Source organism: Aythya ferina (assembly GCF_964211825.1).
Source record: "Aythya ferina genome assembly, chromosome: 2".
In the NCBI taxonomy this organism is placed as follows: Eukaryota; Metazoa; Chordata; class Aves; order Anseriformes; family Anatidae; genus Aythya; species Aythya ferina.
The window spans coordinates 158,011,595-158,155,773 of NC_140297.1; the positions used below are offsets into that span (position 1 = coordinate 158,011,595).

The following is a 144,179-nucleotide window of genomic DNA, read 5'->3' on the forward strand; positions in this document are numbered from 1 at the left end:
ATAGAGGGGAAAAAGTGCTACAGATTTGCCTTGTAGTGGTGGTTATTTCCCCTTAGATAAAGTCACTGTGGAACATGACTGTGTTTGAATTAGCAGCAAAGTACCTTCTGGCTGAGGTAGTGTTTAAAGAAAAAAAAAAAAAAAAAAGAAAAAGCACCAATAATCAGGTGCTTCTTGGGCAACTCCAGCGCTCCTCAGAATGGCTCTGTGCTGTACTGTGAGTACTGACTTCTTCAAAAAACATCCACAATCAGCTGAAAAGCAATATATGAGGACAAAACTGTTATTTTTTAAATGCAGGTCATATCCTCATCCTCCTCCAGCAGTACCCAAGGACTTAGTTAATTTATTTGCCCCAGAGCTGCAACCCCAAAGCCACTACTACAGGCCCCAGTGGTGTGAGGCTGGCTGAGACCTTGACAAGTACAGAAATTAAGAAATAAACAGTGTGGCTCAGGATGCACATGAAGGTAGAAGAGGGCAAGACCTCATAAAATGGTATGTGATTATTCCCCCTAAATCACCACCTAAGGTTACACAGCATCCCTTTTTCTTCCAAGCTGTCCTTCACCCCAATTTTATTCTAATTATTCTTTCTTATTATACTGTGAGTTTTTATCACCCTTTAAACCAGCAATGAATAGTCTTTACCTGAAAGTATAAATACACATATTAATCTTTGGATTTATTTGTTGCTGTACTTTATACCTTTTGAAAAATCAGCAAATGAAACTCAATTAAAGCTTCAAAACAAACTCAGCTATCTCTGATTCCCCACCTCCTGCCCCTTCCCCAGTTTTCTCCGTTCACTTCTTGTAACCCATGTGAAGGCAATTACTATTCTCATCTGCTGTAACTGGGGTTAATTTAGCTTCTAATTCTGGAGGACTCTGATGAAGTAGGAAGTACATCGAGTAAGTAGGCACAGACCAAAATGCAGCCATTACAATTCATAGCTGTGGTTTACGTCATGTCCTCCTCCTTTGGGATGGTGAAACCCAAGCAGGTACCAGACGTCTGCTGTGCAGGATGAACTTCATGAAATGAGGTGTGAATGTCTTATTGCCTGAAAGCAAGTTCATGACTGTTTCAGCTGAACAGGTTGCAGAAAATTTAGAAATACGCTCATTAAAAATTCCATGTAGAAGTGGATGCTGACCTTTTTTTTTCTCTTCTTCTCCTGTACACTGTGACATAGACAACACAGGGAGGCATCATTGAGCTGTGCAGTGGAGTTCTTACAATGTCCTGCCAAATGAAAAAGGATCATGTCAATACTTATTAGACTTCCCAGCAGCTTATTAAGTTGGTAAGGGAGCTGAATCCCAAACAAATTCCAATTAGATTTTGTTTCAAAATGAAGGCTTCTTCCTGAACTATCTGGCAGGGAAGTGCCACTGGCATGCACTGGCTTCTTTCTTAGGGAACTCTTAACCTTTTTTTTTTTTTTTTTTTTATCTACCATAATTCCATCGGTCAAGTTATTGACAGAAATGGTAAAATGGTACAGGAAGCATTGCTGTCCAGAGATTGATTGCACAGACTTGTATGGATTTTTTTTTTTTTTTTGCTAAAATAATAAATAAATATTGAAACTATATTTTGTGAATCTGTATGAGGCAATGCTCATACTGGAAATCTGATCTCCCAAGGAGGATGACCAGTTAATGCATGGATGGTGATAGTTGCAAAGGTCATTGCAGTGGCATCTTCAGCTGGATTGAATGAAACTTGTAGTAACTAAAACTTACTCTGCTTGTGGGTAAATTATGTGCAATCCAAAGAAACCTAACAGAATCCCTTTTCTGGTCTTGTAAAGGGCAGAACAGCTATCCTAGAGCTGTACCACTGCTCCACAAAGCTTGTCTGAAGAAGGAGTGGTGGAGATCTTGAAGGAAGAAACCAGTATGAGACATCTGCTTTCTGAAGCACTTTGGGAGTTTTGATGGTAAGTGTAAGATATATTAAGCTGCTTTCCTTGGATTGCAGCTGGGGCAGGAAAGGGTTCAGAACAGTTTTTGTTTCTTTCTTTCTTTTCTTTTTGTTTGGAGGTCTCTGTGAATGAACTGCAAGAGAAATAGTCAGGAGAAAATAGAAGGGAGCAAGCAAAGCAGCAAGACCCAGCTCCTCGAAGAGTTATCCCTGGAGACAGCTTTAGGGGCAAAATGCTGACACTTTGCTAGACAGAAATAACTGTACTCCTCTGTGTATTAACAAGACAACCTGGGCATTCCCTGGGGAAAATAAAAAACACGAATTCAGATCAGCAGGTGTTTCTTCTAGCCCTGTCTGTCTTGTCACTGAATCCTGATGTACACATCAATATTCAAAAATATGGCAATGAAAATTTCATACCTCACTGCCTAAAAAATTGTAATTTCATAAAAGTGCAAAGATTCCTTTCCAAAATGCACTTGGTTCCCTTGAATGTGTTGTCCTAAGCCACTTTTGAAAGCAAAATTTAGCTATTTCAGCCAAATGGACCTTGCATTGCAGAATGAAGCTAAAACTAATAGCCCTCATGTTTACACAATGGGTACTTCAAACTCTTAGACTAAATACAAACCAGGAATTTATATTCAAACATCTCTTACTTGGCCTTTCATTTACCTTATTATATCAAGTCCGCTACTACAGTAAAGAGTGCAACCTGTATTTCTTTTGGAATGTCCTCATTTTCTGATTTGAGACAGGTTTACGTTGCCCCAGAAGGAAGTCTTTAAAATCAGTTTAAAACTCATCTTTTTCAAATGTGCTTGTTGAGATTGGTCTATCTTGCTCCCTTTCCAGGAGCATAAATATAGCATATAATCTACCTGGGAAGATACATTTCTATAGATAGCTCTGTTTAGTAGCCCATTTGCAAAAATCCACTTCTTTTACAATATATTCTTTACTGAAAATAAAATAGATTTCAAATGTTCAGAGTTCCACATGTGTAACTAAACCAATCAGGAATCTTTATCTACTTCTGTTCTTTGTATTTGCTTATTTGCTTTTTTTTTTTTTTTTTTTTTTTTTACCTATGGCAACAATCCAAATACACTAAGAATGGAATTGTAGGATCAACATTTGATCCTCTCCATTACACAATCCTGCCCAAAAGATGTCCACATAGAAACACTTGTCATAAGAATTTAAGTACCATCCAGCATATATATGTATCTACATCAACGTATGCATGTTACAAATTTGTTTAGAGCATGGTATAGCTTGTAAAAGAAAAAGGAAAAGAGAATGAAAAAAGCCTATGAGGTCTATTTTTAGGAGCATATTTCCACAAAATGTCATGTTCAGAGTGAAGAAGTTACTGTGCTTCCTTCCCCTTCAGCCAATGATTTCTTAGGAAGGAAAAATAGGGGAAATTAATATGATATAGGTCTTGTGGAAGGAAAAAAAAATAAAGCTGGCAATCCTGGCACCAATCTAATAAATCTGAATTCAATTTAAAAGTTCTAGCTACTGCCTGTGGGAAGCACAAGGTTGAATTTTATCTGCTAAATTGAATTAAAACCCAGGTTACCTGTTCTGTATGGTTATTTTGGCCTACGCAAAGATTTTTGTCTTCCTAATAGTATTCATGACCCAGCAAAGTTCATCTCCAGACGGGTGAAACAGAAGACAGCAACTAACAGAGTATTGCCAGTTTCTCTCCAAGGCCCAATCATTTTTTCTATAGCCATCTTCTAGTTTTGGTACATCTATTTCCTCCTCCAGTTTTTTTGTCCCACCTTTCACTGATAATTTCCCTGAAATAATTCCCAGCCTGGTAGCTTCTCTGCTATCCTCAGTGTGCATTACCTGTGAGGACTTGGTACAGTTTGAGATACACTGAATTTAACCCTCAGAGTCATGACCAAACATGATTTTCTTTTGAAAGCTGGCTAAGGTCTAGGACTAGATGAATCAATATATTACAAGATGAACCCAAGGTACCAGGACAAAATCCTGATGTAAAACTTGGACAGAATAGCAATAGACCACATAATGAGTACTGCAAATTAATGATGAGAACTGTGAAACTCCTAAAAGCCCCAGGACTAAAACAGTAAGGAAGCTGTGCAGTCAAATTTACTTTACCAAATTAAAACAAACAAAAAAAACACATCCTATTGCAGTCTACTTACAATAATATTTTTTTCTTCTTTCTTTTTTGCAAGGTGATGTTAAGATGTGCAATCAAAGTAAGCCGGTGCTTGCTGCTTTAAGTGCTATAAGGATTATCATGCATGTTTCCAAGGTGAAAGGAAGCTCTTCTAAGTAGGCAGCAGAATGGTGCAAGGCCAGGCTGGTATATTGTACTCCATGGAAAGCAGAAGTTAGCAAAATAATTTGTTTTGTTTTTCTAATTGGCCATTGCCATATTAAGTTTTCAGCTTGGTGGCTGACTGCTCATCTGGCTACAGCATGGTGATACAAGAGGCCACCTGGAGAGGAACAGACTGAATAGGGTTGTATTCGATGATTATTATTTACAGTTGGCTTGGAATAGTAAATAAAATGAAGCTTTTACTAAGTAGCCGAGCAATAAGTAGCTTCCTGCTCTGAGCTATCATGGCTCAAGCTGACATAATGCAAAATTGCTCCTCATTTTTATTTTATTTTTTTGGCTTGTTTTGTCTATTGTGTGAGAGGGTACACCATACCAGAGCATCCTCTGTTATATGATTCAGCAAGAGGGTAATAATCTACTAGTGCTGTTGGCCAGCAGGATTTCTTTTTCAGTTTGCATGGTGGGACTGACAGCTCTGGGCTAGGGATCTGCTGTGTGCACGTCGCGAGACTGCAATAGCTCCCCAGAGTCCTCCAGAGCTGGGAGCAGAGAAAGACAAATTGACTGATCAGAAGGGAAACTAATAGCAACAATAGGAGTTCCTCTCTGCAATGCCAGAGATTCTCAAATGACGTGCTAGTGAGGTTTGCAATGCCAAGAGTGAGTCCAATGGATATTTTATTTTATTTTATTTTATTTTATTTTATTTTATTTTATTTTATTTTATTTTATTTTTATTTTTTTTATTTTATTTTATTTTATATTTTATTTTATTTTATATTTTATTTTATTTTATATTTTATTTTATTTTATTTTATTTTATTTTATATTTTATTTTATTTTATTTTATTTTATTTTATTTTATTTTATTTTATTTTATTTTATTTTATTTTATTTTTCTGGACGAGGGCATTGAGTGCACCCTCAGTAAGTTTGCAGATGACACCAAGTTAGGTGCGTGTGTCGATCTGCTTGAGGGTAGGAAAGCTCTGCAGGAGGATCTGGATAGGCTGCACCGCTGAGCTGAGGTCAACTGCATGAAGTTCAACAAGGCCAAGTGCTGGGTCCTGCACCTGGGGCGCAATAACCCCAAGCAGAGCTACAGGCTGGGAGAGGAATGGTTGGAGAGCTGCCAGGCAGAGAAGGACCTGGGAGTGATGGTGGATAGTCGGCTGAATATGAGCCAGCAGTGTGCTCAGGTGGCCAAGAAGGCCAACGGCATCCTGGCTTGTATCAGGAACAGTGTGACCAGCAGGGCTAGGGAGGTGATCGTCCCCCTGTACTCAGCTCTGGTGAGGCCACACCTCGAGTACTGTGTTCAGTTTTGGGCCCCTCGCTACAAGAAGGACATGGAGGTGCTTGAGCGGGTGCAGAGAAGGGCGACGAAGCTGGTGAGGGGCCTGGAGAACAAGTCCTACAAGGAGCGGCTGAGGGAGCTGGGCTTGTTCAGCCTGGAGAAGAGGAGGCTCAGGGGTGACCTTATCGCTCTCTATGGGTACCTCAAGGGAGGCTGTAGCGAGGTGGGGGTTGGTCTGTTCTCCCACGTGCCTGGTGACAGGACGAGGGGGAATGGGCTTAAGTTGAGCCAGGGGAGTTTTAGGTTAGATGTTAGGAGGAACTTCTTCACTGAAAGGGTTGTGAGGCATTGAAACAGGCTGCCCAGGGAAGTGGTGGAGTCACCATCCCTGGAAGTCTTCAAAAGAGGTTTAGATGTAGAGTTTAGGGAAATGGTTTAGTGGGGACTGTTAGTGTTAGGTCAGAGGTTGGACTCGATGATCTTGAGGTCTCTTCCAACCTAGAAATTCTGTGTGATTCTGTGATTATTTTATTGACATGCTTAACTATGTGCTAAAAGATCAAATTTGTAACACATATAGATGTATAGGTATGGTGGATGGCACCTAAACACTTATTAGTGTGTTTCTACCTGGGCATCATTTGGGCAGGATTGTGTAATGGAGAGGATCGAGCCTTGACCTTGTGTTTTCATTCCCAGTGAAGCTGGATTGTCCCATGACCCATCACATAGTGACAAACCGGTGACCTTTATGGAAGAGCACTAGGTTCTTATGGAAATACAACTGAGGCACTTCTAAAGATCAGAACTTCCACCACCCACCCAAATAGCAGCAATGTATTGTCCAACTTGTTGATTCAGCAGTGGTTCAAGCCACATCCATGGGGAAATGCGATAATGTCATGTGAATGCCATGTTTCCTCTCAGATTTGTGTCTGCCAGCTCTTTGGTCCTCTTTTCTTTTTGGGAGAATTCTTTCTCTGTGCTTGCAAAATATTTTCCTTATTCCTCAAAATTCTCCATTGTTTTGAAACTCATGAAAAAACTTGAACACAGGTAGTTTGTCAACAAGTCTTTCATCTCCAAATAAACAATAACTTCTCATTCTTGCCCTGTCTCCATCTCCACCTGTTTGTCTTTTATTAACTACCGAGTCTATTAGATTTCTAAAACTGTAACTTTCTTTTTATTTGATGTTTGCACAGCATCTTGCACAAAGACTTTGTCCCAAGGTTAGGATTCTCATTTACTGTAGATAATTTCTCTTGTTTATTTTACCTGGAATACGAGGGATAAAAAAAGGATTTGGCTCAAGGCATTTATTGATATAGAAGTTTTGTTATGATTCAGTTTTTCAGTGTTTCTCCTCAGCAGGCAGGTGTTGTTAAACTCCAAATGTTCCAGATAAGCGAATTAACATTATGATGGAGTTGCTACTTCAGTTCTGGTCCTACCATCAGATAGAGATGTTTATGTTTCATGTCATGTTGATTTATACTTTTAGGCATGAGAATTTTTCCTCATGTATCTCCCACGATATAGAACAAAAATGTGTTTCACAAGAAGCAGGTATCTCCAGATAGCCCTACAGTACCTGGGGAAAGGTTCAGAATAGTGCCCCATTCCTCTTCCGCCATGGTCAGAGAGCTTCTTCTGCACAGTATCAGCTTGGCTCAACTTTTTACCTAAAGTTCAGTTTTTGGTAAGGATATTTTCAGCCAGGCTTAACTCTTTTAAAAGTTTTCTTCAAAACTATTGAATGAGGATTTTGGGGTCTGCCTAAAATTCTGTCTTGAGGCATCCCTACTTTCAAACTGTAAGTCTGGAGAGGAAGAGAGAACAGGAGAAGGGCTTGTCTCCTGAGATTTAGGAAGAACTTCGATCAATCCTGTTGGTTTTATTTTGTTTTGTTGCTATTTTTTTTTGTTAGTTTTTATTTATTTATTTATTTATTTATTTTGTGCTGAGTAAATTGAGCTGAAGATAGTTTGATCTAAGCAGATTAAAAATCACTAAGCCCACTTCACTCATGGAAGGAAGATTTAAATTTCCACAACCAATATTCCAGTACAGGGGTCCAAACTTCAAATAAATGGAGGTCTGGAACTGAAATCATTAGATCTTTTGAATCTTTTTTAACAATAGGGGTATTCTCTTGTTTCTTTCTATTTTTCTTATTTCCAAGACTCCTGAGTATGTTTATTTTCCTCCTTTTATGTTTATTTTTTTTTCTTTTTCCTCAGACAAGGTGGAAGAATCTTGTCTGAGGAAAGATGAAAGTCTTGTGCTGTTATGAAATTCTAGTCAATCTAGTGAGAAACACAATGAGATCAGAGAAAAGGTTACCCAGAGGATGAGGTTTCAATTTTCTTTCACTTTTGAGATACAGGGCATCAGATCAGACTATTTGGCTCTGCTTCCTTTCCTTACCAGGGTTTTTCTCATAGACAAGGTGGCTGCTTAGTTCTTAGATTAGACCTAAGGTATTAGCCTGTTTCTGATTGATGTTCAAGACAGGAAAAACAAAACAAAACAAAAAAAAAAACACAGACAAAAAGAAAATAACAGCTTTTCAGCTCTTTGCATCAGAATTAAATTCAGAGTCAGCTGTAAAAGAAAAAAAAAAAAGAGAGAGAGATGTTGAGAAAGCTGGGAAAAGATGCTGCACACCTAATTGCAACATTAGCTAGTGAAATATTAGCAAATTTATTGGGCTTTTTCTATTTAAAAAAATTAAAGGAAGTTCATTATGCTCTGTAATCCTGCTTAAATATTCATCATGTTGTTAATGAACCACATTCATTTTTAAAATGTTCAACCTGAGACGCCGTCTAACATGATTTGATAATAATATAATTTCTGTATAACCGTAAAAGGGACAAGCACAGTAAAAATAATTGTATCTCTAAACATCCTACCCAGTTTTCTCATGACTAATGAGCAGCTGTTTTTCATTAGCAGCATCGTTTTATCTCTAGCCTATCAACCTGCACAGCTGGGCATATTAGAAATAGCTCAGTGCACTGTGGAACGTATGTTCCCTAAATTGCAGAAACAAATGAGAATGAGGTATTGGAGCTTTTTAAAAAAATGTTTTGGGGCTGATTTCTCTCATATTTTATATTATTCACCATGGCGTAATATCTGGAGGCTAGACGTGGGAAAGGGATATTATTACTCTGTCTGCTATAAAGATAGAGAAAAGATAGTTCTTAGCTTGCTTATGAAGAGTGGAAACTGAGTCACAGGAGCTGAAACCTTCTGCTCAAGGTTATGCAGCAAGGAAGGAGCAGAAGTTTATCAGAAATTTCTGCTAAAGCATAAATTGGTGCATTTGATTCTCCCAAGCCTGTAACCTATCCACTACTATTTGTTACCCAGCAATTAAGTCAAAAGAAGACTAATGACTAAGTTTGGACATTGAATGGACCAAAATAGATCAGAGCCAGGTCAGAAGTATTTCTTTTTGCAGCTTACTAGGGAGTTAGGAGCGAAGTCCAACAGATATAATCAAAGTAAGATTTCTGATCCTTCTCATAGTTTAATTTGGCTTCTGTCTTTCAAAATAAAAAAAAAAAAAACAAAGCATAAAGCCAATTTCAGATGACAAAATACAATTATGAAAAAAAAAAAAAAGAGGGAGAGAGAGAGAGATTACATCACTTTTATTTATTTTGTTTACATCCTATTTATTTGTCCTTTGACTCCCTCAGTAAGTGCAATGGCACAGGCTATCCAAAGAGGCCATGAGGCATATGTTGCTATGTGGCAGACTGATCTGAAAAGCAGGTTGTCCTTTTCAAAGGCCTCCATTTATTGTTTGAATGCTTTAGTCCAAATCAGCTAAAATAAAATAAAATAAAGGCAGTTTTGCAGTTTTTCATAATTGCCCACAGACTAAAAATACCAAGTGAAATATAGCCTGGAAAACATGAAATAATAAAAGCACCTCACCACAAACAAATGCTTTGTGGCTTTTCTACTGTGATTATTAGAATGGCAGGAAGGGAATAGGCATCATAGATTTTCGTGGCTTGGGATCCAGTATCTTCTGCTCCCAGGCAAAAAAATGCCTAGGACAGGCTTTCCAGAGTGTAGGGATGAACATCAAGCCACAGAATACAACATCTGTGTTTCTGTGCCTCCCAAAAACCTGCCTGGAAAAAGGCTCTGAGAACCTAGTCTGAATTCTGTAAAAATCCATTGAACTTCTTCACTGGTCACTTGTTTTGTCTTCTATTTCTGCAGAAGTGACTGGATCTTCAGACTTTGCAGCAGTGCAAGCACAAATTTGGGGATGGGTTATGTTGTAGGTACCTTATTAGCAAAGATTATTGAAACCTTGTTTGTTGGTTAGTGTGTTATGAAATCTTATTAATTTAGATGGTCTGAGCAGTTTGCTGAGGCTGATTTTGGTAATAGCAAAGGGCAGGGTTAAGCTGTAACAGCATTAAAAACATGAAAATATGACTCTAAGTGCTGGTATATGTTTGATTTTTGTATCCAACAGGAATTGTACTTGGGTATATTAACCAGTGGCTAAATGGTGCTTAGAAAATGAGGATGCTAAATAGATCTACCAAGGTAGGAAAGGAATGATCTGGTACAGTCCTCAGAAGTTGTATCTGGATATCATGATATCTTGCTTTTATCTGGCCATTAGGAGAAACAAAATAGACAATGGTTTTATTTCCAACTATAAAATATATTAATTCCTCACTGAGTTATAAACTGATTCCTGAGTGCTGTGTGACTGGCATCAGTATGTGCTACAATAGTAATTTGCTTTCTGTGGGGTCTGTTTCATGTTGGCTAAATCTGCCATTAACTCCTTAAATAGTGAAATGTCATAAAGAAAAAAAAAAAAAAAAAGAAAAAAAAGTTAAATTATTTTAAAATTAAATAATTCTGCATTGGCCCTATAATAGGACAGTACCGATGAGCAACACTTCTAGATATTCTTTCTTCACCCATGTGTGCCTCAGTTTCCCCAATTGTACATTAACAAATATGTCTTTATCTGATACGTAGAAACATTGTGGGCTATTAATTATTGGAAAAGATCTGCACTCTCAGCTGCTCTACAACAGAAAATGAAAGATATAATAAAAAGTTTAAGCTGTTCACTATAGTGGATTAAGTTCATAGCTGTTTTCATATATGCCCTATTTGGGAGCCTGGTTTCTTATTTTGAAATTCATGAAGTATTGGCTCACCAGAACAAACCTTGCTGTGTGCAGGGAGCTTGTTGTGGTTAAATTGTATGACCTCTCTGGAAATGTTGATTCAAGTATGTTCCCACCTGAGCTCAAGGAATGCCTTACATCATACAGTATTTCCAGGGAAACCCCTGGAAATGGATGAGTAGCAGTAAATATCCCTCCACTCCTGGGACTTCCAAGCCACACATGTAAGAGCAGAAAAACCTCCCAAGGGCAGCAGTGGAGCGCCTATGGAAAGGCAAGACTTCAGGAAATGCTGTAAAATACAGATAATCCATATTAATTGACTCCAAACAGTCTGAGTGTATTCTGTCCTCCAAAGGAAGAGTTTGCTCTGTCCTGGAAACTAAACTGGGATCTTGGAATTTTAAATAAAAGTTTTGTCTTTTGGACTGAAAAAAGAAAAAAAAAAATCTTCAAAGCCAGACTTGCACAGAGAGCAGTAAACACTGTTGTCTAGTCTTTCTATTATGTGCTATTTTAATACCTTGGAGGAACAGTATCTGCAGGTACAGTAACTGTGTTAGAAAGACGTAGGTGTCCCTACATCTTCAACAGGAATTAGTGAAGTGGATTCAAAGTCACAGTTTCAGTCCTGTATATTCACTAGTCCCGTATTTGTATTGTTGTTTTTTTGGCTTGCATTGTAATACTGAGAGGACAATGAGAGAACTTAATCTACATAATTTGTATTTCAAAAGCAAGCTTAATCCTTCTAGAGGTGAAAGTACTTTTTTTTGCTGCCTTCATGTTGATGGGAAGTTAAACTCCACCATATTTCTCTCACTCTCCCTCCTCAAAGGGAAAGAAAAGGAGAGAAAATACAATGAAAAAGGCTCAAGAATTGAGGTAAGGGCAGGGAGATCACAACTATTACCATAGTGGGCAAAACAGCCTCAACACAGGGAGTATAATGTATTGTTTATTATCAATAGTCTTCAGGAACTGCTCCCACATGGCTCCGTCCCACAGGGTCCATCCCCCAGGAGCAAACTGCTCCAGCACGGGTCCCACACAGGCTGCAGCTCCGGCCCGGGGCCTGCTCCTGTGGGGGCTCTCCATGGGCCACAGCCTCCTCCAGGCCACATCCACCTGCTCCACCGGGGGCTCCTCCACAGACTGCAGCGTGGAGATCTGCTCCATGTGGGACCCATGGGCTGCAGGGGGACAGCCTGCTCCACCAGGGGCCTCTCCACAGGCTTCAGGGGAACTGCTGCTGCCTGCCTGGAGCACCTCCTGCCCTCCTGCTGCATTCACCTTTGGGCTGCAGGGCCACTTCTCACTCCTCTCTCCCAGCTGCTGTTGCACGGCAGTTTTTTTGTTTGATTGTTTTTTCTTTCTCCCCTTCCTTATCTTTGCTCTCCCAAAGGCCCATCCAACGTTGCTTCTGGCTCAGCTCTGGCCAGCAGTGGGTCCATTTTGGAGCTGTCTGAAGTTGGCTCTGATCTGACATGGGGCAGCTGCTGGGCTCTGCTTGCAGAGACCACCCCTGCAGTACCCCCACTACAAAAACCTTGCCACATAAACCCAATACAGTTATATTTTATTGTTATTCAAAAATGCTTAATTATGAACAAGTTCACCATAATATTAAGTTTTTCTATCTGTGCCTTAGATTTAATTCAACCGGTACAATTCCTACAGTACATGTTCTGTATTTTCTTCAGCAATGCAGTCTAATAGGGGCAATATAGTCTATCCCATTTAAACTTTTCATAGCGGAAAAAAAATAAAAATTTTTCTGACAACTCTCTCAATGGAGCCATGCAGCCTCCCGGGAAATTCCTGAATGGTATATATAAACCATGAAGACTTCTAATGGTACAGATTCCACTGTCCTTCTGGTGACACGTTTCAGCATTGCCTTTCCTTCTAGTGAAGATTTTATTTCCTTATGTCCAATCCAAACCTTCCCAGCTGCCCAGAAAGCCTCCCAGCATGTCCCAGAATGTGTTTTCCTGTTTACAATGAGAGCAGTGTTGACTCACAGCTAGCATCACATAAACTGTAACCACAAGGTTCTTCTCTGCACAGTTGCTATTCCACCACTTGATTCCCAGCCTGGTTTTGTGCATGGGCTTGCCACACTGAGATGTAGAGCTTTGTGTTTCTCTTTTCTGAACCTCAGAAGTTTCTTTTGGTTCAGTTGCCTATTATTCCCCCCCCCCAAGATCCTTCATGATTGAAATGCTATTGTTTGGATGTTTGGAGAGCCAGTTGTTCTCCTAGTATCATCTTAATATCATCTATAAGTTTGTTGATGACACATCCTATATATTCATCCTGATCAGTGATGAAGATACAGATACAATGTTATTTCCAATAACAACTTCTGAGATGCTATGATGGATATAAAATAAGACTGTGCATGGAATAATATTGAGTCAGGCATAGGTAGGGAGAATATCTTCCCTGTCCCATTTTCAGAATATAACTTTCCTTTTAAATACAGTGGTAAAGTAAGGTTTTATTCAAGAATATACCAGTCAACCTCTCCATTAAACTAACTAAATAAATAAATAGATAGATAGATAAAATAGAAGAGGTCCCTACTTCTCAGCAACCCCGCTTGCTGGCTGCTTGTTTACTAGAGCTTGCTGTGTGAAGTTAACGTGTCATTATTTATTTAATCATTACTAGGTATTCCTATCTTTAAAGATAAATACATTTAAAGAAGACCTTGAAATAGGTCTTTTGCTTTCACTCAAAAGTATAATGTACTTGTCTCCCTGCATACTCCCTGCTCCAGGAAAGCAATCAAAATCTTATTATAGTGAATTAACTAGCAGCTGCCAGCTTTGTTGACCTTGTTTGCTTGGAAATTAAAAGGCAGGCCATGACAGAACTGAACTGAAGAACCTGGTAGCACAGAGATATAGACTGAATAGAGGTGCTGTGCTTATTTACAGAGTGTCAGGCAGATTACACACTGATTTTGGAGGGGAGTAACATTTGGAATCAGCAGAGAAGTGCAGAAATTTCATATTTGCATGTGCTTTGAAAGAGCAGCATGGTTTTATGCTTTCTTGTTTGTTTGTTTGTTTGTTTTCCAAAGGACTCATGAAGCTGGGTTTATACTGGGCTTTATTAGCACCCACTAGCATATTTATAGATCTCTATATACATTCTGCTGCTAGATGACAATATTGAAAGCAGATACCACGCTTACATTATCAGGAGTGCCACAGAGTATTGCACACAGTTCTGCTAACCACTGGCACCCAGAAAGATGCAATACTGTATTTTGAGAATGGGCAACTGATGATGTACAAAGAAGAAAAGATTTAAGGAGGCAATTTATCATAGCAAAGCAGAATAGGAAAGAGCTCCAATAAATTAACCATGAAGTAAGAAATTGCCATCTGTATTGTGTGGGAAAGAAAGAGGAGGAAGTTACATTGATTTACATCAGAGAATCCACAGCCCCTCCTGAATGGAAATCCAGATGCCATGGTGGTCCAGGTATTAGTTTTCGGTAGAAAAGTGATATTTAATTAACATTTTTTCACCTTGTTTAAGGTGAAAAAAAAGGTTCTCTGTAAGGACTACACATAGGCTTCCATGAAAGACAGTCCTAATCATCCCTCAGGGCTTGTTCCAACTCCAGATACACTGATGCATGCACAAATTCAGTGCTTGCTCCTCCTGATAAATCAGGGTCCTGATTCTTCTCCCATGTTCAAACAAAACAGGGTTATTTCCATGGGACTGGTGTGAGGGAAAGAGCATTAAGGAGGCCTCCCCTGTACATAGCTGCCTGAGCAATTGGTTTCAGTCATTAATCTTAGTGTACAATTGATGTGCAAAATTGTTCAGTTGAAAGGTACCTTGAAAGGGTACCTTTCTGTCCCTTGCTTTATAAGATGAAACTAGGATGACTAAGTTAAGTGTAAATACCTCACATTCTATATATGTGAGGTCACATGAGATAAATTCCACCTGTAATGTCAGCTTTGGGCATCCAAGGACTCTTCTCCTTCTATCTGCTTCTCTCCAGATTACTTGGGTCAGGGGCATTTGGGGGAATTTGCCGTCTCAGAAGAGTTATCAGCTGGCATGGTCGGTGAGCATACTCCAGGATGACAGGCACCATTCAGAGAAAGCAGAACTGAGCTGTTTTGCTTAAATGAAGTGGAGGAGAGGAAGATGGCTCATATCTATCGACAGAGGGAGGGAAATGGAGCAATGCATCACAGAATAAAATGCTTTTGGAATAGCTGTTCCTCCTAAAATTCTCTGAATGATATTTTCCAACTGAGACTCAGAATATTGGCTAAATCCTCTTTATAACTCCCACACTCATTTTTTCTTTCAAATGAGTAAAAACTTCAGTACAAGAAAAACTCAATGATTAAAAATTACAAATGTACTGAATATGTAATACTTTGATGCAAACATTTTTATGGTAAAAGGCCAGGTGTTAAATTAAACAGTGTTTTAATCTGATCCCTATGGAAATATTCCCTTTAGAAATCTGGCAAATCTTTCATTTTACAGAAGTTTGTGAATTCTGGGGAATTACATGTTTGCAACAATTGCATTTAAATGCTAATATGGCTTGGGTTTAAGCTGTAGAATTGCCTCCTACTTGACAAGTTTATATGGAGACCAATTTTCTTCTGACCTTTCAGAGTTCCTTACAATAGCTGAGTACAAGACTCTAAACTTCATCACTAGTAGGGCTTGACCAGTGATATTTAATTGAAGGTGATGTCTGCTCAGTTTTGGCTGGAAGAAGTGGTCATATACATATATGAGGGCTAAACTTCCAATTAATCTACTCATTATTAGAGATTATTCTGTCCTTTTGCTTTCACCATGTATGTATTTTAGAGCTCTACCTACCAGAAAGAAAGATTGCCTTGAGCAGGGATATGAATGCGCTATAAAAGATCTTTCTAAATGGATTATATTAAAAAGCAGACTTATTTATGATCACTTTTTATGCCATGTTGCCTGCATGGCTCACTTAGCTTCACAGAAATTCAATTTTCTTGCTGGAAAGATTATATTTAAAAAATATTTTAAAAGCTGTCCAGAATTGGAGCAGATTTTCTTTTAATACTTTTATGGAAAGTTCTTCCAGAGGCTGTCTAACAAAGCCCGTTCATTACCAGACCACTCACTGTCACATGAATGGGGCAGTGTATGCATACATGAACATGCCAAGAGTCTGAAGACCACTCCAAAAGTCAATCATGGTCATTAGAAGAAAGTGGTTAAAAATAAAAATAAAAAAATCAGAGGCTAGCTGCAGAGTTTGCAGAGAGCTTAGCATGTGAAGTATGAACTGCCACTTGCATTTTCCATCAGTGTTTCCTATCATAAGATGTGTTATTCAGTATGGAAGCATGCACAATTAGCTGGGAGGTGGCAGAATGGGATATAAATAGAACAAGGGCTCAGATTCACAATTGAGGTTTTTATGGCATATTAAGTTCCCACACCTCTGCTAAATCTTAATCACTGATTATGCATGCAGTTGCAGTGCCAGGCAAAGGCAGGAGGATGAATCTTAGCTTAAACCCCTTCCACTGTGGGCTGAACAAGATCATATGAGGTTAGCAAATGTGACTCCTGTCTACAAGAGGGCCAGAAGAATTGCCTGGGGATCTACAAGCCTGTCAGTGTGACCTTGTTGCTGGAGAAAGTTATGTACCAGATCATCTTGAGTGCCACCATGTGGTACTTACAGGGCAACCAGGCGATAGGCCTAGTAAGCATGGGTTTATCAAAGGCAGGTCCTGCTTGATGAACCTGATCTCCTCCTATGGCAAGGTGACACAATTAGTGGATGAGGGAAAGGCTGTGGATGTTCCTAGATGTACCTAGAGTTTGGGAAAGCTTTTGTTATCCTTTCCCACACCATTCTCCTGGAGTGATTGGCTGTTCATGGCTTGGACAGGCATAAACTTCCTTGGGTAAAGAACTGTCCAGGTGGCCAGGCCCAAAGAGTCATGGTGAATGGAGTTAAATCCAGATGGAGGCCAGTCACTAGTGGTGTTCTCAAGTACTCAGTTCCCTTCAGTATCTATTAGGACCAGTCAGAATGGTCCTCATTGAAAACTCTCTTTAACATCATTATGATGCCCCACCACAACTGCCACTATGTAAAATCAGTGGTATCTTACCAGTCCCTAAGTTATTCAGAGAAAATCCACAGCAGATAGAATCAGACAACGAATAAAGAGGTGTAACACCTCCCCACACATGCAAATAGAGGAGAGAAATACATACTAAATAAGAAAAATAGTTAAAAAAAAAAAAAAGAAGATTTGAATACATGTGAAAGTCATTTGCCAAACATTAGCTACTAACCAAATAAGACGATTTTCAGACTTCTTTTCAGGTAGCTAAAAAAAATCCCACCGGTCTTGTTAATTTCTGAAGTCAGTCATTTGGAGGGAGGTCCAGGCTTTTAAAAAAAACTGGTATTCCTTGACAGCTCTTATCTTTATTTCACAAACTGATTCACAGACTGCAGTCATAGAGACCATGTGGGAAGGTAAAGCATTTACTGCACCAGTGGAAGAACTGCTCTTCCTGGTGCAGATGTGCACATATTGTCTACCTTAGATATGTTGATAAAGGCTTGCACATGCTTTTTAACTGAAAGCTCAGATGGGTGGAGCTTGCCTGTTTTCACCAGATTTTTAGCAGACTTTTTAAAAAAAGTTCAGTTTTACTGTTTCCACTGAAACGACAGATGGTAAAAGAGCAGGAGGGCTAGCAGGAAGAATATTGTAGGAGTCTGTGCAGATATAAATACTTAGCTAATAAATAAGGTGGTGGTAATAATCCTCATGAATATAAAAAACCTGGAAGAAAGATTGTTAATATATCTCTTCTTTTTAATAATGATGCCTAAATCTAGCAGAATTCTTTTTGTAAGTATATTTGATGGAGAAATCACGATGTGTTGCCATGGTGTTAGGTTTTCCTTTTCAGGGAAGAACCATGCATTTAAAAAAGAAACCTTTACCTTGTTGCTATGCAAACACTACATTGTGTTATTACATCCCCAGAAAGTAGCACAACAGTACTGCAAGAAAGTCAATATCCTGATAAGATAAATGCTCCTTTTCTTTGGCCTTTCACTCAAATACAATACTGAAGTAATTCTTAAATCTGATGAATCCTCTGGAGACCAGGCTGCATAACTTCAAGCGTGCATGCCATTTATGTAAAAAATCACCCACTAATATTACACTTACTGTTGTATTCAGCCCCAAACTCCAACCTTGTGATAGAAAGTTTCACTCCCAAGCAAGAAACATTACTTTGTATTTAATGGGATTTTGTTCCAAGTGGTCAGGAAGCTTCTCTTGCTAAACCAAGATCACAGGTCCTTCCTTAGTGTTTTATTTATACTGGTCTGTGCAACAGCTGACTATCATTTCTCTAGCCGGCATCTCACAAAGCAGTGATATGTTGCTACCCTATCCATCATCTTGAGCTTCCCCTGCCATCCCTACTGAAGTATGTGCAGGGCCAGTTAGTGTCTGCTGCTGGCCAATTCCTTACACCCTTTTTCCATTGCCCAGTGAAGCTGAAAGAGACAATTAATAATACGAGTTTACACAGCTTTTCCACTAGTTTATGTATGAGAAATTTATGATACTCTATGTGTGACACAGGCTTTGGAGGTGGGTGGCTTGTTAAGGTTTCCAGGATAGAAGATCATTAGCTGAATAGAGACTGCTAAAGGAAAAAAGGTTGAACCTTATCCTCAACTTAATTATTATATCTTTAGCTTGTTCAGATGAGAACAAAATTTAGCCTGCAGATTGGTTCAAATTTTTAATTATTAGAAATCTAGGAGAGCAGTTAATTGCAGTATTCATTCTGATAAATCACTGTAGCACAGATACAAGAAAACAGTTTTAAAGATAATCATAAGATGATGTTTCCTGCAACCTTTTATAACTTGATTTCAATGGAAACTGAAGCATTGCCTCCTTTTTCCCCTTTATAACATAAGGGGCTCTGTTATATCACATTTGTGATACTATATTATTATACTATATCATACTGTATCTGCCAAGGCAGTTTAAGCATGTCACAAAATATGTCACCATTTAGCCCAGACACTAATTACATTTTTCCTCTTGCTTTCCACGGGGACAATAACCACACCATGAAGAGAAACTTCCTACTCCATTTTAGGAGTTCATGAAAGCAATGAATGAGATTGGTTCCATAGCCAATCTCCTTCGATTTACTTCATTAACCAATGAACTAATTAGATTCCTTCTTTCTAAAAACACTTTCTGAGAGTCTTATTTTGGCAGTTACAATGTCTGTCATGAATTTTTCAGAGCCTCTTTAACCCATTTAATAATGGATTAACATTTAAATGGTTGAAAAGAATAATCAGTGCTTAACTAGTTTAAATAGTAAATACTGAGAAAAAACTCTCAGTCCCAAAACTTTAAAGCTTATGGTTCAAAGAATCTCTCCCTCTCTCTCTCTTTTTCTCTCTCCCTATCCCCTTCGCTCCCTCTCCCTTTGTCTCTCCCTCTTTCTGCTGGGGGGCAGATGTTTTCACTGTGAGGTAGTTACTCATCTTCACATTCCTTTGAAATGTCTACTTAGACACATGACTGGGGTTGTGGCACTGTTTATCTGAGATTAAGTGTCAGCTGTTTTCCAGGGGAAAAAAAAAAAAAAAAAAAAAAAAAAAAAAAAAAAAAAAAAAGATTGCAAACAGGTTGCATCTTGCCCATCCTGAAATGACCTTCTCGTGAACATAAAGCTTGCAGAGTTGGCATCACAAGGGCCATCCCTTCTGGTAAGTTAAAATCGGGAAATTATTCTTGGATGTAATTGCTTTTAGAATCTCAGCAGTTCCGAAGCAAGATGAGAAATAACTTCTCTCAGCTAAATCGTAGAGCAAGACACGACTCTGGTATGGCTGGACGGCCTCATCCAGCCCTGAAGCCACAACTCACAGCCTGGGAGCTTTCTGCTTACAGAAATTCCTTGAAGATCCCTGAAGTTCAAATAGCCCCCTCACATCTCAGCTCCATAAATCAATACTGGTGGATTGTAGGATTTAACTCAAGAAGACAGTCCTTAACATCTTACTTTTCTCTGCTACGATATTTACTATGATTAATGTCATCACACATCTATCTTTAGGCATAGCCCATCTATAGAAGTGCCAAACAGGGCTCCAAAGATACCTCCTCCTAATCCAGCCCCAACTAGATCATTAGACAGAGGCATATAATCATGTTGTTATCTGTTCAGAAAGATGGTAGTTTAGTAAGATGATAGAACACATGGCAATCTAAATAAAGATGTAGGTGATGTCTCTTTCTAGAGGTGGTAAGCATGTAGGGAAGTCTAACAACACCCATCACCCTGTTTTTCAACTTCATTGATCCAAACAGCATCCATTTCACTGGTGAACACACTGCCTACAATGTTCTATTTTACTGGGGAGTTTTTGCAGTTACTTTTACTAGTCTGCATTTGAACTAAATTAACTACTCATAGATAACGAACACCAAAACATGACTAGCTTAGTGTTTGCTATGTATTGCAGCCTGAGGAAGAAAAATAGCTTTTGTGTGCATTTTTACAGCCATCCACATATTAATCTCTTCAGTAAGTTCTGCACATGATTCCTGTAATTCACTACATCACACATTCTATGACTTTGCTTCTCTTCTTACAAGCAGACTCTCGAGCAAATTTCCTTTCACAAAGTCTGCAAGATGCATAAAGTCTTGGATTCCTTCCCAAACATAAATCATCTATTCAGAGAGACTGTGAAATAAAATTTCACTTTCTTTCTTTATTTTTAATAAATGATTTATATCTTTCATCTCAGCTGCCTATAAATTCAGGGTAAATTTCATAGTTTTGATTCCCCAAACTTACTGGAAGATGAACAATTATCATTGCTTTCTACAATTTTTTTCTTTCTCCGGGGCAAACTCCTTTGACTGCTGTTTTCCTCATGATGTTCTCTTCTATTTCTTCTATGCTACTGATCTGATACTTTGTTAATTAAATAGTACATTGGCTTGGTATTTACACCAGTAATAGAACAAAAACAAATGTTCTGAACCCCAGGACTTCATTTAATTTAATGTTGTTTCATTGAAAGCAAACATGGCCCGTAACCATTTCTAGGTAAAAAAGAAAACCACCAATAACCAGGAGATTTCTAAGTATGATGAACATGCAGAATATAGGGTAAGTAGTTCCTTTCTTTTCAGTGGTTGGGTGCCTGCATCAAGAGCTTTTCCCACTGAATTCATAATGCTGACAGCAACTTCTAAAGAGTGCCTGGCCTCTCTGAACCTCAATTCTGCTGCTCTAGGAGAGAAGTAGTAACACTGTCTAATCTCATCAAAGTAGCATCTGAGAGGTTTTATGTATACCTAAGCCAAGTGGATAAAATTTGGATCAATGTTAAACCACTAAGAAATGGTCAGGAACCTGGCAGTGTGAAATAAAATACATCATGGAGAAACTGCAAAGGAAATCATGAAATAAGAACTTGATTTGAAGCTGCTAACTGCAGTGTTCGTCTTATCGTTAAGTCAGTGGTAACTATCAAACATCCACTAGTGTATTTCAATTGTTTGACAGAAGGTTTTGAAATAGTTCCCTGAGTTCTTTTTAGAAATAATTCATAAATAAATTGATCTATGATAAAAACAGATAAATCATAAAAATGTGTGTTTTTTCTTAGGGATTATTTGAAGGTCAATGTGGTCATATTTTACAATGCAGATTTCTTTTGTAGAATATCAGCAGCTTTAATGATTGTAGTTCACCAAAAGCCAAGAGTAGGTTTCATGGGGTTTTCTCTAAGGTTGTTAGAAGTGTCATCCAAAACCTACAGGCTGCAAACTGCTCTCAGTTATACTGTGCCCAAGAGAAAAAGCCTACCATTTCCTGAAAACAAAAGGGCTCTTGTTATCTTGTGCAGTGTGTCATAAATGATACACCATCCATGCAAACCTAGTGGTGCTCCAAGTCTGCTAATGAATGCCATGATAATAAAATGATCTGGCTGTGTCCCAGCATGCACATGCTGATGTCAGTGGATTCCCTACTGTTCATACCAGTTGCACGAGGTGATGCCTTTTTTAATCACTCTGCTTGCAAAAGTGAAGCCTGTTTAGAAGAATAAAACAAAAATGCTACACAACAATTAGCAGGCTTACCTTTTATGTGGAAAGACTAAAGCAAGAGGCTTCTGATAATCTTGCGTTTATCTCAACACTGTGGATAACATATCCAAAGATGGTAATCAGTCTATGTGAGGAGTTCCTTACCCACTAATTGATGGTATTCATTTTTGCACTACTTGAATCTGATAGCTTAAAGCTAAGATCTTACTTCTGCAGCTGTATATTTAAAGTCATCAAAATATGAGGAATGAGAAACCCTGGGTTCCCTTATGTCCTGTTTTACTCTTTACTGCTACTAGAAGAATTTTTCTCCCCTGGAACTGGAGAGACGTTGCTGTATAGAATCAGAGTTATACTTCAGGGTGTAGATTTTACTACCTAGGCTCTATTTGCATGACCCTTTGGCCATCCGAATAATAGGAGAGACACAATGATCGATAAAGCTGTATGAGGACTGTAATATCAGTGTCAGTATCAGAGAAAAAGAGATCCTCCTTGATCAGTCTGCACTGTCAGATATAGTGAACTTTAATACTTAGTTGTACAAAACCTTCCTTAGGATAACTGTTAAGAGATCCCTTTGATCCTGCTTTTAGCGTTGTCAAATGGGTAGCCACATAGAAATGAGACAAGTGTCAAAGCATGACTTGTTTACTCCCTCAATAGAGAGATGGACATGTATGGCTATATATTCAGCCAAAATTCTGTGATACATACAAATAGTGCTTCTTCCTACAGCTTGGAGAAAGCAGGTCTTCACAGAGCTTGTTAACTCGGTACTCATCCCCCTGCATTCTGAGTAGTAAAAAGTCTTTATGTTTGTCAGGTCAGTAAAAAACAGAGCATCATCCTGTTTATTTTATAGCCAACTTCATTAGCAAGAAACAGCAAGGACTGAAATACAGGGCTGTAAAAACCCAGCTTAGGTTTGTAATGTAATGTAATTCAAGTAATTAGTCCACTTAAACTTTTTAATGTAGTCTCCATTTCCAAAGTGCTAAAATGGTTTTTAATGGCTTTTCTACAGTTTTTCATTGGCTTGGCATGCTGGGTTTTGTCATCAAACATTAAGCCATATCTTAATATCTCTGTTCATTATGCCTAAATTTCATTCAGTACATGTTGACATGACACTCAAAGAGACAATGGAAATATGTCACTTTTCACTAGCTGAAACTTGTTGCACTTTTCATTAATGAGTTTTGAGAAATTCAGCCATAGTCACACCATTTTCATTCATGTCTAATATTAGAAAAAAATGGACTAAAGAAACAGGCTTATAACATTTTAGTGAATTGTCTTGTGCTTGTACTGTGTAGTTCCTCTGGACGTGCTTAACAAAAATGAAGCTTCAATCAGTAAATTTAGTGCTCTTGTTGCAGGTATAGGGATTTATGGATTCGTTCTAGACTAACAGGCCTTCCTGACCTGTACCTACCACAGTAACAGCTAACATATAAATTATGCCCAACTGATAAGCATAGGCAAATGAATAAAAACTTCTATCCATATTTGAAAGTATGGTCACACTCAGGAAAAATCAGGTATATGTCAGTCTCTGTTATGTACATTCACACAAAGACTAGAGCAAAATCAACAAGCTACCAAAACAATTAGAAGCGAAGCCACAATCTGAAATCTGGATCATTTCAGTTATCTAAATTGGATGTTTCCCCAGAATTCAATTCCCTGGACACTTCTGTTCAGGCAAATTAAAGATTAATATTTTCCCATTAGAATATTTGTCTCAAATAGAGCACATATGCCAAAGATATGATGGATAATGTTCATAGTAATTCTTAGAAACTTATCCTTTCAGTTTCCTCCTAAGATTTTGAAAGAGTTGATTATGAATTAAAGGATGTTAGGATATAATATTAGTTGTTTGACAAGTTATTTCCCTAAAGAACATTGCAATAAATTTGAATTTCCTATATTGTTTATTTGAAAGTGGCTGGAAAACAATTTCAAATCTGTGGGGGAAGGAGAAAGAAAAAAAAAAAAAAAAAGCAAACAACAACAAAAAAAAAGAGAAAGAAAATACATTTTAAAACATTTTATTTTTAATCCTAAAACAATTATAAGCAAAGCTTGATAAGAAAGTGTTAATGTTTCCTACACAACTCTCAGAGAAAGAGGACCACATATCCCCTAATCAAATAAATGTTAAACGAAAAATAAGAGTTCAAAGCATCGTTCATAGACTTTGGAAAAGTCCATGTAACTTTTAGACATAGTTTGTAAACAGTTTGCATGGGATTCATGTCGCCTAACTTTATCTAGCAGGAAGAAAAGGCTGTAGGCTAAGCTGAACTTTCTCTACAGTCATCAGGAAGAGAACGTTATTGCTGCTGTCATGATGGTCTGAAGATATAAAGAAGACAGAGTTTTTAAGAAGAGGTAATATTTTTATTATGGCATCATGTGTACTTGGAAACACCTGAATGTATCTTTCAGTTGCTCATATTGCTCTTAAGATCTGAAACCAAAAATGGAGAAAGAGATGCACTTCTAGTGGGTGATTCATCCCTTCCTAAGATAGATAGGATGACTCACCCTCTGTAGGTGCCTATTCATCTTTATTGACCATAGAAGGATTCTGGATGATAAGTTTGCATTACACACCTAACTTCAAGATGGGAAAGAATGGATGACATGAACTCTACATTGTGATTACAAGGGTTTCTTACATGAACTTTCTTCCTTCCAATTTTTGTGTCCGTTCAGGTGTAACTTTGGGGTGTATTATTTATAAGTAACTTCTTTAGATAATGTCAAGCCATATTTTCCTCCTCAGTCAGGCATATCTCAGTGTTCAGTGGCTGAATTATCTAGAGTGTATCCCCAGAGAATAGCAGCCTTTTTGTCTCCAAACAACTTATTGCTCTCCTGGGAAATGGGTCCAGGAAGCTTCACAGATTACAGTATTATATGTTAATATCTGTTTGATTTTTAGTTGATGGTAAAATGGCAGTATAGCTACTGCTACAGAACAATACAGTTAAAACATTCAGCATATGCTAAATATATTCTCATGATCTCTCTAAGGTTTTCAGTATATTATTCCGTATTTTCCAGATGGCATAGGGATGCAAATACCTTTTCTCTTTTGTCTCCAGCTGTACCAGTTGCATTAAGCCAGTCTTTGCTTGAGACTAATCTTAAATCATTTTGGCAGAGATGGATGAGTCAGTGCTCATACAATATAAATAAATACATCAGTGTGGATAAAACACAACACTAACTGCTTCTCTAGTATGTGAACCTGGAAGAGTGGTCAGCAAATGCCAAGTGATAAGGGCAGGCGTATTGTCAGAAACAGCAGCAGTGGTTCATTTAGCTCTGCCTGAGTCTTTTTTTGATCCTTCTCTTCCCCCTGTGGTGGTGTCAGAGCTTCTGTGCAGAAGAAAGTCAAGTGGATAACTTACCAGCAAAGCCACACAAGGACTGCACAACTCCCAGAAGTGAACAGAATCATGAGACACTCAGATTTCTTGGACTCACCTAAAATAGCTGCCTCAGAAAGCAACCAGATGTAGTTTTTAAGGGACAGACCTGACTGAACTGACTCAGCAGAGACTGGACATTGAAATCCAGCCCTTGAAATCTGGACTTGCCTCAGATGGGATGTTTTTTATTTCAATACTTACTACCATTTCCCTCTCACCATTCTTACTATGGTTGGTTCAGTTCCCATTTGCTGTCTGGGAGGTGACAACAACATACTTTAAAGTTTTAGCAGTTCTTTCAGAAAATGCTTGGTAACTGTCTTACTCCAATTCAGGTCCCTTCTAGGTATTTTTCATGCTATGGCCATGCATGACAGAGGCAGAGATAGAAGCCCAGGGAGGCCACATAACTCTGTGTGAGACTAAAGCCTGGATTTCATCAGATGCTGCTGAAGGGGAGAGAAGCCAAGGCAGAGCAGTCGGAGTTTCTATTTCTCCTCATCTCTCATGAAAGTCAAATGTCTCCACTCTTCCAAGCATGCTTATTTGTGTGCATTCACTCTAACTGATTAGGCTCATGCACGAATATACCTGCTGAGAGAGGCCAAATGCTGCAGAGCGTTATGTAGTTCACTGGAGAGCCAAGTCTGGCATGCACTGCCCATAGTGGGCCCATTTGCAATTTGCTTAATTTTGTGAATGTTGTGGATAACTACTTGGTAATTGCTAGGGGTACACATATATCAGAGGTTGGCAGGGGGAAGGATGAGAAAACTGAAAAAGTAGTTAACTTTAGTCTTGACTCATATACAATTAGATAATTTGCTATTAGTTATGAGGTACACTGACAGTTGTTTTACTTTACTCTTATTTATTTATTTATTTATTTATTTATTTATTTATTTTTAATTTAATCCTTTCCAGGCAACTATCAAGCTCTCGAATGGCTGTGTTTTTCTTCTGAAAATTTTCCTGAAATTCAGAATGTGTGCTTTGCCAAATGTGTGCTTTGTTGTAGGGGCAAGGAAGTCTATAGGGAAGGTATGCAAATTGTAAGATGCAGAGCACAGCTGTGAGAAGAATGGCTTTGTGGTTACAGGTCTGACTGTAGAGTCAGCAGGATATTATTCCTAACTTTGCTTCCTACATTCTTTGTGATTATTGGCACATGAATTAATCACTTTGGGCTTTCTTCTGTACTCAGAGTGGTAGATCCCAAAGTATATATTTTTCCAGGCTGTCTTCACTGCCTTCAGATTATTTTCATCCTCTATTTTCTTCTTATTTTCATACTCTATTTTATTAAGTAGGTGTTTGTCTTTTCCTCCGTCTAGCACCCAGAATTATAAGCCCTTCCCTCCTGCCACCACACAAAATACAATGCAATGTTTTCCATACTCCCTAGAGGCACTCAGTACATCATCTTTCCCCCAGGCACACCATGATGTCTCATGGGAAACTGCCATGGCTTTCTTGTGCCTTCTCTTTTGAGTCCCATTCATTAAAATAGGGACAGGACAATTGTTTTTTTCCCACTCATAACCTTCTTTTCAATAATTTGTAGCCTTATCATGGTGGGATAGCTACGTATACATGTATACTGACAAAGCCTTGCATAGATGAAATTAGCAGATACCCTTCTATGTTAGTGAAAATATCTCACAAAACTTCTAATCTCAAACTTTCTTTTAGACATGATCACAGAGGAGCTTCTTTGAGGAGCTTCTTTCTTTAGACAAGGCCGGCCAAAGGTGGTTGATCTTGTAATCTTGTGCTGAATAAGCTTTCTCTTCTCCTAGCACACTTATTTAAAGTTTATGTCCAAACTACTTTTTCTGTGAAGGCTGTGAAAAAGATAGATACACACATATAAAAGAAGAAAAAACATGCTTCTTGCATTCCAGATCAACTTTCAGATTCCACAGAATCAGAGAATGGTTGACATTGGAAGGGACCTCTGGGTCCATCTGGTCCAACCCCTGCTCAAGCAGGGCCATCTACAACAGGATGACCAGGGCCACATCCAGGTGGCTCCAAAGAGGAGACTCCACAATTTCTGTTAGCAAATGTATTTATTTGACTAAATATATCATGAATCAGAATCTGTAACCAAGTTACCACTGAAGACCATGACCAGTCTTAGACTCTCTCTGGCACCCTTTTCAAAAGTCCCTAGAGCTGTTCATTTTAATTCATATATGGACAGAAATCTGACCCATCCCCTTATGAATTACAATGAACTGTAATATAACAGACAACTACACCGTCCTGACTTATGTGTGTGCTTCTTATATCCTGAACATCAAAGCCCTTCAGAGAGTAAGCCAATGCCAGCTGAGGGCTCTCCTTGAAGCCTGTGTATTTTCCAGAGACTTAAGAGATGTATCATTTGTGTGGTGGGGAGGGGATTGTGAGCCGGGGTCTCAGGGGCTTTTCAACCTCATAAAAGTTTTTGCTATGAAACTTTGCTTGTCCACAAATCTCACCAGTACCTAATGGAAAGATCAGTAATATGATGCAAAATAATTACTGGTGGAGGGGAAAGAAACATAAAGATGATCCAAATATCTTATGAACTATTCAACACCAGTTTTTAGAAATCCAAAGATTAGTCAATATTTGCTAAACACATGGTCAAATAAACTGGTTAATTTCAGGTTGCATTCAATTAACTACAATTGTGACTGTTCTGATGGTCACTTGCCTGTTTCCAGGGATTTACTTATTTATTTTTTCTGACCCAGTCAGACTATCCCTTGATACAATGACTTTCTGCCACACAGCTCTGCAAGAAATACATAATCCTTGAAATCTGTATGTGTGCAGGGCTAAAATGACTGATTAAAAGGCAGAGATATAAGACAGTCGTGAACAAGGAAATCCTGACACTGACTTGTTACTGACACATGTTGTTATGAAGTTTTCACTGTCCTTGGGTCCAGCTCTGCCAGCAGCTCAGTGACCCCAATATCATGAATTTAGTCTACTGCATATTATTGAGGAGGTGTTCTGTTCCCCAGATTTGGCCCTCAGGCAAAAAAAGCAAGAGGAAAGAAATGATTTTATTTAGAGACATCTGTTTTGAAATATTAACTAGTAAAAAATGCATAAGTTGGGATGATGTTTAGGCACCACAGAACTGCATAGCTAAATATAACAAATCACAAAGAGAACCACAGAGAAAAAATGAATTTATGCTCCCTCCATTTCTTGCCAGCTGAAGCTGAATAAGGTTGGGATACTCTAAGCAAAGGGGAAATGTGTTTTTGTTGTTGTTGTTATTTTGTTTTGTTTTCACAAAAGCTAGCATTTCCCTAAAGTGTTGCAGGGTCATTCCCACAAAGCAATGCGAGGGGTTTGTCCTTTCTGACAAGCAGGCAGAAATATCATGGTATGGCTAATGGGAAGTAACCCTCCAGTGAGCCATCCTTCTCTCCCTTTGAGCAATGCATCTCATTTGTTTCTAAATGGTTTCAGATGACAGCAGGAAATCCAAGAAAACCTCCTCTGATTTTGGATTACATTGAAATACTGTGCTATGGCTTTTGGCACTTCTGGCTCACCAGTAGCTCGGCTATCTGGAGGTCTGTAACTAGCAATGTTCTCCAAGAACAGACTGGGTCCGATCTTGTTCAACATCTTAATCAGTGACCTGCATGAAGGGATAGAGTGCACCCTCAACAATTTTGCTGATGATACAAAGCTGGGAGAAACGTCTGACACACCAGAAGGCCGTGCTGCCATTCAGCAAGACCTTGACAGGCTGGAGAGTTGGGCAGAGGGGAACCTCATGAGATTTAACAAAAGCAAGTCTTACACCTGGGGAGGAATAACCACACACATCAGTACAGGTTAGGGGCCAATATGCTGGAGCAGAGCTCTGCAGAGAAGGACTTAGGGGTCCTGGTGGACGACAGGTTGGCCATAAGCCAGCATGGTGCCCTGGTGGTCAAGAAGGCCCAGGGGATCCTGGGATGCACTAAAAGGAGCATGGCCAGCTGGTCAAGGGAGTTGATCCCCCCCTCTGTTCTGCCCTGGCAAGGCCACATCTGTAATACTGTGTTCAGCTCTAGGCTCCCTAGTTCAAAAAGGATAGGGATCTTCTTGAGAGAATCTAGAGGAGGGACACAAAGATGATTAAGGGCCTGGAGCATGTCCTGTATGAGGAAAGCCTGAAAGAGCTGGGTCTGTTCAGCATGGAGAAGAGTGAGAGGTGATCTGATCAATGTTTATAAACATATAAAGTGCAGGATGCAAATGGACGGGGTCAGGAGCTTTTCAGTGGTGTGTAGCAACAGGACAAAGGTCAATGGCCAAAATCTGGAATACAGGACGTTCCACACAAACATGAATAAGAAATTATTTACTGTGAGGGTGACAGAGCACTGGAACAGGCTGCCCAGAGAGATTGTGCAGTCTCCTTCTCTGGAGATATTCAAGACCTACCTGGATGCTTTCCTGCTCAACCTAATGTAGGGAACCTGCTTTTATTTGTGGGTGGACTTGATGATCTCCAGAGGTCCCTTCCCCCCCTAACAATTCTGTGATTGTGATTCTATGCATGCACTGGAATGGAGAAAAAGATGAGGAAACAGGTAGAAGTAACATCTTCACCTTCCTCTAGTAATGACGCAAGTCAGCATTTATTTGGTTACATTTGTTTTGTGCTGGAACAAACTTTGCTATCTCTGCAAGAAATTGAGTTTTCATCTCCATCTGTTTTGAAGTCACCAATTGGCCCAAATGGACTTAGAGCTTAATTGCAAAGCAGTTTTTCTAGTCAGAAGGACTAAAAACTCTGCCATGTTTCCTGATGAATTTGGAACCAGATTTAAGTCTCTGGGAATTGTGTTAGAAGCTTGGGCAGAACCCAGATTTGGTTGGTTTTATGCATTTGAAAGCCAGTTTGCAGGGTTACTCAAGTGAGCACTTCCCAATATTTGGGTTTCATAAAAAAGGTTTCATCTGTCTCTAACTGAAGAACATACTGTGAATCCCATCCCATGGCCAGAGATTGCTTTTGTGTATGGTATACTGCTTTCTGTATTTTTAACCCCACTCTTTTCTCCTCACTGCCAGTGACTCTTTACTTATGTTAAAGCACTGCTCTTTTATCATCAGTATTCTGGTGACATCCATAAACCCACTCAGCTTCAGTGTTACTGACCTACCAATAACCATGTTTCTTATTACTGGTTTCTGTCTCTGACTGCTCTTTTGGATGCTACAAGCAATACAAATGGTAAAATAAGAAGAGTGGATAAGCTTTTCTTCCTGGCAAAATGAGAACTCAACCAGAGAGCAAAGAGAGGTCAGGGAAGTAAAGCCAGTGACTAAGTATGTATTTCTAAAAATAAATGAAAAATGTTGTCTTCCCCAAGGTATGACAAAGGCACAGAAAGGGTACAGCGTGATTCTAACACAATGATTCACAGACCATTCCTGGTAGATAAGGCTGTGATATGTGGTCTGTGGGTGCTTCAGTTGGATGTGATAGACTAGAAGCATTAGCAAGCTCATCAACTCAACAGTTTATGACAAAGGTTCATACCGACCCAACAGGAATTTTGAACATTGATTGTGTTGATCCAAAAAAAAAAAAAAAAAAAAAAAGAAAACTGTCATTAACTTACTGCAGCTTGTCACCTCAGAAAAGTTTTCTAAATTTTGTCTGAATTGATTTCCTTTGTATATCCATAAATTAATAAAGCTTATTAAAAGAAAAAAAAAAAAAAGGAAAAAAATATTTAAATTTAAGGTTGTTACATGGGCATTTCTAAAATAGGCATCTGTGCCTATTGATACCCCAAATGGAATATTCTGTGGAACTAGCCTTTTCAGCCAGATTTAGAGTCATAGTGACAATGAAGAATGTCCCAAAAAATCTGGCACTGGAGCAGACACTCCAGACTTACTGATATTCTCTGTGATACTTATCCTTTAACACACAAATACTCTAATGTTTCTTTGCAAACAGTAGCCTTTCACTATATTGTATCAATATTTATAAAATCTGATGGGCCTTAAAACATGCAAAAAGGGATTAAATTAATTTAGTGGAGATCTGAGGAGTATTTTGCATTTTGTACAGATTTAATATGTCCCTCTGTGTTTAGTATCTCTCACCCATTACCAATTCATGAAGTGTCTACCAAAATTAGTAAATCTCTTTCATTTACTTACTTAGAAGAAAATGTTTAATAGATGCCACATGAATTTTGCAAATTGCTCTCATTCTGATGCTGATTAATAGGAAACCACGTAAAAAGCATCAATAATTTCTAGTCTTAAATTAGTGTTCGCTCCTACTTAAATCTGGGGGATAGATGGCGGCTCAGAATATTTTTCTTATACCTGTTTTAGTCATACTTATTTCTTAATTGAGCTTCATATTAAAAATGAAATAGAAGCATATTAAAGGATGAAGATGACAGTGTCATTGCCATTATCTCTAAAGGACAAAATGGTGCACGTATGTAAAAGCATATGGCTAATCTCAAGTTGCCTCAATTACACTGAAACCTGAGAAATTCTTTCCCTTAAGCAGTTTTAGGCTAAATGGATAAAATTGGAGGAGATAGTAAACAATCTTATGCACTTAATTTTAAGTGGAGTTATTTCCTAATTCCCTGAGCGCATGCTGACCAACAAGTAATCTTCTACCATGAGATATGATTTAAATTAAGCTGTTTAAATATTGTTCCTTTTCAAATCTATTTGTATTTAATTGAGTTATTGTAGAAGCTTTTCTGTGTTATTTTTTGTTTGTTTGTTTGTTTGTTCTGTTATTTATTTATTTTAAGTTGCTGGTACTTGAGGACACTCATTTCAGTCATTTATTGCAATCATAATCATAAGCTGGGGGTAACATTTACTGAAATTTAGTTGGGAGGTAGTCAGTAATTACACTTCACCCGTAAATCTCTGATTCAAACCTAGCCTAGACCCATATAGGCCCACACACATTATCACCCATCAGCTCTAAGAGAAATGAAACTTTTTTCCCCAAGGGAAAAGTATTCTTGGCACAAAAGCTGAAACTACAATTTACATCAAAGACTCCCCTTGTTGGTAGCCTCAGCAACAAGGTGAAACCCTAATACTGACTGTGGAAATTGCAATGAATTTTTGTAACCTCCCTCCAGAACACAATCAAGTGCTTTGGTAGGGCATAACTGGAAGGTTCGACTACTACCACAAAAGGGAAATGAATGTGAAACTCTCTTCCTGGATTTCAATTCACTGTGGTTTTGTTGTTGTTGTTTGGTTTTGGTGGTGGTAGTAGGCTTTTTTTTGTGTTTTTTTTTTTTTGTTTTGTTTTTCAGGAGGATGGAAGAGGGACATTACTGAGGATCAGCTGTAAGATTTGGTAAACCCTGCTTTACTTAAGATATGCGTTCTTTCCTCTCTGAGTAAACACACAAACAAGGTCTGCTGATTCTGGTGAACTGTCCAGTGCTATCACATGGTCAGTCATTTCTCAGGAGTAGATGAGAGAAGGTAGGGGAAAACAAAGATCTTTCCTGTTGCTGTAATCCATAACAACCAGGAAGGACTGCTGAGTAGGAAGGACTGACAGTAGGATGTCGTGGTTCCGCTCGAGTGGGCAGCCGAGCTCCACCACAGCCGCTCTCTCACTCCCCCTCCTCAAAGAGGAATGGGGAGAAAATATGTGAAAAGGGCTCAAGGATTGAGATAAGGACGAGAAAATCACGCAATAATTATTGTAACGGGCAAAACAGACTCGGCATAAGGAGATAGTAAGATTTATTGCCTACAACTAACAAGCGAGAGAAGTGAGAAAACAAAGGGAAAAAAAAACCAAAAGCACCTTCCCCCCATCCACCCTCTTCCACCTCCTCCCCCCGAGCGGCGCAGGGGAACGGGGGAATGGGGGTTATGGTCAGTCTACAGCACTTCTTCTCTGCCGCTCCTTCTCGATCACTCTCGTCCCCTGTGCTGTGGGGTCCCACCCATGGGATGCAGTCCTTGATGAACTGATCCGGCGTGGGCTTCCCACAGGCAGCAGCTCTTTCAGAACTGCTCCAGATATGGGTCCGTACCACGGGGTCCATCCCTCAGGAGAAAACTGCTCCATCCTGGCTCCCCTACGGGCAGCAGCTCCTGCCGGGTCACCTGCTCCTGCGTGGGCTCCTCTCCACGGGCTACAGGTCCGGCCCGGAATCTGCTCCGGCAGGGGTCTTCCACAGGCGGCAGCCTCCAACGGTGCAGGGCCACCTGCTCCACCGTGGTCTCCTCCACGGGCTGCAGCGTGGAACCCTGCTCCACCGTGGTACTCCATGGGCTGCAGGGGGACATCCTGCTTCACCATGGTTCTCACCACAGGCCGCAGGGGACTTCTGCTCCGGCGCCTGGAGCACCTCTCCCCCTCCTTCTACACTGACCTTGGTGCAAGGCTGTTCTCTCACTTCCTTGACTCTCCCGGCTGCTGTGTGGCGCAGCGTTTTTTCCCTGTCTTAAATATGCTCTCACAGAGGCGCAAAACAACATTGCTTATTGGCTCGGATCTGGAAAACAATGGGGCCCTTCCCAAACATGGGGCAGCTTCTAGATCTTTCTCACAGAAACCACCCCTATGGCTCCCTGCTACCAAAACCTTGCCACGTAAACCCACTACATAGGATAACACACAGAATCACAGAATCATTAAGGTTGGAAAAGACCTCCAAGATCATCTGATCCAACCATCACCCTACCACCAATGTCACCCACTAAACCATGTTCCTTAGCACCATATCCAACCTTTCCTTTAACACCGCCCAGGGATGGTAGCTCCACCACCTCCCTGGGCAACCCATCCCAATGCCTGACTGCTCTTGCTAAGAAGAAATGTCTCCTCATTTCCAACCTGAACCTCCCCTGGCACAACTTGCGGCCATTCCCTCCAGTCCTATTGCTAGTTACCTGTGAGAAGAGGCTGTCCACAGCTTCCACAGCTTCCTTTCAGGCAGTTGCAGAGAGCAATGAGGTCTCCCCTGAGCCTCCTCTTCTCTAGACTAAACAACCCCAGTTCCCTCAGCTGCTCCTCATAAGACTGGTGTTCCAGGCCTTTCACCACCTTAGTAGCCCTTCTCTGGACACACTCCAGGGCCTCAATGACCTTCTTGTTGTCAGGGGCCCAAAGCTGAATACAGCACTCAAGGTGCAGCCTCACTGGAGCTGAGTACAGGGGGATGATCACCTCCCTGGTCCTGCTGGCTACACTATTCCTGATACAAGCCAGGGTGCCATGGGCCTTCTTGGACACCTGGACACACTGCCAGCTCATGCTCAGGTGAGCATCAACCAGCACCCCCAGATCCTTTTCCTCTGCACGGTTTTTGAGCCACTCTGCCCCAAGCCTGTAGCACTGCATGGAGTTGTTATGATGGAAGTGCAGGACCGGCACTTAGTCATGTTGAACCTCATCCCACTGGTCTCTGCCCATCAACCCATTCTAATTTGGTGTTGTTTGCAAAGTTACTAAGGGTGCGCTCAATTCCCTCATCCAAATCATCAATAAATATATTAAAGAAGATGCGCCCCAGCACTGACCCCTGGGGAACACTACTCATGACTGGTTGCCAGCTGGATTTTACCATATTCACCCCTACATACATGGCTGCAGTCCATGAAAGTCCCTATAAGCAGACAACAGATCTTAACTAGTTATTTAAACTTCCTCAGTGATCGCACAGAGGGACTGGTAGTTCCACAGGGTGATTCATCTCAGTCTAAGACAGATGTCTAACATAAGTGGGATGAATCACCAAGCAGAAACATTATGTCTCTCCAATGTTACAAAAGGACCTACATAAGTAGATAGTTTAGCAATCTAACTCAGACTGCTAAAGTTACTTAAAAAAAATATCTGTGACCTATCATGTATTTAGGAGCTGAGGAGTAACAGTTTCTTGAATTGACTGAGAGGTTGATAATGAGCTGCAGGTTTGCCTAGTTTTTCTCATTTCCATCCAATCTCTAAATCTGCAGGCAGATAGCAGACTTATTTCAGGTTTTCATTTTGAAGATAAAAGATATGTAAGGGACCAGGAGGCATCTTACTATGTTAAGCCTCACTCTATTAATCAGTAGTCAAGGCTTATTTACCCACAAAGAGATGTGCAAAGCTTGCACAAGCATATGAAATTTCAGAAGATGTGTTTCTTCTGTTGAAGAGCTGACCACAAATAACTGATGAACTACAATGCCAGTGGGACTCCCCATACCCTTCTACTCTGCTCAGGCGACATCAACAAATGCACAGTCCTGTCTGTGTCCAGGACAAAGTTAACAAGTTCTAGAATTATATAATCACAGAATTGTTTGAGTTGGAAGAGACCTTAAAAATCATCTAATTCCAACCCTGTGCCATGGACAGGGACACCTTCCACTAGACCAGGTTGCTCAAAGCCCCATCCAAACTGGTTTATTGCCTTTTCTCTTCTGAGTCCTAACAAATATTTTTATAGGAAGACTTTAGTATATTTACAAAGATGGTATTGGATGATGTATTTAACTTGGCAAAGATCATGATTTAAAATTTTGATTTGATCTTTAATTTGAAGTTTGGACATAATGAAATGCTTTAAGCTCAGTCCCCACTCTGACATCTGTTTGTGAAATCTGAGGTTTAAGATCCTATCTATGTCTGAATCACTTCTAGTTACTTTATGTTTCTTTGTATTCTTTCTTAATTTCAACTTTAAAAATGAGCCTTACTGCTATGAAGAATTTCCTGCTGGTTAATGAAACATGCCATCTTACTGTGGGTCACAAGATTCCCCTTTATTTATTTTCATTCTTTATTATTCATTACAGAAGAAAGAATTGTCCTGAGCCAGCAATTAATTCAAGAGTGTTAGTCCACTTTTGTTCTTGTAATAATCACATGCACTCATGTTAATGATTTATGTTCACACTGATTTTTATAGACACTATCTAGATGAAGTGATTGGCCTATCTCATCACATGCTATCGGTCATCCAAATAGATGACAGTCCAACTCTTCAGGTATTCAGAGTATGAAAATTATTAGTGCAAAATAAGTTATATAGGATGAATTTTAGACTCAGGTTTTATCTTTCTTTCTTTCAAAGTTAGTATCAATATATTTTCATTTAACTATGTAAAATATATTTTACTGGACACTTTGCATTAATGGCGATATTACATATATATTTTTTACTATTTTAATTCTTGATATCTAAGGACTAGATACCCTGTTCCAGTCACCAGGAAGACCTTCCTCAGATGACAGGATTTCCTGATTTATTACTAAGATCTCTCTAATTTTAGTATTCAGAACACCAAATTTATGCATGCATAAATTGATTTTTCTGCTCTGTTCTAGTTCTAATTGCACTGGTTATTTTTGCTGCTGAATAGTTTAATCCTAGAAACCTGTGTCAGTTTGGCGGCCAAGATCTTGTGGCTGTAAGGTGCTCAGCTGATCTTTAAGTTAGTCCTCATGTATACTCCAAGTTCCTGTTTTACACTCAGTGCATTTTGCTTTATCTTACAAAGCCCAAAATTTAGAATTTGAAGACAAATAGTGAACAGAAATTAATCATGATTTTTGGATGATGCAATAAACTATTGAAGGAAATTTTAAAGCCTTCACTTCTGTGTACTTCTGGTTTATATTAGTCTTAGGATTCCTTTCCTTTTCTTTCCAAATCAGTGGAATTGGATCATTCCAATGGGCTACTGAAGATATTAATCACTTTGAAGAGCTGATTTTTATTCTTTGAATTTAGATGTACCCAAAAGTAAATGGAATTAATCTATGACTGACAATGTTCTGTGTGCTAATAGTTTATTCAAGCACAGGTTGTTGGATAGATGCCCGTGTTACCACAAATACTGAGTATGCATTCTCTGAATATTTGGTCTATTTTGACTTTAAAAACATTTCATTACATTTTGACACCTCAAAAAACAGAGTCTGATTCATTGTGTAACTTGTTTCTATAATATCAGAGTCCTACATCAGTTCTGAGCTGTGCTTGGACTAAGTATCTGCTGCATGGATTTCAGAAGTTCTACCTGGCCAAATGGCCTTATGTCTAACATTTAAGAATAACAATGCCAAAAAAAAAAAAAAAAAAAAAAAAAAAAAAAAGTGCATTTCTAGATTGTTTTTAACTTTATGTCATCCTGTCAGATGGTGTAGTCTGATAGAGAGTTGTCAATATACCTTACCTGTGGACTTATCAAAAATAACACCAATCAAACAAAAAATCTCAGCAGCCACTACTTAGATCCCAATAACTTTAGATTAATTTGAAAGTCCACTATGAGTTCTAAAGCTTGCAAATGCTGGTGTGGATATAATGAAGCCTTCTTCTCTCCAGGCTCTTTAAAGAAAGAGAGAAACTCAAAGCTTTCTGTTATGTTCCTCCTCACATTATTTTCCTTGACAGTCTTCATTGTGAAGATGTTATTCTGTGACATTTTAAATACCATTGTCATATCTTGTGATCTTTCTACATCTCCTTCCAGACCTATCTCTCCTGAAAGATTGAATTTACCTATAAATTTACATTGTTTGTAAAAATCATAGAAGATTAAATCGGTGACCTCTAGATCAACAACTCCATCACTTAGTAATATTTTTAGCTCTTTTTTTCTTTTTCCTTCATCCTATTAACATATAAGTGCTATTACTTTAGCACTTAATCTTGTTCTGAAAGCAAAGAAAATAGGATAAGAATATTTTGTACATCGATGTCTGAAATACAAGTCATTTTATCTTAGCTGAGAAAACACTTCCTTTCTTCCTTCTCTCTCTTCAGTTTAAAGCCTGTTGAATCTATTAGCCTTTACAATTTTGCATAAAAGAGTTTGGTATGGCTGCTGTTTAAATAGAAACCATTTAATCATAGACTCTATTTGGAGTCTAACAGGAATTTACTATTCTTTAATTTATTTGCAGACTTTTTGCTCTTGCAAAGCATTTTTGGTTTAGTGTTCAGGCACTAAATCTTTAATAAAGGTGCTAAGTAAGGCCTGAGGGAACAAATGACCTGTTGAGACAATTTGAATGTTATTTTTTAGTACTCTTCAGTTATGTGGAGGAGGGGGGAAGCAGATGCCGGATTCTGGAGATTTACCCTCTCCTGGCAATGCCACTGCTCAATGATTTGAGTCAATGTTGTGTAATTTGCATAACTAAATCAGGACACCTATAAAGAGGTGTTCTTTCCAAGGGTTCAAAAGCTTTTGTTCTTACTTCAGTTAAAATTTAAATCATAATGAAAAAAAAAAAAAAAGTTTTACTTTCTCTCAGTAGAAGACACCAATAGTGTAATTTGTGTGTCTGTGTGTGCGTACACAGCATATAAAAGCTGTGTGCAATCAGCAGTAATTCTTGCATAAATTGCTAAAACTTACAGGATATGCTATACTTTGCTTATAAACATGTCTGATGTTGAAAATATTCCTACCACTTAAAATTCAAACTGGAATTCATCCAAACCTTTTCAGTTTTGAAATCTGATGGAAAACTGTTATGCCCTGTTATTTTTCACTTCCAGAAGCAACTGAGTTCATGACTCTTGAAGATGCCCCTATACACCAAACAGAAGGGTGTTTTCCCATGAATTTCTTACTCACTAGTACCAGAAGGATAATTCTGTGGTGATTTCCATGTCCAAGAGATTTAGGTTAGAATAAACAAGCATCAGAAGGTATCTGTGCTTAGCTTGAAGTGTGTTGCAGATTCAGCTGGCAAATTTAAAAGTAACCCAGTCGGTTTCCATCCTTGTCTTGCTGGTGCGTGCAGCTTGCTCTGCTTGTTTTCTCAGACAACACTGATTCCATTATATTATGGTTTTTACAGCTCTGAGCCCTTCGAAGACATCTAGTAAATCATCTAGGAAATCTCTGCAGAAGCAAAAATAGGCTGCATTTCTATACAAAGTGTGAAATACACTTTAGGTAGAGAAACTCATTAAATGGAAATGGAGATTTAGATTTAGGTAGGGAAACTTGATCTCATAGTAAATGAATGGAGCATTGAGGTTTTTAGACTTGTTACAAGAATATTTTAGTACTGTTTTTTTTTTTTTTTTTTTTTTTTTTTTTTTGTGTGTGTGTGTGTGTGTGTGTGTGTGTTCCAGCCCCTAACGTTATTTAAGGATTGGATGGATGTATTGTCAGGCTCATCTGAGAGAAAAAATAAAGTAACAGACATAATAGGATGTGTATCAAAGTTTCAGGAAATAGCATGAATAGAGGCCTCTAGGGTGCTAGACCAATGTATTTACTGTACAGCCATCAGCCAACTCATTAAAAGGCCGTTAAGCAAATTAGAAAGTGGGCAACCACTCCTCACAGCCTGTTGTTTATTTGCAGGTCAATGTAGGCTAATAGAGCTTTTTGTTCTTCACAAACACTTTCCATGACATTAACAGATTCCAGTAAAAATCTAGTTCATTTATTACCATTTCAGGCTCACTGGAAGAGATAAATAGGACATTAAACATGTACAGAAGTTTAAATTGGCAAAATCCCATCTGTTCTCATCCATTCTCTAGAAATGCAGGAGCCTACTACAATCCATCAGTCTTGTGGCACCAGCCCAGCAATTAAGGATGCTGACAAAGTCCTTTCAGAGTGGCATGTTTGTGCTGAATGCAAAGTGAATTTCTGTATGCACTGTGTGCTGTATGGAGGGGGGCAAAATGATAAAAGCATTTTTCAGCGTATTTCTACCTCAACAGAGCATTGAAACAGAAGCTGTGAAGCCAGGGTGATTGTTTGTCTTGCAAAAAAATCCAATGTTACCCCGTTTTAAAGCTGAATCCAACTATATTGCAAAAATAATTACTTTCTATGAATACATGGATCTGGGCCAAGGCAGTTAATATTCCTTACTTTACAAACTGTACACTAAAATTGTCATACTGATGGAAGCCACACGACAGGTATCACATATGATGTATGATTTGGGGCCAAAACAGTTACAGGAAGAGTTTTAAGATGGAATATGACAGTGATTTACTGGGAACACAGCAGTCCACTGTGGGATTATGCTAGATGTGAGCATGCAGTTAAATCTCAAGAAATAGACCATGTCCATAGTAGCAGGTTAGTTTATTTGACACCCGGGAACTAGGATTACAAATCAGCACCTTGCCAGCACATGAGACAGACTCAGGAGCTGAACTTAATAGCTCAAAAGCTGATATAGTTAATTCCTGTCAGGACACAAGTTATGTCTCATAGAATCATAATTTCTCAATTTAGGAAACTTCATTTAGTTTTCTGTAACAATTTTGTCATACTAAATTAAATCATCTTTTAAGAACAAAATTATGGAATACTACACCTCTTGTAATTCACTTAAGAAATAAATATCAAAATAATCCAATTTGCATAGCTTTGATTGGATTTAGATGTTTTAGTTCATCCACTCTTTGGGGGGAGAACTTGTGGTTCTTGGTGCTTGTGGTTCTCCAAAAATCAGTCCTCAGACATAGTAAAATGATGTCTTCAGAAGGAAAGTACAAAACCAGAAGTTACACTCTGGCAGAGGGAGATGAGGCAAAGGCGAATAGGAACCAGATATTAGGAAAAAGGAGATGAGATAACCTCCTCTCCTTTATATATCTAGTATCCCTACTGCAAAGGAATGTCAAGGTTTCATATTCAAGTACTAAGTAGTTATGAAATAAGCGAAATAAAATTGCTTCTTTGGTAATAAATCTTTTGTCTAGTGAATCTGTACTTTGATTTCTCCAATCACACAGTCATGACCCTGGTTCAGCCTCTTCATTGTTTTCAGTTACAAAAGAACGTGGGATACAGAGGGATCTGGCTTCTTCCAGATCTTTTACCTTTACACAGAGAGGTAATTCTGCTTTTAGGATAATTTCTCCTCTGGGTGACCCAACTCATTTATGTTACAGCAAAGAAGGGAACAGTTCTTATTTATAACACAGCAAGGGAAAAGTCAAAATTTCATTAGTCAGAACTACTTTGGGCCATGTTTCAATTGCTATTTAACGTAACAATGGTAACTACAATGACATAATAGGAAAGTGATGAGTAAATCAGACCGTATGCTACATAAGGGAGGTAAACTTTGGCTCCTTGTTTTTGTGGGTTAACTCCAGTAGGCAGCTAAACACCACAGAGACTCTCACTCACTCTCAGGGAATGGGATGGGGAAGAGAATTGGAAAAGTGAGAACACCTGTGGGTTGAAATAAAGACAGTTTACTAAGTAAAGTAAAAGCTGCACGTGCAAGCAAAGCAAAACAGGGAATTTATTTCACTAGTCCCTGTTGGCAGGCAGATGTGTAGCCATTTCCAGGAAAGCAGGACATAATAATTACTTGAAAATACAAACACCAGAACTCTGAACATGCCACCTGCCCTGCCCACAACCTCATATGGTATGGAATATCCCTTTCTTTAGTTTCAGTTACCAGTTCTGGCTGTGTCCCCTACAAATTCTGTGTACCCCCAACCTACACATTGGCAGGTAAGTGTGAGAAACAGGTTCAGTGCAAGCACTGATCAACAACAACTAAAATGTTGGAGTATTATCAATGCTTTTTTTCAACACAAATGCAAAACGTTATGTTGAATATAGCATCATGCAGAGCACTTTGAAAAAATTAACTCTATCTCAGTCAAAACCAGTACACTTGCTGAGGGGAGGGAATGAGAAAGAACAATAGGCATTTCATTAAAAGCAGTTAAAAAAACAAACAAACAAACAAAAAAAAAACATAATTTTGCCAACTAATTTTGTCCCATGGTTAATAATGTCAAAATAACCATAATTTTTATTAGGTGGCCCACTTAACTTCAATGTTTCAAGTATTTTTTTTTTTTCTTTGACAGCTTGGAGTAAAAATGCAATCACTGTGGGAAAGTAGGAGACATTTCAGTCATGCCCTGACATTAGGTGTGCTATTACCTCTCATGAATAAGCAGGTGCAACCCAGCTAGACAGTTACTGAAACTTAATCACCTTAATCTACCTTTATGGTCAGTGGAAAGCTGAGACTCCAATCTGTTGTGTAAGCACAAACACCTAGCAATATCTGAAATATTTTAAGATATCTGAGGCAGGAAGGACATCAGATCTCTTGGAGACCCAAGCTCCTCTGAACTATCAATTGAGCTCCAAAAGCAATATGCCAGGGTATATATCAAATAGTACTGGATATTTTGGTTTAGGTACCTTAACTGAGTCTATAGTCAACAGAAACAATAGATTTTACTGTGTAATTCAAGTCTTTCTAAGGTAGGTACCTACACTAAATCAGAAGAACCGTACCCTAAACTCCTGCCAACCTGTTGACTCAATGTCCTCCAGCTACAGCAGAATCTCATATAACTGGGTTTCCTGTGGGCACCTATGCTGCAGATATCTGAATTTAGTGTGGATGAATCCTGCTTAAATTGAATTCCAGCAGCTTGAATTCGTCCTTCTAAATGACAGGCAAATGGAAAGTTCAGTTCTAACACCATCATCCTGGCTCTGACTTGCTTATATTTGACTGCTTTGTTTTTTTCTATTGCTTGTTATCCTTGGTTGATGTCCTATGATTGATATGGAAAACTGCAACAGTGGCTGTGATTAACTTGTCCAATTCCAGAGGTTTGGCTCAACACTATTGGTTTTTCTGCCAGCCCCAAGCAAATATTATAAAAGACGTACTGGAAATGATGCTGTATCCCATAAAATACTGAGCTGCTCTTTCATACAAAGCGCATCTGAAATGAAAATATTGGTCTTCTTAGATAGACAACATATTTCTTTCCTCTACCTTGCCACAAGCAGACTCAGAGAGATAATGACCCTGGCCTTAGAAGGCCACATTATTCACCTTGAAAAGTAACAAGTAATACTGTTTCAGTGTGCTAACTGTACTGCTTTTGAAGCCTAAATTACCTAGCAAACACAGATGGATGAGCAAATGGTCTTCAGTGTGAATTGATTCTCCTTCCTGGAGCTTTGCATATTGGTGTCTGCCTGTGTCTGCATCCTTCCTACTGATCACTGTAAAAAACCTTTTTCCTCATAATAGCACAGTTCACCAATGAACTGAAAGATGGATACCTACTGTAAGATGACTGCAATACTAAAGGGAAAAGCCTTCTGATTATTTTGTGGAGAAAAAGGAGAAATGATTGAAAGCCTCAGAATTCCTATTCTGTTCCCAGAGACGGTATATAAAACATACACACTAGCTTGCATCATTTGAATGTATGTATCAAGATATTTTGTGGTGTTCTCAAAAGCTTGCAGAACCCAGAGCAAGCTCTATCAGAGCTACATCAACACAAGTTGAAAAGTATGTCTGGAAGAGGATGCAAACACCAGGAGCTCCAGAACCATCAAAGAAGAATATCAGTTAAAAGGGAGTTCTGGAGACCTCTAAAACAACCTCCTGCTCAAAGCTGGGCTCTCTTCTAATCTGTGTCAGATTGCTTGTCCAATGAGGTTTCAAAATCTTCAAGGCTATCTTACTACTGACCAAGCTTTGGCTTTGCTTAATCTATCTCTTTCTCAAGTGACATTACTGTATTCCTTCCTAATACCATGTCCCCACTTACACCTCCCACCTGTTTCCTTTCTGTGTTTGTGTTCTGTAGAGTTCCCTGCTTTGCTTTCTGCTATGCCAATTTATCTTCTCCCATGGCTATATTGCTTTTGTGCTTTGAGGAGGTTACCCTAGGAGATGCACTGACTTGATTGTGCTCCCTTTTCCTTCAGCACAGTCTCCCATAGCATACTGTTTCTCAGATCCCTGAAGAATGCTTTATTGAATTCCAGGATTTTACTTTACTACCTGTCTCTCTCAACTTCTTTGTGATTTTAAATCCCACTGTCACATGGTCACTGCAGCTAGAACTGGCATCAGTTTTTGCCAGCATGGTCTTAATTATTTATGAGCAGCATGTCTGTCATGAGACCCATGGTAACTCATGAGACCCAGAGCTTGTCACTGTGAAGCTTCTTCCGATCCATTCCCTTCTTTATTGAGAAACTTATAGTAGATGCTTACACTGACATCTCCTTGACCTCACCTTTGGTCTTCATCCATAAGTTCTTAATAAGTCTATCTATTACCCATGTCTTTGCACTCTGTGCACTCACTCAGTTCCTTTCAGCATAGCGAAACCTAACTCTCTCTCTCTTTCTTTTTTATTTTTTTTTCCTTGTGTTTTCTGCTTGTCCTTCCTAAAGAGCATGCATTCATTTGTTATAGCACCCTACCTATGTGAGCTATACTGCTTTGTCACTGATTCATTCATGCTACAGCTCTGCAAAAGCGCAGAGACATCCAGTGTCTCCTGGGTGGCAGACACCAACTTACAGGCAATGCAGATAGGCCTTCTGTCTTTTTGCTCTGTCCTATGCACTCTCCCCATCCCAGTTTCCTGCTTACTTATGAGTATGTGCCTCTTGGCAGTCATTCTTGCATAGTTCTGCCTCTTTAACAGGGTGTACTGTGCTGTTAAACTTCCTCTTCCTTAGTGCTTTGGCTTAAGCTAAAAGGCAGACTGATGCCATAAAGGAAGTCCCAGACTGAAGTACCTGGGGTGTGTTATCTACATTCGTTCATTGATTAAATCAAAGAAGATTAGACAAAAGCATCTTTGGCTTTGATTCTACATGTATATTATGTTTCTACTTCCAGTGTGGTGATAAATATATTTTCTCATCTGTTTTTTTTTTTTTTTTTTTTTTTTTTTCTTCCAAAGAAGTATCTTTTCTCGGTCCATAAACAAGCAGCAAGGTAAGTGCCTGCAGTTCCTCAGAAGAGGTCCTTGCAGTCCTTATTTTCACCCTCACACAATTGTATATTGCTTTCAGACACCGTCACCTGAAAAATAAAGAGTAGAAGTGTTCTCACAACTTTGGGAGCCATTGTCCTCCTGCAGTGAGAGACATTTACAGCTCTCCATGTCTGGAGAGGAGGATGCAAGAGCAGCTAAGCAATGTAGTCAAGGACACCCAACACTATCTGTGGCAACTGCAGTTTGTTCAGTTTCCACCTCAATGCCTATGGAGTCATGAGAGCTTTAGATATTTTAGTAGGTGACTTCAAAGCTGTGTCTGTACCATCCTGAAAGACTCATCTTCAAAATGACCATCAGTCCTGTGAGCTCTGCCTTGCATCCCTGCTTCCAATATGCATTAACGTCCAGCATGTAGTGTTACACTTAAAACAGCCAAGTCAGCTATTCACTTTTCTTCTTAAGTGAAAATATGTTAAAAAAGTATCTTCCACGATAATTCTTCTGGTAGCTGGCCAGGAAGCTCTGTGACTGCAAGGCAAGGTCTGCATACTGTGAAAATAGAACTGTGCATACCAGCACTGTCAATCCTCCTAAAAAACTCATAATTCCTAGCAATTATGCCCAGCTTCTCGCCCAGTTGACTCATGGCAATTATCTCCTGTAGCATTTGTTAAATGCCCAGCCTACTCAGAGGATGAGTTCACTGTTGTATCTCAATGGTCTTTTCATCACATTTATTGCAATTGTCTCCTTTGGATTTTCTCTAAAAATAATGAGGGCAAAATTGAAAATACAGTGAGAGACTTGGCTATTAGAACATCCCTCTTATCTAAGTGCTCTGGGATCAGTTATATGACTACAAAATCTGACATGCACTGAAAATCTCAGTGCATTTATTTATAACTGTGCACACCCAAACAAATCCCCTGGCTCCAATCATGTTCAGATAAACAGCCTGAGGCTGCATTATTTTATTTTTAAAGGCACGGCTTGCTGTTCAAACACAGCCAGCAAAACAAGCCTTTGCTGCTTAATTTTCCTCCTTAGACTTCTGGGAGCATTTTAGTAGGGGCCCTGTTTGATTACATTGACTATTAGTTTGGATTTACAGGGGCAGAAGGAAAGGAGAGGGCTGGAAAATAGTGTAGGTGAGCATCAAAAAGAGCTGGGTGAAAAATCTTTGCTCTCTTGCCTTCTGAAGAAAAACAGGAGAGGCAGCTACGCTTGATTAGCTGTCTTAGTGTAAATAATGGTGACTTTTGCTGCTTATATGAAAAGCAAGACACCTTTGGCTTACTTGAGCCTGAAATGAAGTCAGCTAAGTTAATGAAAGGACATTTCTGATTGCAAAGGGCTCTTGGTGAAGAGGATATGTGTCTCTGCTTGTATCTATGTCCCTTGAAAGAGTGAACTTTCACTCTACAAATGCAAAGCATTTGACACTGTCCCACGTGATATCCTTGTCTCTAAATTTGAGGGACATGAATTTGATGGATGTGACACTTGGTGGGTAAGGAAGGTGGCTGGATGGTCACACTCAAAGAATTTCAGTCAAAAGCTCAATGTCTAAGTAGAGATAAGTCATGAGTGGCATTCCTCAGGGGTCAGTATTGGGACCAGCACTGTTTAACATCTTTGATAGTGACATGGACAGTGGGATTAAATGAATCCTCAGCGAATTTGATGAAACCAAGCCACATAGGTGACACACTGGAGGGAAGGGATGCCATCTAGGCTTGAGAAGTGGGCTTGTGTGAACCTCATGAAGCTCAACAGAGCTGAGTCCTGCATCTGGGCCAGGGCAATCCTAAGCACAAATTCAGGCTGGGCAGGGAATGGATTGAGAATAGCCTTGAGGAAAAGGAATTGGGGGTGTCAGTTGATGGGAAGTGCAACATGAGCTGCAAATGTGTGCTTGCAGCCCAGAAAGCCAACGGTATCCTGCATCAAAAGCAGCATGGCCAGCAGATCAAGAGAGGTAATTGTCCCCCTCTACTCTGCTCTCGTGAGAACCCACCTGGTGTAATGTCTTCAGCTCTGGCCCCCAATATAAGAATGACATGGACCAGTTGGATTGGGTCCAGAGGAGGGCCACAGGGGTGATCAGAGGGTTGGAGCACCTCTGCTATGAAGACAGCCTGAGGGAGTTGGGGTTGTTCAGCTTGGAGAAGAGAAAGCTTTGAGATGACCTTACAGTGGCCTTTCAGTACCTAAATGGGGCCTACAGAAAGGCTGTGGAGGGACCCTTTCTTCAGGATTGTAGAGATAGGACAAGGAGAAACAGTTTCAAACTAAAAGAGGGCAGATTTAGATCAGATATAAGGAAGATTTATTATTATTATTATTATTATTATTATTATTATTATTATTATTATTATTATTATTATTATTATTTTGCTGTGAGGGTTGTGAGGCACTGGAACAAGTTCTCATCATATCTTGAGGATGCTCCATCCCTGAAAGTGTTTAAGGCCTTGCTGGATGGGGCTTTGAGCAAACTGGTCTAGTGGAAGGTGTCCCTGTCCATGGCGCAGGGTTGGAACTAGATGATATTTAAGGTCCCTTCCAACCCAAACCATTCTATGACTCATTCCATGATTCTATGGTCTCTGAGAAAGGTACCCTTAAGTAATGCAGTTCATTTTCTCCCACATCCTGCTAACAGCACTGCTGCTCAGGCATAATGTCGATTGTAGCCTGATACTCCAGTGAGATGCTCCATCTGTGCCAGTGTTTTGAAGCTTGCTTTCTACAAGAGGGAAGGCTCTCTTAAGGACCACTCAAGTCCACATATAAAAGGTAGAAAGAAGAATCAGAGCCACTAGAGCCATGAAGTCATGAAGGCTCACAAAAAGCCAAATGTTAGCTGTGGTGCCACATAGACATGAGGCTGAGTCCAGCTCCTGCCTCCTACTATTCTCCATAAGGATGTTAGCTCACACCTGGCTAGTACTAAGAGGAGATTAGGAAACATGCCTTTTCTCCAGAATTTCAATATTACAAAGTTTTATTTCTTAAAATAAAATAAAATAAAATAAAATAAAATAAAATAAAATAAAATAATAAAATAAAATAAATAAGCGTGTTTTTTCACAAGTTAAAAACAAAACAAAACAAAACAAAACAAAACACATTTAGTTTCAGTTATATTTCATTAGTGTCAAAGTATGATTTTACTGTATATTTTATTCAATACCTTCTGCACAGAAGAGAGGGCTCAATACATTGGTATTGTTAAGATATTCATTTGAAGGAAATTAAAAGTAGTATTTTCACTCTATTGAAAAGAAAACATTTAGACATTGTCAAAACTAAAAGATGAAGTGATGATGGTTCATTTTATCATTTTCATATTAGAAATGCCACCGAAACACTACACATTACTCTGAAATGTTTGGATTATATTGCACTGTCTCTTGAAAATTTGTCTTGTCAATTTTATTTGTAGTTGATTTTCCTACTCCTTTTCATCTTCATCTTTCAAGTGTGTAAGATGCCCAGCCATCCTTTCTAAATAAAGCTATCCAGCTCTGGGGTATGGATTTTACTGGGGAAGAAGAATAATTTTTACTGTCGTTAGTCACATACCAACATTACTTCACTCACATGATGTGTGGAGTTTTTCACGGTGCTTATTTCCATCAAATTCTAACCCAGAATAGCTATGTGGATTCAGATTCCTGATTTATGATGTCCAGACATAGATCAGGATCTCAGTCTCAAAGTAATCTTATTTATAGATTACTTTGTTGTTGTCTATACCCACTTCAGCAACTTATGCACTATAGGTCAATTCAAATAAAGTTAACAGAGAGTCACTAAATCCTTAAATGCTTCCTGAAAAGAGATGGCCCAATGGAAGAGAAAGATCTGCTAACACCCCTGCTTAGAGAGAAATTGCTCCACAAATATGTCTTAGCAGACATCAAGGGTCCCTTCGGAATTCCCATGAGTCCAGAAGAAACCTTTGGCTCTTTGTTGGTTTATGAACTGTTTTACCAAAAAGAATCAGTCAAAACAGTTCCCTAGCTGCTCCCATTTATACAAGACAGTATGGATAATCCTGATACTTAGGAATGTATTTCCTCTTCTGTAGTTGCATAACTGTTTATAGTTCAATTATAATTGAACTATAAAGTTAATTAAAATGCTTGCCTAAAATTGCCCTCAAAGTTCTGGTATTGTGAACAACATTCACAAGTCCAAAACTGAAGGCTAAGCAAACCTTCATTTGTAAGATACTCTCCAGGACATTTCCACTTCCAGACTCACCACGATGCAAGTTCATCTAATGAAATCTTGCCATGAGCACTACTGCTCCCGGTGCACAGTAAGCCTAAGGCATTCAGACCATGCTGGCTTAAAGGTGCATAAGCAGATCAATGTTATTTTGGCTGTCCAGGGAACCGGAGTGAACTCTGCCAACTAAAAATCACACTGATAGCAACCTGAAGGGCAGAGAAGGCTGGTGGACTGAGACTACTCATACGCTAGACTAAGCCTATGACATTCCAAGAATAGCATATATGACTAACCACAGGAAAATGAAGGCTGATTGGCAAAAAAGACTTTGAGAGTGAGAAATATTTTGTTCTTGAAGCTCATGTATTTTTTTTTTTTTTTCCCAAAAAATGTTGGTTATACAACTTTCCTGGAATACTCTGAGAAGGATGGATAATGACACTGAGACATAAGACTGGGAGAGAAAGCATGGCATTAATGACTAATTTAATAAACACTTCGTGCACAACAGCTGTACACATATTCAAAAGCAACCCCATTTTAGAATTCACAACTGTGAAATTCAGTAGTTTTTATTATTATTTGTTTGTTTATTTTGCATGCAGTTGAAGATAGCTTATTTTCTTTTCTCTGAAAGTTTGTGCTTTATTTCTGCATATAGTCCCATGTGATTGGGTAGTGGACCTGAAATAAATAAAATAATTTTACACAGAATGCATAATTTACATAGTTTTACACAAAATGTGTAATTCAGACATGTAATTCATTATCAGAAGCTATTATGGAAGACAATTGTATATGTAGACTCAAAAAGAGTTAGGAGAACCACAGAATTGTGCAATCATTTAGGTTGTAAATGACTTCTAAAATCGTCAAGTTCAACCATCCACCTAAAACTACAAGTCCACCTCCAAACCATGTCCCTAAGCACCATATCCACACATCTCTTAAATACCTCCAGGACTGGTGACTCCCTGCTTCCCTGGGTAGCCTGTTCCAGAAATTCCCAGAGAAAAGGTAAATCAGCAGTTGTTGTGCATGGTGGTTCAGATGTTATCTACATTTCATGCAGGTCTAAGTATCTGACTTAAACATAGAGAAATATTAATCTGTACTTGTCTTGTTTCTGATACAATTTCCATCAACATCTGTTACTATCTCCTTTCAGAGGCTGAATATTGCACAAAAGGGACTGCTGACTGATCCAGCTGAGCTGTTCTTACACAGTTTTATCTACAAATGCAATCTTTGGAATTAAGAGAAAGAAGCAATTTTATGATAAGAGGCAGCAGGACAGCACTACAACTGATCATGAAATATTTCCCACTAAAACACTGAAAATTAAGAGCTCTGTTTTTTGCTAAAAAGAAACTAAATTTTCACATTTCAGTTGGAAGCTAATCAATGCCAAATAAATAAATAAATAAATAAATCAGCTAGATGAACAGTAAAAGAATTGTTTAACAAAAAACATACAAACACACAATGGCCCCAAATAAGTATATTTTTCTTGCCTGAAATAAAAACCCAGACCAAATCAAAAGAGCTACCATATACTTTTTTTTTTTTTTTTTTTTTTTTTTTTAATGAAACAATTTGAATGAAGCGATAACATATCTAGACTTCATCCCCTCCTGAAATGAACTTTTCAATGAAAAAAAAAAAAGGTTGAGAAAATATGCAAAAATGAAGTAATCATTATTTTCAGACAAAATTATGTAGAAGGTGATTTTTTTTTTCTTTTTCTTTTTCTTTTTCTTTTTTCCCCTGGGGTGGAGAGTAATTTTCTGTGCTGAACAAGAATCTTTGTAGATGAAATTACATCTATTGGTAGCTGTTTATATCCATACATCAATAATTATTGATGAAATCTCATAAAAGATGACAGAGATATCAGCTAAAGTGTGTTTCTCAAAGCAAAATCTATTCTAACACATAATTAAGTCTTCTATATTTCTTAATTCTTTATTTATACTTCTACTTTGTATAACTCAACAGTAATTGAAAACCTGGCTTTCAGGCCTCACTTGACTTTTGCATTTCAAAAAATCAGTGAAGAAATGAAAGAAGTGCTAATGTGAAGTGATCAGGAAAATGAACACATCATTTGTTTAAATAAGAAATAATTAAAGAAATGAATAAAAAGATCTGTGTTGCACAGAGAGATGTGTAATTCTTTCAGTGATTTCTGCAAACTGATTTCTGCTTTTGGTACAAAGGGAATGACGGTTATCAGCCCTACTTGGGAAAAGTCCCTTTACAGCATTCTAAGTAGGCAAACTCCATTTTAAGAATAACAATAACGGGAGTGGATTCAGGCCAATGAAAAGTGGCAACCACAGAAGAATTGCAACAGTACATCATGTAGAGTCTGTGTGCTTCCTTGTGAGCCTTCCAAGGGCTTTTTATCAGTCTTCCTCATTGCCTCCACTACCAGTCTCCAATTCATCTCTGCAGGATACGGAGCCGGGGTGGTGCCGTCTGGGGAAGAGTGCATCAGGAGCAGCTGCAAGCTATCCGGGGAACTATTAGGCATTGTGCAATTCCTCAGCTGGCTCCTGATTTATCTTGTTCTTACCTCATATGCATGCTCTTGCTCTTTTGTGGACCACTTCAAGCTGTTGGCCAGCAGTACAAGGGGTGTGTCTCCCTCCAGACAACTCAACAAACTCCTATGATAGTACACCCACCTGTCCACTGTTGTCTGCATGCATCAAGGAGAGAACTTTCATGGCCTTGAGAATTTAATGATTCCCTTCCAACATATCCCTGCTCCTAAGGGACTCTGGCTGGGTAATCTTAGTTTTCTGTACAAGTCAGCAGTGCACCAGTTTCCTCCTCCAGAGGACACAAGGAGGCAGCCTGGCAAGTCTTGGTTTCCTGGAGTCTTTGGGATCTTGAGGCTTCTATTTGGCTCCCAGATGTAGTTACATAAATGAAAGAAGTTCAGAGCAAACATAATTCTACTGACTCTGCAAAAGAGCAATTGATCACCTCAGCTACCATTTATTTTCAGGTATCTATTTTTAAGTTGAATTATAGTACTTTTACGGTACAGAGGGATTGGTATTATTTGTTGGGCAGTGGACATTTTGTATATTGGTATTATTTGTTGGGAAGTGGACATTTTAATTGCAAACGCCAGTGACCTTTACAAGAAATACTAGTATATATTTATTTTCTAGGTGACTAAAAGAAGCCACTGATTAGGCGAGAGTAAATTTTTAATGACTTCTTACGCTTCTAAAAGATTTTAAACTTTATGAAAGTCCAAAGAAGCCATCCTAGCACCTGTTAGAACTTAAATGCCAAGGCTGTCAATTTGAATACTCAGCAAATCTTGTGGTATGGGACTTTGTCCAGGACTTTGCACTCAGTGCTGTATAAGCAAGTGGCACGGGGAATATGACTGTGCTGGACTCTTCCTGCACTGGAGTTTACCAGAGAACACGGGGTTTGTAAGAACAAATAGTGTTGAGTGGCAAAGGGGATTCAAGACTAGAATGGCTCTGGATGAAGTTGCATATCTTAGAGGTCTCAGATGCCGTGTCAGGCAGGATCATCTAACCATCCCAGCATGGTATCCAATACCCTAATTCTTTGCATGCTTTAGACATTTATGATCAAGGTAATTCTGCAATAAGAACAGAAGGAAATAGTTTTTTATTTTCTTATCTTACACTGCTATCTCTTTCCAGAGCTCACTCTATCATTCTTTCCATGCTGATATTCAGCTTTAATCTGTCTTTTGCAATTTAACATGCCTCAGCATTCCAATTCTTTGAAAATATTTTTCAAAGAGAGGTAATTTTCACATCTCAAAGCATGCCAAAACCTGAAACTGGAACTCTGTGCCAGATTCACTCCAAGATGAGTTAATGTTATTTATGTACATGGATAAACGTGAAAAACATGCATAAACAGGCTATTCTTAAAGCAATGAAGATCCGTAAGCCTGTTTTCTACTTGATTTGGGTCCTAGATTCTTGGTTGCTTAAGGAAGAATAAGGGCTGATTACACCTTATTTTTTTATTTTTATTTTTATTTTTATTTTTTTCCAATAGTCAGGATGTCTATAAAGCTCCTTCACTGTACAGATTTTCTAATTAAGATTGAGCATAAATTGTATTTTTCTCTGATGGGACATCTTTTCTCTCTTGTCACATTTTTTCACAATTTTGGAAGGAACTGTCATTGAGGCTCCTCTATCAAACACGCCTGGGCAAAGTTTGATGAACATGGACGTTTCAGTAAGACTGAAATTGTTTAACGTCATTAATGATCTGGAGAACAGGGAAGAGCATACACTCAGAAAGTTTTCAGATGACAGAAAACCATGGGGAGTGGCAGATGCACCACAAGGTCATGCTGCCATTCAGAAGGACCTTGACAGGTTGAAGAAATGAGCTGACAAGAACCTCATGTGGTTCAACGAGAAGTGCAAAGTCCTGCACTTGGGGAGGAACAAACCCAGGCACCAGGGGCCACCCAGCTGGAAAGCAGTGCTGCAGAAATGGACCTGGGGGTCCTGGTGGACAACAGGTTGAACATGTGCCAGCAATGCACATTTGCTGCTAGAAGACTAATTATATCCAGAGGCTGCATTAGGAAAAGTACTGCCAGCAGATCCAAGGACGTGATACTTCCCCTCTATTCAGCACTGGTGAGGCCACACCTGGAGTACTGCATTCAGTTCTGGGCCTCCCAGTACAAGAAAGACATGTTCATACTAGAATGAGTCCAATATATGGCTATGAAGATGGTGAAGGGACTGTAATACCTCTACTATAAGGAAAGACTGAGAGAATTGATGCTGTTTCACCTGGAGAAGAGAGGATTCAGGGAGTATCTTATCAATGTTAATAAATAACTGAAGGAAGTGTGCAAAGAGGATGAAGGCAGACTCTTTACACAGGTACCCAGTGTCAGGACAAGAGGCAATGGGCATAATCTTGAACACAGTAAGTTCCATCTAAACATCAAGAAACACTTGAGTCTTCAGGAGGTAAAAATATGTGCTCTTGAAATGAAGAAGCCTCATACAGCAGACTTAAGGGTGCTCTTCCAATCTTAGTATTGGAATTTCCTGATTTGTGGAGACACAGCTCTGAAAAGCTATTGTTTCTTCATGGAGTAGAAATATGAGCTAACTGAGTGTAGGAATTCCAGCAAGAGGAAGACATAGAAGAAGGCTAATATATCTGGATTCCTTGGGTGATAAATTCACATGGTTCCATTAAAATCAATGGTCTGGGAACAGCTAGCTGTGAAACCTTAATGTAACCACTAACTCCTACGTGCCTAACCATCTGACAAAGCTAGGGAACGATCTTCCTTTAAGACTTGGATGCATTCCCATCTCAATTTAGGAAATAAAGACATCTAAATTGTGATCTCTGTCTACCATCAAGAGAGAATCTCCAGAGGATAATTCAGATCAGATAAGATAAAACACCTGCTGGAAATGCTTGCCTTTCTCCTGAGTACTTGGGAAACCTAAGTAATTGATTTTAGGCTAGTCACAGAAAAATTAGTTGTCCAAAGTTAGGTGAGACAGCTCTTCCATGAAGTAGTCTATGTTTTACAATGAGCCATCTTGTATTATACGCAGGAATGTATATCCTTCAGGGCAAGAAATTCAAAACAGGTGCTAAGAAAAACTATTTATCAGCCTGTTATCTGTGACTTAGAAGGAGTGCACATTATTATTTGCATCTGAGTTCTCTTAAAGAAAAATTTTATAAGCAATTTATTTTGTACAGGAAGAAATAGTGTCCTGACACAGCTTGAGGGGATGACAAGGATTGTAATATATAAATAATACAACCTGTAAAGATGAAATATTTAGAGGGATTAAAAATGCAATAAAGGTCCAGAAATAGCTTTTTTTTTTTTTTTTTTTTTTTTGCATGAGAAGGGAATTTTATATTCACCTTTTCTAATATGTATAGATCAAATGTGAAGCCTGATTCACCACTCAATTATTGCAGTTTTCTTCTCCTATTCAGTGAAATCCTCAAGCATACGATGAACTTCAAAAACCTATGTGATGCCACTGATTAAAAGAGACCACTCTTGTGCTTACTTACCTAATGTGACCTTGCAGTAAGGCAGATCGAAAAGGCACTTCAAGAGGTCAAGCAGTCCAGCATCACTTTGCCTGTGGACTGTGGAATCTGAATTTTGTTAATTAGAAGGTGATTTGAAAAATAAACACAAGGAGTTTAAGCAGTACTGCACACACACCTGTATGTAAGGAAAGAAGAAAGAAGAATGAAGGGAGAGGATTTAAAAATAATAAATTAATTTTCATTTATGAACACACCTTTGTTTGATTGTATAAGTAAATCACCATGGAAAAATGTCAGAAGGCAAACTCTTCCCCACACCCCCCCCCCAAAAAAATAAAATAACGATAATTATTTGATTTATGAAAGGTTAAGAGTCACTGATCTTTTCTGCCTCTTGAAATTAAATCACCTGTAGGTAAACAACATGTAGGTGCCCAGCTTATTAAGATCACCAATGATCAAGATCCAAACACTTCCTAGGCAATCTTTCCTGGTACTTTTCATCCTCACCAAGTGGATGATTTTTCTTAGGTCTAACTAAATATTTGTTATGTCTTTCCTCCTCCATTTTTAGCAAAAACAATTCCAGGTCTTTTAATGTTCCCTTAAAGGCCATGTGTTCTAGATCTCTGGTAACTCCTACTGCTGTCTCCTGGCCCCCCTCCTGTTGAATTATACTTTTACTGAAGGTCAGGGCATAAAAATGAACTCAGATGACAGCTTTCCAACACTAAGTGGAATGGAAGAGCTAGCTTTGACATCCTCCCTTCCTTGTGACAGCATGACACTCTGATTCCTATTAAAATTTTTATCCACATAATTCCTAAATCCTTCTCTGAAGGATGGCTGCCCAAAGTGTCATTCTTTTACTTTTATGCCCTAAGTTATATAAAAAGGAAAAGATTCACGTTAGCATCTCTAGAGTAGCTGGAGCCCAGCATGTGTTCTAGTATAACCTGCTTGTTGGCCTCAGTGATCACTGGAAAGACTTACCTACCTCAAAGGGTAATACGATTCCTTCCTATGATAGCTATCTTAAATGGTTTAGCTGATTTGCCTTCTTGAGGTGTCAGTATTCACTAATTGTAAGGCACACAGGTGACCAAATTAAACAAGAGACTTAATGCTTTGGTGGTTCTGATAAAGTGAGATTAAGTGCAAATTCAGCTATTGCTTTGTTGCTGCCTTTACCAAATCTCCTTCTTTCTTTTTTTTGCATCGTTTCCCAAGTTGTCCGAGATGATTTTGTTTTCTAATGTTGGTCTCCAAAGTATTTCTAGCCTGTTATTATCCATGAGGTTAGTAAATACACTCCTTTTTAACTAGTCAACAGAAAAAATAGGCCATAGTAACTGGCAGACCCAGCAGAGGTCTACAGTATGCAACATTTCATTTTATCAAAGAACCATCACTGTTTTTACCCTGCAATAGTTTCATCAAGTAAATTTGAGTTCTAGAGGGAGGAAAACATTTCTCTGAGCTGATCACTCAAGGAACAGAGGTTGCCTGCCCAGGATGTACCCTAGAAATGCCTTTGCCCCTTCTCCTCTCAGTCTCATTGCAGCTGAATATTGCTGCAGAGGGGAGGGTGGATATCATAAATGTAATGCCCTGGATTTAAGCACTCCATAAACAATGATATTCCTTTAATGGGGGAAATAATAGCCTCGGCACTCTCAAACGTATGCATTTTAAACCAGCCATAAAAGCATAAATCTGGATTTAGCAGTACTGGGGTCTGCTCCTGTAATACTTAATCATGGGCTTCCATGGCAGCTCTGCCACCCGAATGGCTGCAGAACTGGGCCCATGGATGGCAATCACTGGTTGGTGTTGTTCTATTATTCATTTTTAGATACTCAGTAAATTACACAGGAGAGATGAATGCCCCATTTTATGAGGCAGTAACAGCTTGGATTTTAGCAGAGAACAAGTCACTTTGTCTGGATCTCAGTCAGTATATCAAAACCCAGTTGTCTCACTGTTATTTATAATATTTTATGGATATTGTCAGATAATTCAAAACTGAGCATAATGCAGCCCACTTCAAAACTTCTCCATTGTGCCAAAACAAATTAGGAAAAATCTGATTTAATAAGTAAAGTTGTATGAGAGCTTGTGAGTTGTATATTCACCCCATCCATATTGTTTCTTCCTAAGGTAGTAGAATGATCTTACATATCTAAAAGGCTCCATGCATATTTCTTTTCTAGGGCTACATGATGCAATAGCCCTTAAAATGATGGGAATTCTCATGAAGGGACTGGACAAACACTTACTGGAAGCTGTGGCTTAAGGACCTTATTTTGTTTGACTTTGCCTGCAAGCTATTTCTATACTGCAAGTGCAAGTCATTAGTTTGCTTTCGGTGGCATATAAGGGGTCAGCACCTTTTATTCAAACTTCCCCTGACCTCTTTGAAAGTGATATAATTCCAGCCACTCAATAGAAAGTCAAACTTTCTGTTTTGGAGAGAAATAAAAAAATTATCACTGAGTCCAAACATACACATGCACAGAGCGATAATAAGCTTGCAGAAAACATAGATAATCAATTTTGGCTCAGATGTCAGCAAGGCCTGGTAGAGAAAGCCCACAGACAAACAAGCCTACAGAAAAACAACCCTAAATTTACTGATTGAAACTTCTCACAGATCTAGGTTAAACTTTAGCAAGCTGGTAACTGGTGCTTCTTCTGTCAAAATGTTCAGACATTTCTTTTTGGATATATTTTATATTCAGATACCCATCTGATCACTGAATTAAACATTCTTTTCAATTCCTAGTTCACTTCAAAATTTCTTAGATGGTCAGATATACACGGACTTTTTTCCCTGTGGGGTATATTGCCTTAGAGACACTTTCCAAATTATTATTATTATTATTATTAATAATAATAATAATAATCTATTAATCTATTTATTTACTTATTTTTAGTGAATACTTCTGGTGAGGATCACTATAATATTTAAGACTTTTGTACTGACTGAAAATGCAATACTTACACTCAATCAGTAATTCCTTTCTCTTCCCTCTCTTCTCCCCTCCCTTAAGATTCACAAATGTCATATGAAATTGCTTGATTTAGAAATAGATTTTTGCAATGTAAATGCAATATTACCCTAATTTACTTATTTTTGTTGTGATCCTTCTATGATGCTGTAAAAGTGGAAGGAAACTCAAGTGGGAAATTAAAATGGGCTTGAGTTCATCCCGCTGCATAGGTCTTCCTCATTATGTCCAGCACAACTGACAGTTCAAATACAACATTTGATCATTTTGACAAGTTTCTCATTATTCTTTTTCCTGTTTTGGTCAGTAAATGAACAAAGAAGTCTCAATACACTATTCTGCAGTAGGGAGCATGATGCCTCCTGGACCATTGCAGTTGAAATTCTTAGACAGCTGGACAGCAAGTGATCATTATCATCTTGTAGTCTGGAACATCCTGGAGAATAAACTATTAGGACACATAATGGCCAGACTAGCTCTGAAAAATCCAGTCTGGTTTCTAAAGCACTGCAGTCCTTCAACACGTAAGCTGGCAGACAAGACATTCCTGCTTCAAGTACATGAAACAGTTTGTTCAGAATTTTTGCCACAATTAATAGGAGCTAGATCAGGTACCTGTGTCATATGATACACCCCGATATGGTTTCTGAAATATAGTAAGGTGTTAAAAAAGCTCCAAGACAATTTTGAGTGTGAAATATATGAGTTTATATATTTAATATAATATAATATATATGTGTGTATATTGTATGCATAAATATACATATAAATTTATACATAATGTATGTAATATATATTTATATGGTATATATTCATGCATTAAGTGTTAAATACTGTATATATGTTTATATGTTGTATATACTCTTGTAAGTAATATTATAGTTTTTATTGGTTTCTTTCCTGCGGGATTCTTCACAATTTTCCACGGGGTGGTTTTGTTTATTTTGCCATATATGAAAATAAACAATATTAATATTGATCTTAAATGCAAGCATGTATTTTTCCTCTAAATAAGCTAAATGTAGTCATCAGTGCAGTGAAGCCCATGGCACTGAATTCTGCAAGCAGATTCTATGCCTTTAGCAAAAGTAATTACAGTTGGTTGTTTCACATTTACTAGCTAATAGCTTAATTGAGTGCTAGGAACATGTGATTCCTATAGAAAGAATTCATTTTTCTTATCATTGACTTTTCTGGCTAACTCCTTCTGTCATTTTGTGTATTCTCTTGGGCATATTAAGTAAAAGTTAAATTTTTGTTCTTACAGAAATCTATGCTACATTTGTGCAACAACCACCAGTTCTATTGCAACTGTGTATGTCAGTAGCATTGCATCATTCAGAGATTTACAGATATGAAAAAGATCCCTAATAGCATAGAAGAATAGCAGTGTAGAAAAGGGTAGTAACCCAGCATTTCCTCTTTCTAATTTCATATTTGACATGATCTCTTTTTAGTCAGTTTGAGTTGTAGTAGTATTTGTTTCCCTCTGAACAGCTAAGTTAGATGTGTATAACCAGATAACTGCCCCATAAGAGACAAATAGTCTGCACAAATACTTTCACTGGCACCCAACAAAATTTCAGTACTCAAACCTTTCCTTTTTATCTTTTTTTGTTTGTTTGTTTGTTTTTGATTTTGTTTTCCTTTTTTTTTCTTTCCTTCTTTATTTATTTAGCTAAAAAAAAATGAAGAAAAGGGGTTTAACATTTTCTCATAGAACAATCTTCTTTTTGAAAATGTTGATAAAAAAACATGTATGTGGAATTTTACCTGTTTTAGCTATTTGTTATAGGCTATTATCCGTATACCTTGTAACAGGTTTGTTGCTTTGACTATAAGTCGGACTATAGCTGACTTAATATCAGTTAACCTATGATTCAGCTTGTTTTGACTTGTGGATTGGAACAGATGACCTCCGTAGGTCTTCTGTAAGCTAAATTTTTATGTGTCCAAGACTTACACTATTATAAAGTTGTTAAAATATTATTGGAATTGTTTCCCTTCCCTTCCCTTCCCTTCCCTTCCCTTCCCTTCCCTTCCCTTCCCTTCCCTTCCCTTCCCTTCCCTTCCCTTCCCTTCCCTTCCCTTCCCTTCCCTTCCCTTCCCTTCCCTTCCCTTCCCTTCCCTTCCCTTCCCTTCCCTTCCCTTCCCTTCCCTTCCCTTCCCTTCCCTTCCCTTCCCTTCCCTTCCCTTCCCTTCCCTTCCCTTCCCTTCCCTTCCCCGTATTTTGATATCATTTGATATCATCAATCTCAACAGCTTAAATGCATGAATATAAATTTGAAAATGCCCACAATCCTTGTGGTATTCAAAATCCATGTTGAATAATAAGCAAACATGGTGCTCTTTTCTTCTTTCTATTATTCCTGGCATAAGTAGAGAGATGTTATTTAGCTTTAAAGAATTTAAGATATGTTTTAATCACAGCCTTTGAATATATTTACAAAGAGAAAATACTTAATGTTAGAGCATACTTGGATCTCGTAGACTATAGTAAAATGCAGTGCACTGAATGGACATCAACAACAACAAAAAATGTAGCAATACGAGGTAAATAGAAGTGAAATGTGCATGTTGCTACTTTTCAACAATATTGGTAGGTGCCATTTTGAAGCACTGTGGAATCCAATATCATTCTGTAGCCTTAACAACAGGTTGTATGTCTTCCTGTTTAAAAATTTATCTTCCAGCTTAAACTCATATTGGTAGCTGGTATTCAAGAACCATTTTGTAAAGCTCCATACTGTATGGAATCCCAGAGTGTCTCTGTTTATGATAACGGTCTCTGGCAGCCTCACCAAAGTGCTCTTTCTTTGAGACATAAATATCTACTCACTCAAATGCAAGACATCCATCCATCTACCTAAAAGAAGTTCATACAAAAGAACAAAAGTTTGTTTACAAGGCATTTCCCCCAACAACTGTTTCCCTCTTTTTATAGACTTTCTTCTGCTCGAAGTTATTATTATTCACATGCCACACCATATTTCACACCATAGCATGTTTATTTGCAGCAATGTGCAATGTCCCAAGCAGCAAAGGAATCTGTAATTTACTGACTCTCTTTCCCCCCAGAGAGCCAATTGATCTCACAATGCTCCTTGGTGGCCTTCGGGCCAGCCTGATTAGATGCTTGTCCTGTTAGTGCCCAAGGTTTGGGCTAAAGCGCTGCACTGAGCTTGTTTAGAACTCATAATTCTCTGTGCCCATCTGATACTTCTAATTTATGTATGCTGGGTACAGGTTGTGTCCACACTTAGGAAGACCTATGGCTTTTATCCAGATTACCATCCTTGAACCAATGGGTCGGCTGCCTATTTATATAAATTCTCAGTCAGCCCCTGCAGTCAAACTAACCCAGGGACTCTAATGATGCTTTCAACCTTCTGATTTTGCAAATGATTTTCCCCAAGGCTGCTTGGTAGAAATGGTCTGGAACAACTTTAGAAAGGCTGGCATTTCTGGTATAATTTAGGGAGTGCCTCTCAACTGGTAAGGCCTGCTTTAGCGGTAAGTAATGGAAAATACAAAAACATCATGGAGCATCACTCACTCCTCTCAGAAGCTATGACAGTCCAATAAGCACAGCTCAGAGAGCAGTCCAGGTGACCATTTGGTAATTGTCTACTTTGAGGAGAGCTGAACTGCCCTCCCTTGGCTATATTTTCATTTATTACAATACGACCTTAGACACAACATACACATGTAGTCAAATTATGTACCTTAATCTCTAACTAGATTCTATCTGGAGGGATCTCCTTTAGTTGTATGTATAGCTATCTAATGCCACTGGAAATGCCATACTGCAGCCGAGGTGCTTATAAAAGCTAGCAGATATGACCATGACCCTTGAGAACCCACATCATTCTGGACAAGAAGATAGGAAGCTAGGTGGGAGAGGAATTGAGAAGGGGAATCATCAATTTGTCTTATCCGGGTGTATAACTATCTGAAGGGAGGTTGCAAAGAAGACAGAGCCAGGCCCTTGTTAGTGGTGCCCAGTGCCAGGACAAGAGGTAATGGGCACAAAGTGGAACACAAAAGGTCTGTCTAAACATTGGGTGGCACTTCTGTGCTGTGTGGGTGACAGAGCAATAGTACAGGTTGCCCTGAGAGGTTGTGGAGTCTCCTCTTTGGAGATTTTCAAAAGCCACCTGCTTTTGGTGGCCCTGCTGGAGCTGTAGGGTTAGACCAGTTGGACCCAGAGGTCCCTTCCAACATTAAACATTATGAAATTCTGTGATTCTGTGACAGGACTTCAGTGTAGTCTATGGGGTGAGGCTGTGATTCCAAATGCAGGCTTCTCCAATGAGATAAGATAGATTGCATCTACACTTTACTGAATTTATGAATCATTCCTCAACTATATAAAGGAACCTAGAGTAACTTGCTCTAAAGATGATGCTCACACAGAAAACACATTAAACTCTACCTTTAAGTTCTCTTTATAGTCAGTGAAGAGAGACACCTTGTCTAAGACTGGAATGAGCTGCCATTTGGAGGTGTTCATTTCTTGCACTGACTGCAGATAGAGCATAGCAACTTGCTCAGACTGAACATTAAATTGTAAATGGGTGGAACTTATACTTACAAAAGCAAAGATAAATTATTTTATCATCACTTCTTTTTTTCCCTAGCTTATTAGAAGGGCCTATGTCCTTAGGCTGGGTCAGATCACAGTAAAAGATGCAACAGGTAGGTGCCTTTTAACTTCCTAGACATAAAGGCAGCTTAAGAAGACAGGTAATCTTTTTATATGCTAAATAAATTCTATGATTCTATGATTCTAAATGTTAGGAAAATTTTGCTGTGTTTTCCATCATCACTTCAATTGTGAACAGTAATAAGTATCATATATAATATCTGTCAAAACACAGTTCTGACTGCAGGTATATAACTTATTACATATTAACTTATTACATAAGATGGTGTTTCCTAACAGCTCAAAAAAATATTGAAAATTTTGTGCCAAATTATGAATGATTTATTACATAGTGGTTAGGATTTGTGGAGATTTTAGAAGTTTTTATATCCAGCTGAGCTGTCTCATCCAAACAGAAGGAAAATCTAAAGAAAAGTGGTAACGCTAACTTAGAAACGTGTTGTATGTTTTAAAATGGGTACATCTGATATATAGCAGACAAGTATTTTGGTTCAATCCAAGTGAATAATTAGAAGCTTTTCCTGCATTCTGTTTGTGTACAAGGCACTAGCTAAAATTTAGCTTCACTCTTTATATCTCAAACAAGAAAAAACAACTACAAAGTTTGCATTCTGTTGATATGAAATTTAATAAAATAAAATATGTACATCAGTGCTAAGAGTATCCCAGATGCCTTTTTTTTTGTCTTGATAAACAAATGATATCAAAATGATAAGCAAATGATATCAAAAGTGTATCATACAACAGAATCCCCAACTCAGTCCTGCACTGGATAAAAAGATATATATATTTGATCAGTTCCAAATTTTCCAGCTTTCACTTTCATGGAGATTTTCTTGTTACATGTTTTGAAATTGGAACAAAGAAATAGCATAGCCCATCTTCTGTATAACATTCATATTCTGTCATTCTGTCCTCTCTTATTTATCATCCTACTGAGTAAAATAAGGAATACAATGAGTTTATCAGTCTCCTCCCATCTGAATTCAGAACCGTCTTTGCATTTCTCTGTTTATTGACTTTTGTATGGTAAGTGGTGTCTCTTCCGGAGTGGAGATGATGACTGCATTGCTCACTTGTACTTGAATAACCGAGAATTATGTCTATTCGCTTCAACAGAAATGAGGTGGGTATCCAGAGAAGTCCCATCTCCTTATTGATGGCCACTATATCAAGAATCACCTTTTATCACTTCAGTATCCAAGTACTCTCCTCTCATTCTCAAAGACTTTTACTTATTTTCCCAATATTCATTGCTGGTCCCAGAGACAGGCTGTGCATTATTAGTCAAGCAGTTATTTTCTGGGTCGTAATGATCTCCATTCATTCCGTTAAAGAACACTGGTGACAAAACAAGGTCAAAAAGAAGGCATAATCACAATCCATCTTAATTACCTGATTCAGAGCAGCTAAACCTGCAATGTAAAAGCTGGATCCTCAGGCTGGAGCTGTAAAGTTTTATCAGAAGATTCTTGCAGGGTTTTGACATTTACCATTCATGGACTTGAGGTATGACTAAATTGTTTGTCAAATCTAAATTTGGGAAACATTTTTCTGTGGAGAACATGACAGAGAGCATGGGTTACTTTCCTTGCAGTTTCACAAAGATCTGAGCACAGAACCTTTTAGTAACAGGCAGACTTAATCCTTATCTTCTATTTTCTGCAACGTGCATTGTAGGCACTGGATGACTCTTATTGCGTGCCAGCTTCTACTTGTTTCAGGTTTTGGTTCGGCAGGAGAGAAAATAAAATTGTGTAGACCAACTTGGCTTTCTCAAGATGAAGGGCACTGAATTATCGCCACTATAAATGAACAGAAGAGGACAAATTACCTAATTTCTTTTTTTTTTTTTTTTTTTTTTTTTTTTTTTTTTTTTCTTTTTTAAACCTCTGAAGCCTAACGAAAGGAGTTGTTGGTTTTGTGAGCTACTGCTTGATTTGTGGTCACAGATGTCTAAACCTTGTGTTTGTGAAATGAGGGACTGTGAAAACAATATTGTCTCCTCATCAGGCACAGAGACTGAACATCGGTTTATAGCTTCTTAATATCCCTGCTGCTAAATGGAAGATTTATGGGTATTCATTCATTTCATTCATTTCTTTTGTATCTCTGTATCTCATTGTACAGGGAAAAAAAAAGAAAAAAAGAAAAAAAAAAAGGAACTGTGTTTGATTCAGTGCAGATCTGTAAAAAGTATGGATTTGCATTTTGTCACACAACATATTCTCAACAAGAGGAAAAGTCATACGGCCATATTTATTGCACCAACTTCACTATCTCACTCCTCTCTTAAACAAAGTGTCTGAGAACAGCTAAGTTACATGCAGGACAGCTATGTTTCAAGGAGGTCTGAAATCATTTATGTTCAGGTAATTTTCTCAGTTGTGTAGAAAAAAATATATATAAATCTGTATTGCTTTTAAAATTATTGTGATAGATATTTTCCATTGTAATACTGCACCACCCAATATCTAAGTCAAAAATTCCCCAGGGGGAAAAGGCTGAGTAGAGTAGACTAGAGCATTAACGTGTTCAACATGCATGGATACCCTGACTGCATAATGCAGATTCACCTTTCTAAATTGTTGTCCTTGTGAACACAGGTTTCAAACTACATTTGTTCAGCAGTAACCACTCAATATCCTTCATTTAACATGCTTTCCAGTCTTTATTCAAATTTATCAGAGCCAGAGGCTTCTGTGCCACAGGATACTGAGTCTGTGCATCACTGTATTTCAGGGATACTGAATTTGAGATGAATAATTGCCTCACTGCAGTCCTCCTGTTTTTCACCTCATCAACTGATATAAATCACTGAAATTTATGTAGTCAGATGTCTTTTTTTTTTTTTTCTTTTTTTCCCCTACCAAGAAAATCATTATTTCTTCTCTTCAGTGTGAATTAATTTAGGAGTTCTTAGTATAAAAATTCAATGTAAGTTTTAATAAGACAATTATTAAAACAATGCAATAATGCTAATCACACAGAATCACAGAATTTTCTAGGTTGGAAGAGACCTCAAGATCATCGAGTCCAACCTCTGACCTAACGCTAACAGTAAGTTCAAGTAATAACACATTGTAATAACACATGGTGCACATTTTGACTTTTTTTCTCAGTTCTGGCTGAAGTGGTTTTATTCACATTGAAATTCAATCCACCTTCAAAGAGTTAACCTGCCATGTATATTGAAAATATAGCAACATCTGTATACCTCATTGATTTCCAGCCGTTGTCCCAGAATAACATCTTAATTATTTTTCTAGTAATTATCTTGAAACCTAATTATAAGATATAATTTGTAAAAGTTCCGGAGCTGGTATGCTATTATTTGCCAGAAAAATCATACTGCCTGGCTAACTTCTAATGACACATGAACTAGGTAGTGATGTCTCACTTATCCAAAAAAAAAAAAAAAAAAGGAAATAGAAAAAAAGAAAAAAAAAAAGAAAAAAAAACCAACAACAACAACAACTACTACCACTGATAATTCTTACAACATTATTTATACATTTCTTGAAGAGTATAGTCCTTACTCCACATTGAAAGAAAGGCACATGAAAACAAATTGTTGAGGGCTGAATATGAGAATTTTTCTCAGAAGACTGCTAGGACTATTATTCTTTTATATCCAAAGGAATTTTCATTGCTTAGAACATTTCAGACTGTGTGGGAAATCCTTTGGGAATACACTTCTCAGCTCTGCTTTGGTAACTGAGCATATTCTATCTGTAACTACTCACCACTGTGATAGGTAGTTGACAAATTCAGGGAGAGTCACTCTTCACAAAGGAGAGGAGACATACACTTTGCTCTAAAGATTCAAGGACCAATTTGCCTAAAATTGCTATTCAAACATTAAAATCTGATCGCTGCTCTCCACTGTGTAAGAACACATGCTGTGTGGCCTCATGCTCTTAGCCTTGCTGTTCTTATTGCTGTTTTTCAGACTGCCTGTACTGCAGAACAGAATTATTCAGACTGTATTTGAGAATAGATGAACTTGGCACATCTCACAGAGTAGCTGTGTGATTATCTTGATCCTTCAAACCAAGTGCATGAGAGTTGGACCTAAATTAAAGGATCAGGTTCATCTCCTGCAACCAGGTCTGGAAGCTAGGTCAAACTGATTGCTTGGTATAGACTTACAGTGGGAGGAAGAAAAAGCTAAGAGTAGAAGAGGACTATGAATTGCCTTCCCTTGTCACTGAAAAAATCTTAAAATACTGAAATATATAAATATTTGAATTCCAACATCTGTAAAACTGAGTGTTCTACTGCAAGGTAGATATGTCTTTGCCCTCCATGTGTGTGTATGTGTATTTAATTATCTATTTATTTATTTGGGTGGGGTTAGGTTAGGTTGGGTTGGGTGGTTGGGCTTGTTTTTTTTTTCTTCTTTCTTTTTTTTTCTTTTTTTTTTTTTTTTTCATTTTGTCAAAGCAGACAGGAACTGCTTTGACAAAGTGGAGATTTGAAATCTATTAGCAGAAGTTACTGTCTTAACATTTAAACTAGCCCACTCACTGGGACTAGAATATTACTGTGTATTTTCCAAGTTCTGGAAGGAGGTAAAAGCAGTGCATTGAGCATATAGTTAAATGTCAAAACATGTCCTATAATGTATTTCTTAGTAATGCTTTTTTTTTTTTTTTTTTTTTTTTTTTTTAATAAAAAGTACATAAAGAAGGGGGAAGAACACTATCAAATAACTTTCTGAACCCAAACGGAACATGGCTCTTTTAGAGAACTACAAAAGTATTTCTTTTTCTACTGCCCTCTCGTGACAACCTTTAGCGGGTAAGTAATACATCATCAGAGGTCTGTGCTTTCAGCAGCACATCTATTACCACAGATTGCTTTGAAGGAGCAGTGTAGAAGAGAGAGCCACAGTCATCAATTAAAGATGCTAGAAATGTGTCAACAGGTTCATGTCTGAGATTTCTCTCTAGCCTCAGAAAGTATGAATTGAAAAGCTCTGTCTGCTGAAACTTCAGTGCTTCTTGTGTGCCATGAAAATTTAGAATTTGCCCAAAAAATCTTGCTTACGACTTGTATTAATTATGCAACAAGATTCAATGTTTACTTTTAATAGATCTAAATATAAATTTAAGATGTTTTTAATGATACCATGAAAATTGAGAGTCCTGCTTTCACCATAGACTTTGATGCATAATTACTCACTTCCTTAAGAGTCCATACAACTGGTATCTTTATTTACATTGTGGGGTCTCAAGTAAGATATTTTACTAGTTATGGCATAGACACTGGAAAAAGAATGGGCATCTCCCGAGTATGAGTGTGTGAGGTATGATCTGAAGCCCAAGGCAGTGAAACGACAACCCTCCCCTCTCAGTCTTAATCATAGAATTACAGAATATCCCAAGTTGGAAGAGGACCACAAGGATCATCAAGTCCAACTACTGGCTCTACATAGGATTACCTAAAAATTATACTGTATGTCTGAGAGCATCATCTAAACACTTTTTGCACTCAGCAGGCTTTGTGTCTCCCTCTCTGCTCCTCCTCATCAGGAAGCTACAGGCTGCCATGAGGTGTCCCCTTAGTCTCCTCTTCTCTAGGCTGAACAAAGCAAACAATTTCAGATACTCCTCATACGTCTTCCACTCTGGATCCTTCAGCTTCTTTGTAGCCCTTCTTTGGACACTCTCTAGTAGTTTTAGGTCCTTAATATGGTGCCCGAAACTGCACAGAGTGCTGTACGAGAGGCCGCACCGGCACAGAGCAGAGTGTGACAACCCCTTCCATTGACTGACTAGCTGTGCTGTGCTTGATTCACCCTAAGATAAAGTTGGCCTTCCTGGCTCCCCATGGCCACAGCTCCCCCAGGAAATGTCCCCCTGCTGCGGCGTGGGCCCTCCCTGGGCTGCAGGGTGGAGATCTGCTCCAGCGGGGGCTCTGCAGGGCTGCCAGGGAATCCCTGCTGCCCGTGGGCCTGGAGCCCCTCCGGCCCTCCTCCTCCTGGGGCCTGGGCCCTTTGCTGCTTCTCCCTCGCCCTGGGCCTCCTCCTCGGCCTGTGCCTGCTCTGCCCTTTTGGAAATCTGGTTTCCTTGAGGCACCACCAGCTTGGTGCTGGGCTCAGCTGGGCCCACCATGGGGCCATGTCAGGCACCAGGCAGCCCCAGTATCTGCCCACAGAGGCCCTGCAGCCCCCAGCCAGCACCAGGCCATCAGTTTTTGGATCTGCAAACATTTGTAAAAGCTAGTAGTGTATGTTCCTTGGCCACATAATAGGACTGGCACTGAAAAGGTAGCAGTAAACCAGCCCTGGAGTTTGGTGACTGCTGAGGGAGATGATTTTGCAGTCTTTTTAGGTGGATCAAAGTGGTCCTTTACAAGACTGGATTTTACTTCTCTCCTGAAGCTGCTATGCTGGGTATCCAATTGCAAAGGTGCTGCTGAAAGTAATTTAATTTATTTTATTGTAATCACAGTTAGGAGGAAAATTCCCAGTTATCCTGTTGGCTGCATGCAAAAGACATTTTGGCTGAGCTGAAGAATGTTTAATGAGGAGCAGACTCATTTTGAGTAAGGTTATTTTATTTTATTTTCCATTATTTATTTATTTATTTTTCTGTTTCATACCTGAACTGACAAACTTCATCTTTCAGGTGCAAAGCACCATAATTAAGTTCAGAACATGCTGAAATCTGATGGTAAATCATCCAAAGTATTTCAGAGATTTTGCATATTCGGTTAGCATTCCTGTGCCTCTTAAGGTCTTACAGCTCTACCTTTCAGTTTTGAACCTCTGAATGACTGGAGGCAATGTAAAATGAAGATCCTTAGCACATACTGAAAAGGGAACTCTGACTTATGAAAGAACCACTCTGAACATCTTTATAACTTGATGTGTGACGAGTGAGGAGATTTTGCAGCTAAGTAAAACTCAAAAAACCTTGCATGTTCTTCCCTCATAAATATGGCTATCTCCAAACCTGAGTACAATAGGCAGATCAATGTCTGAAATCAAAGTTATATTCTACATTCTGCAATGGTTTTGAATAGTACCATCTCAGAGTATCCAAAAGCAAGGAACTTCTAGTTTTGTTTAACCAGCAGGACTTTCTGAAATGATCTGTCAAGACTAGCTGGAACACATTTACAGAAAGATACTCATTTTATTCTGAATAGCCAACACATCTGTACTTCAAGCACTATCCTCTTCCTAGTGGAAGTTTTCAAAATCCTTGACTTATTGCAAAGATCACTGCTTCCTGCATGCACTAGAATGCTGATTGAGATGACCTTACATATCTGCAGCCCATCAGCCTTTTCTCCTTTCTCTTGGGAAGGAGACTTGTTTATGAAATTATATTTTTTGATAGCAGTAACAGCCAGAATTTTGATTAGTCTAGCAGTTCACCATTTGGAAAAGGAACAAGAATGACACAGGAGCCAAAGTTTTAATTGCATTGGCAATTTGCCCCATTCATAAAGGATCGGGAAAAAGAAAGACTGCGGATGATCTCATATGCAGGTACTCAATGCATATGTATAGCTGGTGTACTCTATTGCAATAAACTTTTTTTTTTTTTTTTTTTTTTTTTACAGGTGCATTCCAAGTATCGATAGAGAAAGCATCTCTGTGAGCCAGTTACAGACTAACAACTTCCTTTTCAAGATATAGCACACAAAGTTGGCTACTGCTGTTCTTCTATGCATTTCAGAAAAGCATGGGTGATTAAGATGCAATGGAAACCCAACTTGTACATTGTACAACTACCTCATATTTCAGGATACTGTGCCTGTCAGGGCACCTATCCCAAAATCAATATAAAAAAGGTGTGGGAGCTGGAGAAAGAAAATTATTTTTATCCTCTCTGCTATTCTGAAAAGAATTGGGAAAAATCTTTATTCTGAAAGAAGAGTAAATATCAGAGCAGATTTGGGCATCCTGAGCTCACATGCCTTTTGATCTCACTGTTATCTGCCAGCTTTGATGCATCTCCAGTCCAATGGATTCACTCTGGAATGAAGAGAACCAGATTGGTCTGTGAGAGCTGAATGGCTGGTCCCCCTTGTGATGACCCATTCAGATTGCATCAATGAGAGACTGAAACAGATTGTGAGATTTCAAATCTCTCTACATACATCTGTCCTTTGTGTTTGGGCACTATCAATCCAAGAGGGTGGATATGCTGATATATGAGAATGTGTGTGTGTGTGAACTGACAATGTTGATAACATCCAAGAGGTGAAGGCATAACTCTCAGATTGGATGTAACAGGTATCTCCCTTGAAATCATTATGAATCAGTGAATTACTGCTGCAGCTGTGGTTATTAATAAAACATCAACAACCAAATGTCATTAAATTTGGTCTGGAAACTGCAACGTGTAATATCCTTACATGAAAAAGCCAGTTATTTACAATAAGTTTAAGATTCCAACATGGGGCCTAATGCAATTAGTCGAAATCATTTTGAAAATAGCCAAGAATCCCTAGGACATCTCAAAAGGCTAAAAGAAATCTAACTAGAGTTAAAAAATTGCTATTAATGACCCTGCTGTGATGGAATAAAATAGAATCTGCTTCTCCTTGCAAAGTGAACAAAACCAAAAGGATATTATCCCTGCAGTTAATTCCATGGTCATAATTCCTGAAGGAAATTTTCTGATTTCCTCCCTGGTAAATACATTTTCCTCCACTAATTTGACTTATATCTTGAATAAAGTGCCAGCTTGCTTGAAACATCGCTTTGCTGGTTACAGATTTCAGTAATTTAATCGTTTTTTTTTTTCTGTTTTGGAAAACAAAGGAGTTTTTTATTGTTGTTGGTGGTGATGGTGGTGTTTGTTTTTTTTTTTTTGATTTATTAATTTGTATAACTAAAATGTATTTAAAATTTAATGCATTCTACACACACACCAAATATATATATATTTTTTTTCAGTGGGGTTATTAAGAAAAATCAACAACAGCATCCTAAGCACATTTAAGAGAAGTTTAATTTATCATTATTATAAGAAACACATCTTTTGCTTAAGGTCACTCAATAAGATACAATATTTGTTGCTTTTCAATTTCTTAGAATCTTTCTAAGATTTTTTTTATAATGAGTGTGAAGATATTTTTTTATTCTTAGTTTTATTTTTTCCCAGGTCTCTGCCTCAAGCTGAGAAGTTTTGCCTAGTTGACTTTGTTTGATTGTTATTTTATATTTCCACACAGGAATATAGTAACAGTTTTCAGCAGGAAAGTTAGAGGAAAATGTGTTGCTTTTTTCAATATTTAAAAAAAAAAAAAAAAAAGGTTGGCTATACTGTTAATAAGTTTTCGCAGTCTGTACTGGCTTGGAATTTGTCAAGAGACTTGCTGCTGTTTGAGTGTGTGACTGAGTGTGTGACTTTTTTTATCTGAAAATCCATGAAAAAATAATTATATTCAGACAATTTCTTAGCTCTCTGTGAGTAGAAGAGAGCTGTTAGGTACTCCATTTTCACTGAATAGTCAGTTAACTCCCACCATTCCTAAATGAACTCCACAGAGGTTGCTCATATACTTTCTTCATATGAAGTCCTGTTAGAATCCAGAAAGGAAGATTTTTTGTAGTTGTTTTTCCGGTGATTTGTCAAGTGTTTTGGTTGTGCTCAGCTCTTAGAAGAAGGAGGAAGACCCTTGAATGGAAAGCAGAAAAACAGAATCTCATGGGGGGTTTCTAAAAAAAGATTGAGTAATGGTTTGGAGAAGCGACATAATAGGTTTGATGTGTGTAAAGTGGATAGAAATAATTAAATTATTAAGGTGATGGAGCAGGAGAGTCCCTCATCAAGTGAGATTTTGGGTACAGTACCGAATGCAGATGCACAGTGTTGCCATCAGTGGGGATGGACATCAACTCCAAATTGTAAATATGCAGGTGTAGGTCTCATTACCCATGCTGGCAGCCTAATTATACTTTCTGATATTATTTGTAATCAGATGACTTCACAATTTCTTCCATAAGATCTGTGCCCTCTTCAATGCGGAATTGATGGATCCAGTTTGGGGATATATCAAGGTACTTAAAGGGTCTCTTGTCTGTGTGATCCTCATAGCATTATTTACAGAAAATGGAATTTAAATGAAGTGGCAGGCAAAGGAAAGTGTATAGGAAGAGAGAGGTTGGCCTCCAGGTACACAAAACTGGGAGCTATCCTGAAGGAAGGGATGGCTTCCCTGCCTCTGCCACTGAGTGTATTGCTTGAATTCAATATTTGCCGCTGACTACATCTTCTTCATTTTCTGAATGGAGAGTGACATTCGGGGACTGATTTGCTTTTAGCTAAGCTTTCTCAGCTACAGCAGAAGCTCATTGGAATTTGCCTTTGAGTATACCAGATTGCTACATACTCTGGAAAATCCATATGTCAACCTCTCAGGTAAAAGTACCACAAAACAGTGTTGTAAATGTATATGTACGACATTTATAAAACCTTCTCAACTGATCTCCCCCCTCATGTCTATAGATGACCTGTGTACTTCTTTTCCCTGAATTATTTCTTTCCTTTTTCAGCCTCTGCTTTGTCAAAAAAAATGCACAGGTAAGGTACTTCTTTTTTTTTATTATTATTCTTTTTCTTTTCTTTTCTTTTCTTTTCTTTTCTTTTCTTTTCTTTTCTTTTCTTTTCTTTTCTTTTCTTTTCTTTTCTTTTCTTTTCTTTTCTTTATTTATTTATTTTATTTTAGTTTGTTTGTTTATTTGTTTGCTGAAACTCTTTGGACTTCTACTTTTTTCTTTTCTGTGCTAGAGCTTTCAGAGAAGAGTTTATTATTATTATTATTATTGTTATTATTTTTCAGTTATTAATTAATTAATTAATTAATTTTTAACTTCTTAATTCCTTAATTCTGTCACTCAGTTCCACTTAAAACTATTCCCCCAAATATTTTGCTGGCTTCTCAGATCTCACAGAGTTCACAGAAGTTCTACTGTGGATTCCCACTCAGTTGTCAGGTGTAATCCTTCTTCTGGTAAACCAAATGAAATATATAGAGAGAGAGTTTGCTGTCTTGAGCTTCAGGCTGGTCCTCTTAATGATCTTGTCTGATGCAGCTAATATTGACAGGGTATCTGCTACTGTTATGATATCAGCACTGACCAAGTCTCTCTCTCAGGGCTCTTTTACCTGTGCCAGGACCAGAACACCCTCCATTCTCTCAGTCATTATATTAGGCTTCATCATTTTATAGGACCCTGGGTGCCCTTGTGAGCATTTCAGCATCTTCTCTGCTCAATATCTCTCTTTCTTCTGAACTCATTTATTGCAGCTAAGAATTTGTGGACTCTTGCTTGTGAGCAGCACTTGATGGTATATGACGAGTCAAACATTCAGTCACTCAAACATTTGGTCTGCCAGCATGGAGAAGGATATAAAAAGATCCCAAATATCCCCCAAGACCACCTCCCATATCACATCGTATCTTCTTTGGCTCTGCATTGTTCTAATGTCCACATCATTCAGTCTGGCTCAGGATTATGTTTCTCCCCATTTCAGCCTGCCAGAATCACCCTTAAGCCACAGATTCACATGTGTTGCTATCTTTTATCAATAAAGACCTTTCATGGCTGCTTCTCTTCTTCATATCATGATATCTTTATGGAGAGGGATGGTTTGTAGTTCCTTTCTTGCTCATTGTAATGATCTGAACTTGTAATTTCAGTTGTCAGATGGAATTTGGCTCTAACTCCCACTAACCCTGGAATCCAAAGATGGCAGTAGTCAGCCTTACTCCTTCTGCACTCTTTTTAGCTTTTTTCAGAGGAACTCCTCTCTTGGGTATATCTTGAACCTATCTTCAATCCCAAGAAGACCTCAGTTTTCCTTGGTTCTCCTCATATAACTGCCAGGGATATTTAGATGAGCTTGGTCCCTGACTTTTTTTTCCCTTAGCTTGCTCTTATTTTTTCTTATGTAGACAGCTTTGGAGCTGTCATCCGAGAACTTGTGCCTGGTGAAGAATCAATGGTTGAAAAACTTACTATCATATGTATATTTTTTATGAAATGTTTCCCTTTAATCCTCCCGTTATTGTGGCAAAAAAAAAAAAAAAAAAAAAAAAAAAAAAAAGCAGTTCCAAAGCCATTAACCTGGTGATTAGGAATCATAGAATCATAGAATCATAGAATATCCCGAGTTGTAAGGGACCCATAAGGATCATCAGGTCCAACTCCTGGCACCGCACAGGTCTGCCCAAAAGTTTAGACCATGGGACTAAGTGCACAGTCCAATCGCTTTTTAAATTCAGACAGGCTTGGTGCGGTGACTACGTCCCTGGGGAACCTGTTCCAGTGTGTGACCACTCTCTTGGTGAAGAACCTCTTCCTGATGTCCAGCTTAAACTTCCCCTGCCTCAGCTTAACACCATTCCCGTGGGTCCTATCACTGGTGTTTACAGAGAATAGATCACCTGCCTCTCCGCTTCCCCTCGCAAGGAAGTTGTAGACCACAATGAGGTGTCCCCCTCCTTTTTTTTTAATTCTTTTTTTTTTTTTCTTTTATTCTTGTATTTTATTTTTGTTTATAGTTCATTTCACTTTATTCTTAGTTTTTCCATTTTGTGCTAAATTAATTTGCAGCTTAAGTTTTATCGCACACAGAGGCTATGGCAGAAATCAAGCCACAAGGGCAACAGTGTGAATATACAAACTAACAAGATATTAGACAGCTTTAGACTATTACTGAAGCTTTTTCATTCATAGGTCAGTTCTTGTAAGACGGTCTTCATCAACCTTGTTCTGGAGGCTTAAGCTAAACCATTAGCAAACCTGCACTGCTTCAGTACTTCAGTGAAGCCCTCACACAGCTTGAGGTCAATCTGGTTCTGCGCACACTCCAGGAATTGTTTCATTTCATACTGGCATGGAGTAAACTGCTGCTGCTGCTGCTGCTGCTGGTAGGCAGGTTGAGCTGCTTGGGATTCCTGATAAGTGATATCAGGCCTCTCAGCTTCTGAGCTGCTTCCCTCTCCAAACCCTCCTGTGAGTGCGTGGCTGATGGTGTAGCCTACAGCAGAGCCTATGGCAACCCCTGCCACAGTCGTGGCCATCTGCACCATCAGGCCAAGCTGCTTCGGCGCAGAAGCACCCACGGCAGAGGCTGGCACTGGGGCCCAAGTAGCAGATGCTGGCGCTGATGCTCTCATGTTTGGCACCCGGCTGGCAGGGGGTGCCCCGCGGGATGTGCGGTTGCAGCCACCCCACAGCATGACAGTGGGGAGCAGACCACAGGCTGACCTCTCAAGGGCACCCAACACCCGCCAGGCATGATGGCCTGGAAGGGCATATCTGGAGACAAACAAGCACAAGCAACCTGTTCCTGAAATCTATCCAATATATCATTCTGACTAGCGGCCTGTATATGTAAGTTCATGTTCCCACAGGTAGCAATGCTACACAAATAATGCAAATGTAGTTATATGGGCCTATGTGTTACTCTTTCCTAACCACGTTTCTGTTTGTGTGTGTCCATGTTCTACATAGGCTTTTTGCCTTCTACTCTCAGTAAAATTACCTTGTGGGCTGCTTACAAGCACAAATTTCAAAAGAATCCATGATAACAGACTAAAATATAGGGAGAACAGAATAATTTTAGAAAGAACTGTGTGTAACTTCATTTATATTAAAACCAGGAAAGGGTCAGAGAACAGTAACAACATGAACAAAGCTAAGGAACAACTTGGACCTATAGAATAATCTTCTGAAGGATTCTTCAGCCTGGAAAAGATGTAAATGAGACGAAATTTAGTGTGAATGTGAAAACATAGGAATGGCACACAATGGTTGTGTGAGGGATTTAAGTGTAGACTGAAAATTGGTCTGCATCTTGAGGTCAGAGGAAAAGAGAGTCCTCTGGGGCACTTATTACCCTTAGCTTGCCTGATTCAGGTTTGTGATATAAGCAGAAGAAAAAACAAGATCATCATACCTGCAAGAGATGTTTCAGTAGGTACTGACTACTCCTTACTGACTGCATAACCATATGGAGGAATCATTTACTGCTATGTAGATATTTACAGTGTAGGTGTCTACATCTGAACTCTGTCCCTTCCAAACTTTCTTTACAATGAATGGAGAGTGAGTCAATTAACTTAGATAAGTCTAAGACATGATTCATCTCCTCCTAAAATAGCTAGATAAAATAGATCAGACTGACTGCACCCTCAACAGTCCCATTTATTTTCATGTACTGTGGAAGGGAGACCAAGGCTCAGACATAAAAATCTACGCTGCAATTAAAAGCAGTGAGATCAACCTTTTCCACCATGTCCGAAAGCCCTGGAGACACTGATTTCTGTAGCATTTACTGCCTGCTTGACTTCAGCTGTCCAAGCAATTAAGCACATAAAATAGGAGCTGTGGAAAGACCAAGACTTTAAATGTCCCCTTCACTTTGAGACAACCAGCTCCAAGTCCAGATGAGGGATAGTGAGTGCTGCTTGCTGGATGTTGTGTCTTTGCTAGAAGGCAGGCTCTCATCAGGCATATTGTCCAATCTAAGACTGTTTAAGAGGTTATATCCCTCCTTCCACATCCTTTTCTTAACATGACCCTGTTCCTTTGCTAGAAAGTATTGCAATTTCAGGTCTGTCTGTGTAACTCTCGTGGTGTTACGCTACAACCAATTCTGTCAGAGCATTAATGTGCAGTTTGCTGGAGTCAAGCTGATAAACACCCAATATGAGCTGGGAGCATGGCAGAATATCTGATACTAGACTGAATAACTTGACTGTTTTGTGTGATTTATTTATTTATTTATTTATTTATTTTTAATGTGTGAGTGAACATATACAGAAAACTGAGTAAAAAGCAATACCAACACCAGACTGAAGTGACCATCTGATGACTTGAGAGAGAAATCTGCTTTAACAAATATCACAGAAACTGCATTTCCCCTTTTCATATGTGTGCTGGACAACCTAAGAATCACAAAACTCAAACTTTCTTGAGTACGTATTTCTGGCAGTTAAGAAATTTACTTCATTACTGAAATGGGGAATTAATGTTTCAAATACCTGATACTCATATAATTGCACATGCATACAAAACAATGAGATACATATTAATTCAGAGTGACATTCCAGAGAGTCAAGCTGTAAAAGCTAATGCAGCAAGTTCTTCTGTATTTTCTCACACAAAATAAAATATTTCAAACTTTGATCTTTCTAATATTTGAAAGGTGTCCAGGAATTGCAGTGACCATCCATTTCTCCTCCATGAGAGACAGCAAGTTTGCTAAACAGGATATCTAAGATACAGAATAGTAACTGAGCAGTGTTAGCAGAGTTGATGCCTCTATAATGTCAGGACAGCTTAGCTTTACATCAGGACACAATTCTGAGAATTTTTTTCTGGCTGTTTGCAGGGTTTTCAAATTAGGGTTGAATAAACTCAGTTCCTGGCTATGTTAGGACCTTAATGAATAAGAGCTGGCAAAATCTCAACCTTTCTCTTCCAGAAATGGTATATTTTTAGTGAGTTTAACTACTAAAAATTTCTTATCTTTTCTCATTTTCTGTTAAGCAGAGAGAAAGAAGATAGATGGTAAGGATATAACTTAACATTAATTTAATTGACACCGCTATTTCTTAGTTTTGATGCACAAAGTATCCAGCTTCTGCTATATCTGAACGCTCACACTGCTATTATCTCTATTATTCACAGACAACACCAAGTTAGGCAGGACTATTGATCTGCTTGGGGTAGGAAGGCTCTGCAGGGGGATCTGGATATGCTGGACTGAGTCCTATTCCATGATATTCGGAGGGGCTAAGTGCTGGGTTCTGCACTTGGATCATAAAAACCTGATGTAGTTCCCCAGGCCTGGGGAAGAGTGACTACAGAACTGCTCAGCAGAAAAGGACCTGGTGGTGCTGTTGGCAGCCAGCTGAATATGAGCCAAGAGTATGCTCAGGTGGCCAAGAACGCCAACAGCATCCTGGTTTGTATCAGAAACAGTGTGGCCAGCAAGACCAGGGAAGTGATTGCCCCCTTGTATGTGACACTGACGAGACTTCACCTTAAAGATTGTGGTCAGTTTTGTGCCCCTCACTACAAGATAGATTTGAGTTGCTTGGGCATGTGAAGAGAAGAGCAGCAAAGCTGCCAAAGGGACTAGAAAACGAGACTTGTGAGGAGCTGCTGAGAGAACTGGAGTTGTTTTGTCTGGACAAGAGGAGGCTGAGGGGAGACCTTATTGCTCTTTACAACTGAAACAGTCTCAGTTGTGCCAAGAGAGGTTTAGATTGGATATTAGGAAGACTTTCTTCATGGAGAAGGTGGTGAAGCATTGCAACAGGGTGCCCAGGGAAGTGACGGAATCTCCATCCCTGGAGGTATTGTGACAAGGTGTGCAAGTGGCACTACAGGACATGGTTTAGTGATGGGAATTGATACGTCAGACTGATGGTTGGACTTGATGATCCTGAAGGACTTTTCCAACTTAGATGATTCTGTGATTCAATTATTATGGTATTTTGAGGATGCAAATATTGCAGCATTAGGAAATAATGGCATATTACACTAACTGTTCCCTTTAAGAGATTCTAATAATGGATCCCCAGCAAGTTCTTCATTTAATTCATCCTGTTCTGAGGAGGAGGAATGATATACTCTGAGGCATTTTTAAAAATAAACTCCCAATATGCTAAAGTCTTTGTGTCTTTCCAAAGTTTGAAATTAGTAAAACTGTGAGCAAAATAATGGCATTTGTATCTACTCTAAAAGCCTTTTCCCACCTAAAATTGGTCAATAATTGCACAGCATGAGATAAAATCAATAGCTGTTCTTACTGAAGCAGCTTCTAAACAAAGCCTTCAAACTTGCTAATTTGTTAATGAATCACAACTGGAATCACTGGAACAGATTTGTAGCTGGTGTAGGTTTCAGTGATGCTTAGCTGATTTACTTCTGCTGAAGTTCCCTTCTCCATGCCACAGATGTGTTACAAACTTTTCTGAAAGTCTGGTCTCTCTTCATTACTATTAACACCCCTAAACACACCCCAAAGTGTGTGTATGTCCCCAGAGTGGATCTCTGTGCATTATTGCACCTAGTAGATGGTAGTAATGATAGTGGTTTTAGTTTGTACCTGACAATCTCTAGATCTCTAACTAACATCTCTGGTCTTTTGGGATCTTCTCAGCAAGTGATAAGCTAGTGTGTCCCATTGAACTGGGTTTCTTTTTTCTCTCTTTAGTTTTATTTCCTCTGAGCCATGTATCTCCACTGTGGGAACTTTCCCCACAGAAGGACAAGACCTTGATCTCTTATGACAAGACATGATCCAGATAATTTTTTTTTTGTTTCAGAATATATCTATATGCATTTGGACTGTGCAAAGATTCCTAGAAGACTGTGATAATAGCTGATGAAAATAGTTTAAGACCATATGTTGCTCTAAAATTGAAGGATCTTAGACATAACCCAGCATACAACTGTGCTTGTGGGAATGCAGTCTTAAAAAATATATATAATAATAATAAAATAAAAAATAAACAACAACAACAACAACAAAAAAATGGATGTAAGTCCTAATCTTATTAAAATTTGCATAAGGACAAGTGAAAAACACATTGAGAAGGCTTCCAGAGACTCTGATCCATGGCTGTGAAAACTTTTATCAATATCTCGAAGAGTTCTTAATCATTCTGTGATTCTGTCAAGAGCCAAGTTGTAAGTACTACTTATCATACCCCAACAGCACAGCCATTTAATTGTTGATTGTTATCCATACTGGCATAATGGTCACCACTTGGGGATCTGTTCTCCTAAGGGACAGACTAATATTGGAAAATTCAGACTGTGATAACTATATGTATTAAAACAACTCATCCAAAAGCTGTTGGGTTTACTCTTATGCTCATGCTCCTGAAGTAGAGTGGTACCATTTCTTGCCTGGAACCTGTGGGGTGCCTAAGAAAACATTAGGCGAAGTCCAGCTTCTGCTGCATGAAGGGCATGAAAGGAACTTTACAGAAGATCATGGATTCATAGAACCATAGAATCATATAAAGGTTTGCACTGTATTGGAAGGGACCTTTAAGATCATCTAATTCCACCCCCCCATGCCATGGGCCAGGACATCTTCCTCTAGACCAGTTTGCCCAAAGATGCAGATATTAGTATTGTTGCTCCATACTTCACCTCTGTCCTAGCTCAGGTGTAGCAGTCTATTCTGGTTGCAAAAAATATTTGTAATAAAACAGGTGTCTAGCTAAAACCCCTGAGAAATACTAGGAATACCTCTGCAGATGTTAATGAATTTTGGGTAACTGAGTGAGTGAATGTATATGCAAACTGTTGTTATTAACATTTAAAACAAATGTGGCATCTTCAATTACATATTAAAAATCACTGAAGTGTTTACAGGTAATCTTTCTTTTTTCTTTCTTCTGTTTGATTCAGAATCTGTGATTCAATCAGGCATGGATCTTTTCTCATGTGTTGTATTCTTATTTTGTTCTTATAAATTGTGTTCTTCCTCTGCTGCTCTTGCTTCTGTTTGACAAGCCTGGAAATAGTTAGGTTGCCTAGAAAATTCAGCATCATTTCACACATTATCCTCTATAGAGTTGAGCTGTATCATTAACAGTAAAATATTTCATATTTCTCCCTGTGTATATACAATATAGATATGCTCACCAGCCCTCGATGGAGTTATAAAAAGCCTTCACTTGCCCTCTGTGACCTTGTCACCACAAATTGCTTTTAGAATCCGTGCCATTTGAACAAACACAGCAATTCACTTTCATGTTCCTGCAAATGCTAAGGAAAACAAACAAACAACAAAAAAAAAGTGCTACTGTATGCAGTATCTGACTGGGATCATTCTCACTTTGACACACACTTTTCCTCACTTTCCTTTGAGGGTAAAGTTCAGGAAATTCACAGTACTGACAAGCAACAGTTTCTGCTCAATCACACTCTCTTGGAAACATCTGCACTGCTTGGACTCAGAGAGTCTGTACTATTAGGAAACTTGTTCCATGCCAAGTTATCAAATGAGCTCATGTTCTTCTCCACAGGATGACTAAGCTTGGGATGAAGCAGCTTTTTTGGAATGGCCTAAGGGTTTTCAGGTTTAACAGCAGATAGGTCTTGATGGCAAGCTTGGGCTGATGTTTATCTGACTGAGGTAGACTTTTGTTTACTGATATGGAGCATCCAAAGGACTTCCAAACTGCTAAGTACTGTGATGGACAAAGAGCTGGTTGTGACTCAAAGCTGTGCTTTTGTGGTGATGGGTGCAAATCACTTCTAATGCACTATTAACACAGGAGTAGCCCATAGATGGAGGGAAGTGATGAGTCCTCTTATTCACCACTTGTGAGGCCTCATCAGTAGTACTGTGTCTGGTTTTTGGCCCCTCAATAGAAAAGATCAACAAACCTTGAAGACTCCAGCAGCGAGTCACCAAAATGGTCAGCGGACAGAATGCATCAGGGGAGCTCAGGGAGCTGGGTCTGGTTTTCCTGGGGACAAGAGGACAGTGGTCAGATCTAATAGCTGTCTTCAATTATCAAGTAGATGGTTATAGAGAGGATGGAGACAGAGTTGTACTGTGAAAGGACTGGAGATAATGGACTTAATTAATCACAGGCGAAATTTGTGTTTGACACAAAGTAAAAATTCTCTACAAAGTACATGATAAAATATTGAAACAGAGCCCCAGCAGGTTGTGATGCCTCTCCTTCCAGATGTTCAGAACAGAGCTGCATAAGGCCCCAAGATATCTGATCTATGAACCTTGCCATGCTTTCAATACAAGACTGGTCTGGTGACCTCCAGAAGTCACTTGCAACTGAAATCAATTCATATTTCTATATCTCAGGAAAAATTAATAACTTTATTGAAAAACAGTGGTTATTAGGTCGAGTGAACTTTTAGATCATCCAGAGGTAATAGCCTCACAAATACCTGCAGCTGAAATGACCACTCAGAGAATCACTTCTGTCCTCATTGCATCTCACAGATAACTACAGGTGGTGGATAGATTCACCGTTGTTTCACAGGGGCCTTCATATTCATCTAGATAAAGACTGAGAAACCAACACCACTTCAAAAAACATCCTGGATTCTCCTGAGTTTCCTGGCTACTCACTGAATTTTCTTTGACATCTGATACACTCACAGGCTGGTCTTGCAGTTATAGGTGTTATGTAGACTCTCCTTTTATTCATCTACTGTAATCATAATTCAGAAATCATCAGTCATATTCCAAAACTCATTTTTTCTTCTAAGTTTATGGGAACAACATTGTTTAAACTACTTTATTCAAAAGATTTTTACTAAGAAGTCATTCCTAAATTGTACTTTCAAAGCCCACGATTTCAAGATTTGTGACAGGTATTTAATGCCTAAGTAAGAGAAAGCGAGACATTCACATTTTGGGTTTTATTCAGGAAGGTGTGAAGACATACACTGCCATATATCCACACTGTTAGATACAAATGCCAGATACTCTTTATATTTGCTCATAATGTTTAAATATAGACTCCAACTGAAAAAGAGAAATTACTGGTTGCAGAAAGTTTATTTTAATTTATGTGGAGGAAAACAAAAACAGTAACAAAATAAAATACAAAACAACATGAAATTGAAGAAAGAAACCCTTGGGACTGCAAAAGAAAGGTGATTGCCATTCTCTTATTGTTACCAGATCTCAGCAGAGTACAAACCAGGCCATCTAGGTGGGAAGTGGAAGTGTCCTTATATTTCTGACAATGGAGTCATGCACTCATGTCTTGGCTTTCTTTCACAGCTCTGCTCTACATTGACTTGTGTTTTGTTTGTTTGCTTGCTTTTCTTATATTTTTAGAACTTATGTCTTCATTGATTGGAAAAAACAAAAACAAAAACAAAAACAGAAAAAAAAAAAACACACACACAATGTAGAAGCCCTTATATTGGGAAGATCTGTTTAAAATGACTGATTTTATTTAACGTATTAGTCATCTAGAGAGGAAATACTTTATAGCAGAAGTGTTTCTCTACACTCATGCAACCACATTGGCTTCTGTGCGTACTTCCCTGCTCTGCGTAAACATTGAAGACTTTTTGGAGCTAGCTCAGGGATCGAACCTGTCCTCTATGGTCTAGTGGAGACACAAACCATTACCCTGCCATATAGAAAAAAGCATGATGCTGTTTCCCTTACTCCTTTTTCCTGTGTATCCGGCTAGATCAATTTCTTCTGTGTGCTCAAATTCCCACATCAGGGACTTGATCCTTTCCTTTTTCCTGTCATGACTTAAAATATTCATGGTCTGCTCCTGTGATTATATGTTCCTGACACAGCCTAAACTCCCAGTCTTTTGCTTCTGTAGCTCTTTAGCAAACAGAGGTTGCATAAAAGAAGGAATTTCAACCCAGATTTTTTTTGGCTGAGAGGTATGGCCACAGGTGCCTGAGTTATTCAATGTCAGTGTAGCTGCACATATGAATGGCTGCTGGCTCAGATCAATAGCCTGTCTAGCCCCATATCCTCTGTGACAGGGTCAATAGTATATGGTATCTAGGAAAAGTACTGGCTACTTTTTGTTATGCATTCCCCTTATATTCCCTGAGCACCCAGAAATGATGTATTAGGGATGCTAGAGGGTCTGTCTCTGTCTAATCATTTTAGTATCCATTTATGGACCTGCTGTCCAACAATTTGTTTAATTTCATTTTGAACTTCTGGTCCTGTCTGCCTCTGTTCTGTGGCAATGATCTGAAGATTTTAACTACTCACTGTATAAAATAAACTACTTTCTTTTACATTGTTTACCATGTTTTACTGAGGGCTCCCAACTCTAGCATGGTAGGATTTGTTACATTGAGCTTATCCTTCACCACATCTGTCCCTATAAGGTTCCATTCCCTTTATCATTTTATCTACCTTTCTCTATACCAGTGACTCCACTGAGATGCTCAGACATGAACCACATAATACCAAGTAATTATACAGTGACAAAAGGGCATGCTTTGCTTATTCTGATGCCTAAATTGGTGGGTTTTGTTTGTTTGTTTGTTTGTTTTGTTTTGTTTTGTTTTGTTTTGGCTGCCATTGCAGATTAAGCTTGTGATTTCAGAGTTGGTTATCCATAGGTTCAAGATTGATTTCCTGAGTCATAACAACTGGTTCTTGAGTTCAGCATTACATAAATATGGTTTAGATTATTATTATTATTATTATTACTAGATATATTTATCTTTTTGGTATTTTATTTAGGTAGAAATGTTTTGGTAGCAGGACAGGGGCTGCAGATGAGAGAGAGATGAAGGAGAGAATTGCAGCTTGTGGGAAACACCCATGTTAGAGAAGTTCCTGGAGGATTGCCTCCCCACACTGGAGCAGGGAAGGAGGAGACAGAAGAGCCATTACCCAGAGGGGAAGGAGGAGACAGAAGAGCCTGGAGAAAAGGAGTGAATTTAAGTCTGGAAAGAATGCAGGGTGGGATGAAGTTGTTTTTAGTTTTGTTCATGTTTCTCACCGTCCTACTTTATTTTAATTACTAAGAAATGAAATTAATCTTCTCCAAATCAAGTCTGTTTTGGCTGTGATGGTAGTTGGTAGGTCACCTCCCTGTCCTTATGTCACCCCACAATGTTTTTTATCTTTTTTTCTCCCCTTGTTTTGAGGACAGACTGGGAGAAGAACTCATGGAGAGCAGCCCTGCAGAGAAGGACTTGGGGGTCCTGCTGAACGAAAGGCTTGACATGAGCCATCAGTGCGTGCTTGCAGCACAGAAAGCCAACTGAGTCCTGGGCTGCATCACCAGAGGGGTGGGCAGCAGGGGAGGGAGGTGGTTGTCCCCCTCTGCTCTGCCCTTGTGAGCCCCTACATGTAGTACTGAGTCCACGTCTGGAGCCCCCAACACAAGAAGGATGTGTGTCCAGACAGGGGTCATGGAAATGGCTGGAGCACCATTCTATGATTACATTCTGTGATAACAACACTAAGGGAAAATTAGATTTTAATGGCAGGCAAGCAGGGGGCAGTGGAATGCATGCTCCATGTAAGTTGAGAGAGAGAAGTATCCATGACCCACAGGGAATATGGAATAGACTGGGCTACTGAATTTTACTGCGTAAACACCATCTTTTTTCTTCTTCTTTTGTTTTGTTTTGTTTTTGCTTTGTTCCCTTTGTCCATCTCCTTCATATTCATTACTCTCACTTATTGCTCCCTAGGCTTGCCACTAGCTCTAAATCCATTTCTTGCAGGACAGAGATATATTTTATTCCAACCTGAGCTCATTAAATAAGTCACAGAGTATAATTGATGATAAAAATTCTAAACGTCACCCTGCCCCCCAAAATCACATGGTTAATTTGCCTCTTACACAAAATTGCTTAACACCTGAGAATTGTTGTAGCTTAAATTCTGATAATAAAGAGGGAGACTAATCTGGGAGCCTTTGATAGTAGCTCAATTCATGTTATTTAACTAGAACCTGTTAACCTTTATTAGCATTAACCTTTGACTTTATTAACATAACTAATTGAAATATGAATGCATGGATAAATTTCTAGGGAATAATACTTTTAAAGAAAATAATTTGAAAGGGAGCTATTTAACCTTCTATAATACTCCAAGGAAATGGATAGAGATTTTGCTGCCTTTAAGTGGTCTCTGATTTGTGTAGGAGCACGGAAGTAATTAATGGATGACCATCATGGCAAAGGAGAATATGGCCATTCGTGCTGGACCAGATATCACACAGCAAACTTCTCCTTTTGTTTGGATTTCTTCATAAAACATTTTTAAGCACAGATTGTTTAGCCTGTCCAGTTTGAGCAACACTTGTGTATGAAAGAAAAGGAAAAGGAAAAGGAAAAGGAAAAGGAATAGGAAAAAGGAAAGGAAAGGAAAGGAAAGGAAAGGAAAGGAAAGGAAAGGAAAGGAAAGGAAAGGAAAGGAAAGGAAAGGAAAGGAAAGGAAAGGAAAGGAAAGGAAAGGAAAGGAAAGGAAAGGAAAGGAAAGGAAAGGAAAGGAAAGGAAAGGAAAGGAAAGGAAAGGAAAAAAGAAAAATATATATTAGAATGATTAGATTAAAAATAGTCTGAAAATTGTTAAAATGTTTGCAAAGAACATGGAAAAAATGCTGGAAAAGTATCTCCATATAGATGTTCTGTTCTTACACTCTTTTCCTAAATATCAGAAAGTAATTGTACCTGGATATTAGGCTGGATGTATTCCTGTCTTCCTCAAAGTTTCTAGAGTTTCTCTAATATTAGGACACTTTGTGTCCCTTGACTATCCTAGGAACATGCTAGGGCTTTTCCAAGGGAAAGTCACAGACTTCAACAGATGAACAGACCTGCCAGGCTCTAATATCCATGTGGAAAAGGAAAAGATGATAATGTCATCTCAGCTATGCATATGAAAATTATTCATAATAAGACCTGTTGAGCCCAGGAGACAGTCTGAGGCAGTGTTTACAGACGGTTTCATAGTTTTTTTTTTTTTGTTTTTTTGTTTTTTTTTTATGATTGGCAGCCTGGTACTGCACAGCTATAGCTCTTTTTTAGCCTGATCCTTTGATTTTTCTTCTAACAAGAAACAAATAATATTGTGCATGAGAGGAGGGGAACTGAAAAGCTCCCTGAAGTTTACCATCCATCTTTGATGTGAACACCCTCCTAACTTCTCCATGGAGGATGAAGTGGTGGTAAAAAGTCACATTACAACCTTTCCATTTCAAGTTGCTGTTTGGATGCCTACCTTATTTTTGGAAACACTTTACAGAGGGTTTATGGAGTGTTATTACCAATATTTTTCTTATCCCTCTACCTGTATTATCAGTTCTCCTTACAGCCTTGAAAACTGTACACAGTTCCAGGATATTTAAAAATGTTAACTAATAATTTTTAGAAAGATCTAAAAAGTGTGTACCTTCATTTTTCAGTCCATGTCTCTAAACATCCCTAAAACAAACCATGTAGCTGTAGAGCTTGAAGGTTCTGAATCTGCTTTTCTGGAATACCTTTCAAATTATTTTCATCAGTGCTGTTCTGCTGTTCTTTTTAATCTCACTTTTTTTTTTTTTTTTTTTTTTTTTTTTTTTTTTTTTTTTAATTTGAGATTGCTTCCATTAGCTCTTGAAGCAACTTTAGGATGGTATTTCCCCAGAAACTTTTGTGCATAATATAATGACACTTTGATGTGCTCTTGGGGTGCATAGCATTTCATTACATACATTGCACACATACCATTTTACAAAATTTTAAATCCAAGGCCAAACCAATCCTTTGTGTCAGTTGTGATCTCTTCAGAAAGTAATGTGAAGTTTGATTGTAAATGACAAGAGACACACAAAACTTTGATCAAAGTGGCTTCTTTTTTATTCTTTCAGCCATCAGAAAATAAAGGTTTAAATGGATTAAATTTCCCAACAGGAAAGTTCTGATTAATCAGTGGGCTTTTTTTCCTCTGTGTCATGACTACTTTCATGTATTTTTCTTTCACTGTTTCCTTTCACCGTCCAAGCCCTCAGGATAGTTCTTGACAGGAGCACAAACCCCAGATGTTAAAGGTGTTCACAAATAATCAGCGATTCAAAGCCAGAGCCTATATCAGACGGAAGGGTTATATCCCTTATACCAGAGGGAGAGGGAAAGGTGAAATAAGACAGGAAACAAGGTGAAAGGTGAAATAAGACTGTGCAGACCTGGTAAGCAGGGAAAATTGAGAATATTACGAAAATTAGAAAAGTGGGAAATGTTCAACCTGAAGCTCTCAGTTGACAGAAAATTGGGCCTGGCTATTAAGGCATCAGGCAGGTCCTCAGGGGAGGGGTTGTCACTAACCTATTCAAGGAATTTACAAATGAATTCAGCAAAGTGCCTTTGGCAATTGTGTGACTCAATTTCCAGAATTTTAATGATAGTAAAATTGTTTATTTCACTTAACTATGTTTACGTGGGTGTATTTAATTTCTGAAGATTGTATACCATTTAGCAAAACTGGATTGTAGTTCTTCTGGGAAGGAGCAGCAGGGTTTGTTTGTGTTGCCACGACACTGCTGCTGTTGGTAATACTCAAGTATTCTGAGAAAGTACTAAAGGCACAATAAATTTGATTGTCATTCAATCAAGTTGGAGGACTTGTATTTCATGTTGATTTGCAGAAAGTGGAACAGAGTCTGCAGAACATGGTGTCTTTCATTCTGCTTTTCTTGTTAGTCTAAATTTCTGGCTGATATTCATGTAGAAGTTATTCTAGAGCACAGGAGGTTCTGTCTACACATCAGGAAGCATTTCTGTGCTGTCCAGGTGACTGAACACTGGCACAGGTTGCCAGAGAGCTTGTGGAGTCTCCTTCCTGGAGACGTTCAAAAGCCACGTGGACATGGGCCTGGGCACCCTGCTGAAGGTGGCCCTGCTTAAGCAGTGGATTGTTCTAGATGGACCCAGAGGTCCCTTCCCACATCAACCCTTCTGTGATTCTGTCATATGCTAGAATTCAATGCATGTAAAGCTCCAGGAATTGTTTATAAGTGCAATACCCATCATGAGCCAGACTTCCACGGAGGTAGATTTTAAGCTGATTAAAATCTGCATATCCCCTGTGAATTCTAGAGAATCAGAGAATTAAGGTTGAGAACATACCCTCGATCCTTTCTAAGGAAAATGTGACAGCCATACATTGCCAAAACAAGCTTCACTTGCTTTCTGCAGCTATTGCAAGTGCTTGGACGTGTCATCATGCAATTAGATACCCACTAAACCGGCTTTAGTTTTCAAATGGAGTTGAGTGTGGGAGCAGAAACAGAACCTAACAGAAGTCTAACAGGTAAATAGCTTGGGGAACCCCTTTTCATGATTGCAGAGGACAAGAGAAAGGGAAAAGTGGAAAAGTCAGTTTAACTCTACATTTGTGTCTTAGCATTACAATCAGGCTTTTAGAGAGGGAAAGTGGGGTAGAAGTGTGGACTTCTTCCCCTGTAATAAACAAATTATCTGTAGCTGAGAACAGAGGATGCAGGTCCTCTGACAGCTCTTCCATCCTGTCAGAATTGTGAGGACAGAATTCCACTTTTTAAGATGTGGGTTGAATTGTTAAAATTCCCCACTGGCTTAATATTCTTTTAATGTCTTTCAGCCTCCAATGCACTTCCTATGTCCTGAGTTTCAAGGAGTATGCATTGTATTTTCAAATGTAAAGTTCAAATGTCTGGAACATAGGATTTTCTATACCAGATTAGGCCATGAAGTCACAGTAGTCCATTGCCTGCCTTGTGGCATGGCCATTATCTCGTAGTTCAGAGCAGGCAGTAAGCAGCCAGGCAGCCTAAATGCTGAATTCTCTCCTTGTATGAAAATAACATGAACTTGCCTCTGGGCTCTGAAAGTTGAAAATGTCCATTGATATTTTGCATGACACTGCTTTTGAATCTTTGTTATAGTCAATTTGCTTGGATAAATGTTTTAGATTTGAGAGTGCAAAATTAAAAACTTAGTATAGTGCATATTGTGTATATATATATATCTCAGGTAACTCTCATACTGATATTTCTTTAACCTCATTATTTCTTTCACTACTTTCTAAGATGGCCTCTGGGCTCTAAATATTTTAAATTGCCATAAAGAGATAATAATACATATTGAAGTATGAATGTGGGTATATATGGTGTGTATATTCTCACCTCAGTAGCTCACGTTGCGTACCACCAGTATAGGCTATCCAGGGTAAAAATTCTCTCCTTGAAAAGAAGTAACAAAAGAGCCTTTGCTATTCTGGCCCTGGTCTTTGGAGGACATAAACATTTTCTTGCAAGCTGGGGGGCTTGAGCAAAAAGATAAGCACATATTTAAGTATTTTGCTGAATAAGTTGGGATACTAATTTGATGTCTCAGGTGTATGCTGTCTTCACCAAAATGGCAAACTCATATAGGATTAAGACAGTGTAGTGTTTATTAGTTGCTAGCTATTTACCACCATTCTCTTCTCTATTGCAAAAGATTTGATCTGCCAGTTGAGGAAAAAAAAAAAAAAGCCTTTGTCTGTGGTATCCATTTGTACATCATAGAGGGCAAGTTGTTGGAATAGATGGGGAACTAGGCAGAAGTTCCATTGCAAAGAAGATCCAGGAAAGTTACATATCTACATAACTGCTCATATTACAAGTAATTCATGTATAATTTTGTTTGACCCAGATACGGCACAGTTAAGAAGGTTTATAAAGTCAGCAGTTGTCAACTTAGTTGCAGTAACTGACCACATGCACGTTCTTAACATCCAGCAAATTGAAACACTTGGATCTCAGTGATGGAGAAATAAGATACAGCAAGTCACCACACTTTTTACTAGGAAAAAGGAGCACTCTCCACCATTTATCTAGACTCAACTAACATTCAGAAACTAGTTAAGCTGTAGTATCTTATTTGAAACATTATTATAGCACAAAGCTGAGTGATCCAAAATTTTAAAATAATAATAATAAAAATATGTAGATATAAGAAACTTTTTTTTTTTTTTTTTTTTTTTTTTTTTTTTCCCCACAATGAGGATGGTCAAACAGAGGAACAGGTTGCTCAAACAGATTGCAGTCTCCGTTGTTGGAGATTTTCAAGATATGACTGTTCAAAGCCCTGAACAGCCTTGTCTGATCTCATACCTCTCGTGCTTTGCACAGGACCTTGGGCTGAAGATACTATATGGTCTCTTCCAACTTGAATTATGCTATGCTCCTATGATAATCCTTTGAAATGGAAAAATGAATGTCACCTTCATAATTGCACGCTGACTTTGGGGAATGTAAAGATTATGAATTGTAATACTATAATCAATTCTTTTGACACTTCATTTAATTGTGAGTGAAAGAAGTAGGAGATTGTGATCATCTTCCAGTCTTCCAGACTTTAAAATGTGATGAGATGCTCTGTAAGGACTTGAAAAGGTATTTTCTGACTCTAGTTTGCTGTTTAAAAATAGGAGGGGGGGGGGGGAATATGTTTTTCACTGTATAATACAGGGCACTTCTCTGAAACAAAATCTAGCACTACCACTGCCAGATTTATAATCTCAACTCCAATGCATATAATGAGTAGAGCTTCTTAAAGAAGAGAGTGCACTGGTCTTATGCACTTTAGGAAAAGTACATTTCTATGGTCTTATGCTGTGATGAATTTGAACCATTCTGTCTCAAATTCTCAGAATCATCCAATGTAAATCAGATGTCTGAAACAGAACATCTTGGTGGTAGGACAGGATTAAGTTCACTTTCTTTAGCAGGTAAAAGTTCAACAGATAATTTTAATTAGTCCTTTAAGCTTCATGTTCCCTTGGTAGAGAGGCAAGGCCACTTTCCAGCTTAGGAGGCTCTTCTCTTTGAGATGGATCACCTTCTGGGAGCACTGTTCTCTACACGGTACAAAAAAACCTTACTTGCCCAGCTCTTGATGCCTAAAGTCAAGCGGAATAATCACCAATGTGAATAGCTGAAAGTTATAAGCACTGGAAAGTAGGGCTTATCTGGATAGCCATCAACATCTTCTGCCTTGAGCAATTCCATCAAGTGCCTCTTTGCTGCAGCAAAGATATAGCAGTGAGCACTCCTATTTAATGAAACACTGGATACAAGACAGTTTTTATTTAAAATTTAAATGTTTCCACTTTAATTTCAAGTAGCATTGTCTTGTCTCTTTGTACTCACATAGAATAAAAAGCAATGGAAGGATTTCCCTTCCACTGTTGTTGTTTTTTTTTTTTTTTTTTTTTTTTTTTTTTTTTTTTTTCTGACTTCCACATGTTTTCTTTGTAGTCATAATCTCTCTCTAATCCAGTCTCTCCTGAAAATGAAAACCTGTCAGGGATCTAATATTTTTTAGTTAGCTCTCCTCTACTTATGGTATCTTATGTTGAGATTGGATGTATAGAGCTGAACTTGGTGTTCCATGGAAGAATAAAGCACCAATTTAAATTATAGTATTGTCATGTTCTTGGAATATTTTAATTCTGGTTTACTTACTGAGGTATTTTTATTGTTAGTAAAGGTGCTTTCCATCTCTGTGATGGAAACAGAACCCTAACAGAACTGGTATGAATTGGTATGGTAGCACTGTGAATCAATTTGCATGAACTGAAGCCCTTGCCCTTTAATATTATTTTCACATATAATTGTGAGTTTTTCTTCATGCATATTTTGTTGCTATGTGTTTTATTCCCTTTTGAAAAACAAAATTAGCCTGATGTATTTACTTTAAAATATAGTGTTTTTCTTCTGTCAGTGCCGATCTTTGAGAAACTTTATATTTGAAGCTAATGTCTTTCTTCTCTCTTTCATTTTAATTGACCAAATTTAGAGAACAGTAATAACAAAAGAAGGTAGTGAATTTACATCTGAGAGAAGAAAATTGTAAAGCACAAGAAATTTATGCTGTCAAATATTACTCTCAGATAAAGCTGCAACTCTGAAGAGGTGGCTAGTTCTGTTTTGGAATTTTCTTCCCTGATATATCTGAACTTTGCTGTGATTTTGTCTAAATCAGATGGAGCAATGCTCTACTATTTAGAACACCAATAGCCAGAGGTTGTCATTAATGATACATGATTGTGCAGCACTGTAAAGCACCTTGCTGTATGAATTTGATAGAATTGCTGATTTTTCTCTATGTTCATCAAGTTCTGCTCCAAAAACCAGTAGGATCTTTCTCTGGTGTGTTTGCATCCAGGTCTCATCTCCACTTCAGAAAAGACTTACACAATTTTTCTTTCATTAAAATGTGTCCTGATTTTGAATCAAGCATTAAAAAGTTAATGTTTCCTATATTCCAAAGCCAAATGGTGGCTTCCACTGTTCTCCTGTTTCCTCTATACCCAAGTTGACTTTACAATTAAGTCCTGCTCAAATCCTTCTAATCAAATGTATATTCACATTTTAGGGTAAGTGTGATTGACTGTCAGCTGCTATGCAAAGATCTCCAGTAGCCTCCTCTCTCTTTCTCCTTTATTGCTTTCTTATCCCTTTCAGGATAAGTCTGAGGTATCATGGGACAATTTTATGGCACTATAATCAACTTGCTTAAGTAGCATTAGTATTATGCTTTAAAATAAAGTATCTGTATAATGGAAACACCTTAAGCTTGTCCAGAATTATCAAATTCCGTAGCTGATTATTTTCCCTGAGACAATTGAACTGATTTTACAAATATTACAAATGGTACACTGCACCCTCAGTAAGTTTGCAGATGACACCAAGCTATGCGCATGTGTTGATCTGCTTGAGGGTAGGAAGGCTCTGCAGGAGGATCTGGATAGGCTGCACTGATGGGCTGAGGTCAACTGCATGAAGTTCAACAAGGCCAAGTGCCGGGTCCTGCACCTGGGGCGCAATAACCCCAAGCAGAGCTACAGGCTGAGAGATGAGTGGTTGGAGAGCTGCCAGGCGGAGAAGGACCTAGGAGTGATGGTGGATAGTCGGCTGAATATGAGCCAGCAGTGTGCTCAGGTGGCCAAAAAGGTGAACAGCATCCTGGCTTGCATAAGAAACAGTGTGGCCAGCAGGGCTAGGGAGGTGATCATCCCCCTGTACTCAGCTCTGGTGAGGCCGCACCTCGAGTACTGTGTTCAGTTTTGGGCCCCTCGCTACAAGAAGGACATCGAGGTGCTTGAGCGGGTGCAGAGAAGGGCGACGAAGCTGGTGAGGGGCCTGGAGAACAAGTCCTACGAGGAGCGGCTGAGGGAGCTGGGCTTGTTCAGCCTGGAGAAGAGGAGGCTCAGGGGCGACCTTATCACTCTCTATAGGTACCTCAAGGGAGGCTGTAGCGAGGTGGGGGTTGGTCTGTTCTCCCACGTGCCTGGGGACAGGATGAGGGGGAATGGGCTTAAGTTGCGCCAGGGGAGTTTTAGGTTAGATGTTAGGAAGAACTTCTTTACTGAAAGGGTTGTTAGGCACTGGAACAGGCTGCCCAGGGAACTGGTGGAGTCACCATCCCTGGAAGTCTTTAAAAGACGTTTAGATGTAGAGGTTAGGGATATGGTTTAGTAGGGACTGTTAGCATTAGGTCAGAGGTTGGACTCGATGATCTTGAGGTTTCTTCCAACCTAGAAATTCTGTGATTCTGTGATTATGCCTCTATTCTTTCTTTGGTCTATAAATCCTTAGATCTTTTTATTCCTACTGTTGGTTCTCCCAGTTGTCTGGAGTATTAACAGCTTTTTTCCAAACTCTGTTTCTCTGGGCAGAATCAAGCATGATGCCTGGATCTGATCCACTCCCTGAGTTGTCCCCAGCTATTATTATTTCCATGCCCATCAAGTGTTGTTCACTGAACACAAAATTTGCATCCCTGTACAGACTCTGGCCTTTCTCCTGCTCCATCAGCAGGTGGGTAGTATCCATGTTTAGCTAATAGGGTCTCACTTTCCAAAGAGAAACTCTTTTACATCGTTAGGTGAAATGAAGGTTCTTGAGCACTCTGGCTTCCCACAGTCACCAGAAGTAAGAAAGCCTTGGTCTGGTAAGTGGTTGTCTGAGCAAGTCAAACTGATGCAGTAGGTCCTCTAAAAGCAGTACTATTGGATTCATTGGTGTGCATTTTCCCATCTGTGTCAAAAATGCCAGTGTCTAGGTAGGAGAGGCAATATATTATTGTGTAAAGCTCAAGGGACCCCTTCTAGCATGAAAAATACAATACAAATACATTATTATGTATCTCAAAATACACTGAAATTATCTGTCCCACACTCATCACCATGGTATCTGAACACTTCTGGGATGATATAATAACGTAATTAATCTAAAAAAGGTAATGTAATTATACCTCTGCTGCAATATTTCACACAGAGACTATTTATAATGAATACTCTTTTACTTACTTTTTGAAAGGATCTGTTTTCGTCAATGAGAGACAGTAGGAGAATTTATATGCAAGATTGCTCTTCGACTGGGGAAGGCATTAAACCTTAAATGAAGAGCTGAGTGTTTCCCTTGGAAGAATTGATTGACTCCTTGCATCTTAGGGCTTCCTAATAAGAAATCAAGCCTTCTTCATACTCTGGAGGTATCCTCAAGCCCAGACAAAGCGAAGTGTTCGTTCATGGCATTTAGCCAAATTTAACAAGTAAAATGTAAATTTCTGGTACTAGATAGCTGTAGCAACATGGTACAAGATAGCTGAAGTATGCTCTGGCAATCAAAAGGGCCAACCGTATATTGGACTAGCATGGCAGCCAGTGGAAAGTGATTATCCCACTCTGCTCTGCATTGGTGCTTCCTCACCTCAAGTACTGTTTCCTGACTGGGGCACTGCAATATAAGAAGGACATAAAACTGTTAGAGAGTGTCCAAAGGAGGGCTGCAAAGATGGTGAAGGGTCTGGAGGGGAAGATATACATGTATATGGAGCAGCTGAGGTGCCTTGGTTTGTTGAGCCCAGAGCAGAGCAGGCTGAGGGGAGGCCTCATGGCGGCTTGCAGCTCCCTCACAAGGGGAGCAGAGGGGCAGGCGCTGAGCTCTGCTCTCTGGGGACAGCGACAGGACCCGAGGGAATGGCATGGAGCTGGGACAGGGGAGGGTGAAGCTGGGGGTTTGGGAAAGGTTCTGCACCCAGAGGTGGTTGGGCGCTGGGACAGGCTGCCCTGGTCACGGCATGGAGCCTGCCAGAGTTCAGGAAGCATTTGGACAATGCTCTCAGTCATATTTTTTGAATTTTGGGTGGTCCAGTGTGGAAACAGGACTCAGAGGTCCTTTTGGGCCCTTTCCAGCTTAAGATATTGCATAATTCTGTTTCTATAGCTATATTATTTCCTTCTTTAGTAAATAAAGATAGACAGAAAAACACCAGAAAGACTGACCTACCTCATATCAAGAAGGGGGTCTTGGAGCAGCTGACTACAATTACAATTCTTTGCAGTCCAAGTAGATAACGAGTTTAGATTGATTTGTAGATGAACACAGGCACTTTACTACCTTTGCAAAGGTGGACTGCAGAGCACTAGGGCTTGGACTTTCACTTCCACACTTCATTGTCTGTTACTGCACATGAAGCTCACAAAGATACAAATTCCACGGGGCCTGAAGGCAAAGTTTTATATGTAGTATATTGTTTTATATTTCTAACTTACAGTAACCTTGTATTTTATTTTGTATTTTTTTTATATACATATAGATGCACGTTATAGTCACTAATTATAACAATACAGTGATACTAAAGCATCCATACTAGTCTAGCACTGTAGTTCTGGAAGAAGCCCAAATTGCACATCAAGTTGCAATGAGAAAAGTGTGTATGCATTCCTTAATACATGAATATGTGCCTATTTCTGCTGCTTATCTGAGAAATGCCTTTCAAAAACAGAAAAACAAATAAATCTTCAGAACAAGCTTTAATCATCTCTGGTGAACAGCAACAGGACTTGAGGGAATGCCATGAAGTTGCAACAGGATAGGTTCAGGTTGGAGATGAAGAAAAGGTTCTTCATATCCAAGCAGGTAATCTTGCACTGGAACAGGCTCCCCAGGGCAGTGGTCACAGCACTGAGCCTGCCAGATTTCAAGAAGCGTTTGGACAATGCTCTCAGACATAGGGTCTGATTTTTGGGTGCTCCTGTGTGGAGCCTCTGGTTGGACTCAATAATCCTTGAGTCACTTCCATCTCAGGATATTGTATGATTCTTGTTCAGGAAAGTATTTAATGGAGGATTATTTTATGTATATATTTAAGCCTTGATGCCTTCAGAAGGACTGAGAAACATGCAAAAGTTAAGTAAATGTCATCACTCTGAAGTAATGCACATATCTAAATCAGGAAAAGTGAAACAATTAATATACAATTAATATAACTGGTCGGACTCCTCCGTAAGGTCAAATGCTGCCATGCATTAGTTTTGTTTTGTTTTGTTCTATTTTATTTTATTTTATTTTATTTTATTTTATTTTATTTTATTTTATTTTATTTTATTTTATTTTTTTTAGAGGAGGTGGTGGTTCTTCAATTGACTTTCTTTTTGGTAACATGACTGTTAATTTATTTATTTATTTGTAACATTTTAAATAAAATGGTTAATTATAGTTCAAACACCAGCATTCAATTATTGAAATCCACCTTTAACCAGATTCTCTTATATTTTATGCTATTCAAAAAAAAAAAAAAAAAAAAAAAAACACTAATTAAATTTTGTTTATTTTTATGCCTTATTTGCAATTTCTGATTTTGACATTCTTCATTAATTAGATAAGGAAATAGCCATACAGTTTTAATTACTCAAGATATGTGTGAACATATCTTCATTTTCAATTAAAGGTGAGATAGGATGTTTGAAGAGAAATTAACTAACACCTTAATTTTTTTTTGTATTATCTTTTTTCCTGACAGAAAACATATCTATCATGAGATGCTATCAGCAAGTCTGTTGCACTTCTTAGGAATCTCTTGGGTATGTCTTAACTTGAAAGAACTTCAATTATAGGAAGAACAAATAAAGGTGTAAATCTTCAACAAGGCCTGTGAATAATTGCAGTATTTCTGACTTGCTTTACCAGGATCATTCCCAATTACATTTAGTAGTCTAACTTCACTAGTGGATCTTACTGGAGTAATCTGGCATGGTATATACTTACCCTCCAGCGAAGAAAATAGTGATTTCAATGAGTGCAAAGTCAAGTTTAACACCTACTGGTAGTCCATCTTCCTAATTTTATGAGCAAAATATGTATATGAGTATACATTAATTTCTCATAAAAGATGTTTCTAAAGGGAAGCAAAAGTCAATGGGATGATAAATGCCAATGAGTAGAGAATAAGCGTACTGGGAAAGACCACAGGCAAGGACCATAATAATTTACTGTTCATGCCCAGTATTAAAGTGAATGAGCTGGGCGGGCATCTAACACACCCTTGGTAAGGCCACGTCATGGCAGTCTGACAAGTCATATGGTGACATCTCTGAACTCTTTGTCTTTCAGGAATGACAATGTTTCTGCCCTGTCCTGTTCCCCTTCTCTTATACTCTGCATCATAAAAAGCCTTTCAATCCTATCATTGTTCCTCTGCTATAACAAAGCAATGGATGTCTGTACCGAAGCTGCCAGAATCATTTAAAGATAAATAAACTACAGCATAAAAGAAACAATCTGTCAATGCTATGGATTAATTTAACCTGGTATTAGGGAATTGCAGATATAGCCATCATGACATTAAATATGTTTTCATCCTTATAAATTATGTAAAGAAGCTAATACCAACTTTAATGGAGCCATCTCTTCCAAATGAAGCAGTATCAAATCTTTAATATTGAGCTTGTCCCATCAGTCCCACAGACAGATTCCCCCCCCACACCCCCCGCCTTTTTTTTTTTTTTTTTTTTTTGTTAGGCCAGAGACCTTTTGAGACTATGAAATCCAGTCTGGCTTTGGATTTGCAAATTTACCAGTGTAATGGCATACTGTTATTTCAGCATATCACAGATTTGTACCAGTAATCTGCTTACAAATTAAATATGTTAAGCAGATGCACTAGACACAGTTATGAAACCTGTCACTGTCTTGAATAAACAAATGGCTTCTCTGTAATGTAACCATGTACTTAGGAGTATGGATAAAGACCCAATCCTTCTAAAGTAGAGTTTAACTTTGGAATTGAACTTGATCCTACTTTTTAGCTAAAGACATTCTAGTTATCTAAGCAGTGCTTGAAAAACAAAACAAAACAAAACAAAAAAAAACTAATATTTGGAGCAGTAAGGACCTAGGTTTATGGCTAGTATCATAGTTATTACTTTTATATTGTTGCCATAGTCTAAAAGTGAGGGATAGGATTTAGATAGTCTTAGGGCTAACACTGCTCTGGACACAAAAGCTGTATAAATTTAGTGGCATTCAGGCAAAGACTCAAGCAGGAGAAGTATACTATTAAACTGTCCTAGAAAACCTTTGGGTCTCACCTACCTCAGACTATCCTAAATAACTGCGAGGCAGAGCTCAAGAACTAACCCAAAAGCAGGACTAATGGATAGTTTGGAAGTGGCCACCATGTTGGAGGCTTAGTTTAATAGTGTGTACATAGAGAAACTGTGTGAGCAGATATCAAGGCTGGAGGACAGGAGAAGAAAGTCCTTAGCTGATGAAATTAAGGGGATGAAAAACATCTAGTTTTACCTACATTAGGTACTTGTTTTTTGATTGGGGTCATCTCCGTTGAAGGGTGCTTGGTTCTGTCAATTTATAATAGAGGAAGCCTAGGTGATTTGCTCAGATTTGCTACTTACCTTCAAGGCTATGTATAATGGGAGAAGTAACAACTGGTGTGGAATTCCTTGAGGGATCTTGCAAAAATACCTTATTTTATTAGTTCTCATCCCTCCTTCTCCTCTCCTCCCCTCAGGTAAATAAAAGGGATATCTGTCAGATTTTGGAAAACACTGGGGTAAAAGAGCTGTAAAAGCAGACTTTGCTATGACCATCACCTGTGTCATTTTTGATGGTTTGTTTTCTTAAGGTCCAATGTCCTGGTGAGATGTTTAAAGCCTTTCTGGATCTAGTTCATTAGCACTATGCTACCAGTCCTAAAGACTGCTTTTATCAGCATCTTGAAGTTAATCATCTTGCCCAAATTTCCCTCCACAGTTCCAAAATCTATTCGTAGTCATCTGAAATGTGTGGTCTGATTTTCGAAGGGCTGGGCATTTACCATTTCTGTTTAAATGAACTGTCAATCCTTGCTGCCATGGGAAACATAAGCATTTGTTTGGAAGGATTTAAATTGGATGCTAAATAAATAATCAATAAAGCCAGGATTTCTGAAAGACAGTAATGATTTAGAGTGTCTTCATTTGTAAGGTGAGGTATTCAGATAGAGATAGGAACAAAGGGTTTGGGATTCCAAAAGGTACCATGTAGCAGTCCTAAAAAAAATAAGATCTTTTTAATGTGTTCCAAATAAGATTTGCAAAATGAAAGGTCATATTTGAAAATCAGCAAAGATACCTGCAGGCAATTATAGCATACAAAATTCACCATTTTTAATTAGCAGAGAATGAATCATTGCAAAGAAGATAAGTTAAAAAAAAAAAAAAAGAGAGAGATGTGGGGTAAGAAGGTGGTGGTAGTGGTAGTGAAGAATCAAATTAGATTTCCATAATAGACAAAAACAGTAGTTCAAGCCCAGAAAATATATTTGTTTGAAGACAGACCTAAAACGAACAGTGAGAATGCGATAGAATTTGTTTTCCTATTTGGTAACCAAAAGCCTTTTTTTTTTTTTTTTTTTTTTTTTTTTAACAAAGTAAACATATGAACTGCATACTTAACTATCATTAATGTTGTAAGAAATATTTATGGATTTATTTGGCAGTTAACAACATGGCCTATAGCAATTAATATTTTTTATTTACAGTACTCAGTGCTGATAATGGACAGCTAATAGGCATGCTTAATTGGCTTTTAACTACTGGTATCTTGTTATAGTATTTTCCTCTTTGCCCAATGGCAGCAATATTCCTGAGGATTTCAACATGAGTTTAATGTGCTGCTGATTTTAATTACATTTTTATTGCGTACGCAAATGCATGCTCATTTGTGTGGCAAACCAGGGGTCAGAAATGAGGACAGTTCTGGCACATTTCTATACTCAGTGCAGTGCCTGCACTCAGCAGCAGTGTAGCTTCCTCTTGTTTGCTGTATGTGGAAGAAATAACATCTTACTTTGGCTCTTTCTCAAGCTCCCTGCATAAAGTAACCAAATAGGAGAGGAGTTCATATCAGGAATGCAAGCATCCTGACTGGTGGATGGTGGTGCCAATTTGGATTGAATTATCACAGTCAAAATTGTTCTCTTTGTAGGTGGCAGCCATAAAGTAGAACTAGCATCGCCTTGAATAACCAGCTTGTGTTTATGAACTGACCTTGCTGTCATTGGCAGAAGAGAAAATGTTGGCCAGGCAGAGGCAGAAACTGCCATTGAGACTATATACTTGTGTCCTTAGAACTGAAGGAGTTGGCACTATTAACTTACAGTCTATTTCTCAATCGAACTCTGCCCCTGTTTCTTGTGAATAAAAATCTCACTAGCAAGAACAAAACCAAAACAAACAAATTCTGTACAGAGTACTGGTTCGGCTATAACTGGCCAGAGGAAAAGCAACCTGCTTTTTTAAGTCAGTAGCCAGTGGAGGTCGAAATATATCTCCAGAGACTTCTGAAACAAATCAAAAGCCTAGACATATAGCAAGCATGGAGAAGAAATGAAGTCCTATTGTGAAGCAGGACAGCTGTGTGGTGTCCTGAGTTTTGGATCTCAATGACCAAAAGAAAGTTCAGCTGAAATTGTCAACTTGTCCCAACAGACTCTCACGCCTTTAAGCATGTAATCTTTTTCTGAAAACTGGACAGTCAAAAAATTATTGGAGTTGTCCATCAACACTAGCTGTAATTCAATATTGGTCCTAAATAATTGAAGGAAAATATGACTTACTCTTGTGTCAGTAGATGGCACTGTTTCTATGAACTACTGACACACACACCCAGAAATGCAGATGTATCTCCTTTGTATAGTCTACACAGGGAGGAAACAAAACAAAGCAGAGGGAAAAAATAATAAAAAATAAAACATAATAAAAAAATCCAACACAACAACAACAACAACAACAAAAGTTATATAACATTATTAAAGATTGAAGTTATAAAATCAGCACTTCAAATTTTGAAAATGCCTGAACTAATCCAAGATTGTTCATGACACTACTATACCCATGTACTTTCACTGCAGTAAGATATTGTCTTCACCTTTATGGTCATATCTTCTGTCTCCCAAGGACCTCCAGCTCAGGTATTGCAATGAATAGAGATGGGCTTAGGATAAGACAGTTGCATAGGATAAAGAAGAATGTCTAATATGGGATTCCAGACTTCACTGGTCTTGCTTATAGAGGAACAGATGGAGGCACTACTTTTCTCTCTGAGGAAGTAATCTGTGGATGTTCATGAAGAGTACATCATGAAGGATGTAATGCCTTTATGCAGCACCTATTCAACTGGATATCTGGTCACAATGATGGACAGCTGGAAATACTTGCTGAATAACCAAGCCTGAAATTCCTACTGAACAATAAATAAGTAAATTAATTAATTAATATTAATTTAAAAAATCTGCAAAGAAAGAGATGAAGAAATATACATAAAATACTTCTTGGTTGCATGGGTATCCTTAGCAGCACCAACCAACAAAATCCATCTCAAGGTGGTAGGTCATATAGAAATCAGATTTAAGTCTGTAAGATGTTTATAACATAACTGATAGGGTTATTTATTGTTTTATAATGTCTTTTAAAAAACTTGACTTAGTTTTTTTGAAAGAAAACTAACAGATAAAACAGATAAAATCAAACAGATGCACCTCATCTATCATGCACCTCTGTGGTCCATCATCTGTTGACTGCAGGGACAACACACCAATTCTGCCACAGAACCAGTTCCTAGCCTTGGGGGATCAGCACACAGGTGAACTGAGAAACTTTCACAGGTCTTCTCTGGCCACAGACATAAGCATGACACTTGACTGTCTGAAGTCCCTTTGCATCCACAAATAGCTATGAATTCTCCCTGATACTATAGCTCCTGTCATACTTGTTATTTGAACCACATCCTTTCTGAAATTGGCTCGACTTGCATTTTTTCCTGTCTAGTTTTGGTCTTCCACACTCCATCCTTTTTACCCAAATCATTCTCTAACCTCAGTGTTCTTCTTTAAATACCTCGAAACCATCTGGCTTCAGACCTCTGGCCCTAGACTTCAAAACTAAGCTTGGAAACCCCGTATCTTTGTCCAGTCTGCCCCAGCCTCACCTCTACCAGATAACAAACCCCTTCATCATTACTGGTCAGATACATGTAGTCTTCAGTCCCCATTTTTGTGTTTTATTAAATCCTCTGTTTTAATCTACTGCAATCTACTGCTTGGCTTATTCAGTTTTATCAGTTTTATTCTTCCAGTCCATCTCCATCTCCTTTATATCTTTATACCTTTATATCTTCTTTATCTCTCTCTCTCCTTTTTTTTTTTTTTTTTTTTTTTTTTTAACACTCACAACAGAGAGTTTTATCATTTCTGTGTCTTTTCCCTGTCACTTTGTGAGACAGTATATCAAGAGAACACGAGAAACATACTATTGGTGTCCTTTGATATCATCCAGCCTGCAAAAGGTGGAAAGGTGAAAGAAAACCTTGTAGTGTCACATTCAGATAAGTCCAGCAACTCTTCAGTGATCCTGGATGAACCTTCAGATAAGAAACAGAACAGCCAATGTAAAGGCTATAGACCTAAAGTGACTGAGAAAAGTCTCTTCAGAGCATTTTCAAATGATGTTTTCCCGTGTTCCTTGGCTAAATATCACATAACATGATGGAGCTCTAGTGTTTCAGAGAGAGTTTTCTCTTGACATGAACAACTGTCTCAGAAATACATAAACAGTTATTTTAAAATTTTCTAGATATCCAAGATATATATCTTGTAAGATGTTTTCCAAATGAGATTGTTAGGCAAAGTTACCAGCAACATAAAGTGCAACTTTAAAATGCAATTATTATAGATAGAAACAGATAATTTCCTATGGGGAATTGTAATTTCCAACACATTAGTTATCTTCACAACCTCTTCTGAGAATTTGATGTGTAAAGGAAGGGAGCAAAATCAGGGATGTTGTAAGGACAGACAGAATGGTATTCTCCTACCCTTCCCATGGACACTTCTCAACTTACCTGCTGTAAGTAGCAGAGTTACTTCAGCCCCAACACTTCAACATCTAAGATTTCTCATCGGAAATGCCTCTTTGTTTTAACCTGCACAGTGAAAAGAAATGGGAAAGAAATAAGTCACCTCACCTACTGTTTTTCAAGTCTGTGACATTCAGTGCATCTCAGGGACAACAGTTATCTAAGGAATCTAACTATACTGATGAACATCTGAAGAAGGTACAATCTACATTCTGTTTTCTAGTCTTGCTTTCAAGTGCTGATAACAGGAGGTGTTTCTCTGTGGATCTACTAAAACTAGGTTGGTGTAATCTCAACTGTTCTTTGAAAGCTGTCACACCATTCTGCTGTTGTCCTTTGTCCGACTATTTCAATGAAATCATTATCAGGAAAAAGAAATAAAAGATAAGAAACATAAGTGGTTAGCTCATAACTTTGAATGAGTATTTATTTGTCAGAAAAACAGGAGCAAACTCATAGTGACAGCACACAGGTTTGCCTTACCTGCAATGGATAATATACCTTCTGGCTCACTAGACTCCTGGGAAAACCTGGATCCCATCTTGATGACATGTTCAGAAGCCACCACAGACAATGAGGTCAACACCAGAGTGAAATTACTTAGAATGGTTTTGTCTGTAGCAGAGATGGAGCACCATCTGGGGAAATATGTTTGACTGCTTTCACCTGACGATCCAGCTCTGGAATTTGCTTCCTCAACTAAACACAAGAGAAGTTGTTGCTGGTACCTAGGGAATAGTATGTGATTAATCTGTAGTCAGAGGAGTTACCAAAAGCCAGTGGTTATCTTTATTTATGTGAGTCCAAACACTGTTTATAAAAAATCTTCAATGTTCTTACTTAGTAGATGTGAGGCACAAAGGAATAGAGAGAATGTACCTCCATAGCATATTACCTTAAATACTGATTTAAAGTATTCTGGGCTTTAAATAAGTCCTCCGTTAGTAGTGTGTTAAGAAATGAAAAATACAATTAAACAAAAACAAAAACAAAAACAACTTGACGTGATTTTAGTTGAATATTGCAGTGGCCTTTCTATGTTTTTAACAGCAGGCTGAAAGAAGAAAATACTCTGTACTTCCCTCAGTGCAAAGCACTTTGGAATCTATAGATTTACAGAGCTATTGCAGAGCTGAGTATTACTATTATCACTGTGGATTGCTAGCAGGAAAGATATTGTGGAACTGATCTTTTTTTAATGATGTTGGACTCAATTACTGTACATTCTAGTCTTTCTCCTTACTGTGTTTCTATTTCTGTATGTTTTTAAAAAGAAGATGGGGGTCTGAGAAAAGGGAGAGGTATTTTCCATAGTAAATCAATTAACTTCTCCAATCCAGCAAACTGTGAAAAAATACAATAACTCTCTTTAAATGTTCCATTAGGGCCCAGTAACAGCTCATTAGATTATACAAGGTATGTGTAATTGCCCAGAAAAGATGCACTACCTTCCTGCAATGCTTAATTTAATCTCCACTCTTTACATACAACTATAACCACCCACTAAACAAGATTCATGGCCTCATGCCCAACAGTATGTGTGCATGAGTGTGTGTTTTAAACATAAGAATGTGTTTAAAAGTCAAAACTGGCTTGGCTTTATTTCTAGTTGATTGCTATAATCTTACAAAAGAAAGGCTGTGGAGGATGGGCATTGCCCATGCAGAACATTTTCAAGTAGATTGGAAATCCCTCACTATATGTTGTCTTTACTGTATGCAGGAGTTTTCCAGCCAGCTCTACAACCCCAGTTCTGATCATGTGAGATCCTGAAGATACCAAACAATATTGAGGATCATATATGGAGGATACATCTATGAAAACGGGGTACCCACTGCGTCATTGTAGTATTAAATCTCTAAGTAGTAGAGGTCATTTTTACATCTTAGCTGCCATGGTAGAAGATACAAATACTTAATACTTTCCCTCAGTACCCTGGCTTTTGCTCTTTCTGACTGCCTCCCTTTAATGTTAAAATATTAAATACTAAATAACCTTTCCCTTCCCCTGATAAAGAAATGAGATGCCCATGACCATCTTTGCCTTTGCTCAACTCTGCAATCTTCATAGCCAAGCACTAGAGCATCCTGGAGTCCACGGTGCCAGGGCAGTTCATACTTCTGTGCTTGATAATTGCAGCACTTCTTAAACCCTGTTTTCATCTGAAAGGAATCATTGTAATAAATTCTTGGTCTTCCTAGAGCAGGAATTCTACTTCTTTCATCTTCAGATGAAGCAGAATATCAGACTAACTTTTCTTTTATTTTATTTTCATTTTTTAATTTTCCTACAAATATTTCTAACAGACTCAGTGTGACAAAAATGAATTTAAGTACCAAAGACCAGTCCTTCTGCAGATACCTCAAGAATAGGCAAAACATAGAAAATGAGGAAAATCTCATAAAAACCTTTTGTCTGAGTTCCAGCTCTGCTGTGAGAATCTAAAGCATCCAAATGCTGCAGGGGTATGTTAGAGGGGTTATCTGGCCTGGAGGTGAACCTGTGCTACTGACACAAACAATCACTGCTATTGTCATCTTCTGTATTTTGAAAGAGAGTTGATATTGAAAATACAGAGTCCAACATAGTTCATTTAAGGATACTTGGGAATCTCTCATATGCTAAGCTAATATCACGAAACCTACTCTATTGTTAGATGAGAGTTCTCACAGGAAAACCTGTTTTCCTAAGATTGTTTAGATAAGAATAGAAGAAGCAGCTAGAGCTTAAGAACATTAAGAACAGCAAGAGCTAGATTTTGAACCATTTTTTTTCTTTAAAAAAGTAAACACATTTTACTAGAAATAAACTGTTTATTGCCAAGTTTATTTTGTACTTGCTGTTAAGAGGAAAAAATATGTATTTTTCAGATAATCTCATTGTGAGAATTTTGAATGGCCAGAGCTCCAAAACAGTGCAATGAGGTGTTAGGGACACAGCACCATGTTTCCAGTCCCAGTTCTCCGAGAAGTGTCTCTTCTGCTGCTCTGCTTCATTCCATTTTTTCCCTTACTGATACAAGGCCATTTTTCTTTCTGTGCCAGACTGCACAGCACATCAATCCTTATTTGTAGCTCTCATGATTTCCAGACTATTGGTTTATAACAAACAAATAGAGGTTTCAAGCTTTCCCTGATGCAGAGTCTGTTGGACAGTCATTGATTTTACTGGGATTAAGAATGTTAAAATGGCACTGGGGCAGAAAATACAGTACTTTCTGAAGTGACATAGTAGGCATGTACCAGCTAAACAAATGAGGAAGGAAAATTAAAATGGGCTAGAGAGTACTTGTTTTACTTAATGAAAAACAAAACAAAACAAACAAACAAAAAAAAAAAAAACACACAAAAAAACTATTTACAGAAGCTTAAAACCTTTCTATTATCACATAGTGATAGAGGTATCTTGAAATGTGTCTTCAAGATGGCCAAGATTTGCTGAAACAAGGCCAGGCACTTGGACAGTAATACACACTTCACTTGCTTTAAAGCAAAATTGAGTCCTCTTGCAGCTAAAGTAAAAATGAACACTTTCTCAAGACCTAGCTGCAAATACACTTAGATACCTCTGACATTTTAATTTACAGACTGTATTTTGAGAGGTAACTGATCCCAAAAGATGAAAGCAGACTTATAGATCTGTGTTATTCTGACTGGGCATACCAAATATTTTTCTTATAATTTGGTGAGTACAGACATTTTGAATTCTGCAGTCAAGCTGAAAAAATAAGTAGAAAAAGAGAAATATACTGAAACAGACCAATGAAATGAAAAGGCTGTGCTGATAAACAATTCCACAAAATGAGCTTTCTGGTTGCACAAAACTCTTTTGTTTGACTCCAATAGAAGCAACTGGTTTTAGTTGTGTTTTACAGTTGAGATGTTTTGAATGAGTAAATTTTGGAATAAAAAATCACTTTAGAAATTAATTACTGAAGAACTTCATTATGAGAACTTTTTCTTCCTCCATTCTTTTTTTCTTCCTCTTCCTCCTTCTTCTCCTCCTTCATTTCCTCTTCCTCTTCATTTCTCTTTCTCTTTCCTTCTTCTACTCCCTTTTAATTCCAAACTTCAAAGATACCTTCAGTTGGATAAACACTGAACTTTGCAAATAAACTAACTTTAAAAAATAATAAATAAATAAATAAATAAATAAAGAGCTCTGTGGTATTTTGTGGAAGATAATATACAATCTCACATTCAGAAAAAAAGATAAAACTGGACCAAATTCCCATAGGAAAAACCATGGAGACTCAGTTCTTTCCACTTCCATATCCACATTTCCTTGGTTTCCTTTTCACCCTTTCTACATAGCACAATAAAAACACTTAGACTAGTGAACCGTGCTGTAGTTTTGGAAATCAGTCCTTACATGTCTGTTCAGCTCAAATTCCTGAGACTGCACAAGAAGAGATAGACATTAGACACTTCTGCATGAAAAGTGCTTCTGTAATTCAGCACTCTTTGAGAATCCTTTGTGCACAATTTCTTGCAAGAATTCATCAGACTGCCACTCCACAAGGCTATCAGAGAAATCCTGCAAGAACAGTTGTAGTGGACTGCTTCTTCAGCTGTACCTCTACTAATTTGCATCCTAGCACCAAAATTAGATGACCCCTGTTCTCCTGTGATGAAGCATTCATGAATATACATGTTTCAAAATGCAGCGTTATATGGAAGTCATATACTGTAGAGACTAAGGTTTGAAAATTCAGGTAACATATGCAGTGAGACATGGGAAGAGCTTGTGATAGCTCTACAGGGTTTATTAACATAAACTCAGCATCTACATGGTGTGTGGATCTGAAATGGCATGTTCTGCCACATGCATTACCAGCTGTGGAGACAGTGAAGTAGAACCAACTCTGATTTCTTTGAATTTATTTGAACAGGAAAGCATCCCTCTTCCAGTCCACACCAATCCCACTATTTAAAATCAGTGGAATCAACCAAATGCCAAATGGATATGTACTTGAATAAATACCATGTTAAATAATAGGATTGTTTTGTTTTTCTTATAATTGAATTATTAATTAGTATTATAATGTAAACCTCTTTATGAACATATGGATAGATATGCCTCTATTAATATAAACTGGTCTGCTTCCTGATCTAAATCATTTTAGATCTTACTGATCTAAAATGTCAAGGCTACTCTGCCACAGCTAAGTAGCTCTTGGCTATTTGATACTGGTTACAAAAACTATTCTTAAATTAATTTATGATCCTGGCCATATATAAATCTAATATCCTGCAATGGATATTAGTAGTGATGCTTCACTCTGACCGAGTATCATCAGGAGTAATCAAGCACAGCAATACAGAGATTGTTCTCTGTAACACAAGTGACAAACAATTTCTGAACCAAACTTATATTTCCATGCTTGGTATAAAAACACAATGATGAAAAATAATAAATATTGGGATTGTAGTGCTGGCAAATTGAATAGCATTAAGAATTAAATGGTGGTGAGAAATGGGAACTGACACAATTGAAATGAAACTTTAAATATAGGTTTATTCACTGCAAGAGCTGTTTGAACCTAAAACAATTTTTTCGTCTTATCTGGCAACCTCTCTCCCTTTGAAATTGCTTGCAATTGCTAATTTCCAGGCTCTATCGGAGTATAAAGATGCAAAGGTATGTGGGTGCAGGAGAAAGCTTAACATCTGTGTTTGACTAAACTCTTCTATAGCCACCTCAGCATCTTTATTATTCACCAAATTGTGAATAAGCAACAGTTTCTTCCTTTTTTTTTTTTTTCCCTCTTTTTTTTTTTTTTCTTTTTTTCTCTTTTTCTTTTTGCAGAAAGCAAAGGCCCAAACCAGCTGATGACTTGGAACATTATGTAACCTAGGATGAATGGACAGATGAACAAAGTATCTTGTGGGAGCAGTTTAACAATTACTAAAACTTGTAACAATTTTTTCATAATAAGCCCTATCATCTACTACTAATAATACTAATACAAGCACTTATGGTAATAATAGCCCAAATTCAATAACAAGGCAGCAATAGTAGTTTTCTGTGTGTGTGTGTTCAAACCACTTTACATACATTATAAAGTCATGGATCATTTGCGAGTGCCTCAGGGAAAATAATGTGCTAAATGTTGTATAAGTATTATCTCGAAGTGTTGAACCCATTTGCTATGTGCTGATGCCACTTTCAGCTCATACTCCAGTTTGACTGGTAAAAAAAATACAGGAGCAATGAATTTTAAGCCAGACTTGCATTACTTTGGGCCTGCATTTCAAATTCACAGCATAATCAGGGAGCAGAAATGCCATAAGTGACCTTTGTCTCATCAGAAATTCAGACATCACAATGTTGATTGTGAAACACTTGCGGCATTACTCCCCAATGTACCATATTACTCCCCAATAAGTACCATATTTCAAAGATTACTAAAGCACATTGTTCCAAGTGTAGAATACCTTTGGGACAATTAAATCACCATTAGTGATGAGAAGAAGGGAAAAAAAAGGGGGGGGGGGGGGGGGAAGGGGCGGGGAGGAAGAATAAGAAAATCTAAGGATCAAATAAGCCACTCAAACTGGGACTTCTTATGTTTGGTGTAGGTAACCTGTTGCACAGGTGGGGGAGCTCAGACACAACAGAGAGGAAAGCAGCCCTTCCGGGGCTGTGCTTAGGTAAAACCCTAAAGGGACACCCACTGAGGACTCCCTAAGAAATAATAATAATAATAATCAAAAAATCATTTTAGCAGCAGTGGAGAGCAGGGAGTTAAATCTCTAAGCAATTTCAAGAATGCAGCCCAGATCTCCCAGCCCTGTGCTCAGTGCATCAATCACGAGAACTAGATACTTAAGTCAGTCCAATTATTTCCATTGATGTCCTTGAGCTTGATTAAGATCTGAGTTATGACTTTACATATTGTATGCTCAATGGGGGATCATTTAAACAATCAAGACTGGGCTGGGAGAGTGAATAGATGTTACCATGAGAGTGGAAACTAGCTTTCAGGGCCTGGCAGAGTGCTCTTGCCACTAGGCTACAACAATGGGTCTACAACACAGAGTATTGTGCAAAATTCTCTAAAAATAAAGGAATTCAGAAAAAAAGACAGCATAACGTTTCTCACCTTGGCTGTTAATTGCCCTTCCAAAGGGGGTGATACACATTTGAAGTCTATGAACTACCAAGATCATGATAAAGCCCAGGGATGTGCTCTATCACAAAGCTGGTCTAGAAGCAGGGATTTTTCCTTTGCCTGTGTTTTAAAAATAAAGCAGTTGTCACTAAATTTGGTGAGGAACCCAGTCTCCACTGTGTCTTGGATGACATTTCTGGGGTATTCTAGGTTCTGTCTAAAATCTGACCTTTTCCCTTCCAACTCACATCCGTGAATAAACTTTCTTTCACTGTTCTAATGCAGAGGGGCAACACTATTCTTAATTTCTTCTATTCTGTTTTTATATTTCAATCTTGAGAACAACCATACTGAAATAAATATTCTTACCAAGTATTCTGATGCACAGCCCCATCTAATGTAAACTGATGCATCTTTAGAGACTGTCCTGATGAGCTCAACAGCCATCAGACACAGAAGACCAGCTTGTTCTGTAGTGGTGATGAGACCATGGAGAACATCACCAGTGAGGGCAGTGAGGCTTGGATGTGATGTTGACATGGAGAGAAACAAATACCTAGCAGTTGTGGTTCAGTGACCACTGTTTTTCTTAGCACCAGCTATGAACAAAAAGGATGAAATTGAGTTGATGGGTTTAAGACGCTGTGACTACTTTATTTTTTTTTTTTTTATGATTAAAGTAGAAGGACAGAATACATAAATTTTGGAATAAAGAACAACACTTGGGACTGGTTGTTGCCTCTACAAGTCCTCTAAATTGAATAACCAAAGGTCCACTGTGAGGGAATCCAGCAATCCTCGCATGAGTCAACCTTTAAGTGACAAAGAAATATGTAAGTCTGTGGCTAGATACAAAACCTAAAAGTTTAGTTTGGTAATATTCAAGTTAATAACAATAGTAGCAGTAAGAAATTTTTATGCTTATCACAATCACTTTTAAAAAGTGATACAATAAATCAAGAATAGCGGGAAAAAATCCCCAATCTTATCCCCTTGTACAAATTAAATATCTCTGTTCTTTATTCTTCATGTGAAGTCAGCACTATGATTTATATTGTATTTTAGCATCCACAGTACTTTCAAAAGGAAAGCTTTCCTGTGCTGACAGAGGTCATGGGCACCTAAAGAGGCATGACTATGTTCCTCTCTGGAAAGCATTATTGATGAAGAGTTAAACAAATTATATGCAAGCTTGCAGTAGGGTTTCCAATCATAGCATCTACTACCCAAGAAAAGCAGCCGGGAAGTGACTGTAAATAATCAAAGCACGCATGCTAGCTTAAAAGCTCTCTCTACAATGCAAAGTGGAGAGCAGGATCTATCATGGGCTTGCACATGCTGTTTCTGCTGCACCAAACAGCTCTGGTCCATGCGGCTGGCTGCAACTCAACATCAGCAAACCCTGTATTTAGAAAGAATCAAAATAAAGCTGTCAGCAGGGCAATCTGTTCAGCTTGTTTCCTTTCTAGTCAGACTATTTGAACAAGAACTTATCTGTAGACTAAGATGCTGAGTGTGCTTGGGCTCTATCCCTCTGCAGTTTTGACAAAGTCCTTATTTTAGTTTCTGCTTGGAAGTAGACAAGGACACAGAGGATAAATCAGAATTTGTGACTGGATTTGTGACTTGCTATTTTCACACACTCATAATACTTGAATTTAACTAAAATTTTCATTTTCTTACTGGCTACAAAGATGTTCTCTTTCTAGTCTGTTCACAACTTATTCATATTCCAGCAAAGTTAAATGTATTTTTGTTCTGTATTAATTTGAAGAAAATACATTGGAGTTAGCTTAAGGTGCCAAAAATATTCAGTCATATCTGCAGTGGAATTCAGGTACCTGCACAGAAATGTCTACAAGCACTTTAGAAGCTACCAGTTTATTGAGACATCTGCTAGTAAATATAGCATGGGAACTGCAGAAGACTTGTGCAGCTTTTAGTTAGTAAATGGACGCCAGGCAGGATACACTGGGACATTTCAAATGGCACCAGAATGTTGAAATGCTTAAGCTTCTTCCCTTGAGGAACACAGCCATGGAATATAAGTTTCTAGATTCCTCAGCAAAAATAGAAATCAAACTAGTATTTCTAGTAAAATGTGGTAAATATTTCTGTGGCAGTGCATTGCTCTTTGTAAACTGTGAGAATCACAGAGGATATACGTTTAATGAATCTCACAACTTTACCATGCAACTATGTAAGATACTCATCAAATGTTGGCTATAGAAAGATGCTCCCCCAAATCAAATAACAATAGCTGTTTTGTTGTTATTGTTGTTGTTGTTTGTTTTGCTTTGTTTTGTTTTCCCTCCAGATGATTAAGGCTTCCTATATGTTGCAATATATAGGCAATATTTAACTTCATTAAAACTGTCTTCCCACAAGTACTGCCTTCAGAGCCTAACATATCACCATGCTGTGATCTGTGATCTCCAACGTGCTCCAGCTTAGGGTGCAGGGTCATAACATACAAACACAATGGTTACATAGAAGACAGGACAATATAGGGTTGTTGGGAAGCAGAATGCTTGTTGGGGGGTTACCCCTAGAATTTCTTTTTCTTTTTTCCTTTTTTCATTTACTATTGTAGGAACCTTTTGTGAGACAAAGTGAAAGCAGCTAGAGACGAAGAGCTAGAGTGGGGTGAGCATTCTTGGAAATGCCACAACCACTTAGGATGACAAGGTCAGTCTAGATGTGCTCCCTTTCTTCTGTTTGTGCTCTGATCTAATCAGCTGAATTAAGCAAAGGGGAGGGAAAGCATCCCTGCCACAAACACTCAATCTGTAAACTCCTTCATTTTCTCTCAGCCGGCGGGGAATGCAATCCGAACTGATCTGGACTTTTCCAGCTGCCAGGTTGCATGTTGTCATTACAAGTCCTTAACTTTCTTTGGCCCCATGTAAGGGCAAGAGAGAACAGTGAGGGAGAATGAATGGAAATATGTTGCAGATAAGGAACACCCCTGGGGAGCCCTCAGTGCCAGAATTCACAGTTTTTGTTTACCAAGATGTAAATATTCAAGAATAAAGGATTATTTGCCTGTCTATTCTTTTAGGTATTTTAATATCTTAGATAAATCCTCTCTTCTTGGGCTATAGATATATTAGGGAACATGATCCACACTCTGATGATAGCTGATGGCAATCAACCCCCAAATTAAGTGGAGAAAAGGAGAAAACTGAAGACAGCTTAATAGTGAATGCAGAAACTAATGTATAAATGTCAACACACTGCTTGCCAAAAGAAAAGATACCTTAATCCTCATAAAGAATTCCCCTTTAGCTCTTAGACGACCAGATTATGTGGTTTCCTAATGCTCTTCTATGTTGTCCTTTTTTTTTTTTTTCCTCCTTACTTTAGAAGTATAGAATTATTACTCTTTTTTCAGGTTCAAAGGGACCTCTGGAGGTGAACTAAGTTAATGTGTTCTCAAAGTATGGCCAACTTTGAAATTGTGCTAGGTTTATGCAATTTTTATTTTTTTTAATGTATTTATTCATTTATTTTTAATAACTCCAAGTTATACCCTGCCTCCTCAAGAAGAAATATATGCAGGTGTTAACATCCTGATTATGGCTTCCTGCCAGGAGGACTTTCTACCCCATGCAAGGATACCAGCGGGTTATGGTAAGGAGATCATCAGAATTAATCATGGAGAGCAAAACTGTGAAATAGCTATAGAGGGTTATTTTAAAGGAGTCTCTTCACATTTTATTTATGAATACTTTGTCCTCTCAAAGGCATTTGCTTTATTGAAAGAACAAACCAAGGGAGCAACAGTTATGGCAGACTGCAAATTTGGAAGCAAGTAAGAATCAACTGGGCAGCAAGTAGGTGGGCTTTATAGCCTATTCCACTGCATGAAATAGTTTGATGCAGGAAAAGGTGGCTCAGTTACTAAATTAGCTGAAGAATATCAGGAACAGACAAAATGACAATGACAGAGCTCTAGTACAAGCTCTTACATCAACTGTGAGATCCATCTGGTTTAATGAGGGCACTGCAGCAGACTTGAACAGGTCACCTTGGGTCCCTTTTATAGTCAATGAGAATCTAGTCGATAAAGTAAATGGAGTTTAGGACACAATTTGTGTCATCTTACAGAGGCATCTATGCTTGGTCAGTTGAATTGAAATCTGACTATGACATATATACCACAAAGCTCAATAATGCACATCTGGACACCTCAGACAGAGGCATCTATATTGAGAACAAATAAAATATTTTTATTAGATTAGACTATCAGTGGAGAATGTGTCAAGAAGTTCTTCATCTCATAGAATCATAGAATAATAGAATATCCTGAGTTGGAAGGGACCCACAAGGAACACTGAGTCCTTATCCTGGCTTCACACAGGACCACTCGTCAACTGACTGGCAATGTGGTGCTTGAGGCACCCCAGGATATGGTTGGCCCTTTTGGCTACCAGGGCATGCTGTTGACTCATGCTCATCTTGCTGTCTACCAGAATCCCCAGATCTCTTTCTGTGTGACTGATCTTCATCCTCTTGTCCCCCAGTATAGACAGGGTTGCCCCATCCCAGGTGCAGAATGAAACAGTCACCCTTGTAATCTAGCTCTTGCTGTTGTATTTGTAAATAACCTGTGCTCCCTTTCTGCCCATAACAGAAAGTTCAATAGTATTTCAAGTGGCATATACGGTAAGAAAGGTTTGCCACCTTTCTGCTGTTGTTTCTTCCTTTTATAGCCTCTTTTTGAACAACTGCTGAAAACTTCCACCTTGTTCATTTGCCCAAATTTCACTGAAACTTAAGATGTCTTTTGGATTTCTTCACAAGCTTCATCTTAGCTTCCCAAGCTCCTTGCAATTCAGCCTACCTCATTCATCTCTTGGTTTGGTTCATGTCCTCTTCCCTGTGTCTATTTTGTCAGTTGAGTTCATGTTGTGTCAACCTTTCCCCTTTTTTCTTATGCCCCTCTATCATCCTGAGTGACATTTTTTTCTGTTTGACATCATGACAAGGTTTGTAGTCCTTAGCTCCAGTCAAGAGTCCCATCTGCTAGATTTTCACTGTAACAATTTGCCTATAGTAAAATTGACCAGGGCAATTAAATAAGACATAGGGATTTCTGTCAACCATTCTAAGTTATCATAAATACATTATTTTTATTCATAGTTTTAACGGCCTTATGGAATTGTTGTACAGATGATTCATGGGATAAACATAGCCATATTTTGATCTCTGTGATAGCTTTAAAGAGACTGAAATCTAATTAAAAGACAGCGATGTATCAGCAATATGGGCTGATGCTAGCAACATAAGGCAATAAAAAGATGTTTTTGATTGACCTGATAGAGAAGGGAGGCTCTATTTTACATACATTAGAGTTATACAACTAGTAACAGACAAGATGGACTAAGACTTCCCTAAGGTCACAGTTCATAGCAATTGAAAGGAAGAGACACACTGTCAACTCGAGAGTCACATTTAGCAGAGCATAGTGGAAAGAAATGGCATTTCCCATGCCATTTGTGTATTTTCAGCCTTCCTCCACCATACTTAAGTTTTCTGCTTGAATAAATCATTGTGGAAGTCCCAACAGTAGGAGAGTGATGAATGGGAAGGCAGAATTTGAGTGAAAATGAGCTAATCTCCCCAACACATTAGAATAATAATTCTTTGTCAGGCCTAACATTCAATGAAAAATGACTCTTGCCAACACATTAGTCTAGAAAAGGAGGTTTTGATAATACAGTAGTGTAATGCTAAGACATTCATCTTTGAAACGAAGGAAAGTGAGAGGATTAGAGGATCACTTAGAATAATTCAGATGAAATGAAATACAGTTCATGGCAAGAGCTAACACAATAGCCCCAATCAAATATGATTTAGGCACAGTTAGAAGTAGTACTTTAATTACCGGCAATTGATTTAACTAAATAGTTTCCTGCAACTCTGCTACAGAGTGTAAAAAGGATTTTTTTTTTCCTTCAGTGACAACCATCCTTTTCCAATGGTTTCTTGGTGCCAAGGAAGAGAAGTAATAGTGCAAGTGGGAAGCTTTTAAGGAATAAGACATTTTGCCATCAGTAAACTATCAGACAGGAATTCATTTACTAGAAAGTGGCTTGGGATTGTATGTGAACAAGTGTGTCCTCAAATGCCAAATCACTGTTACAAAGGAGAAGATAAATGGGGGGCCTTTCCTGTTTTAGCCAATTCAGAGCTTTTTTTTTTTTTTTTTTTTTTTTTTTTTTTAAGGTAATACAACATCATGAAAACAATGTAGGTGCTGTGGCAACTTCTCAGAGGCTAAATGATTTGAGTGGGGAGTTTATCACTGCTGACACTAAGTGCCCTGAGCTATAGAATTCCTCCAGGATATTTAAAATATCTGCAGGGAGACAGGCAAAAAGACCGGAGGCTTAATTGTCCCCTTGTGTACACAGTTTAAACTAACATGTCTTCCTCAATATATGGGAGGCAGACTGATGTTCCTGCATGTCCTCACTATGAATTAAAAAGTGAGTGTTTGAGAAAAAGATTAGGTAACAGAGAGATTTGACACCTTCACCTCTATCCTCTAGCATCTAAATGCACAGCATATTTATTGTCTGCCTAGACGTAAATTATGCCCTTCACAACATTGATTCCAGATGCATTCAAACTTCAGAACACCAAGCAACCTGCTGAAGTAACTTTTATTTTTACCCTTGAGTTGTCAGTAGCTGATGTGAATATCTGAAAGTACTTCATCTAGGAGCAGCAATTTTGAATATTCATAGCATTAATTGAAACAACTCTGTACTGAGCTTCTGAATTTAAGTGACCTGGAAGATTCATGCATGTCAATGACTGGAGGGAAGAACCATGTATGTACTTCAAGGGATGCTTACTGCTCCACTCCAGGATGTCAAATCCTGGTGGACTCTGCAATGGATACATTAGCAGGACTTGAAGATAGTGAAAGGGTTTAATGATTATACACTGAGGGAACAATAATGCACAGTGCTCCTTATGGTGAAACATTTGCAAAGAAGAGCAGAAAAAAATAAGAAATGTGGTGTTCTCTCTGTGAAGCGAGCATTGAGAGCATAGCAGTACTACTTCTAGATCAGTCTAAAAAGGTGAAAGGGAGGATATGTGTTATGGGTACATAAAATCCTGGTGCTAACAGGTTAGAGTTCAGGATGTGCCTCCCTGTACCCAGTTTTCACCCCTGTAATTAAGTTTTGCTGAACTCATTGTTTGGGAAGGGCACTCAGCATCAGTCACCAACCTTCATTCCAGATTTGCCCACTTTTCCTTGTCATTGGAAGTAGTTATAGCCAATCTAAATTCAAATACTTGCTATATCAAAGGTACCCTTCCAAATAATTCAACTGCCAGAAGCCAGATACAAATGGCAATCATTTCAAGGCTTATAGTTACCTTAAGTGTTTCCTTTTAAATAAGCGGGACGGTAGCTAGAAGAGGTGGGCACCCCTGCTTTAAGCACAAGATGAACTAAAGATCAAGATAATTTCTAAATTGTTCTAATCTCATGCCTCAGTGCTTTAAAGGAGCCCTTTAAAGTCAATTTACTCTTTGACCATTGACTAAAATCTAATAACTTTGGCAGCAAATGAAGTGTGAAATGCTGTCAAAAGCACCTCAATAAAACCTTGTGTGGTAAGTCTGTAGAGAAAGCTGTAGCTTCTCAAATGATGGCTTTACAAACCAACATACTTTCCAGTGAAAGACATTTGCAACATCAACCACACCTTAGATTTTGAGTCCAAAATAAGGAAAACTCCTACATGATGGCAAACAGATTGATGTTATCAATCCTTCGTTTTATTTTTTTTCCTTCCAGAACTATATACGCAGTTAATCAATAATTAGTTATTAAACATAGTCTTCTGTTTACCCAAGGAGTTCCACAGTGACTTCAAGAGTTGATATTAATATCTCAGACTTCTTTGCATTATTTTTCACCTTAATAAAAGTTTTAGTGCAATTTTCTTTCAAAGTATACATCAAATCATAGACCATAAGTTGCAAAATCCAAGACTCATCTTCATGGTTTTATTCTATAGCTAGTATTATCTCTTGAGGCTGCAGCAAACAATGTATGTATGAGCTTGTATGTAACATGGTAGAAGATTGATTTTTGTATTCAGGAGTCCTTCATTCTTAGTCCATTTTTTCTTCAAATTCAATGTGTGACAGTATATTTTTTGACATACTCAGTTTTCCCAGCCTCTGATACATTAAGAATAACACAGTCTAGCAATGTTACTTTGTGAATGAATTGAGTGATATGTATAAATGCAGAGGCTAGCAGACTTTCATCCAACCACTATCTGAAAATTGAAATTATCATCAAGGCTCTTCAAATTAATTTTTATTTTTTTTTTCATTGCAAATGAAATTATATTTTTAATTTTCTTTTCCTCTGGACTAGATTTTTTTTTTTTTTTTTTCCTCAAGAACCAAAATAAAATAAAATTTCTTTTCTTTTTCCCTCTTCTCTTTATTTTATATTTTCCCTTTCATTATACAGGTCATTAGTATTTTATACCTCTTTCTGAATTATTATGAGATCTTTGAATGTAAGGCACAATGTAAGCATGAAGTACTAGCTCATGTATATTACAATCATAGTATCAGGCAGAACTCAATAAGCAGAGGGCATATCTGATAATGCCTCATATTCTGTCAGAATAAGGAAAAAGTACATGACAAAAAAGCTTAGAGGTGACCCATAGGGAAAGTAATAACTTTTAACAAATCTGGCATTTGTTCCCAGTAGAAAAATAATGAATTCAAGAGAAAAATGAAGAGAAATTAAAGAAAAAGTTATGTCTTGTAAAATATTTAGAGACAAGTTCAGTTATTACTGAAGAAGATAGTTTAGTGGGGACTGCTAGTGTTAGGTCAGAGGTTGGACTCGATGATCTTGAGGTCTCTTCCAACCTAGAAATTCTGTGATTCTGTGATTCTGTGATAGCAGATCTTTACAGAACTGGCATTTTATTTTTTTTTCTTTTATGTTTAGTCAGATAGCAACAGCAATTACAGAATTAACAGAAGCCATATTTCTTCCCCTTTGTCAGCAAAGGCATCACAAATGTTACAGTTGAACTTGAAGCATAGTTGTGTGTTGTTTTTGTTTGTTTTTGTTTTTGTTTTTGTTTTTTCCTCTTTAGATTGTTTTCATATCCGAACAAATATAAATGGCAGTTTTTGAAAAACACTGAACTACGTATTTCTTTTCACATTCAACATTATCAAATGTGTCTATTGAAATTGCTTTCTGAATTCCTACAACATGTAGGAGATTGAATTTCCCTGTATAACTCAGATGTCTTAACTGAGTCCAAAGATCACAAGGTGATAGACCAGGTGTTCTGAGAAAGTTTACCAACTAGGAACTGCTTTTCTGGTGAACAAAAAGAAAAACTCATATCAGATCTCTTCCAAGAACATGCTAAACATCATATATCCTGAGAGAGGAACTGGCACAACCCAGGAGGTGGTACAAAACACAGATACAAAGAGGGTCATAGAATCTTGGGCAAAATGGCAAAGGCAGGTCTCTAACTTAGTTATAAGGTTCTTCTTGTTTGTTTTTCCTTACAAAGGCCTATAGGGAGTTTAAAAAGATTATTGCAGTGGTGTGGGAAGAACTAGCTTTCTCTGCATCACTTGTGAAGCAGTGGCAGGAAAGTTAAATATCTGGATTTCTCTTCCTCACTGAGTTGTTCTACACTTCCCACTTATTCTGATGTTGTGCCAGTGTTGATTTAGTGAGTGATTTGGTGTGTACAAATATGGCTAATGAGGACTGCAGCAGCTTTCATGGGCCCACCCAAACTCCAATAGCCTTTTACATGCTGGCAACCATTGTGCTTTCCCTCATGTTTAGTGAAAGTTCTGTTTAACTTATGAAGGTATAGAGTAGGGTCAGTAAGAATCACTCTACACATGGTCAAGATCTGCAAAAGCTTTCATAGGATGAAAAAATAAATAGAAGTGCTTTTTAACAAGGAAAAGAGATGATTTAAAGAAGAAGTGAATGAAATCTGTATACATACCAAAAGCATGTAGAAGGTGACTGCAAAGCAAATCTTCTCTGTAGAAACTCGATGAAATCAAGGAACTCAATTCCTTCCCTTCTGTGGTTCTCACAGTGGTAATATGGTTCTAGGCTTACTAGAAGCCAGTACTTGTCATAGAATCATGGAAGACCCCAAATTGGATCCAGGGAAGACCCACAAGGATCATCAAGTCCAAATCCTGGCTCCACTCATGACCACCCAAAAATCAAACTGGCAGGCTTGGTGATGGCAAACCTGTTCCAGTGTCCAGCCACCCTTTCAGTAAATAACTGATTCCTAATTTCCAAGGTACAATAATATGTTGATTAGTATTTACTTTACTTGAAAGGTTGTTCAAGTAAAGTACTTAGCTTTACTTGAAAGGTTGGGTGATCCTTCAAGTAAGGAGGCTGGGCAGACATTCAAATGGTTTGAGAACTTTGGATGCAGCTGCATTTACATGAAACCTTATCCTTAAATTTCTGAAGTCTAAAGTTCAAAGTTCCATTTGCTTAGAAAGCACAAAGATGGTTATGCTTCGCAAGAAAAACAAACAAAATCACTTTGCCACTGCATGTTGCCTAATCCCAATGACATAGTGTGCCATTCACTGCAAAGACAGCTCAAGCTGCCTTAAGGAACAGAAATGGCAAAATTGGGTGAAACACACTATTAAGGCGCACAGATATCATCATCATCATCATCATCATCATGGAGGAAGGTTTACTGAGCTATTCATATTGTTGTGCTGATATTGCTAATATTGCTCCCTGTACGCACAGCAGCACAAAACTGACTTCATTACTGCATTGTAGACCTACTTCTCATTTTATAGTTTGTATTTCAGATCTTGAAGCTGGCTCACAGCATTCATTCCATTTTGTCATTCCTACTCATATCACCTTGAGATGTAGTTTCAGCATTTTTCCATCTCCATTTTGAGACTGATTCAGCTCATGCTTCGCTTTTGAAAAGCGGGCAAGTCTATTACATAGATCCATGGTTGCACTAGATAGAAAAGACCCTTTAGGTCAGGCTGCCACTTTTCTATCACCTCCTTGTGGCTCCCCAGAGCAGGCCCTCTCCAATTTAAGTTTCCCAAGCAGTAACATTGCCACTGCTTCCCCAGTAAAGATATTTCACAGGCTGTCAGATCTTATCAGCTGGGAACTATTCCCAAAATTTAGATGATATTTTCTCTGTTATAAATTCATTCAGTTGCTCCAGGTTAGTATTTCTAATGTAAGGATTTTTATTATTTATTTATTTATTTATTTATTTTTTCTAATATAGCCATAATCATTTGTGTCTGTCTCTGGTCTTTTCTGCTTTCAGTTGAATTCTTTTAAATAATCCATTCTTTTCTGCTTTCAGTTGAATTCTTTTAAAAAATCCATTACACATATTCAGGTGGTGATTGTGTTAAATGGTTAAGCTAATTCTTACGTACGATAACATGAATAGTTGCTAGGTGTGGAATTATGGATACAGTTTGTTTCTAGCCTATGTTATTTTTTTTCCTTAGGTTAAGGACCATTTATTTTATTTTTTTCTCCAAAAGACAACCACCTCTGTTGTCTTCTGATCACTTTTTTCTTTTCTTCATTTTTCTCTAAAGTCCTTTTTTCTTGTTGTATTTTTCTGTGGGGAGTGGTCTCTATCCCTAACCAATAAGATGTTTCCTTTTCTTGAAGTCTGTTCAAGATTTCAATAAAGCCATCCTTTTCAGTGTTAGGCCAAAAATAAGACCTAGAAAATAAGATGAAAAGATCACATGATCTCATACTAGAGATGGAAGAAAGATCTACTAATTTTATCTGAATATTAACTGACCTTTATTTTAGTTGGTGCCCTAGGGACTTATCAATTCTTACATGTACTGTTTGCTTTCCCACCTCAATCTTTTGAATTCCTCAATGGTGCATCTGTTCTGATGAAAACTGTGTATGCATCTCCATGGAACAACAAAATGGTAATGTTTCCTTTTGTATCCCTTCCTCACAAAGTGAAATACAGTAGGACATAACAGAAATTTGTGTTCTATTCAGTAAATCTAATATACTGGATACCTGCCAGTGTCAATACATTCTGGGATATAAAGAAATAATAAGACACTTTATTAAGTAAGAAATATGACAGCTTACCCTACTTCTCTCATATATGAACATATGCTTGGACTATTCTTTTTCTCAAAATAATTCAGGCCAATCCTTGGTCCCTTTCTGAATATCTCCTTAAGGAAACAAACATCCAGTAGAGTGTTCTATTTTTTATGATCTTATTCTTGCTTTACCTGTATGCATTATTCTGAGTTTGTTTCACAAAAGCATGCTGAAAGATATGCTATAGTCTGTTGGATGACTGATCTTATTTTTCTATTATTACTTTTGTTTTGCAAAACTGTCCAAATCATCACAGCACACAATGAGGAACTGTGATGAGCTTTAGTTCTTGCGAAATGCACTGTCTTATCACTTTCTTTAGAATGGATTGCTTTTTCTCTTAAGAAATTAACTCTTGAAATAGAGATGCCTACTGTATCAGGTTGAGGGTTATTGACTCTAGTTATTGACACTGTTCCAGAGGAGCGTTGGAAGGGTAAGCATAACACCAGAAAAGAGATAGAAGCTAAGAAATGCAAGCATTAACAATTTCAATTGTATTACTGCTATTATTGTGACCTTTTCTGTACATAAGCACTCTATCTATATTATTATCTTTGTTTTTCTGTAATAACTAGAACTAGATTAATGATGATTCTTGAATTAGACTGTTAAGATTTAAATTATGCTAACAATAAATTCTTGGCTGTGCTTAATGTATGTGTAAAGTATGCTTCCCCTGTGCACATAAACAAGCTTTTGAACATAAAAGCATTCAACCTGACTAACCACTTTCAGACTTACAGTTCATGTCATAACTTCTAGTTGACATATACAGATAGGAAACCAGCTCATGGAACTGGCACCGAACAGTATTTAGCTAAAATATCTGTGTACAGAGTAGAAGAGAGATTTGATGTCATCCTGGCAATCTGTTCTTACATCAGAGTTCTAGACTGAATCAGGGGTGAAGTTTTAGGGATGAGCTAAAAATAGTCCCTATGTGTCATACTTTGGTTTCTATTGTAGAGCTTGGAAGACCACAAACTGAACTCTGGAAGAAACTAGACAAGAAGAGGTTAGGGCCTCAGCCAAAGCACTACAGCTGCAAATTGGCATGCAGACCATGGCACTGGTTTGGAGTGGGGGTAAGTAAAAAGCTGTAAGATGTGGATAGTCTGAACACAACATCCATAAAAAACAACCCTTATTCAGTGCAGATCCACTCTTGCTCTCTGAGTTATTTCTTAAAACAGCCTGTGAGAGAATGTCTGGAATGTATGGAGCTCTGCCACAGGGTGGATAATGAGTAGGTCAAGAGTAAGGATTGGTAAGGACTACAGGATAGAATAATCTTCCCCTTCTGCTCAGCCCTTACAAGACCTCACCTGGAGTATTGTGTCTAGTCCTGAGCTCCCTGGTGCAAGAGAGACATGGAGCTGCTGGAGCAATTCAAGCAAAAGGCTACTAAAATGATTAATGCATCCTCATGTGAGGAAAGGCTGAGGGAGCTGGGCCTGTTCAGCCTGGAGAAGAGAAGTCTCAGGGGGGATCTGATCAATGTATTTTGGAAGGGAAAGTGTCAAAGCAAAAAGATGGGGACAGACTCTTCTCAGTGATTTCCAGTGATAGAATGAGAAGCAAAAGGCACAAACTGAAACAAAGGAAGTCTGAACACAAAGAAAAACATCTTTACTGTGAGGGTGACAGAGCATTGGAATGGGTTTCCCAGAGAGGTTGCGGAGTCTCCTTCCCTGGAGATACTTAAAAGCTGTCTGGACATAGCCCCAGGTTATATCCTGAAGGGAACCCTGCCCAAGCAGAGAGGTTGGACTAGATGATCCCCAGAGGTCCCTTCTAACTGCAACCATTCTGTGATTCTGTGTATCTAAGGAAAACTGGAAAGCTGTTCTATCTCCTACATGTCAAAAGTGCTCAGGAAACTTAGGTACATGACCTTCTTCCAAAATTCCCTGCCTTCTTGCATAATGGGATGTTTGTTCCTTAGCTTTCAAAAATTCCTGGCTTGCTGACAACAATGCCATGTTGCTCTCTCAAGCATGTGGTTGGATAGGCAATATTCCCAATGGAGACCAGGCTCTGTTTTAACAGATTGTCCCTTAATTGGGACAAACTGACAATCATAACTCAAACTGAGAATCTGAATAGGGCCAATGCAGATATAAGACAAGCTGCAAAGTGTCATATGAAGCATCTTTCATGAACTTTTTGAGGTTGTGCTGATACTGGAACAACTGGGAGAATTGGTATATCTTTCAGCAGCTCCAGGGGTTTGTCTTTGTCTCTTTCTGTTCCCAGAGATGAATATTTTCAAAGTAACACAACATCCCAGTCATAAAATTTGTGCTTGAAAAAGTCAAAACAAGCAAGTTTCTGAGAATGTTTTAAGTAACTCCAAAACAATATCTGCATTGAGACACTTTGAAGTTGATTAGTACATTTCCAATGAAAAAATTTTATGAAAATATTCTGCCAAATACTTTCTCTTTCACCTCAGTCTTATCTGAAATCATTTTTAAGCTGTAGTTATTTGGAACAGGAAAGTATCATTGTTACATCTTCAGTGATCTAAATTACTGTTTTGCCATTGGGATAAAGAAAAGAGGAAGCTTTTCTAAAGAGGCAATAGGAGTAGGATACAAACATTGTTGCACTGCCAGCAATGTTCAATCCTTTTCACCAAATGTTTGAAAAAGAAAAAGAAAATCTTTGAAATTAAAAGAATAAGGAATGAAAAGAAAATGCCACAAAGCTTAATTTAATTTTCAAAATTGTAAAGAAAAAAGGAACACTGAACAGGCAAAATTATGTTAATTCCATCAAATTCAGTGGTAATAATCAGGTCCCACAGACTTAGTCCTTAGAAAGTAGTACATATGCATCTGCCCTGAATATGCAATTAAGCACAATCTCATCAATTCCTGAGCTATGGGCTGGCAGTGCTTATATACGTTGAACGTCAAACAGCAACAAGACGTGTTTTTTGTTTTTATTATGATTTTGCTTACAAAATACCTGGAAACTTCCTTTATCTAAAATGTTTTATAAACATGTCATAATTTCTCTACTCAGAAAAAACAGTTAAGTAATAAATGTTTACATTTGCTGTATTAATTTTTTTCAGTGTGAAATATTAATGCTAGATTTTCCTTCCATAGATAAAAACATTTGCTTATAAATATTTTCAGGCTTTATATTCCAGCAGCTTTTGAGTACTTGCACAGAAGTGGCCAAGAATTCTATTTGATACAGTTGTGTTTGCATTAGATGTCAGTCAAATTCTATTAATCCAGCTAAATTGCTGTATGAATAGGGAATGGGAGATTAAATTGTTGATACAGTGGAACAAGGCAGAAGAAGACACTAAATATTTAATACATTGGCAGCAGGACTTTGGTAACATTTGACTCATTGAACAAACTAGCTGGCTTTCCCTATATGTAATCTGGCATGAAATCGTTTCTGAAAAAAAAAAAAAAAAAAAAAAAAAAAAAAAAAAAATCTGTTGCAAAATTCAGATCAGCTGCATAACTTTGGGAAAGAGCTATTGAGGAGATCTTAGGCCATAAGAGTCCAGCTTCATACTCATATCCAGAAGAAAACCCTGTGCTCATGAAGATGATGATCAGAGTCTTCTAAAACCTGACCACAGTCTAATTTAAACGAAATGACATTTGCCTCTCAGGTTTACATGTATTCTGGTCCCAATAGCAGTCTTGATGGGGATACTAGGAGAAGAAGACCACTCCCTGACCCCTTAAATAAGTGAGCTCACTTCCGAGCTCAGTATGGCATCAGCCCTTCTGAGACTCCGTACATCCCAAAGGAACGTTGAGCTTGTACAAAGCTCAAATATTTTACATAATATGATACTGTTCAAGCCAGCAGCAACTATCCACTCTAGGCAAAACAAAGAATTACTAGCCTGATCTACTGTGTAGACCCACATGGGAAACATTTTTATTTCTATGGGAAATGCACAAAAATCCCTTTTGGGATATTTTAATATCTTGGCTTTATATCTTGGAGGAAGAGTTCCATTGGTGTGCTTTCAGTACCTTCTAGCAGGATAACAATTTCCAGTTCTCTGAGCACCTGGTCTCAGACCTTGTAAATTTTACCAGTTTTGATATTTTTAGTCTTGTACTAATTGCTATTATTCAGTGAGTATGTGCATGTTCAGGCTACTCACTTTCTCTTAGGACTAACATTTTCCCCTTAAATGTATGCTATTGCCTGCTGCCAGAGACACAAACCCTGGGCTGGATGAATATTTGGTCTGCTCTCGTACTTATGAACTTACAATTCTGAAGTTTCACAAATGTGACAGCTGCTCATCTCTCCATGATGATGAAGTCAGATGATTATCATGGCTCAGGTGCTGTATCTTCTCTGGACCTCTTCCCATAGCAGTAAGTAATGAACGTAGGCTGCTTTGTTGTTGTTTCATTTGTTTGGTTGGTTTTATAGGCTTTCTTTGTACTGATTTATGTCCATTCATATGCAAGAGAGAGAGGGGAAAAAGAAGTGCATGCTTCATTTGGATCAGAATATGGTGAGTTTCATGCATGTTTACTGTCATCATTATACTGCCCTCAAGAAACAAACCATGATTACAGAGTTCCCACAAGGCTCAGTCTCTGAGAAAGGATATGAAAAAAATCTCATTTTGAGGGAGAAACACACTAGTTCTGAATGTGGCAGTGCCAGAAAAAAAAAAAAAAAAAAAAAAAAAAAAAAAGTCAGTATTGTCACCTGCTCAAACTAAGGATGTTTAAATATTCATGATGCCAAATACAACTGCATTACTACCTTGGCTGAACATCTCAGAGGTTGTATTCCAATAAAGTTATTTATAAGGTCTTTTTCTTCAATGTTTTAAATACAGCTGTATGTATGCAGGGTCAATTTTATCAAATAGTTTGCAGATGGTGAAAATGGTCTCAAGGCTGGCTTAATATTTGTGGAAAACAAAGTTGAGTGTGGATGTTGGGATGTCAAATAATATGGGAACACACACAGATTACAATACAGTCAAAGCTTTCAACCATTTAAGCAATAATGAAGGGGTTTAAGGAGATGAAGACCATGTGTGGTTAGCCTGTGGTGACAGTCCCACAGTAACACCACTAAGAAAAATAAAACAGGGAAGATATTTATACCACTTAAATTGACACTTGAGCTCAGCTATTGTTCCGAATGAGACTTCTAGAGGAACTAATCTTTCTCCATTGGATATTTAGGGTTGTGAGACTCCTATTCAACACACCTAAATTGGGCACAGAAACTAGGCAGGTTAGTCTATTATGAAAACATTAGGATCTACTTCTAAACCACACACTTCTGTAAACACTCTTATTCTGAATTCAGACTGGATGTTTATTTTCCATTTCTTTTAAAACTTTTTTTCTAAAACGACATAAAATAAACTGAAAGACACTTTTGCAACAGAATAAGAGCAGCCACCAGTATAATTATCATGCTTTCCTGTGAAAAAAAGGACTGAAAGGGAGAGTGAAATGCCCTGAAAAAAAAGACAAAAATTGTCAGCCATGGATTTGTGGGTATTAATGCTTTTTCTCATTACAAGCAGGTGGAAGTGCTGCTCTAAACAATAGCAATAGGTAGGCCTCAAAATAATTTGTATTCAAATGCTTTACCGTTCAAAGATTTCTTGCATAGAGGATTATGCAAAATAGATCTGTGCCTATTCTTCACTCAGTAAATAGGTTATATAAATTTTCAGTGGTATTTCACTATGCATTCCATTTTGCTGACCAGTAAGGTGAGTGCATATACATAATATTTCCTTGGAACAGATCTGAGTATAATGTCATCCAAAATAAATTCTGCTTTGCCACGGACAGAGGAGAAACATTCTTTTCCTCTGCAGTTAGCTAGACTGGAGGAAGAAAACCCCAGTTATATGCAATGCTTCATCCAAACTAGAGAAGTAAGAGAACCTGACATTTCTTGCTGTCTGCCTTTTATGCTAGGGGTTAGAACAGAAATGAATCTTTCTGCACAGAACTCTGCAATGCATGGATCCAAAGGCTTGACATATAAAACTTGGATTAAAACAGAATTTCAGAAACTTTTGAAAGCTAATCTGTTGTTCTGAAATAAAAAATTGAATCCCATCTCCATTCCCCAGCTGATAACACCCTGTTTAAGACCCCACTCCTGGACAGCAATCAAAGTGACCTGGGGTCATCCTTTCTTTATTCTGTGTTATTTTTGGTCTTCCCTTAACCACTTGTCTTGGCAACAAAATATTTAATATTTTGACATTTTATATCTAGTTCTCAGCCATCAATTCTGTACCAGTGAAGAGACACAGATTACTTTTATTTTCTGGGTATTGGTTCAGCCTCTGGAAACTCAGCAGTTTCTACGTTAAATACCCATTGGTCAGGCTTTCAAAATAGATTTTCAGTCACAATAACCAGAACAGATTTGGTTGTCAAATAATTATGAGAAGTTGTCAGGGGCAGGACTGGGCAGGTGGGGTACACATGTTCTTTTGGGGTAGTCCTTGGCGAAATAGGCTACCTAGAAAAAGGGGATGAATGATACATGAAAACTTTACACAGCTGGTTGAAACGGCTACCCCACAGCAGGCACAGCCTGGTCTTCCCTCTTCAACCCCAGTTGGGCACATCCCCGAACTGAGAGCTATGCACATACACCAGCACACAAGTGCAAGGAAGGTTCTAGAATTTGGAGCATTTCTACAGCAAGTAAACAACCTCAAACTCAGTTTGGTTTACCACCCCAAGGTAAACATGGCATGAGGAAGACAGAAAAGACCAAACAGGCATTGAACCACTGCTTAAAGTTACCTGAGAAAAAGCTGTTTGGGATTCTGAACTGTGGCTGCAGCTCCTGGCCCTACCTCAAACTATGCATGTCACCTTGGGCAAGTCACTATGTACTTAACATGTCTTACTGCTGTACGTTAAAAAGGGGGGAATTAACACTTCATTTCCTCACTGTTTTCCTTACTGACAAAGAACTGCAAAATCATCTATGAACACAGTCTACAATGTCTAATAAGGAGACTAAGGTCTGTCATGGATGCTGTAATTGCTTGTGTGTTGTGAACTATAAATAATAACTATACACTCTGTTATTTGAAAGAATAGACTATATCTGCCATAATATGCTGCTGCTTTAAAATTAGTATGCTTCAACTAGAAAAAGCAGGCATCATTTTTCACCCTAAATTCTGTCACGGATCTTTTTTTTTTTTTTTTCCTGAAAAAAAAGGAGAAAAAAAAAAGATACGTAACATCCTAGAGCTATCTGCATATTCTGATTAGTGAATACCATGAGATATGCATAGACACTCTGCAAAGCACTTTTCTACCTGATAGGATAACTATATTCAAGAAAGGTAGAAATGAGACAGGTGAATTTAACACATTTACAACTTAATGGCAGTGTTTGGCTCACTTCCCTTCCCAGCACCAAGAGGACTTTTGTTTCTCATTGTTGTTGAGTTTCTGCCATTGAGCAACAGAAGTCAAGTGACCCTTCAAATAAGAATGTTGAAGATTGGGAAGTTTTGTTGTTGGTGGTGTTTTTTGTTTGTTTGTTTGTTTGTTTGTTCCTCTACCAAGACTTTGATACTGAATGGGACATCTCAAATGCTGGACTGGGACTGTGACGTCGTCCCAACTGGAAGAGATGAGAGCAAGAAACCCAGCTTTCACTTAGAGTAGATAGCCCTGGATTTCTAGACCTAGGTTCCTGTCCATCCTCCACATACATACAGCACCAGCTAATGCTTCCTTTCACACTTCATCCTCCCAACCTCTGTAATTTACAGACTTCAGAAGTTTTAATTGAAAGATACTATAAACCATCAACTAGTGTTGTTTCAGACCAGAGTCTAGATGGAGGTGTTTAGAAACACAGAGCAATGCTAGGCTGTAATTCCCATCACACTCGGAACTGAGCACAGCAGGAAAGCAGAGGAACTATCCACTGTAAACATTCACTGTAACTTTGACCATACTGAGCTCACTGAAGAATAATGTATTTTATATGCCTTTCCTAGCAGCTCCCAGGTTTAGTTTCTCTGAACTTGCTTTATAACAAATGCCTGAGAAACTTCCAAGGTAAAACTGGAAAATATCACACACTATACCATAGCCATCTCTGTTTAAATCTGTTTTGTACAGAGGCAGCCTCACCTCCAGTACTTTACACTGGTGTTATCTGATCCTGAACATCTGCAGATAAGCATAGGATGTGGTGGGAATGGAGGACTTTACACACTGGCACTCAGAAGGAACTGGGCACTGCGCTTGGCTCTGCAACTAGTCTTTGAGCAAATCAGTTTGGGCTCAATAAAAATAACTTATATAATTTACATAATTTAATATTGCATTTTCACTTATACATTTACCATTATTCATTTAAATTCTCATTTATAAATAAATTTTGAATTATGTAATTATAAAATAACAAAATATAATATTATATTTTATCAAACGAGTACCTATGCACAGGGATCTAGAGCCATCTGAAGGATAAGCCACAGTTTCCAGGTCCAGTTCAGAAAATATGTGTACCTCTTGTAAGACCTTTGTCAAATCTGCCAGCCCCATGTGGATGTTTCAAGTACCTTAGGGCATCTCAAATCACAACAGATACATATATTTCAGCAGTTGAACTGAGCTCTGAATCTCTGTTTTTCCCCATCACTCTGGCCTGATCAGCATAATGCTGAAACCTGGAAAATGCTGCTGCAGTGCACATAACAAGCAAAGGATCATAAAAATTTCTTCAGGAAAAGAGAAAAAGCAGTATGCATTAAGCTATCAAATCAGGCTTGTCTCTATCCACGTAGGATTAATTATTCTCATTTGTGTACTTGTCAATGTTGCATACAGGATTATTTTAATTTAAAATGTGAGCACATAACCACCTCACCTCTCCTCTTCTACTCATAATGGAGCCTTCCCATCCCCTGAAACTCCAGAACGCAAAATTAATTCTGCAACATCTGGAGTCTATGGTTAGGAGTGACAACTTTCTCCACTCTTCTTTCCAGTCAATTGCTCCCCGACAGTGGAAAAAAAAAAATCTTCTTCAGAAACTAGGCAGTTAGTCTGCATGGGAAATGAAATGCAGTCATGAAAGAGCAAGGACACCTGGATGATTTTCTCTTTCCAAAGAAAGGACGTAATCAAGCCAAAGGAAGTAGAATTTCTTTCTACAATGAATTAGATGAGGCAGGTCCAAAACCTCACCAGGAATGGAACTCTAACCTCACATTTTGGTGTCCGCTAACACAATGGAACATGAGTGCGTGTGGTTGTGCATTTTTACAATTTTTTTTGCACATATTAGAAAGAATTCCCACACCTCCAAAAATTTCAGTGAACGGTTCCACACAACTAGGGAATTGTTTTTGTTATAGAGATATATTGGTCAATTTTAAGCAGTTTCTACCAGAAGGAGCTCAGCTCTCAACAGAGACTTAGGGAAGACCTACTTTTCAGAACACCCTGGAGCTCCTGTGCCTTCTATCCATCCTGCCATGCTTAGAAACAAGAAATCCAAGAAACACAAGCTTGAGATAGACTTTTCAGGTCTTATAGAGTGTTTTTCTTGGTCATAAGAACTCTCTGGGCATGGACTTTCCTTGATTTCTATGTTCTAGTAGATTTCATGATTGTCTTTGAAAATTGGGATACTACATGCTTCACTTAGGGAAAATAAATACATAATCTTTTTTGCCCTTATTTTCATGAAAATATTGGGCAGGGTATTTGTTTATCATTTTGTTATTTGTTTTACTGGTAATTAGGATAACTTGTTCCAATTCAGAATTCACATTATTTTGAAAACAGGCAGACAAAACCTTCTTGGAAAATAAAATATGTCTCATAAGACTGATATTTCTCTTGAAAACCACCCACCAGCTGGGAATTAGATGAAATGTGTTGGCAATATGGATCCTAAAAGACATCTTGATATGCTCTACAGCACTGTGGGGAGGGGGAGAAAGTATTTGGATAGGGAGGATAGAGAGGAGACATTTGGATGTGAATGGGTAGGAATACAGTAGCAAAAATGTCTATTCCTGTACAGCTGAAAACATACTAGCAAAAACACCTACTCCTGTACAGCTGACAACTTTTCTTGATGATGTACAGCATGTGTCTTACAGTAACTCAGATCTGCTTTAAGCCATGTACAAATTGTCCAAGATGCACACAGTGTTATTCATCTGGGTTTCATATTTCCTGCATAATTATGTCACAGCCATCCTATGCATTCTTTCTTTATTGAAATTTACATTCAGGAAGTATCTAAATGTAATGCCAAAAAAGGATTTCATCTCATGATAGGGCCTATGTCTAGTTTCAGGGAAATTGTTGGCAAAACCTCCACCAATCTGGGCAGGGAAGATGATCTGGGATAATGCAATTCAAGTACTGTGAAATCATGGAGTCTACAATGCAATTTCCATTTTTCTTGTCTCCTTTTCAATTAGGATTCACCAGAAGCAAAATGAGTTTCCAAAGGAAACAGTCTTGCTTGGGTTAAGTAAGAACATTAGGACCACTAAATGCTTCCTAGTAATTCTTCTGTCTGTCTTCTGACTTTACATAGACCATGTCCTTCCAATTTTCTTTCCAATTTCCATGCAAGGGAGCTGGGGCCTTCCCACTGCACAGTATACCTCTACAGCTCTCTGAATTGGCATAGAAAGTAGACATTCACAACCACAGAAAAATTGATTTGTTGACCCAGAAACATTGAAACTTCATCTTTTCAAGAAGCTGAAAACTTACATGGTATCTAATTTTACATTTTCTCTCCTTCTCTCAAAAAAAAAAAAAAAGTTTTTTTTTTTTTTTTTTTTTTTTTTCCTGGGCATACTTAATTTTATTTTATTTTTTTTTTTTCAACCAGAACAATGATAAATCCATCAGAATGGATTCATCAGACATGGATCTATCTCCTATTTGTTTCTGTAACTGGCAGGTTCTTCTATATGCCTTATTTCTTGGTCATAAATAAGAAATTATTGTAAATATTATAAGATGGCACTTGAAAATCAATATTGAAAATATCAAATATTGATATTGATATTTATCAATATCAATAAAACATGGATGTTTCCCAAGACAAAAACTGGATTCAAATGATTCAGTTCATTCCATTCTGTCTTATCTTCCTATTTCTATCTTCTACGTATTTTTATATGCAGTGGGTTCCTGCAAAGAGTTCATTAGGTGAGTTGTATTAAAACAACCAAAAGAAGTTACTTATATCTTCAAACAATGGTTAATGCGAAAATAGAAAGGAGAGAGAAAACCAGGAAGACTCTTTGCTTAAGAGACAAATCCCCAGGACTAATTGCTGTTTTCAAAATTAGTCACTGTGCTTTTCCAGTAATTGCCTGTCTTCCAAACATCCAAGTGTTAGTTACTAAGCAAAAAGTCCACTGTCTGCTAGCATGGACAACTTATTAAAGTACTAGATCTACTCTTCTAGAGCTGGAAGGAAACCTAACTGTTAAAACTGTTAACTGCTGAAACTGTTAACCAGCTTGGCAGAGAGACTAGTTCCCCAAGTCTCTCCTGAACTAAGAGACCAATTTCTGGAATATTAAATAAAAGCAGAGAAACAATACCAGTTTCTCTTTCACTGTTATTTTGCATAATGTCCCTTAAGTTGTTTAATTTCAAGAGTGCCCAGAGGCTGGGCCCTAAAAACTACAGATGGAAAAGAATGAGTAGTTTTGACAGTACTAGTGGAAATCAGGCACTCACAACATTTTGGTAATTCTCAACCTGCCCAAGAACAGATGTCGCAGGCCCACAGACTGCCTCAGAATGGAACCTGGGGGAAATCTGCTCCTTTTGCCTAACTTTAGACACCTTTGATGAATCTGTCATATTAACTTGATGGGTAACAAAAGGACTAGCGATAGTAAATTCTCACTCTTCATAAAATGTTTGGAGTAAATCAGATGAATCATATTCTAAGTGTGCTTCTTTCCATTGATTACAAAAACAAATAATTTTCTAATAAAAAAATAATCTTAAACCATAAATGCTTTTCTAATCAAAAAGCTGATTTGGGCAAACAGCTCAGGTGAAGACTTCTTACTCTATAGACCTCTTAAGTGAGAAAAGGTGTGTGTCCTGCTCCTCATGTTTTTGAAAACTGTAAAAACTTTCGGGGTTATTCATCAGCAAATTATAAGTTATGAGAATTTTAAGTCAACTTTTAGATACGTAAAATGGAAATTTAGCAGCAGGTAATTTCCCAAGTCCTTTCCTAGCTATTAGTCTTTCTGGGCTTAAGTCTTCACCAACAGAATAAAAATGATAGTACTATCCAGCCCCAGAAAGATGCTGTGAAGATAATTACATTAAAAATTACAAGGTGATACCATGCTACCTAAATGGAATCATGCCTGGCATGCTTTAGATCACTGGTGAGTAATCTTCTCATCAAAAATACTTATATGATGTCCTGGAAAATTATTTAAGGCATCTAAAATGTGACATTTCTCTTCTCTGTCTGGTTATCAGCTGTCATTTTAAAGATCACATTTCCTCTGCTTGTTTGCTGTTGATCAACGAACAAACTTATTTCAGCCTGCCCACACCATCATGGTGCCACTCCATTCCTAATCTCGCTCTCTTAATTATTTTCTGCAAACTGGGACTGCCCAGTGATAATACTATATTGAATGGGCCACTTAGCTATGTCTCCTGCTTTGAATGTACTTACCTTACAGAAAGTAAAGAGAGGAACTTTGTGGGAGATTTGGAGGAAAGGAAAGGAGAGGAAAACATTAAAATTACATCTGGTTACTTTTGCAACACTGTAAATGAACCGAAATTAATGGATCTTTTCATTGGGAAATGATAGAAGGTGAGAAAAGTTATTGCTCTTCCATGAGCTCTTTAACACCCTAGCACTGTGTTAATTTGTTTCCTCTCTTCTACCTTCAAGTTAACTATTTTCTATTCCATCAACTCCACAGATTGTAACAGTGGGTGATGGACAAGTCTCCCATTTTGATGTGGAACACCTGGGCTTCTCTCCCATTATATTAATGTTTTCAAGTCGTATTGCAGAAAAGTTATAATCATCAGTCTGCTGGTAGTTTTTACACATTTTAAGTAATTTTTCTCCCTCATCAAGACATCAAATTAACTTTGTAAAGGAGAAACTTAATGCCCATAAAGTATTTAGAAAGAGAAATGGATAAATGCCGTCTAATCAGTCCGGGTGTGAGTGACTGATTAATTCCTATTCTAGCAGTTCAATATATTTAATGCTGTCAATCATTTATTTTCCTTTCAGTTAACAAACAAGTTCATTAGCTCTGTTATTTCACCTGTTCCAAGAACTCTGAACCCTTCAAATTACCCTTCCCTCCAAGAAAGGTGAAATGATTATTAATTTCATTTCTGGTTGAATGTTTCATCCACCCATGTTAGAACTTAGTCCCAATAAAATGAACTAAAACCGGTGCACACTGATAGTCAAAACATACTGGTGAGTTATCACTGCCCAATGATCTTCATATGAATAGATAAATAGCGTTGATTAAGACTCACAATTGCATGGAAAAATTGGGTCAAGGTAATCTAAGAAAATGGTTACCTGGGAAAACATTAATTCTCTATATTAATGAGGGTGGACACTGGAAGGTCAAAACTGAAACAGAAAACAGTCCTTCCTCATTCATAAACAACACCTGAAACAATCTGTTGGGTGCTCCAGAATTTATGTTATTCACAGTTTCTCAAGATAAATTCCTTGCAGAGGTAGTTGGAGTTTTCATTTTTCTACATCTATTAGTTCTTTGTTTGTGCATTTCTTCCATTTCTGTATTTTTCCTGTTCTTTGTAAGGTCATCTGAAGGTTATCTGACCTAATATAAGAAATAAATTCACTTTGTTTTATTTGTTTCCTCAAAAATAGACCAAAACTGCTGCTTCCAGAAATCCACTTGTCCCTTCCTTTATTCAGGCTGAGAAGCAGACTTGCTCAACAAATAGCTCCAATTTATGTCTATCATTCACAGTGTAAGGTAGTTGTCAGGGTAGAAGAATATGATATAATACAGCTCTGTCTGCTCTGCTTCCTGAGCTCCAGGGGCCTTTTTGTGGTGTTATTGACCTTGGCAGAGCTGAGAAGTTTTATTTAGTGTTGCTGTTTTCTTCACTGAAGTTTACATATTTTAACTGGTTTGGAAGATGTGTGTGTGTTTCAGAAAATAAACGACTCCAGGCATTCTGATTCTATCAGTCAGTGAGATATATCCTCTCCTGCTCTGAAGGCTACTACATTTTATAGCGAAACAGTTGAAGATACTACATGCTGTCTGTGCTATTCTACAGATGAAGGTTGCCAAGAGAAATCAGAAACATATATGACTTCAACATTTTTTTAAATTAAAAACATTTTAATATTTTGTTGATGCCTTGAAAGCCCTGCTTTCTACACAGAAAATGTTATCTTTACTCAATGCACGAGTAAGGTGACGAATAATTCTTAGAGGTAATGGTCTGATTTTTATTTTATTTTATTTATTTATTTATTTATTTATTTCATAGAATCATAGAATCATAGAATATCCTGAGTTGGAAGGGACCCTTAAGGATCATCAAGTCCAACTCTTGACACCGCACAGGTCTACCCAAAAGTTCAGGCCATGTGCCTAAGTTCACAGTCCAATCTCTTCTTAAATTCAGACAGGCTCGGTGCAGTGACCACTTCCCTGGGGAGCCTGTTCCAGTGTGCAACCACTCTCTCTGTGAAGAACCCCCTCCTGACGTCCAGCCTAAATTTCCCCTGCCTCAGCTTAACCCCGTTCCTGCGGGTCCTGTCACTAGTGTTAATGGAGAAAAGGTCTCCTGCCTCTTGACACCCCTTTACGAGGAAGTTGTAGACTGTGATGAGGTCTCCCCTCAGCCTCCTCTTCTCCAGGCTGAACAGGCCCAGTGACCTCAGCCGTTCCTCGTACGTCTTCCCCTCCAGGCCTTTCACCATCTTCATAGCCCTCCTCTGGACACTTTCCAACAGTTTCATGTCCTTTTTATACTGTGGTGCCCAGAACTGCACACAGTACTCGAGGTGAGGCCGCACCAGCGCAGAGTAGAGCGGGACAATCACCTCCCTTGACCTACTAGCAATGCCGTTCTTGATGCACCCCAGGACACGATTGGCCCTCCTGGCTGCCAGGGCACACTGCTGGCTCATATTCAACTTGCTGTCTACCACGACCCCCAGATCCCTCTCTTCTAGGCTGCTCTCCAGCGTCTCATCGCCCAGTCTGTACATGCAGCCAGGGTTTCCCTGTCCCAGGTGCAGGACCCGGCACTTGCTCTTATTGAACTTCATGCCGTTGGTGATCGCCCAGCTCTCCAACCTGTAACAGATTTATGTAAAACTATTTATGTAACAGATGTAAAAAAAAAAAAATCCAGTTTATATATATATATATTTTTTTTTCCCCAAAGATTAAATAAAACAAAGGAAAAATACAGAAAAATAAATACCCATGTATGGAAGAACATCCTTACAATGACAAATCACCGAATACCAGAAGCAACTTGATAAGTAATGCAGCCACCTCCAGGCAAATTCCCACGAGAGTCAGCCAACAAGTACTATCTGGCATCAGTGTGTACCAATACAGTAACTTTAACAATCTGAATATAAACAGAGATGAACATACATAAAAATAAGTAATTGCCTAAGTAAATAGATGTAGCAACAATGTCTGGTTATCGCTACTGGAAAGAAATTTCCTAGTCTGAGAAAAACATAGAAGTTATTCACAGATCTTGGACATGCCTATGTTTCTACAAAATCTGCTGCTTGCTTAGGGGTTAGGTGAATGTTTGACCATGTACTGAATGAGCAGATCTCTAATGACTTTGGGAAAGGGTTTTTAGCTGGAAGAGGAATGTGACTGAATTAACCTTTCTGAATGAAGAAGGGCTTATGTGGCTAATTTCCCTAGAGCTGTCTGGAAATTATAAGCTCCCAAGCTGTTTACAGACTATGAAATGGGCAAAGAAAACAATCAGGAAATGCAGAGAGGAACATTACATTTCCTCTAGTTTCTTCAAAGTTTTCCCCAGAGAAATGTTTTGGGCTCTGAAATGTGAGACATAAAATGAACAAATAAGCACAGGCACTTACAGCACATATTTTTCCAATGGAAGCATGGTTTCAGCTTTTGCTACACCCTTAATTATAATGAGCTTATTCAGAATGGTTTTAGGCAAATGTGAAAGATGTCAGGTAGCATCAGTCGCAGCAGAATTGTCACCTTCCCTACATTTTTTGTCAGACTATTCACCTTCAGCTGTCATTATTTCTGAAGAGGAAAGGTGGCGAAGATATTGCAAGGAAATGCAACAGTTCTGACACTTCCTACCTCAGGTGTATTACTGGTCTTTTTGTAGCTGTGAATAGAGGTGAGGCAAGGTCAGTAGAAATAGGAAATACCTTTTATGATATCCTTGAATAAAACACAGATGCTTTTAGTCCTCTTTCTTCAGATCTCAGAAGCAGCAGCCTGCAAGCTAAAATCCAGCTTGAAAACAATTCTTCTGAATTTCACTTGGTCTCTCATTTCTCACTACCTCTGAGGCTCTCCTCTATAATTGTACAGAATATCTAGAGATGGGCATGCTACTCAATAGATTTTCAACAGTAAAAACTTTGGGGTGAAAATATATTTATCTTTTGAGACTTGGGGCAAATGGCATGATGTTTCACTGCTTGGATCTTTCTCTTTCTCCTATATTTAGTTTTCTCTGTTTACTACAATTCTGAAAACACATCTTTCTTCACTTTGTATTTCTGGTGAATTGATGTTTCCATCAAGGCTGAATCATCCTCACAGCCAAAGCAGAAAGAACAGTACTTCTGGGGTACAAGTCTTCTGACTTGACTTATATGCCTGTTTTGGGGTGAGATGAGTCACACTTGATGGGTCTTATTTTTCTCCATTTATTGTAAAAAGAGTTCAGAGAACTACATAGGTGTCTAGATGGAGAAGAAGGATGATTATCACACTAGTCTACTTAGAAGACTACCCATCCCTTCACATTTTTGTGTACAATATTTGTTCAGTGATCATCCTTGAAGACTCTAGAAATCAGTTTTATATGAATAACTCCATATTGTTTTTCACTGGGATAGAATGAACTTTCTCTGTAGAAACCCATATGGTGCTACATTTTGGATTTGTGACCAAAACAGTATTGGTAACACACCGACGTTTTAAGTGTTGTTGAATAGCACCAAGGGTTTGTCCATTTCTCACTGTGTGTCCTATCAAGTAGGCTTGGGGTGAACAAGAGGCTGGAAGGGAATGCAGTCAGGACAGCATACTGTGTAGCATCATGCTCTGCAATGAAAGCTTGGAGGAGTTGGCCAGGGCTGCCATTGTTTGGGGACTGGCATCAGTTGGCTGGTACTAGTGAGTGATTGTGTTTACTTTCAGTTTTTGTTTTATTTTGTTTCATCCCTCTTTTACTAACTAAAATGTCTTTATCTCAAACCATGTGTCTTCTCACTTTGGCCTTCTGATTCTCTTCCTATCCAACAGTGGAGGGATGAGTGCATGACCATGTGGTACTTAGCTGCCTGCCATGGCTTTACTACAACAAACACACCTTTTTTTTTTTTTTTCCTTTTTTTTTTTTTAACACTTTCAGAATTTGGAAGAATAATAAGGTTTTTTGCTTCCTCTGCATATTTTATTTATTATGATAGAATCAAGTTAATACTATTTCATTGTCTACTTAAACAAAGAAACTAAAAAAGGGCCCAGAATGTTTTCAAATTATAGGTACAAGACAGACTCTAGTCATATAGACTCTGATGTGTTCATCTCTGTCTGTGGGACTTCTGGTCTTTGCAGCTCCTTTCATAAGTAATCTCAGCAGTGTTGTATGAATCACCCATTCTTTACTGGGAACAAGAATTGTGATGTATCTGAAGGAGTTACTAGGATGACATCTAAATGCATTTCCTTCTTCACTCTTGCTCATAACATAGGTGCTACTCCATGAGTGATGTTTCACTTGTCCCTTGTGTGTTGTAGCATAATACTACAACATTGAGAAGTTAGATGGGCTCCTGCACAGTACCAGTTATTAGGTTTGCAACTCCAAAGGAACTATTATGATTACAAATGCAGTTAAAAATCAGGGCAAGTTTCTGAGCTCTCCAGAACTGGTCAAAATGTCGGGAATAGATCACTGTTGGGTCACTTGTATATCTCTTGCATCCATCACCAAGCCTTTAAGTCCTGAAGTTCTTGTGATACCCCTCAACTTTGTATCACACTATTCTTGAGCATTAGAGGAGTTGTTCTGCTATTCAGGCAGCCTTTGCTGTTTAAACACTTGTTTCAACCTCTCCTGGAGAAAAGGCAGTGAAGCAGATGAAGCATCTAGTGGATTGCATCTGGTCTACATTTTGCTTATTGCCCACCCTCCCTTCTCCTCACCCAAACCCATATTGAAAAAACATCCTGCTAAACTAAACCCATAGCATTATTCTCATCAGCTCTTGTGCTAAATGCAGAAGTCTGTACTTGGATTACAATCTGTAATTAGAACAAAAATAAAGTAAGGCCACTAAACTCAACACCAAATTTGTTAAATTCAGGTGACAAAAATATTCTCCTTTTCGTCATTAATCTGTTTCTTGAGCTAACTTTCTTTCAGTGTTAATTTCCCAAACATACCAATAAAAAAATGTGTCCCAATTTTGCTGGCTTTGACTCCCTGCAGCCAAGTTTTGTAACATTGCTGTCTGCTCAGTTAGAGCCCTGTGGCATTATTTCAGAGAATATCTTTCCTCGATTCAGGTTTTCTTTTATAACTACATACAGCAATGATATGCTTCATTCCAGAATTTAGCTGTCTACAATCTTGATGTTATGCTTTAATTGAACCAAAATTACATTCAGTCAGAGCTTGAAATTTCTGATTTGCTCAGATGGCATTGTTTTCATACATGAAGTTCTTGCTTTGTACTTCTTTTTCTCCTCAACCTTTCCCCCTTGAATTATTTAGCATTTAGAAAGCTGAGCTTTGCCACTTTTATTTCCATCTCTAGTTTTGTTACTATCTAAGTGATTTACAAATCAGGCCTTGCATCTAATGGCATTGTGTATTTCCATTTCTAGTGCTCTTCTTTACTGTCGGCTCTTGTTGGATGGGGCAAACCTCAGACACAAATAACTGAAATTAATGTCAAATTGCATCATGTGCAGCTTGAATTTCAATTATGAGATCTGAGTAAAAATGCATGTTTTCAGCAAACAGCAATAACACTGTGAAGCGCCTGGCCCCAGAGTGCACATTACTAGAGAGCATCCTACTTGAGACAGAGATACAGGATTGCAAAATCTTAAAGCAAATCTGCTTGGCATTTAGTTAAAGACAATATGCTGTGGGAATGAGTAGTTATTCAGGCCTTCACCTTTTGTATTCACCACCCCATGTCGGTGCCGGTTTAAAGCTTTAAACACAACTGTTTCCTTCCTGAATATTCTAAAGGGATAAATCTAACCCCGAAAGCCCTAATGCTTCTAAATCTGTGGAAGTTTATATCTAAGTTTTGTGTCTCTGCCTGTCCCTAATTCTCTTTTCACTGAAAGTAGTGGAAACCTGTTTACGTGAAGACATGATGGAGAAATGTATTTCTCTAGTTATTATCTGGGATTCATGTAGTGATATAGAGAAGCCAAACTTTGTCTAGGCTTCTGTTATACTCAGTGGAAAGAACTGGGTGCTTTGAGAGCAGATCCATTTAATCTTTATGCAGATGTCTAAATGGGTCAAAGGGATCACATTCTCACAAGTCTCTTCCTCTCTGTTGTCTTGAAAAGGTGTTGAGGCACAAGGTTATATTTAGAGACTACAAAGTGCAGTGCCCCCTTACTGCTGAAATTTATGTGGCTTCAAACATTTCAGGCAGCTGAATGACCTACATATCCCCTCCAAACAGGGAGG

At 38.2% G+C, this 144,179-nt stretch overlaps 1 pseudogene across 1 annotated transcript; it reads right to left on the bottom strand.

Moving 5' to 3' along the window:
- Positions 1-75,670: 75,670 nt before the first annotated feature.
- Positions 75,671-76,369, bottom strand: LOC311432203 (coiled-coil-helix-coiled-coil-helix domain-containing protein 2 pseudogene; annotated as a pseudogene). Its single transcript has one exon. The product of its transcript is annotated as a coiled-coil-helix-coiled-coil-helix domain-containing protein 2 pseudogene (transcript).
- Positions 76,370-144,179: the final 67,810 nt, after the last annotated feature.